The 140,553-nt window shown below is 40.1% G+C and overlaps 11 protein-coding genes and 4 long non-coding RNA genes across 20 annotated transcripts in view; 12 read left to right on the top strand and 3 right to left on the bottom strand.

Moving 5' to 3' along the window:
• LOC122970146 overlaps window positions 1–7,448 on the bottom strand; it is a 23,060-nt gene extending 15,612 nt beyond the window's left edge. Inside the window, exon 1 of the long non-coding RNA XR_006399153.1 lies at window positions 7,378–7,448. This is a non-coding gene — a long non-coding RNA (uncharacterized LOC122970146). The remainder of the gene's footprint in view (window positions 1–7,377) is intronic.
• npr1a (natriuretic peptide receptor 1a) overlaps window positions 1–26,761 on the top strand; it is a 42,056-nt gene extending 15,295 nt beyond the window's left edge. The window contains exons 6-22 of the mRNA XM_044336078.1: window positions 10,471–10,565; window positions 11,052–11,187; window positions 11,464–11,548; window positions 14,157–14,277; window positions 14,367–14,441; window positions 14,575–14,652; window positions 15,004–15,108; window positions 17,391–17,462; window positions 17,683–17,842; window positions 18,378–18,533; window positions 21,530–21,698; window positions 22,085–22,231; window positions 22,552–22,675; window positions 23,782–23,850; window positions 24,176–24,350; window positions 24,811–24,909; window positions 26,360–26,761. Coding sequence (XP_044192013.1) covers window positions 10,471–10,565; window positions 11,052–11,187; window positions 11,464–11,548; window positions 14,157–14,277; window positions 14,367–14,441; window positions 14,575–14,652; window positions 15,004–15,108; window positions 17,391–17,462; window positions 17,683–17,842; window positions 18,378–18,533; window positions 21,530–21,698; window positions 22,085–22,231; window positions 22,552–22,675; window positions 23,782–23,850; window positions 24,176–24,350; window positions 24,811–24,909; window positions 26,360–26,508 — 2,015 coding nt within the window. The 3' untranslated portion in view covers window positions 26,509–26,761. The remainder of the gene's footprint in view (window positions 1–10,470; window positions 10,566–11,051; window positions 11,188–11,463; window positions 11,549–14,156; window positions 14,278–14,366; window positions 14,442–14,574; window positions 14,653–15,003; window positions 15,109–17,390; window positions 17,463–17,682; window positions 17,843–18,377; window positions 18,534–21,529; window positions 21,699–22,084; window positions 22,232–22,551; window positions 22,676–23,781; window positions 23,851–24,175; window positions 24,351–24,810; window positions 24,910–26,359) is intronic.
• LOC122970155 lies at window positions 22,717–23,579 on the top strand. Its single transcript, XR_006399162.1, has 3 exons — window positions 22,717–22,912; window positions 22,972–23,313; window positions 23,373–23,579. It is a non-coding gene; the product is annotated as an uncharacterized LOC122970155 (long non-coding RNA).
• A 1,686-nt stretch (window positions 26,762–28,447) lies between the features above and the next one.
• Window positions 28,448–48,061, top strand: ints3 (integrator complex subunit 3). Its single transcript, XM_044336081.1, has 29 exons — window positions 28,448–28,796; window positions 29,420–29,503; window positions 30,815–30,898; window positions 30,996–31,109; window positions 31,221–31,305; window positions 31,391–31,457; window positions 32,758–32,899; window positions 33,015–33,144; window positions 33,340–33,437; window positions 33,525–33,716; window positions 33,804–33,891; window positions 36,054–36,133; window positions 36,272–36,363; window positions 36,449–36,555; window positions 37,643–37,762; window positions 38,317–38,446; window positions 39,194–39,248; window positions 39,615–39,718; window positions 40,698–40,862; window positions 41,218–41,371; window positions 41,460–41,528; window positions 41,641–41,716; window positions 43,613–43,726; window positions 43,898–43,946; window positions 44,047–44,214; window positions 45,929–46,029; window positions 46,114–46,186; window positions 46,289–46,445; window positions 47,393–48,061. The coding sequence occupies exons 1-29, from the start codon at window positions 28,713–28,715 to the stop codon at window positions 47,468–47,470; spliced, it is 3,060 nt and encodes a 1,019-aa protein (XP_044192016.1). The 5' UTR covers window positions 28,448–28,712; the 3' UTR covers window positions 47,471–48,061.
• A 1,836-nt stretch (window positions 48,062–49,897) lies between these two features.
• Window positions 49,898–51,390, top strand: LOC122970087 (C2 calcium-dependent domain-containing protein 4C-like). Of its 2 annotated transcripts, none has more exons than XM_044336201.1 (2): window positions 49,898–49,999; window positions 50,635–51,390. In XM_044336201.1, exon 2 carries the CDS (start codon window positions 50,639–50,641, stop codon window positions 51,263–51,265), a length of 627 nt encoding a protein of 208 aa, XP_044192136.1. In that variant the 5' UTR covers window positions 49,898–49,999; window positions 50,635–50,638; the 3' UTR covers window positions 51,266–51,390. The 2 variants fall into 2 exon arrangements, with proteins under 2 accessions (XP_044192136.1, XP_044192135.1); XM_044336200.1 differs by having other exon boundaries at window positions 49,984–50,094.
• Window positions 51,391–52,593: 1,203 nt separating this feature from the next.
• gon4la (gon-4 like a) lies at window positions 52,594–76,660 on the top strand. Its single transcript, XM_044336070.1, has 26 exons — window positions 52,594–52,683; window positions 58,150–58,439; window positions 58,728–58,957; window positions 59,219–59,293; window positions 59,411–59,461; window positions 59,679–59,732; window positions 60,785–60,880; window positions 60,962–61,054; window positions 61,364–61,525; window positions 63,182–63,422; window positions 63,680–63,781; window positions 63,963–64,003; window positions 64,697–64,812; window positions 64,891–65,080; window positions 65,816–65,902; window positions 66,933–67,110; window positions 68,097–68,247; window positions 68,856–69,003; window positions 69,429–69,545; window positions 70,752–71,579; window positions 71,694–71,786; window positions 73,110–73,307; window positions 73,399–73,542; window positions 73,698–73,969; window positions 74,673–74,775; window positions 74,854–76,660. Exons 2-26 carry the CDS (start codon window positions 58,175–58,177, stop codon window positions 74,965–74,967), a joined length of 4,149 nt encoding a protein of 1,382 aa, XP_044192005.1. The 5' UTR covers window positions 52,594–52,683; window positions 58,150–58,174; the 3' UTR covers window positions 74,968–76,660.
• A 1,536-nt stretch (window positions 76,661–78,196) lies between these two features.
• LOC122970037 (protein disulfide-isomerase A3-like) lies at window positions 78,197–85,933 on the top strand. The gene is made up of 13 exons (XM_044336131.1): window positions 78,197–78,543; window positions 78,859–78,937; window positions 79,223–79,340; window positions 79,456–79,563; window positions 80,171–80,300; window positions 80,992–81,105; window positions 81,586–81,711; window positions 82,104–82,286; window positions 83,673–83,781; window positions 83,915–84,043; window positions 84,322–84,401; window positions 84,480–84,537; window positions 84,740–85,933. Exons 1-13 carry the CDS (start codon window positions 78,380–78,382, stop codon window positions 84,827–84,829), a joined length of 1,488 nt encoding a protein of 495 aa, XP_044192066.1. The 5' UTR covers window positions 78,197–78,379; the 3' UTR covers window positions 84,830–85,933.
• Window positions 85,934–96,143: 10,210 nt separating this feature from the next.
• Window positions 96,144–104,448, top strand: cct3 (chaperonin containing TCP1, subunit 3 (gamma)). The gene is made up of 14 exons (XM_044336127.1): window positions 96,144–96,252; window positions 99,035–99,096; window positions 99,553–99,603; window positions 99,732–99,794; window positions 99,889–99,985; window positions 100,126–100,243; window positions 100,697–100,883; window positions 100,984–101,133; window positions 101,744–101,876; window positions 101,981–102,062; window positions 102,146–102,326; window positions 103,457–103,702; window positions 103,905–104,036; window positions 104,200–104,448. Exons 1-14 carry the CDS (start codon window positions 96,225–96,227, stop codon window positions 104,290–104,292), a joined length of 1,623 nt encoding a protein of 540 aa, XP_044192062.1. The 5' UTR covers window positions 96,144–96,224; the 3' UTR covers window positions 104,293–104,448.
• A 1,666-nt stretch (window positions 104,449–106,114) lies between these two features.
• On the top strand, window positions 106,115–111,136 carry LOC122970049 (glycosylated lysosomal membrane protein). Its single transcript, XM_044336150.1, has 7 exons — window positions 106,115–106,262; window positions 107,040–107,201; window positions 107,784–107,882; window positions 108,525–108,689; window positions 108,796–109,014; window positions 109,177–109,445; window positions 109,546–111,136. Exons 1-7 carry the CDS (start codon window positions 106,152–106,154, stop codon window positions 109,718–109,720), a joined length of 1,200 nt encoding a protein of 399 aa, XP_044192085.1. The 5' UTR covers window positions 106,115–106,151; the 3' UTR covers window positions 109,721–111,136.
• A 282-nt stretch (window positions 111,137–111,418) lies between these two features.
• On the top strand, window positions 111,419–127,913 carry LOC122970142. Its single transcript, XR_006399149.1, has 3 exons — window positions 111,419–112,804; window positions 118,605–118,610; window positions 127,903–127,913. It is a non-coding gene; the product is annotated as an uncharacterized LOC122970142 (long non-coding RNA).
• On the bottom strand, window positions 111,936–118,276 carry jtb (jumping translocation breakpoint). The gene is made up of 6 exons (XM_044336205.1): window positions 118,090–118,276; window positions 116,076–116,405; window positions 115,194–115,234; window positions 115,016–115,095; window positions 114,139–114,218; window positions 111,936–113,282 (listed from the first exon to the last, which is right to left on the bottom strand). The coding sequence occupies exons 2-6, from the start codon at window positions 116,162–116,164 to the stop codon at window positions 113,126–113,128; spliced, it is 447 nt and encodes a 148-aa protein (XP_044192140.1). The 5' UTR covers window positions 116,165–116,405; window positions 118,090–118,276; the 3' UTR covers window positions 111,936–113,125.
• Window positions 119,480–127,049, bottom strand: si:ch211-191i18.4 (uncharacterized protein LOC799350 homolog). Of its 4 annotated transcripts, XM_044336214.1 has the most exons (6): window positions 126,097–126,150; window positions 123,421–123,499; window positions 123,226–123,249; window positions 122,916–123,090; window positions 121,399–121,512; window positions 119,480–119,890 (listed from the first exon to the last, which is right to left on the bottom strand). In XM_044336214.1, exons 4-6 carry the CDS (start codon window positions 123,000–123,002, stop codon window positions 119,774–119,776), a joined length of 318 nt encoding a protein of 105 aa, XP_044192149.1. In that variant the 5' UTR covers window positions 123,003–123,090; window positions 123,226–123,249; window positions 123,421–123,499; window positions 126,097–126,150; the 3' UTR covers window positions 119,480–119,773. The 4 variants fall into 4 exon arrangements, with proteins under 4 accessions (XP_044192149.1, XP_044192148.1, XP_044192150.1 ...); XM_044336213.1 differs by lacking the exons at window positions 123,226–123,249; window positions 126,097–126,150 and adding an exon at window positions 126,969–127,049; XM_044336215.1 differs by lacking the exon at window positions 123,226–123,249 and having other exon boundaries at window positions 122,916–123,146.
• On the top strand, window positions 121,504–123,032 carry LOC122970152. Its single transcript, XR_006399159.1, has 2 exons — window positions 121,504–121,592; window positions 122,900–123,032. It is a non-coding gene; the product is annotated as an uncharacterized LOC122970152 (long non-coding RNA).
• On the top strand, window positions 123,705–128,921 carry LOC122970026 (gastrula zinc finger protein XlCGF57.1-like). Its single transcript, XM_044336116.1, has 2 exons — window positions 123,705–124,201; window positions 126,156–128,921. The coding sequence occupies exons 1-2, from the start codon at window positions 124,009–124,011 to the stop codon at window positions 127,727–127,729; spliced, it is 1,767 nt and encodes a 588-aa protein (XP_044192051.1). The 5' UTR covers window positions 123,705–124,008; the 3' UTR covers window positions 127,730–128,921.
• A 3,308-nt stretch (window positions 128,922–132,229) lies between these two features.
• LOC122970002 (gastrula zinc finger protein xFG20-1-like) lies at window positions 132,230–139,584 on the top strand. 2 transcript variants are annotated; one of them, XM_044336075.1, is made up of 2 exons: window positions 132,230–132,760; window positions 136,026–139,584. In XM_044336075.1, exons 1-2 carry the CDS (start codon window positions 132,568–132,570, stop codon window positions 139,127–139,129), a joined length of 3,297 nt encoding a protein of 1,098 aa, XP_044192010.1. In that variant the 5' UTR covers window positions 132,230–132,567; the 3' UTR covers window positions 139,130–139,584. The 2 variants fall into 2 exon arrangements, with proteins under 2 accessions (XP_044192010.1, XP_044192012.1); XM_044336077.1 differs by lacking the exon at window positions 132,230–132,760 and adding an exon at window positions 133,926–134,001.
• The last annotated feature ends 969 nt before the right edge of the window (window positions 139,585–140,553 follow it).

Raw genomic sequence — 140,553 nt, 5'->3', positions numbered from 1 at the left:
ATACTGACAGCTACAAGAATATGTTCTCACATCCTGTAAAAAGAGAAACACTCGAAGTAAAAACACTCTGTCACATGTTAAAGTCCTGCATTCAACACTGTAAAAAAAAAAAAAAAAAGGACAAAGTCACAGTGATGTCACCCGTTGGTTTCTGGACTGCCATTTTGAAGTCCCCAGTCTGGCAATTTGACCGTCACCATCTTGGATTTTTGGAGCCAGAAGTGACCATATTTGGACGAGAGGCTGGAGATGACCCTAGCGCTAGCTGCTAGCTTGGTTAGCAAGGTGCATTTACAGTCTATGGCTAACTGTGATAATGCTAATGATAATTTTTTGCTAGCAAAAAACAGGCTTAAAACCCTTAAAACAAAATGTACTTAACAGAAAAACTGACCAGCCGACTCCTTAGGGGGTCTTTTAGTACAACCAAACGCTCAACAAGACTTTTGTAGGTGACCAAAATGTTACAATTAACTTTAATGAGCTGAAAACACACTGTGAAATAGCTGCAGCTACGCCTGTACTCTGTGAATCTGGGGTTACGCCATGGTTACGTTATGCAATCAACATTGTTGCTCAGGCAATCACGCGGTAGCCCCGCCCTAAAGCATACGCTGCTTTATCGTCTATTTTACTCTAAATGGGACCATAATTTTCAAAATGAACATCATGCTGTATTGAAGAAGACTTGAAACTAGCGATTGAGACCATAAACTCATTAGGAAAGTGTTTACTGAGGTAATAAATCAAGTGAGAAGTAGAGTTATTTTCTCATGGACTTCCATACAGTTGGCCAGTGGAGTCGCCCCCTGCTGGTAATTAGACAGAATGCAGGTTTAAGGCACTTCAGCATTGGCTTCACTTTTCAAACCCTGAGCTACCTGGTAAAAGCACAGAAATATTATAAGCTAAATGTAGTTAAAGTATCAAAAGGACAGTAGCTGTCTAATAAATGCAGTATAGAAGTATGAAGACAGAAAGAAGACACAAAATTTGGTATTTGATTTACTTTTCCCCAATGAGTTACATGTGTGAAACATCTGTTTGTTTCCATACTGTGTCCTCACTAAGACGGTTAAATTTGGGAACACATATTTTTATATAATTTTCAACCTTGTGTTCAGACTGAAATGTTGATCAGGTGTTTCTCTGTGGACAGACATCTCTACATAATGTACATGGAAACCAGGCTAACTGTTTCCCCCTGCTTCCGGTCTTTATGCTAAGCTAAGCTAACCACATCCTGACACAGCTCTGAACATGATACTGAACATGAGCCTCAGCAGAGTTCAATCATCTCGGACTGACTGGCCAATCAGAGTGCTCGCTGTAATTTTCCCGTCCTGGTTGTTGGTTTCAGTCCCAGACATCCTGTCTTCATGTTCCCAGTGTCAGACCGCCATGCTACGCTAACACGCTAACTCCCTGCTGAACCGTGAGAACATGTGTGTGAGAGAGAGAAAGCTTCAGTAGAAAAAGAAGAGAAGGGAAACCATCAGCGTCTCCTTCCCATGGTGATCTCACCGGGCAGTGATGCCTCCTGATTGGCTGACTGGTCAGGGCTCATTTGATTGATGGAGAGCTGTGAGAAACATCAAACCAACTTCATGTTTTTATTATCACATGTTATACAGCGTCAAACAATATAATCAATAAAAATGCAACTTCTGTACATCCACAGGAGGTCTGATGATTTCCACTGTATGTTGGCAATAAATAATAATAGTGAAAATAGTACAAATAAATCATATAATATTAAAAATAGTAAAAATAGTTTTTAAAAACAGAGCAAAAAATAGTGAAGCTTGTCAAAACAGTGAAAATAGTGAAAAAATAGTGTGTCTGTGTGTAAATTAGTATTATTAGGTTATTCAGAGGTCAAAGTGAATTTTGGATCAAACAAACATTTTATTGATCATACATTTGGGTAAATACTCTTTCCTCAAAGACACATCTGAAAGAGTTCACAGGGATCCACCAATCAGATCGTCGAACAGTTTCTGACCTGAAAAGTAAAAAACGTCAAACAGCAGCTTCTGACTGGATGAAAGAGAGTGAGACTGAGGTCACCACAGAGTTTAAATCCAAACAAAGAAAGACAAATAAAGCAGACAGACTGTGATTTAAACTCTATAAAAATGTCTCGGTCCGTCAACCGCTGTGTTGTTTCAAACATTAAATCATTCGTTTGGTTTTTAATAGAATCACTTTTTGTTTCTTTAGTTTGTGAAACATTCAAAGACAAACAGACGAGATGTTTCATCATGTCGATGGAAAAATCCAGAAACTGTGAAGCTGTAAAACTGTTAGAGACACTTCACTGAATGTCCTCAAACACTGAGACACAGAGAGAGAGAGGACAGGACAATAAATACCAGACAGGACGGGATAAGACTAGACAACAAAGACGTCACGAAACAGGACATTAAAAAAAAAGAAAAAGACAAGACAGGGGCGTCCTGGTGGTGCTGGGTCCAACTATATTCAGGTTTTACAGGTCCCCCCTCATTTCCTGTCATCTTTCTGCCATCAAATGAAGACAAAATATTTCAACAAATGAAAAAAAGATAAAAAAGACAAAACAGGACATGAGAGGACCGCAAGCCAACATTTTTGCCAGATGAAATTCCTTCCAGGTGTTCCTGAGATATTGTGTTCACAAAAGAATGGGACAGACATGAGATGACAGTGACCCTGGCATTTGGACCTTTGACCGCTACAATCTAATCAGTTCATCCTTGAGTCCAAGTGGACGTTTGTGCCAAATTTGAATAAATTCCATCACAGCATTCCTGAGATATGTTCATGAGAATGGGACAGACAGACGGACAACCTGAAAACATGAAAACATGATGCATGAATGAATGAAACAAGTCAACACAACACAAAACTAGATAGGACGGAGAAGGACAACATAAGACAAGAAAGATAAGACAGGACAAGAAAGACCAGGGACAACAAGATGGAAGAAAAGACTAAACAAAAAAGGACAAGGAAGACAGGAAAGAAAGAGACAAATGTAGACAAGACAAGACAAATCAGGACAAACGTAAAGAGAGACAAGAGATTTATAGCGTATTCCTGTAAACAGATTCATTTAAATCATGACATCATATTTCAGCTGACTGTAGCCCTACCCCTCGTCTTCCGTCCTGTCTCTGCTTTCAGTTACTCCTCATGTTATGGGGACATAAATCTGTTTACACAGTCACGTGTGGGGACTCACATCCCTTTTGGTCTACAGGAAATGAATGTAAGTCAATGTAATGTCCTCTAAAGTGATGGAAACGTGTGTGTGTGTGTGTGTGTGTTGGGGGGGTTCAGGTGTGGAAAACAAACGTCCTCAGGAAGTGACACGCTGACGGCGGGGCTCAGCTGCAGATGACTGACTAATGTGATCACACACACAGCTGAGAGACTATGTGTGTTTCTGTTTGTTATTAATGTTTCATAGAAACAAGTCAACATTTACATGATATGCACTTTTATATTTACATTTTCTGAACAAAAGAAATAATCGATAAACAGTGAAAACTGATCAATATGCAGCCTCAACTATTAGTTTGACAGAAATTTTTGAGTTTTGATAATTGAATAATTGTCATTTTTTTTAAGCAAAAATGCCAAAACTCTGCTGGTTTCAGCTTCTCAGATGTGAAGATTTGAATCTTTTATGTGTCGTAAACTGAATATTTTTGGGTTTGGGACTGTTGGTCGACCAAAACGAGACATTTGAAGACGTCTGACTCTGGGAAATTATAACGACCATTTTTTCACTAGTCTTTTACATTTTATAGTCAAAACAGTTAATCAATTAATTGAAAGAATAATCAGCAAATTAATCAATAATGAAAATAATCATTAGTTGCAACTCAGACTGGTGACACGACTAGAAAGACATCTTTATCATCATTATCAATAAACTTAATTAGGAAAAAATGCAACAAAATGAAAAAGTTAAATAAATAGTCATGTTTCAGTTGTCAGTCAGCTGTGTGTGATCAATAGTTATTGATCAGTAATAGTTACTGTGCAGTAATCGGACCTCAGTGTTTCAGTAGTCTGATGACCTGCGTTACCTTTGTGACATCTGAGAGGACGTACGTCCCTCCTGTGCACACTAACAGCTCCCTCACATTTTATTGTGAAGGGAGACGTTTTGTTTCCTGCAGCAGGAAACTGACGTCAACTTCCTGACGTCCTGTCAGCAGGTCAAAGGTCAGAGTGCAGTGATGAGTCAGCAAAAAACACAACAACCTAACATCTGAGAAGTAAAGTTTGGTGTACCCCAGGGGTCGATCCTTGGCCCGATGCTTTTGACATCATTTGCAAATATGGTATTAATTTTTACTGCTACGCTGACGATACACAGCTATATGTACCTGTAAAGCCAAATGACCTTTCCCAACTCCTCAATTCAGAGGCATGTTTATCAGAAAATAAAAAAATGGATGGGTATGAACTTTTGGCTGTTAAATGCTGATAAAAAAGAGTTATTAGTTGTTGGACCAGCCATTTGTATGAGAACTTGAGTGTTGACATTGATGGCTGTATTATTTCTGAAACTCGACCATTAAAAACCTCGGAGTGATTTTTGATTCTCGTCTGACATTCCAGTCTCATGTCAAGGCCATTACCAAGACAACATTTTTTCATCTTAGTAATATTGCCAAAATCCGGCCTATTTTATAACTGTGTGGTGCTGAAACTGTAATCCCTGCATTTGTATCTTCCAGACTTGATTATTGTAATGTCCTTTTCTATGGTCTTCAGCTTGTTCAGAATGCTTGACAAAAACTAGAAAATTTGACCATATAACACCCAGTCTGGCCTCTTTACTGGTTACCAGTGCAAGCTAAAGCTGATTATAAGGTTCTTCTTTTAACTTATAAGGTCTTGCATGGACCTGCACCACCTTACTGTACTTATCTGAGCTCATTACACCATATACACCTGCACCAGACTCTCTCGATGCTGGTCTCCTGGTCATTCCTTCAGTTAGCAAAAAATCTGTTCAGAGCATTTGCCTGCCATGCTCCTTCTCTGGAAACGCCGTCCATTACATGTTAAAGAAGCACGTTCAGTTGAAATTTTAAATCAAAACTGAAAACCTACCATTATTCACGTCATTATAGCCTGCCCTAGAACTTTGTTGGGTTCAATCGTTTAACATGGATGTTTTTAATGTAGTGATTACTTTAACTGTTTGCTGCATGTTTTGTCCTATGTCTTCTCTTTAATTGTAAAGTGTGTTGGGACAATACTGCATGCTGATTCTGCACTTTAAGTAAAAAAAGATTGATCGATTGAAACAAAGTAAACTGAACTGAAGGAATGTAGTGAAGGACTCCCACACAGACAATATATCAGATCAGAATAAATGTGTCCAGGTGTATCCAGGTGTGTCCAGGTGTGTCCAGGAGTGTCCAGGTGTGTCCAGGTGACCTCTGACCACCTCTCTGCTGTCAGTTTCTGAAAAAGAACAAATGTAGTTTTAATGTTGAAACCAAGAGGTCACCTGCAGGTTCCAACCTGGGGCCCAGAGGGGCCCATTGATGACCCTCAGGGGCCTGGACGTCAGTCGGTGCTGCTGCTTTGTTTCATCTGATTTATACTTTTCTAATAAATTATTGATTGTTTCTGCAGTTTAACCTCTTGAACTGTGAACCGTCCATATTTACTGACTGACTCTTCAAACTCATACAACTTTATTTATAATCAGAGATCTGACAGTTTCCACAGATCTCAGATCTGTCAGGCTGAATATTGGTGACGTGTTTCTGACATGAAGCAGACATGAAACAGTTTCAGCAACATATATGATGCCGTCAGTGATTGCAGCTCTGCATATGTGCAGCTCTCTACAACATGAGTGAAACAAAATGATGAAGATATGCGACTCGATAATTAACCCTTGGCAACTCTCATTTACCCAGTTAAAGCTCACCTCATTGCTAAATTGTTAAAGACCTAAAATGCTCAAAGACGTTCTTTCTGTGCAGAAAGGAACTTATCACGTCTGTTCAACCAATCAAAGACTAAATGAAAGGTTTTTGTATTGAAATTAAAAAAAACAAAACATGCATATATGTGTTGCACAGCGAAAGTATTTTAAAGGTTTTTGAAGTGGAAAAGATGACACCCTGTGACGTCTGCTCATAAACGTTTATACACTAAAACTGGATCAAATATTCATTAGAAGGACAACTGACAGTTACACATGTACAGTATATCTGTATTATATACTGTATGTCCACACGTCTGCTAAAAAGCAAGTTAACTTTATTTGGATGATTCCAGTTTTATGTGCATGTTGCTGTTTTTGTTATCTGTCTGATGATTACTGGGAAGGAACAAGCTAGTCAGACCAGACTGGACCACACTGGTCTATATGAGGCCAGTTTGTTAGGAGAGACGACAACAGAGAACATGAGAGTGAGTGTGTGTGTGTGTGTGTGTGTGTGTGTGTTGATGCTGCTGATAAACAGGCTGCTCTATATTAGATTGTTCTGCTTTTATCCACCAACACACACTGAACACAGTCAGCGGTCATTAATCACTGAGCATGTGCGTCACAGGAGGAGGAGGGATGGATGGATTGATGGATGGAGGGCAGTAAACAAGTGTGAGTGATGGAGGGAGGGACAGGTGGAGACAAACATGATGCAAGACGAAGGAGAGAAGAGGACATTTTGACAGTTTAGATGATGAAGAGATGAAAAAAGAGAGAAGAAGTTCAGATGTGTTTCACTCTTCAGCTGGGAGGCCTCGTTTTGTCCAAAACTCTTATTCAGTTATTTGGTTTATGATCATAAAAAACAGAGAGATCGTTCTGTTCAAAAGACAAAAACAGTTTGCAGTTGGTTAAACTGTATGAGGAGTTCACAGAAAGTAAAAATATGTATTGATTGATTGATTATTTACTGCCTCACAGCTTTAAAAACTTCACAAATTAATGACTGTAAACACTCATGCAGACAGACAGCAGCAGATCTGTGATCTAATTATCTGAGAGAGACGACGCTTAGCTGGAAACAAAACTCTGAGCTTCAAACAGTCCAAGTTTCTGTGGATTCACAGAGAAAAACGTTGAAAGTGTCGAAAACACCAGAATCAAAATCTACACTCAATCCTTTTTACCTTAAAAACACGTCTTCTTATAGAACAGAGAGATTTTATTGTTTCAGGGCAGATAGATCAGATAAATTAAACTTTATTGTCCTCTTCAGGCATCACAGAGAATTTGTCTCCAGACAGACGGAGCTGCATCTTTCAGATGTGAAAAAACTAAAATACTATACTCCTATAAACTGTAAACCTCTCTGTGACCCTGTAACGTTCCATCACCACAATATTTAACTGCTGCCGGTTAACAACTTAAAGGACCAGTGTGTAGGATTTAGTGACATCTAGTGGTGAGGTTGCGGATTGCAACCAATTGAATATCCTCCTACGAGCCTACGGTGGCTGTGAAACTAAGGAAAGTCCCTCTCTACAGCCAATGTTTGGTTTGTCCATTCTGGGCTACTGTAGAAACATGGCAGTGGGCTCCGTGGAAGAGGACCAACTCCCTCTGAAGATATAAAGGGGTATAAAGTCCGTTCCAGTAGATACCACGAAATTCTACAAACTGCACCTCTAATGGACGATGGAACAAATGAGTTTTTACAACAGTTCAGTCTAAACTGTCTGTCAGAAGGTAAGCATTCAGAGCGGAAGATGATCATTCATCAGACGTCTCATATATAAACTGAACAGAATGTGTTCTGTCCTTCTTTAACCTCCATAACATTCTGGATAAGACCGGAGCTCAGACTGTGATTGGCACTGACAAGACCGTCCTGCCAAGAAAAGCAACACAATGGTCATAATTTCAGTGGCCAAAAACAACCTCTAGCCATAGTAACTGTGAGGGGGAGCAGTGGTGCAGTTCAGATGATGTATATATATGTGGACGGATTTCATCATTCAGAGGAGGAGGATGGATGGACGCATTAACTCAACGGTGGACTTTGCCGCTGATAGACGCTGTTTGTGCTACAATCGTCCCCTAACTTTAACCTTGTGGTTATTATTGTAGCCATGATGACAAAGGTGACCTAACTTTAAGGAAGTAATAACTTTAACCCACACCACATGTTTCTCTAACCTTAACAAAGTGATCATTTTAACTCAAACCATGATCTTTCCCTAAACCTAACCAGACATTAACCGCAGAGTTGTCACATCATAAAACATCATTATTGTTTAACAGTCATGTGTAACGGTTTTGGAAAGCACAGACAAATGATGTTATCCTGGCGACTACTGCCCATAGAGGTGCCAGATGAGAAAACGCTGCTATGTGTTGTTCTGGAGTCACATGATCTGGAGTTTAATTTGGAGGACTGGTTGGTACTAACCGGTTACTGATTAAACTCTGAAATTGACTGATAGAACAGAAACATGAGTCTCTGGTCATCACTGTCAAGTCTCAGCCTTCTGAAAAAAAGCAACGTCTGCTGTTGAACAAAGACTGTCAACATGTCAGGAAGAATGTCAGCGTATACCTGAAGGCAGCGTTTCACACTCCATATGTTAATGTTCACACCAAAACTAGCTGTTAGCTGTAATTATCTGCTTTGGCTTCTATGTTTAAGATCAAACTGCCCCTTCTCAGTAACTATCTACGACTAATGACACTTAATAACACTGTATTGCATTTAAAATCAATATTGAACAAGAAAATGTTAGTGAAAAGGTTTTTAACCCAGGGCTAACATTAGCTGGTTAGCTAGCAGCACCATTGATTATTTAATGAAAAGAAAGCCCCCAAACATGTGACTGCTGTTTTTACTGACACTATTTAACTCTTGACTCTTTATAAAAAATCTATTTATCTCCATCTGCTGTTTTGCACGACACATTTCAGTGCGGCGAATTTGTTTTGACAAAAACAATAATTTAGCTGCTAATGATAGCATCAAGCTAACTCTAATGTTTATGTCTTGTGGGTTCTGGTTAAAACCACTGATGCTAAAGTCACTTTACAGGGAAATTATGAGGCTCTGACTCATTTACAAATTCATTCAAGTCAAACAGTTTCATGTGATGAGCTGAGGTTGGTTGTTCGTACCTCACACTGCAGTTAACAGCGCTACGAGCTCCGCTGATACTACGTAGAGTTTTCTATCTGGAAGAAACCAAGTAGCCTAAACAGAGAGGGGGGGTTTGTGTGCAGCAGGCAGAGTTAAATACCAATAAAAGCATACATAGAAGAGAATTTTGTTAATATGCTATGTTATTAAGGCTAATTAAAACAATTTATTGAATTTAACAATTTCTAAAATCATCTGATCTCAAATATATAAGAGGGCACATGTCTCTGTATGCGACGTATTTATAAGAACAAACCAACAGACAGCAGACAGAAGCAACAAAGGGTCCCAATTGAACTTGAACTGGAGACGTTGTGGCATCCAGCCTCTTTCTAGAACATTTTACTGAATACAGAAACCCGTAATTTAACACAATTATATCAAACTGCTGCTTAGTTTGAACGATCAATGATAATAATAATACATTTTCTTTATAGAGCATTTTTCAGAGATGCTTTACATGACAAAATTAATATACAGTCTGTCAGGAGATTCAAGTGAACAGAAAACAGAACTGATCATTAATGTTCTTTAAAGAGTTCATATTGTTCTCTTTGTGGTTTTCTGTTATTTATATCCTGTTCTGATGTCGGATACTAAACATGTTCAAAATGTACGAAAACATAATGCAGAGAATGAAATGCTGCTAATGTGACCACACACACACATACACATACATACACGCTCAGTCCCTCAGGACTCGTGATGTATTTTTCTTGCCAGAGCGCTGATTGCACTGAGGTATTTGAGGTGAACAGGGTCGGTGTGTGTGTGTGTGTGTGTGTGTGCGATATTTTTTGTGAAATTCTTGGTTGTCATTTTCTTGGACGACTTCAATCAACAAAAACATCTGTGTTCATTCACTCATTTTCTGTGAATAATATGTTGTTGAAAATTACTGAGTCAGTCACATAACTCAGATAGAAAAAATAGAAAACAGACAATGAAAGAAAAAAGGAAAATATAAATAGATGCACATGTTTTCACGACTTAAAGCAGACGGTGTGACTGAATATAAACATTTTATATCAGATGTTAGATGTTTGTGAACTTAATATAACTTTAATAATTACCTGTTTGTTTGCTGCTCTGTGCTTTGTTGATATTAATTTTTAGAAGGTCATGTCAACCATTTATCAATAAGTGTGTATTGTTGTGCTTGTGTTGTTTGAGCTATTTTTACTTGTTTGTTTTTATTTATTTTTACTTTAATGTGTGGTAGATTAGCAACTGACAGGAGTCCAATAAAATGAATAAATATAAAATGAATAAGTATAATAAAACAGAAGAAAGAGAACCGTATGTTATAAAAGGTGATGTTTTGTGTGTGCAGGAGTGATGGGAATGGTGGAGATGGACACGTTGGGAGACAGACAGATGGACTTTGCTGTTTGGGACATGACGGACTACGAGTCTGGAGAGTTTCAGGTAAACACCTTTGACTCGTGATGTCATCACCTGGGAGAAAAACACACTGATGATGCTAAACAACAACATAAACGCATTTTTTTTGTTTGTACAGATTTTATTTTATCAAACCCTTTTCAGCTGTCGAGTCTCAGTTTTGTTTTGAACTCAACCTCGTAAACTCTCTTAAAATAAAGGCAACTGAACAATGCTGACTGGTGGATTTTCTCTCTGCAGACTGATTTTCATAAAAATAATGTAAAACTAAAGCTTGTCTCTAAAGAAGGAAATCAAATTAAAATGAATATCAGGACATGAAGTCAGCAGGATTTATAGTTAATGATCTGAAACATGAAAAAAAGCAGAATTAGTCCTTATATTTAAGTTTGGTCTCAGGTTGGACTGATGTGAGTTCATTGCCATTAAATCAGACTAACATGAACCTGTAGAAACATGGCAGGTTCAGTCCAGGTGTGACAGTGTGTGTGTGTGTGTGTGTGTGTGCAGGTGGTGTGTGTGTATAACAGCAGTAAGAACCAGCTGGTCATGCAGAGTGGGCGGAGCTTCCAGTGGCCCGGTGGCTCTCCACCTCCAGATATCCCCGAGTGTGGCTTCAAGAACGACAATCCAGCCTGCCTTACACGTATGATACACACACACACATTCATATTTGTATTTCCTTATTATGAAGACCCTCACAGACATCATTCATTTCCTACCCCCGACCCCTAACCTCCGACAGCCCTCTGAAGAGGGGCCCCCCATTTCCAAAAGATGTCTTCACTTTTAAAAATGTCCCATTTCCAAAAATTGTCTTCCTTTTTAAAAGAGTGTCCCGCTGTAATTGTCCCTCACAAAATTACCCCCATGCACATTTACTGTACTAAGTATGTTCTAATGTCTACGTCTTTCTCTCCAGGTACAATTACAATGCATCAGATGGTTGCCATAGTGATCTGCTTCGTGTTTGTCATCATTGTTACCATCACCGTCTTTATCTACAGGTGAGACACACACACGCACACATTTGTACATATGTATACTAGTGAGGACCCCTGTTGACATAATGCTTTCCCTACCCCTAACCTTAAACTGAATCTAAAACTAACTCTAACCTTAAAACCAACCTTTAACCCTCGGTGAAGGTTCAGCCCAAAGTGAGAACCAACCAAAATGTCCTCACTCACTCCCAGGGTCTAAAACTCAAATGAGTCCCCACAAAGATAGACGTACACGACTACAAACACACTTTTTGGTGATTTGAGCTCTCACTTCTCTCTTTGACTTTTCTGTTTTCTCTTTTCATTTCTCTTGTCTGTCGTTTATTCCTCGTCCCTCTCTTCAACCATCTCTCATCTCTACCTGTCTTTCTCTCTGTCTTCCCCTTTTCACACGTTCTCTCTCATGTAATAGAGAGATGAGACAGAAGGGATGTGGTATGGATGTGTAGATAAAATGAAGCAAGATTCTTCAACAAAAAACAATTCAACTACACACATAAACTGGGAAAATATTTAAAACTACTTTGTTGTGTTTTTGTATCACTCCAACAGTTTCCTGCAATGTTAAACAAACGATAAGCAGGGTCTGGCCCTTGTTCTCAATGTTCTCATTTTCCAAAAATCTGCTCACTTTGTAAGAATTATCCTCACTTTTAAAAAATGCCCAGACTTCCCAAAGAATGTTCACACTTTTTAAACAATCTGCACAAAAAACAATGTTAGAAATCAACAGTCAGTGACTTAAAGATAAAATAACAGTGGGCCCAGAATGGAGCCTTGTGGAACTCCGCTTAAATGGGTCACTTGTTCCCAAACTTTTTTCCTGACTTTTCTCTAATCTTTCTTCTTTATTGCAACATATTCAAATTAAGTGAGCCTGACCCTTTAAATCTAACGAGTCTGAGTCTGTCAGATGAGGAAATAAAACTATAAGGTTTTAACTGTTTAGCTGAAACTGAAAATGTTCTCATGTATGTAATACTACTTTTGTAGTTTTGGTGACTGGTGTTACAGCTGTTATAAATTGATTCTGTTTTGCATTTATACAATAGATTAGATTAAATATTATCATCATACAAGTGAAAATGATGAAATAACTTCTGTATGATCTGAGTAGTTTAGAAATATTATTGTGTGTAGGTTTAATCTGTTCTGTGTAACATTTTCCATCAATAAATCATCAACACTCTGTGACACAGCAGTCTAACAGGTTGATGCTGTTCATCCAGAGATAACAGAGCAGCAAATGGTTGAAAGGCCTGATGGGAAACATTAGTGCTTCTATTACAGCTGTGAGATGTTCTTGTTCTGGTTCTGGAGTCATTGAATCACAGTACCGATGATATATTGATTCATAAAATGATACACTGGCCAGCTAGTTGAGGATAACTGGTGTTTAGTTGGCCTGGTGTTTCTTCAGTTGTTCACGAAATGTTAATAAACTCAGCTGCAGAGAAAACTTTGATGACTATTGATTCAGCAGTCTGTGATCACAGGAGGTTGTTTTCTTCAGGTCTTGATATGGGAGGTAAACATGATAAAGGTGCCAACACATCAGGTAACTCAAGATGGTAACTGCCAGTGTCACTACCAAGTTTAATTTACACATTGAATGAAGGTAGATGCTTCCCACCAGAGGAGTTCCTTACAGGGTCTAAGAGGAACCCCGTGCTGTTACAACAGCTGGAGGAAGGGGAGGTAGCCCAGAAGTGAGATTTGTAGAGAGTTACTGGATTCTGAAGGACAAAGTACCATTGATCAGTTCAGTCAGGACAATCTAATTCCTTTGTTCCAACATTTGAGCCTGCAGGGCTGCCATCCAGGTCAGGAATGGGAGGAAGTGATGGCCACAGGAAGTGATCAACCAACCAATTCATGGTTGTGGCACAGTGCGCCGTTTCCATGTGCAAAATAAAAACACAGATAAACATATAATAAATAGCAACAAAAAACATACACAAACAAAACCTTGCTTCATACATGTCAAGTAGCAGCAGCTATAGCATTATGTTTTTCTGTGTTGCTCTCTAGAGATGTCACCATTACTGCAGTGAGTCAAAGTGTAATTCAATGACTATATTTCAACATTTTTATTTTTTATTTATTTATTTAGATCCCCATTAGGTACTGTATTGCAACAGTGGCTACTCTTCCTGGGGTCCCCAGCAGGTAGCAGGTTCCACAGGACGTACTGTATCTCCTGGTAAAATATGTACAGAAGTAATTAAAACACTGCACCATTATCTCACAGGTTTACCAGTCAGTAGCTTATTTACATCCATCTACAACCTGGAGTAATCAATTATACAGGGCATGTTCCAGGGCCCTGAAACATTTAGGGGTTTTCCACCATATTCCCACCCTTGGACTCTAACAGGGACCCCCTGGACTCTTTGTCTGTCTCTGTTTCTGTCTCGCTGCTCAACTCACTCGTCTGTTTCTTGTTTATCCTTTACCTCACCTCTCTCTCTCTCTGTTTCCCCTGCCCCACTTCTGTCATCACACACACTGACTCTACAAACACAAACACACATGATAATACATCCACTGTCCACCACAAACACACACACACACACACACACACACACTCGTCTTCCTGTCTGTCCAACAGGAAGCTGAAGCTGGAGAGCGAGCTAGCAGCTCAGCTGTGGAGGGTTTCCTGGGATGATGTCCAGATGAGTAACCTGGATAAAGTCCTGCGGAGAGCCTGCAGCAGACTCACCATGTCTCTGGTAACAATCACACTGACTATTAAACATAATAAACATGGTTTCTACTCACTGCTGACTGATTAAAACAAATTTATTTGGTTTCTCTGCAGAAAGGATCCAACTACGGCTCTCTGATGACCATGGAGGGAAACTTCCAGATCTACACTAAAACTGGATACTATAAGGTCTGTAACCGCCTTACACCACCTAACAGCTAACACTGAACACACTCCTCTGACCACTAATAGTGCTGTAATGGAAAATAACAGTGTGGTTTTATGAGTAAAGTGGTAATCTTGCTGAATTTGTCTCCTGCAGGGAAACCTGGCAGCCATAAAGTATATCAACAAAAAACGCATGGAACTGACCAGGAACGTTCTGTTTGAACTAAAACATGTAAGAAATCTATCTATTTACTAACAACCTACCGATGGACCTACCTTACCTTACCTACCTAACTACCCACCATACAACCTACCGACCAACCTACCTACAGAAGTACCTGACTCTCCAACCTACCTACCTACCTATCTACCTACTGACCAGCATACCTATCAATCGATCAACCTACCTACTGAAGGACCGAGCAACCTACCTTCTCTCAGAACTACTAACAGAACTACTGACCCATCTACTCTACCTAAGTTGACCACTGAGAATCGACGGTTGGGGTTTGGTGCCTTGCTTTGAAATAGCATGCCGATGTTCTTGGTGGGATTTGAACCAGCAGCCTTTGTCTTCCTGCAGATGCGTGATGTTCAGAATGAACACCTGACCCGCTTCATCGGCGCTTGCATCGACCCACCAAATATGTGCATCATCACAGAGTACTGTCCTAGAGGCAGCCTGCAGGTACAACAAGCCCAACTTTCTACACTCTATACCCGTCTTTACTCTTCTATCAACTTTATACCCTCTGTACCTGTCTATACTCATCTATACCCATATTTATCTGTCTTTACCCTCTATACCTGTCTATACCCCTTTTATCAAACCTCCATACCCCTCTTTACCCATTTTTACCTTCTGTACTCCTCTGTCAACTCTCTATACCCCTGTAAAGGCTGATTTATGGTAGGTCAAGCGACACTTATCAAAATTATGTTTTTTTGACAGAAAAGGTGACGCTTGACACTTTCCTTTCATGCTGCACACCTGGTCTATTTTGGTCTGTAACTTGTAACATCCTTGTTTAATCAGTCCCGGTCGGGATGATATAATATAACTAATCAAGCCGGCCGGAGTATAGTGTCTTGTTACCATGGAGACGGCTGAAACCTTTCGCTGAAGCATAAATTGCGCAACTCTTCAATTTCTGTTGAACGACACTTATCAAAAGTGTACAGCGACTTACCATAAATCAGCCTTAACCCCTTCTGTCAACTCTCTATCCTCTATGAACCCTTTATACATGTCTCTACCTTTATATTTACCCTTTATACCCCTCTATTAACCCTCTATATCCCTCTATAACATTTTATACCCATTCATCAACTCCCTATTACCCTCTATACCCCTCTATCAACCCTCTATATCCCTCCGTTTAGCCCTCTGACCTCTCTGTATCCTTAGATCTTATTCCTTTATGTATCCTCATCTTTAATATAATGTATCAGCTGTCTATCAGCTCCATGTATCTTTGCAGCAGTCCTCTAACATTCCTTCATACATCAGACGATCTCTCCACCTCTCAGTTCGTTATCTGTCAGCGCTGTAACCTAGCAACCTCCCAGCACGGTAACTTAGCAACATGGGAGCACATGTCAGGCTGCTGTAGGTTGATGTGAGCTGTGTGGGGTTTGGGCTGTTGCCAGATGACCGTCGAGTTATTTTATGCACTGAGAGGAGGAAGGATTCATCACAACAGACCAGAGAGGATAAAAGAAATACAGAAAAGTCTTGTTTACTGCTCCACAGACAGTGAAACCTCATTTAAATACTAAGATTACACTGTTTTATCTGCTGAAACCTTGTAGTGACAGTGATTACATTCACTAAATTTAAAATATACCTTCACATTTATTTAATGACTGTTAGTTTAATGACTCTGCAGTTTTCTGTGTTCCTGGTAATCCGGTCTCTCTGAAGTTTCCTTTCTGTGGATGTTTCTCCTGACGAGAATCGGTGGATGCACACTCTGTTATTTCTAACAATATTGTTCTCAATGGTCAACTGCCAAATTTAAATAATCTGACGCTGATCCAACTCCAGCGTCTGCCAGCTCATGTTAGTATCAAAGGAGGCTGTAAGAAGTTTGTAGTTTCCTCCTTCAGAGAAAAGCAGCTGTGTTCAGTTAAAGAGGATTCCAGTGATTTTACTGCCTGCAGATTAAAGTATCGAAATATAAACAGAAGAACTGATACTTTTTGTACAAACTAGTTATGGTTCTTGTGCACACAACATAATTTACTACAGATTAATATGTATGAAACATGTAACCCTTTATTAATGATTCATAATGCTGGGATCGCATTCACACTGGATAGGCTTTGTGTATATCCCTGAACAAAAGACCAAGTACACAATCATAAATCATCATAATAAATTATTATGAATAATTAATAAACATTTTCTAACTCATCAGGTCTGCAGTTATATTTAATAAGTCATTCATGAAAATAATTAAAGTCTGAAGTTATAAATTGTTAATGAATAGATTTCTTTCTTCCTTTATGTTCCAGAGCAGCAAAAATGTAATTGTATGACATGCTGAGATGAAAAAATAACCTGATTAGTTGAGTTCTCTTCATTATATTGCGGCTGTGTGCATCTGAAATTGTCAGGCTGCATGTTAGAGACACATATGAATTTATAGTAAATTGTCTTGTTCACACAATACAAGATAAAAAAAAGAATCACGTCTCAGGACTTTGGGGGCTCTGTACTTTTACTTTATACAAAAATAATCTCTTCTGTGAAACACGTCAAAGCTCTCAAACTGCTCGGTGAGAAAGATGTTTTTCTTCCAGACATCAGAGTGTATAAACCTGACAGAGAACAGATCACACACAGAAACAGAGATGCATGTATACACACACACACACACACACCTGCACACTGACATCATAATGACACTGTATCGACTGTGTGTGTGTGTGTGTGTGTGTGTGTGTGTGTGTGTGTGTGTAATTCAGGACCTGATGGAGAGCGACAGCATCACACTGGATTGGATGTTCAGATACTCCCTCATCAATGACATTGTCAAGGTAACAGTGTGTCGCTGGGGTGGGGCTGTGACGGGCTGGGCTTACAGAGAACAGACATGTTTCTATGGAGACGATGCACTGAAATCACCTTTTCATGTGGCCACCAGGGGACACTAAAGACTCCAAAATACCCCCCATCTCTTTGAAAACACACACTGAACTCAGGGATAAATACATTTAACCCAAATAAAAACAGTTTTGCTTTTTTTTTGTTATGTAGGGCATGGCGTTCCTCCACAACAGCGTCATTGTCTCCCACGGCAACCTGAAGTCATCAAACTGTGTGGTGGACAGTCGCTTCGTCCTGAAGATCACCGACTATGGTCTAGACAGTCTCCGAAACTCCAGCTGCCCCGAGGACACACACGCATACTACGCCCGTAAGACAAACACTTTTCTACTTTCACTGCTCCACTCCGCTAACATTATGGTGTTTTCTATTGTTTTGGGCGTATTCACACGTTTCACTTCCTATAAATTCCTCACAATAAAAGTCTCCTGTTTTATTTAGTCTTTTAAAAGCTTTTAATTTGAAACAGTAAAGCAGGAAATGTTGGGTTTGCATCGGCAGTAACTCAACACAACTCTGATACTTAAAGCTGGCCAATCAGAACAGAGTGGGCTCATCAGGAGGGGGGCCTTAAAGATGGACTGTGAAGAGACACAGTGTATACTGAGGGGCTGCATAAAGGCCCAGTTCAAGTTAAATAAGGAGTTTTTTGAACTGTGAATTATGCAAAGCTACTAGTGGAGTAAAAAAAATAAACATTTATGGCTGTAAATTAGCATAATAGGTTCTCTTTAAAAACTGTAAAATAAACTGTTATTGCTTTCGTGTTACCAAATTTTGATGGAACCATCTGTTTTGTGAAAGTGTTAATCAAGTAAATAAAACACACACACCTGTCCGTGCAGGTAAGCTCTGGACGGCACCAGAGCTGCTGAGGATGGACTGTCCTCCTCCCTGTGGGACTCAGAAAGGAGACGTTTACAGTTTCGGCATCATCCTGCAGGAAGTGGCTCTGCTGAGAGGAGTTTTCTACCTCGACACACACACTCTCACTCCCAAAGGTCAGACACTGTGTTCATGCTCTACTCACCATGCTGGGACATACGGCTGCTCAGTCACACCGTGCACACAGAATAATAAAGGTGCTAACTGGAACCAAAAACAGTTCTTCTGAGTGATGCCATACAAGAACCATTTTTGGTTCCACAAAGAACCTTTTGGAGAAGGGTTCATTGATGAACTATTTCTGTGGATGGTTCTTTAAAGAATACCCAAAGGTGCCTCAAAGAACCATCAAAAAATGGTTCTTTGAGGCACCTTTGGGGATATATGGTTCCCTAAAGAACCATAAATAAGTTATTTAAGGAACCATTTTCAAGAAAGTTCTTTGCAGAGCCAACTTGTTCAGTGAAGAACCCTTTTTTCTACAATGTGAATGATTCTTTGAGGATATTAAATTTAAATATTACATGTAGGGTGAAAATGAATGAATGATCTGTTAGCATTAGTTTAGTTTATTGATATTGCTATAAAAATCAAAGCATTTCAATTAGGGCATAACATTTGAAGTACAATACTGTTGAAAGTACAGATACCAGCAACACAAAAAATATGATTTACATTCATACATATGAACATATCTGCAAACAAAAACTGAATTCGATTTAAATTTTTTGTATCTGAAAACCACATATCTGGACAAGTTAAAAAGGTAAAAAATTCTGAGCAAAACTTGTAATATTATCAGCATTACAAGACAATTGCACACATACATCATGTATGCAAATATGCAAAGGGTGATTACAGCTTGAAAAGGGCAACCCATCAACAATTAGAATAAATCAAGTAAAGAGAAGAAAAATGTCCACTTCAGATGAGCACAGAAGAGCCATGTAATGATGGACTTCATAGTCACGAACCCACATTGGCAGTCAAAGTATCAAGCCTCAAGATGAACACCTCTAAAAATGAAAACAGAACTTATGTGCACAGGATCTCGTTGGAGATGATCACAGAGAGCAGGACGGTCTCCCTCCCTCCTCTCGGTTTCTCACCAATTACTAAACACGGAAAATTAGTTTTGCGGTATGTACTGAGAAAAAGTGAAATCAAATCAAATGGATCATTATTTTTTTATTTTATGTCATCACCTACCATCAAATAACTCAAATAAGCATAAAGAACCTTTTCATACTACAAAGAACCATATGAAATACCTGAAGAACCATTCACTAAATGAAGTAGGTTCTTTATTCGGTCATGGTCCTTTGTAGAACTACAAAGCCTTTTGTAGAACTATTATTTTTCTGAGAGTGGGAACAAAAAGCAGATTCCTGCATGTAAATCTACACAATTTAACATTAAGACTTAAGGTTTGAGTAGGTCACCAGTGTGTTTGTGTGTGTGTGATAACAGTGTAGAATCTGTTTATTTAAATTCCTCTGTGACAGCTCGATAACACGCTGCTGTCATCACACACACACACACACTCATCCATGTCAACATGTCAGTGATGTTCTCAGAGCAGCATTAACTCTGTCTGAGTTCCAGCAAACACTGATATGTTCACTTAAGTTTAGTCAAAACAATCAAATAAAGTAAATAAGTTTTCAGGTTAATGTTATTGTGATATATTTAATTTGATCTCCTCACAGATCTCTCAGTATCAGTGTATCTGTGGTCTGATCAGTAAATGTTGAAGATGTGTTTGAGTTCATTTAAAAACAGTGACTCTTTTTTTGAGTTTTTTTTACACTAATATATCCCAAACACTACAGTAAATATCTATGTCACTGGTAAATCAGCTGATATATTATCTGATTTTTTTCTCATCTCGATATTTAAAATATAATATTAAAAGTAACAAAACCTGAAGTCACAAAGCTCAACAGCCAGTTTTTTCAGATGGATTTTGAACATCACATCAGATCTGCAAACACGTCCTCATGTTGTTTACAAAATGTTAATTTTTGTTGTTATTTTGATGTTTGAAATGTGATTAATATACAAAAATAATTCATAACTTAAACCAAAAAGCAATATAAAAAACACAGAGTGAGGTTTATTATGTTGCCGTTACATTTAACAAGCAAAGATCTAATTTCAAAACTATGAATGTCATGAACTAAACTAACAGAGAGAATTTTATGAACTTTAGATTTCCTGCATCTAACAAGCTGCTCATAACATCTTGATATGGATTTATTATTAATGTAGTAACTGAGGCTGTTTGAAATGTGTTTATTTTACCAAAAAATATCATAAATGTAACACAGAATCAAAATCAATTTAAACAAAAAAGATAGATAGATGGATAGATAGATAGATAGATAGATAGATAGATAGATAGATAGATAGATAGATAGATAGATAGATAGATGGCACCCTCCAGTGGACAATGTGGTTGTTGGTGACAGTCAGAAACTCTTCACAAAGGTCGGATCATGTTACTCTGAATACTCTGGACTGAGCTCAGCAGCTTCAGTCAGCTGGATCTCGTATTGGAATCAGCACTTTGATGTTTTCAGAGTAACATGAGACAAGATCAGATCAAACTGCAGGAGCATCACTCAGAGAGTTGATGACACAGTAATAACCCTGTACAGTCATCAGGACGGGGTCGTCATCATCATCATCATCATCATCATCATCACAGTGTGGTCTGGATGACAGGTCAGAGACCAAACATCTCAGAATGACTCTGAAAGTGAAACCAGAACTAAAACCTCAAAGACGTCACTGATTTAACACCAGAAATTTCTGTGTAATTATTATTACATGGAAAGTATAAATTATCATGTCATGTTGTAGTTTCATGACAACTGCAGTTTCAAATATAAAACCACTGAAAAACATTTTAAAAATAATTTGGCATGCACTGATATAAATAAATGTAAATGTAACTTTGTAGTCATTTAGAGTCTCCTAGTGGTTGTTCTTGTCTCTTTGTGGCCATTGTGGTGCTTTTGTGTTTCTTAAAGCAGTAATGCATCCTTACACAGACACCTTTCCATGAATAATAATGAAGAGGCTGTTTCTATCTGTCTTCCCCCTTCAGAGATTGTTCAGGCAGTGTGTCAGGGTGGTGTCCCCCCCCTCCGTCCCTCCCTCTGCTCCCACAGTCACAGTGAGGAACTCGGAGTCCTGGTCCAGCGCTGCTGGAGCGAAGAGCCCAGCGACCGACCCGACTTCAGCACCGTGAAAATACTGCTGAGGAAACAACACAGGTAGAGAGACAGACAGGTGGAGATACTGCTGAGGAAATGACACAGGTAGAGAGAGACAGGTGGAGATACTGCTGAGGAAACGACACAGGTAGAGACAGACAGGTGGAGATACTGCTGAGGAAATAACACAGGTAGAGAGAAAGACAGGATGAGATACTGCTGAGGAAACAACACAGGTAGAGAGACAGACAGGTGATTCCCACAGAGAACAATGATGTGTTCTCTTAACTTTAGTAACTGAATTATCTTTCACATCAGAACTTTAGCTTCCTCACACAAGATAAGAAAACAAAATACTGGACTACATAGTAACAATTTACTTTTCTTTACTGCAAAACTAAAACACACACTCCCTCTTCTTCACCTGTCTGTCCATCTGTTGCCAGGGGTTACGGCTCCAACATCCTGGACAACCTGCTGTCTCGTATGGAGCAGTACGCCAACAACCTGGAGGAGCTGGTGGAGGAGCGAACACAGGCATACCACGAAGAGAAACGCAAAGCTGAAGCCCTGCTGTACCAGATACTACCACAGTAATTATACTGCAGTACTACCAGATACTACCACAGTAATTATACTGCAGTACTACCAGATACTACCACAGTAACTATACTACAGTACTACCAGATACTACCACAGTAATTATACTGCAGTACTACCAGATACTACCACAGTAATTATACTGCAGTACTACCAGATACTACCACAGTAACTATACTGCAGTACTACCAGATACTACCACAGTAATTATACTGCAGTACTATGAGAGGCTTCCACAGTAACTATAATGCAGTACTACCACAGTAAATGCATATGAGTATTATTTGCAGTACTGTCACTGTCTGCGTTGCAGTTCGGTGGCCGAGCAGCTGAAACGAGGTGAGACGGTTCAGGCCGAAGCTTTTGACTCTGTGACGATCTACTTCAGCGACATCATCGGCTTCACTGCCCTGTCTGCTGAGAGCACGCCGCTGCAGGTCAGTAGAACCCAGTTACAGGTCAGCAGAACTCAGTAGAACCCAGTAGAACTCAGCTACAGGTATGTAGAACTCAGTAGAACCCAGTTACAGGTCAGCAGAACTCAGTAGAACCCAGTAGAACTCAGCTACAGGTCTGTAGAACTCAGTGGAACCCAGTTACAGGTCGGCAGAACTCAGTAGAACCCAGTAGAACTTAGCTACGGGTCTGTAGAACTCAGTAGAACCCAGTTACAGGTCGGAAGAACTCAGTAGAACCAAGTAGAACTTAGCTACGGGTCTGTAGCCAGTTACAGGTCGGAAGAACTCAGTTACAGGTCAGTAGAACTCAGTTACAGATCAGTAGAACTCAGTTACAGATCACAAGAACCCAGTTACAGGTCAGTAGAACTCAGTTACAGATCAGTAGAACTCAGTTACAGGTCAGCAGAACTCAGTAGAACCCAGTAGAACTCAGCTACAGGTATGTAGAACTCAGTAGAACCCAGTTACAGGTCAGCAGAACTCAGTAGAACCCAGTAGAACTCAGCTACAGGTCTGTAGAACTCAGTGGAACCCAGTTACAGGTCGGCAGAACTCAGTAGAACCCAGTAGAACTTAGCTACGGGTCTGTAGAACTCAGTAGAACCCAGTTACAGGTCGGAAGAACTCAGTAGAACCAAGTAGAACTTAGCTACGGGTCTGTAGCCAGTTACAGGTCGGAAGAACTCAGTTACAGGTCAGTAGAACTCAGTTACAGATCAGTAGAACTCAGTTACAGATCACAAGAACCCAGTTACAGGTCAGTAGAACTCAGTTACAGATCAGTAGAACTCAGTTACAGGTCAGTAGAACTCAGTTACAGATCAGTAGAACTCAGTTACAGGTCGGTAGAACTCAGTTACAGGTCGGTAGAACTCAGTTACAGGTCGGTAGAACTCAGTTACAGATTAGTAGAACTCAGTAGAGCACATGCAGTTCTTTGAAGCGTCACATCCTCTTGTTTACCTTTATTAACCTCTCTGGCTCCATCTAGTGGTTTGACTTGTTACTACAAATTAAAATGGCAGATTTCATTCATTTTCATGTAAACATTCAGAGTTCATTTATTTATTCGTTACATGCAGGTTGTGAACTTGTTGAACGACCTCTACACCTGTTTTGATGCCATCATCGACAACTTTGATGTTTACAAGGTAAAAATACAGACGGTTCCCCTGCTGTCTTTATGCTAAGCTAGGCTAATCATGTCCTGAACTTGTCTCTGTACCAGATACTGATAACCATCTGAAACATCAGGAGTCAACTCAGTTCTGTCTAGTTATCTGTTTATTTAGCACAAAATCACACATTTACCTCAAAGGGTTTCATTGTATATATATATATATATATATATATAAACACACACTTATACATACATACACACACACACACACACACACACACACACACACACACACACACACATATATATATATATATATATTTATTTTATTTTTATTTTTTTTATTTGCACCTCAGGTGGAGACGATCGGCGACGCCTACATGGTGGTGTCGGGTCTGCCGGTGAGAAATGGGAAGCTGCATGGTCGGGAGGTCGCACGCATGTCGCTTGCCCTGCTGGATGCCGTCAAGAACTTCAAGATCCGACATCGACCAAACCAGCAGCTCAAACTGCGTATCGGCATACACAGCGGTCAGTGTGTGTGTGTGGTATAAAACCTTTTGTGTCTCCAGAGGGAGCTGATGATGTCACTGATGACGTTGGTTGGGGCTAAAGACTACAAGTTTGAAAAGTAAAAAAATCTGAGGGTGTGGCGTTAGAAAGAAGTGAGTTTACCAGACCTCTGTAGCTCCTCATCTCTGCTCGAGGCTAGCAGCTACAGGCTACATTAGCCATTACTAGCAAAACACACCCCAACCTCCAGGTGCAATGTGGATAATGTAGACGCCAGGTTTTGACAGGATAAAAAAGCCAATATCCCTGGTTCTACTGCATCAATTTTCATCTTTAAAAAAAAAACCAAAAAACTGTTCATCATGAGTCTGATGATGTTACAGGATTGAAATGATAAATCTGTTGTGTTAACTCTTTAAACCTAATTTGTCTGTGTGTGTGTGTGTGTGTGTGTGTGTGTGTGTGTGTGTGTGTGTAGGTCCAGTGTGTACAGGTGTGGTTGGGCTGAAGATGCCCAGGTACTGTCTGTTTGGAGACACAGTCAACACGGCGTCACGCATGGAGTCCAACGGAGAAGGTAACAAACACACACTGTGCAAAAGTTTTAGGCACTAAAAGTAAAGTGAGGATGCCATGAATAGTTTTTATTGATCAGTTAACTTGATACAAAGTTCAGTAAGCAGCAAAATCCTAAAGTAAATCAATATCTGCTGTGAGCAGCTTTGCCTTAAAACAGCAGCAGTTCTCCTCGGTTCACCTGCACACACAGTGTTTCAGGCACTTGGCAGGTCGGTTGTTCCTGCATCTTGGAGAAGTTGCCACAGTTCTTCTTCTGTCTCTTCATGTTAATCCCAGACTGACTCCATGATGTTGAGATCAGAGACCATCTGTTGCAGGACTCCCTGTTCTTCTTGTTGCTGAAGATAGTTCTTTATGACTCTGGCTGGATGTTTGGGCTCGTTGTCCTGCTGCAGATGATCAGACGCCTCCCTGATGGTGTTGCAATATGGAGAAGAATCTAAACTTCTAAAGTGCCTAAAACCTTTGCACCGTACTGTATATCCAGATCAAAACAAAACAGAATAGAATACACTTTAATGTCCCTGTGAGGACATTTGTCTTCATCATCTACAATTCAGACATAAAACACCACAGAAGTCAAAGACTTGTACTAAGAGTACACCTGTACCTCACTGCAGCCAGGTGGGAAGTTAAAAATGTCAGTGTTAAGTTACTCTTTTAAGTTGCAATACATGATATTCAGCCACTAGATGTCGCACTATAGCACCAACCTCTCAGACCAAAACAAATGTGTGTTGATTATTTCCGGGAAAAAAAAAGAAGAAAGCCGACAACTCATGAAACTCAGATCAAACTGTCAAACTAGGCAGAGCTGATCGAATATGGATCAAGACTATGTTACTGTGTTGCCTTTTTCTGCCTCAAATGTTTTCAGAAACATATTTTAGTGAACTGTTTAGCTGTAATTCGAGAAAGTTTGTGACGCAGCCGCCATCTTGGAAACGGACACGGAGGGACTAACACGCATGCGCAGCCAGCACAGCTACCAAAACAAAGAACAGAGAAGCTCGGATAAGAACACAGAGAGAGAGAGAGTGTGACTTCATTCACTGCTCAGGTCGCCATTACTCTGTGATATCGCTACATAGCAAATAGTTGTTTTCTGACAGCTAATATGGCTAAATATCGTTTATTGTTGGAAACCACTGGTTTCATCTTTAACAATGTGTTGTATTTTAAAAGCTTGTTATATTATCCATTGTGTCAAATCTTCATCTGAAAAGCAACTAAAGCTATCAAATAAATGTAGTGGAGTAGAAAGTACAATATTTCCCTCTGAAATGTAGAAAGTAGCATCACATGGAAATACTCAAGTAAAGTACAAGTACCTCAACACTGTACCAAAGTTCAGTACTTGAGTAAATGTACTTAGTTACTTTCCAGCACTGCTGTGCAGCAAATGTTGAAGTGATGTTTCTCAGTTTGTTGATTTCGTCTCTCTGCAGCTCTGAAGATTCACTTGTCGGAGGCGACTCGGCTGGTCGTGGAGGAGTTCAGCTGCTTCCAGCTGCAGCTCAGAGGAGAGATTGAAGTGAAGGGCAAAGGTCGCATGAGGACGTACTGGCTGCTGGGAGAGAGCAACAGCAACAAGTGACCGAGAGAGAGAGATTTATCAGTGATGAGATGGAGAGAGGAAGAGTTAAAGGAAAGTTCAGAAAACATGTTTATTTGTTTGTGACAGAACGAAACAAAGACAGAAAGATATCAGACAGATAGAAGGATGTTTGAGGTCAAAGGTCACACTAACACCAAACAGACTGATTGACTGACTGACAGGTCTTAAACACCTCCTCCTCTCTGATTGAACGTTTACCTCTGACATCATTTATCATGTTGACTTTGCAGAACTCAAACTAAAAAAACAGACAGACGAATGTTTTACTGTAAACTAAAACATCTGAAAACCAAAAGTTTAGTTAGCGTGTAAATACAGAAATAAACTGAGTGTGTTTTATTATCTGTGTGTTGTTATTGTTCAACCTGTAAACTGCAGACATTTTTATTTTCCTTCATTAAATTAAACAGGAGAGACTAAATGCTCTTGCTGGACCTGCGTCCTTGCAGTCTGACGGAAGACACCCGAGGGCTGATTGGTTAGGGTTAGGGTTAAAAATATCAGGGTCAGAGCCAATCAGAGGCAGAGAAGGGGCGGGTCATACTTGGTATGCAGGCCCAGCAAGAGCATTTAGTCTCTCCCTGGAGACGACTCGTTTTCAGTTCCATAAATTCACGTCTAACAGAAACACAATGACTCTTTGTTTCTGAAACGTCCACAGTCCTCTCGCTTCATGCTCACTTGATCTTATTCTAAACAACTGTTGGACACTTTTAGGTTGTTGTTGGTTTTTACATGATTTCTCTGAAAATCTATAAGTCTGAATTCCGTCTGACATTAAAAAATACTTGAAAATAAGAACTGCAAAGTAGAAAATTTCATTATATAGATAAAACAAAAAACTTTTGTTTCAGAAAGCAGATGAGGTAAAAACTATCACAGACACTAAAAATGTGTGATATTGATAAAAATTTTATATATTTTTTTAATTATAAAGGAGTTATTAGTTAATGGTTTCCATGATCTTCAGTACAGACAGATTTTCTCTCCTGCTATTGGTTCATACTGACGCTGATCACTTCCGTAAACACACGTTTAAGGAAAGTGATTGGTCAGACGTCTCCCTCACTGAGGATTTTGTTTTGTTTTGTCTGAAACTTTTAATGCTGCCATCTCAAAGAAACTTCACTGGGACTCACCTGCTTAAATAAAAATGCAACAATCAACAAAACTTTATTTGTAAAATTTTAAAAAATAAGTCTGTGAACTTGCTGATAAAATAGCTCAACACTTGTTTTGCAGCTTTTCTCATACGGTTTATTTATTTATTCACTATATAAAAATGTGCTTTTTTGTTTTTATGATTTCTGCAGTTCATAACAAAAGCACTTTTATATTATAAATATTTTATTGTACTAGAACAATTATAAAAAATGTCACAATTACAAAAAGTAAGTTTGTTGGTTTAGACTTTAAACAGTGAACATATCAAAAATAAAATAAGAATAAAGAAGAATATAAATATGTAGTAAAGAATAAATCAGTGCAGAGCAGTGAGATAATTTACTATTTATTGTTTTTTGATTTGTGTAAATAAATAAATATTATTTTCTTCTCTCTCTCTCTCTATATATATATATATATATATATTTATTTTTTTTCTGTATTTCTACATTTCTTCATTTATTTATTTATTTATTTATACTATAAGTCATTCTTCGTCCTCCATATGTTCAGACAGTAAAGGAACGAAAAAAGTCACAGACGGTAAAATAATAATAATGTCGGTGATATTTTGATGTGTCTTATTTATAAACTCGTTATTATAAATTAATGAGTTTCTATGCAGGTGGGCTTCAATACAGCAGGCCGATGATTGGCTACAGCTTGATCGGATTTTCTCTCCTGCCATTGGTTCGTACTTAGATCACTCAGACTTCTCAGGAGGATGATTGGCCCGCAGGCCCGGTAGTGTCCGCCCACGGACTCCGCGGATGTCCGTTATGCTGCTGCGGTCGGACAGTGACACGGAGCGGGACTGAGAGTGAGCGAAGCCCCAAAATAAGTTTTAAAAACACACATTTACCGTCTAAAGCGTCTCACACGGAGGCTCCGATACTGACAGAAGCACCAAACTCTCTGGTACACCGGCAGAAACATCTATAACCCCACTGAAGCCGGAGTCTCAGCGCCTCTGAGCTCCGCGGGGCCCGGCGAGGCGCGGCGAGGTGCGGCGGGAGCAGATGGAGCCTGCGCCGGCCAAAGCGAAGCCGCAGGGCCGGCTGCTGCTGTCCACCCAGCTGGACGCCAAAGACGAGCTGGAGGAGGTAGGCTGACCCGGGCTAACGGCGCAGATCACACCGATAACCTGGATAAACATGGCCAGGCTGCTCACAGGCTCCAGCAGTCTGAGAGCAGCTTGTGTTTTGAAAACAACCCGCGGATACAAAGAGACGCTACGGATCCATTTTTATCAGCTTGCACGGCGGCTAGCAGCTAGTTAGCATGGCTAGCATGTGGCTAGCGTCGTTAGCATAGCATAGCCGCACAGTGCTGTGTTGCAGCGGTGTTTCCGTTTAACAGCACCGTGCTGTACAGGTGACAGGTGTGTTTACGGTGTTTGTGTGCTCGGGAAGACGTCACGGCGCGGATAGAAAGTCACACACCTGACGGGTTGTTAGCCTAGCATGCTAATCCTACGTAAACATATGGATGAGACAGAAAAGTGACAGAAGCGCATGCGCAGTGTTTGTGTGTCACTTGTCAAGAAGTGTGTTGAAGTGTCTCATGTGCGTTTGTCTGTTTCCAATGTGTGTGTACCTGACGTGTGTGTGTGTGTGTGTGTGTGTGTGTGTGAATTTCTAATGTGTGTGTGTGTGTGTGTGCTGGCTTATCAGCTGTGAGAGTGTGTGTGTGTCTCTAATGGACCTGTGTTTTGTATTCTGTGCAGAGATTGGAGCGTTGTGTTGGGATCGTCCAGGCGTTGACCAATGGGCTGTCAGAGAGAGAAGCCAATGATGCGCTCACTGCCAACGTAAGAAATACTCTGTTTACTACAAGTAGTACTACAACTACTGTGACAGATCCTATTGTTACTGCCAGAGCCGTGCAGTTAATTTAAGTTACTAAAACTGACATTCTGACTCTAATGACCTAAATTCACTCACTTGTTTGATAAATGCATCCCTTCATAGAGGCTGCTGAGTGTTCAGAGTGAGCTGTTAAAAGACGAGTTCACAATTTGTCAAGTCTGTCTTAAAACAACAAAGTAATCATTCCTCCTGTTCATACTGACCATTAGAAGATCCCTTCATAATGCACTTACAATGGAAGTGATGGGGGACAAAATCCACAGTCCTCCTTCTGTGCAAAAATGTATTTAAAAGTTTATCTGAAGCTAATATGAAGCTTCAGCGTCCAAATGAGTCAAATCAAGTAGATATCTTTCAACGTTACAGTCTTTTTAGTTCCAAAGTTCCTCTTTTTGTTACTATACTTCCACCTGCAGCTCAACAGGGAAACACTGTCCGAGGAAACACAAAGAGGGAATTTGATGCTAAAAAGACTGTAAATGTGTCAGATATCCACTTGATATGACTAACTCAGACTGATGAAGCCTCATATAAGCTTCACACAGACTTTTAAATGACTGTGTGGACACACTGTGGATTTTGGCCTCCATCACTTCCATTGAAAGCACATTTGAAGGGATTTAATGTTGGGATGGACCCTGTGAGGTTTTCAGTGAGGCAGGTCTGAGGTCTACAGATTCATATGTACGTATGTCCCAACAAATACCAAACAAAAAACCTAAAAGTAATCTTAAACACTACTCATTAATAATTAATATTTCTGTTCTGTACTGTTCAGTACAAGTAATTAATGAGAGCTCCACTGTGAGGACGGAGAATCTTAGGCTCATGTTTATAATAAGATATCTGAGGTTAATGTGACAGTAATGATGTTGTTTACAGGTTTTATCTTCTAGCTGGAGTTACTGTTACAGGGCTGCTAGGGCTGTAATCAGTTAGTCAGAATGATGCAGATGTTTTCTTTTTAGTGAGATAATGAGGTTCTTAGATTTTAAATTTAGAAAAAAAGGGAGCGCTGATCAGATAATTAGAGTCTATGTGTCTGCAGCTCTAATATTCAGCGGTAAAAATCACAATTTCCTGGAGGGACTGATATTATCTCGTTCCATCTGCAAGATGTTTCGCACTCATGTCAATGTGCTGCTACTGCTTAAATAAGCCCTCCTGTAACCGTGGCAACCACCAGTTTTCTTCATTACAACAAAGTTTCATGTTTTATTTTGTGTCTAACTTCCTGTTTACGTGTCCTGCAGGTGTGTAAAGGTCAGCAGCAGCATGAGGAGGTGTGTCTGGGTCTGTTCACTCTGGTCCTCACAGAGTCGGCCCAGGCCCAGAGGGTGAGATGACACTGCATCACTGTTAATGTCTGACATCACTGTGACATCACCGTGACATCACTGTGTGTGTGTGTGTGTGTGTGTGTGTGTGTGACAGTGTTACAGAGACCTGACGCTGCTCAATAGAGACGGGATGAACGTGATCCTGGTGAAGATCAACCAGATCCTGATGGAGAAGTTCCTCAAACTGCAGGACGTCCCCAGAACACAGGTAAACTGGCTCATACACACATGTATCTTGTAATGATGTCACAGAGGGACCAGTGGTATTAATCATTGTTTGTTTGTGTGTGTGTGTGTGTGTGTGTGTGTGTGCGTGCAGCTCGTGTGGCTGGTCAGAGAGCTGGTGAAGAGCGGAGTGATGGGAGCTGACGGCGTCGTCATGACGCTGCTGAAACAGATCGCAGGTCAGACACTCACACATACACTGATCAGATTGATTATGTTGAATATCAGCAGTAATCACAGGTTTGTCTGTGTGTCTGTATGCAGGAGGAGATATCTCCACTAAGAACCTGTGGTTGGCTGAGAGCGTCCTGGACATCCTGCTGGACCAAAAGTACGTCTCATTTCACAGTTTTAAAAAATCTAATTTGGTCAAACAGCAGCTGACGGGCTTTTAGGCGGCATTCACACCAAATCAGGCGGTGCGGCGAAAATGCCAGTCATCCCATTCATTTCAATGGGGGTAATGCGGCTCAGCTGCGGCCGTTTTCGCAACCTGACGTCACTGCGACTGAAGGCTGCGGTGGCCAATCACAGCGGGAGATCAGACTGACAAGAGTTGTAAACTCTGCCGTGAGGGAGGACAAAGACGTTACTAGGACGAGGGGAGGACATTTCTCTTCGCTTGATAACGTTAGTAAAGTTAGACTTTGCTGTCGGCTTCCTGACTCATTTTAAAAAAGACGAGAGGAAAAAGAAAGAGAGAGAGAGAGAAGCAGTGGTCGAGCGAGCTAGAGAGTGAATGAAGAGAGGGAGCGCTGGTAGCGCGAAAGCCGGTGAATCAGATCAATAAAACATTATTTTCTGATTGTTTCACAGGGGTTACATTGTAGAGCACAAATAAACATGCCCACAACCCCCCCCCCACACACCTTCGCTCAACCCTGCGGCTGAACGCCACCCCGCCTGATTCGGTGTGAAAGCAGCCTTACTGTGAAGCAACCGGGGGTTTTTTGTTTGTTTTTTCCACCTCTATTTGGGAATTATTAGTGCAGAGACAGACAGGAAACAAGGGGAGAGAGAAGGTTATGACATGTAACAAAGGTCCCTGGTGGGAATCGAACCGGGGACGTTGTGATTATGTGTCATGTGCAGTAACCGTTCAGCTACCGGGACAGTCAGAGGGTTTTTACTGTGAAGCAGCTTTACTGTTTGATTCCACCGGACACGGCTGCGTCGCATTCCAGTTGCGATGTGGCCGCTAGAGCTGATCACAGCCAGTATAGATGATTCTTTTGATCCCACCAGACGCGCCAAAGATTGTTTCAGAAGCGTCTCTTCCCTCCACTCCGCTAAAAAATGTGCGCCTAGTCTATTTTTGATGGAAGCTACACGGAGCAGATTGAGCCAGGCAGGAAGTCAGACACAGAAACAACATAAAGCATCTGGTCAATTTTCAAAATAAAATGCCCTGTGCAGACTCTCGATCTGAGAAACCATTTAACTACGTAGCTGACTTACCCAAAAATCAAGGAAAATGATGAAGTCACCAAAATCAGGCAGGTAAAACGTTCCGCTTCTGGGTGGGGAATGAAGCCGCGCGGATGGAACAAAACAGCGACGCAGCCGTGCCCGGGGGGAACCAAGCAGTCAGGGCTTTTTCTATGAAGCAGCTGAATCTTTCCTGTCTGTAGGGAGTGGGTGTTGAAGAGCGGGATGCTGATCGCAATGTCGGTCTACACCTACCTCCGCCTGATCGTCGACCACGGAACGCCGAACCTGCTGACTCTGCGCCAGAAAGAGGTTGACTTCTGCATCAGCATGCTGAGAGAGAAGGTGAGGAGGAGAGGAGGGAAGCCTTTATTCATCTTATGAAATATAATATTGACCAGGAAATAAACTGTTTCCGAACCCGGCTGGTTACACTGACGACGTCTCTCTGCCTCTGTAGTTTATGGAGTGTCTGATCATCGGCAGAGATCTGGTCCGTCTGCTGCAGAACGTGGCTCGAATCCCAGAGATGGAGCTGGTGTGGAAAGACCTGCTGCACAACCCACAAGTTCTCAGTCCGCAGTTCACTGGTAAACTACACTACCCACAATCCTCAGCTCATTGGTAAACTATGATGAACAACAGTTTGTTCAGTGTTTCTGTGCTGCAGTATCGCAGCTTGTTGGATAAATAAAAACAATCAGTATTTGTTTTTTTGTTTGTTTTTGGATGCATGCCGTCAGTCTGACAGGAAGTTAAATGTTGATCATGTGATCATGTCTCAGGTGTTCTCCAGCTGCTGACGGCTCGGACCTCCAGGAAGTTCCTGGCGTGCCGCCTCACACCTGACATGGAGACCAAGCTGCTGTTCATGACCTCCAGGGTACAGCTGCAGTTATTTTTGTCTGAATGAGTTCAGGTTTGATGTCTCCGATGATGAACTCACTCTGTGTTCCTCACCTGTGCTCAGGTACGTTTCGGGCAGCAAAAGCGTTACCAGGACTGGTTCCAGAGACAGTACCTGTCCACAGCAGAGAGTCAGTCCCTGCGCTGCGACCTGATTCGCTACATCTGCGGCGTGGTCCATCCGTCCAATGAGGTGCTGAGCTCTGACATCCTGCCGCGCTGGGCCATCATTGGCTGGCTGCTCACCACCTGCACGGTAAGGGGGCGGGGTCTCAGACAGGAAGTCTACAGGACATCAACTATAACATCAACAACCAATCAAATGCTCTATTTGTGTCTCCAGTCAAACGTCGCTGCCTCCAACGCCAAGCTGGCTCTCTTCTATGATTGGCTGTTCTTCAACCCCGAGAAGGACAGCATCATGAACATAGGTGAGACACGCACGTTTGTCTTTCTGTACATGTGAGGACCCTCATTGACATAATGCATCCCCAGCCCCTAACCTGGACCTGAACCTTAAAGTCTGAACCAACAGACATTTGAAAGTTTGTCCCAAAGTGACGACCGACCAGAATGTCCTCACTAGTAGGTCTAAATCTCCAGGTCCTCATTAAGATAGATATACAAGTATATATACACACACACACACAGTCAGTATACTTTCAATCATTTATTTGATTTTGAATTTTGAGGTGTTTCTAATTTTTTGTCCATCCCATTTATATGAATAAGGCTGGACTAAATGGCAACAACAGTTCCCAGTATAACTTAGTTAAACCACAGCCTCCAAAATGAGCATAAATTAAATCAACACTTCCTGTAAACACATGAAATAGAAACTGGACATCCTCCCTTCATCAACAATCTTTTTTTTATCAGTGTTTTCTTTAATAAACAAAGATTACACACAGAAAACAATGAATATAACTCACTATATACAAAGAATGATAACAGCAAAAGAAAAATAAACGTATTCTGTGTTGATAAACGAACAAGGAGCTACAGCGTACGTTCAGTCAGTCTTCCTGGCTTCCATATTTTCTACAACTCTTAGGAGTGGTTGCCAAGTATAAGTGAATTTATTTGTTGATCTCTTCAGAGAATATCAAATCTTTTCAAATTTGATTAAGAATCTTGATGAAAGGAGGATTTACTGCCGACTGCATTTGATCCGTCTGTATCTAATAAACTGGAAAGAAAAGAGCAACAACTGGACAGAACTGGACTTTATAGAACCAGTCACAACATTTGTTTTACATACAGTTTAATGGCGCAGAGCAAAAATAAATGTTTACTGCTTTACTTGCTTAAACTGACAAAGAAGTGTCTGTAAATAAGTATAAGCAGTAAGGAGTAAAAGTAATAAAAAGTAAATGAGTGAAGCAGTGGTCAGGCAGCTTCCCACTATGACAAAGGTGGCCACCAGTTAGTCCAACTGGTGGTGAGATGTGGTTTATCAAAGACACCAGCACAGCAACACAGTACATAAAATAAGCAAAAACATCAGATAGGTCGGACCGCTGTATTTAATTATATATCTTTTAAAGTTTACAATTACAGCTGAAAATGACAAACAAAAATAAGCAAATACGCCGATTTCACATATCTACGCATTTCAAATCGACTGCCAGCTGTTGACCCGGAAGTGACTGTTGTTGTTAGTGTGATGTCACGTCGATACAAGACTGAAGAAGTTCTTTGTTGTTGTTATTACTCAGTGTTGAAAATCTTCCGCCAGGAGAGACTTAAAGGATCATTCTGGGGATTTTCTATATTATTCTTCATGTTTGGATCCAAACCAACAATGAACCGATCTACTAACAAGTATTGTGTGTTTATCAAAGCTGATATATCTGATTCCTCTGAGATGGAGACCTTAGAAACGGCTCTCAAGAGTAAAACCAGCAATAGACCGTAACCATCAGTACAGAGGTTCCTGGTACGGCAGACGCCACTGAGCATAGCATAGCTTCACTAGCGTTCACTGGCGAATAAATCTGATCTAATAAATAAATCTAACCTGTTGACTTTGTACTACATTATACATTTCTCGAGAGGTTGTGATATGTAGCACAACAAGCTAGCGAAGCATTTTAAGTTGAACTGCATTTCTGCGCATGGGCAGTGGCGGGTTTCTATCTGATCACTGTTATTAGTCTTTGGAGCTGTTTCTAAACAAACTAACATGAACAAACAACACAAGCACAACAAGCTAGTGAGGCTCTGTAGATAGAACAGTTCCTCGTACACAGAACTACTCTCCGGAGACTGAAAATGTGATTGTTGTTATTAGTCTTTGGAGCTGTTTCTAAGCAAACTAACGTCACCAAACTCTTCATAATGAAGGGACATGTGACCCAGTGCAGCGGTGAGACTCACTGACGTGTTTTTAATAGTTTCTGGACAACAACGGAGGAATAAAATATATCAGGCTTTAATACACACACAATACTTGTTAGTAGATCAGTTCATTGTTGGTTTGGATCCCTCTCCTCCTCCTCCTCCTTCAGTCTTTAACATAAACGTCTTGAGTGAAGTACCAACATGGAGTCAAGTCCTCACTGTGTGCTGTTTTTTTTCTCGTCTGTCTCAGAACCGGCCATCCTGGTGATGCATCACTCCATGAAGCCTCATCCTGCCATCACCGCCACCCTGCTGGACTTCATGTGCAGGGTAACACACACACACACACACACTTCTCTGATTGGCTGAGCTTGATCATGTGGTAAAAACACAAACTGAATTGAGAATGAAATGATAATAAAACATCTGTTTTCCATTTGGTTCCTCTGTTCGTTCTTTCCTCCTCAGATCATCCCTCACTTCTTTCCTCCGTTGGAGTCTCAGGTTCGTCAGGGCGTCTTCAACTCGCTCACCTTCATCATGGAGAAGAGAGTGCTGGCGTAAGAAACAAACACACACGTTATCAGTCTCCAACATATTGATTATTGATTGATTTGATTAATGATCTCTGTCTGTGTGTTTCAGTCACCTCGCTCCGCTGTTTGATAACCCAAAGTTGGACCGAGAGCTTCGATCGATGCTCAGAGAGAGATTCCCCGAATTCTGCAGCTCGCCCTCCCCCCCTACTGAAGGTACACACACACAAACACACACTTCAACTTGAACATTAACTCTGTGATAAACGCACAACATGTAATTTCAGCCGCTAGAGGTCTCAATCAAAACAATAACAAAAGACGGAGTGCAAAGATGGTGTGAGGTAGCAAAGGATCATGGGAGTTGTTGTCTTCGTTGTTAAATAACCAGCTTCATCGGGATAGGATAACTCAGTCCGTTACTTTGATTAAATCACAGATTTTTCTGAGTTTGAAAATTGTTGGAAACATTTGGGAAAATGTAAGTACACAACTCAACAACATGTATAACATAGGTCTAGTTGTTTTTAGACATTTTAATGTGGAATAATTACATATTATAGCTTTAAGGCTGAGTAGGTCATGTGATTTAGAAGCATTTTATTATATTTGTTGAAATACCCTCTGATAATAAAAAGAAAAAAATCCGGTATCTGTGTCTGGCACAGGCCTGTAATAAATCCGTCCAATCATTTCTTTCGGCCTGAATGAAATTGATTGGACGGACTAACTGTTTACCTGCCTGTTCACCAGCGTGCGAGCGCTCTTTGTGCATGACACAGAAAGTTTGGAGGCAAGCGGCGGGATGCCGACGGATAGGAAGTGACGTGAGTGCTTGAATCGCAGAAGGACAGAGAGGAAAAAAGATGAGAATATCAACAGAAAGCAGAATGAAAAGCAACGTGCAAACATCAGACTGTTGCTGTAGTTGCTGTGTACTGGAATTCAAGCAAAGACACTCATTACACTAGTGATGTCAAACTGGTGAGAGGCGTCCAGTTTACTGTTTAAAGGTTGTTGTGCCTTGAGAGGAAGTTCTGTGTGTGTGTGTGTGTGTTGCGTGCACATATGAAGCGTGTGCGTATGTCTGGTCTCGTCTGGTGGGAGAGAACAAGGACAGAAGCTTTTTTGTCTTTTCCAGATAACTGTCTACTCCCGTTTTAACTGAGTTAACACTGAGACGACAAATTAAAGTAAATTCTAAAAGTTTAATCTGAATAATTAGGCATAATGTGTGTGTGTGTGTGTGTGTGTGTGTGTGTGTGTGTGTGTGTGTGTGTGTGTGTGTGTGTGTGTCCTGCAGTCAAAATGGAGGAGGCCGTTTCCTTGGAGATGGACAACCATGTGTTGGACAAGGAGGAGGGTTGTTACGACCACACAGAGGCTGCCTTCAGCGATGATGAGGAGGAGGTCAACAACAAAGGTGACGGCAAGAAACCAGTTTAAATCATTTTAACTGTTTTATAAACCAGTTTAAACCAGAATATACCAGTTTAAAGACACAGGTGAACTTCTGCAGCTCTAGTTTAACTGTGGATGTATAATTAGAGCTGGATATGGATATCGGCCCGTCGCCGTATTGCAGTAGTAGACCACCATTATAAAAGAGACGTGTGTAAAACTGTAAATAATGTCAATTATGACTCTTTCTATTATGAACTTTTGATCCATGAAGATTTTAGATTTGTAAAACTTTCTCAGATCCTAAAAAAAGCGATTTTAAAATCTATGACGTCATCCCAGTGTAAAGTCTACGGGCTGAGCGGCAACTGGCAGGCGGGGCCAGCAGGGGAAACACATCTGAGCATGTGCAGTGAGCCGCTTACCCGGAAGTAAACCCAGACGCTAGAAACTTTTTTGGCTCATGTGCCAGGCAAGCAGTTCTCATTGGATTGAATAGGCGCCATCTTTGAGTCTTAAACTGTGTCCATGACATCATTCCGCTGTCTGACCGTCTATCGACCAATCACTGTGCAGGAAAAAAGAGGGAGTTCAGGTTCCATCCAATCAAAGAGGCTGTGATCGAGGAGCCTGCTGACATCACACCCTGGGTGGACCAATTAGACGACACCATGAAGGAGAAGGTCCTGCAGCTGCAGAAGTCCACGTGAGTCCAAGTTGTGATCTATAAAAACTAAGTTGACGGGAGGATGTGTGCACCTTTACTGAACCTCTGACCCACACGCACCAACATTTTAGAGACGAGAAACTGGCGACGCAGATGGTGAATTAAAGCCAGATTGCATAATAATCCTCATACATTTAATTTCACTTCAAATGTTAATTATAGATCCACTTTATCATAAACATTCAAATCATCAATGTTATCTGTACTACTAATACTGTTACTAATACTAATACTGTTACTAATACTGTTACTAATACTAATACTGTTACTAATACTGTTACTAATACTAATACTGTTACTAATACTAATACTGTTACTAATACTAATACTGCTACTAATACTGTTACTAATACTGTTACTAATACTAATACTGTTACTAATACTGCTACTAATACTGTTACTAATACTAATACTGTTACTAATACTGCTACTAATACTGTTACTAATACTAATACTGTTACTAATACTGCTACTAATACTGTTACTAATACTAATACTGTTACTAATACTGCTACTAATACTCTTACTAATACTGCTACTAATACTGTTACTAATACTAATACTGTTACTAATACTAATACTGCTACTAATACTGTTACTAATACTGCTACTAATACTGTTACTAATACTAATACTGTTACTAATACTGTTACTAATACTGTTACTAATACTACAATTGCTCATAATAGTAATGATGATGATGATAATCAGTTATCTTCTCCTCAGTGACACAGAGACTCAGTGTGAAGTCATGCAGGAGATTGTGGATCTGATCCTGGAGGTGAGTTTTCTCTGATACATGTTCTGGTTTTCTAATAGTTTCTCCTCTACTTTATTCTACTGAGTTCTACTGAACCCTGGTTTACTCTACTATGTTTAACTTTACTCTACTGAGTTCTACTAAACCCTGGTTTACTCTACTATGTTTAACTTTATTCTACTGAGTTCTACTAAACCCTGGTTTACTCTACTATGTTTAACTTTATTCTACTGAGTTCTACTAAACCCTGGTTTACTCTACTATGTTTAACTTTATTCTACTGAGTTCTACTAAACCCTGGTTTACTCTACTATGTTTAACTTTATTCTACTGAGTTCTACTAAACCCTGGTTTACTCTACTGAGTCGTCCCGTGTTGTTCTTGCAGGAGGACTTTGACTCGGAGCAGATGTCGGCTTTGGCTTCGTGTCTGTCTGAACTGTTCAAAGATCATTTCAGAGGAGACGTCCTGCCAGAGGAGATCACTGAGGAGTAAGACTGTCTCTCTGATCACCTGTCTCTCTCTCTGGTTACCTGTGTCTCTCTCTCTTTCTCTCTCTCTCTCTCTCTCTCTCTCTCTCTCTCTCTCTCTCTCTCTCTCTCTCTCTCTCTCTCTCTCTGATTACCTGTCTCTCTCTCTCTCTGGTTACCTGTCTCTCTCTGATTACCTGTCTCTCTCTCTCTCTGATTACCTGTCTCTCTCTCTCTCTGATTACCTGTCTCTCTCTCTCTCTGATTACCTGTCTCTCTCTCTCTCTCTTATTACCTGTCTCTCTCTCTCTCTGATTACCTGTCTCTCTCTCTCTCTGATTACCTGTCTCTCTCTCTCTCTGGTTACCTGTCTCTCTCTCTCTCTCTCTCTCTCTCTCTCTCTCTCTGATTACCTGTCTCTCTCTCTCTATGATTACCTGTCTCTCTCTCTCTCTCTGATTACCTGTCTCTCTCTCTCTATGATTACCTGTCTCTCTCTCTCTATGATTACCTGTCTCTCTCTCTCTCTCTCTTATTACCTGTCTCTCTCTCTCTCTCTCTGATTACCTGTCTCTCTCTCTCTCTCTCTCTCTCTCTCTCTCTGGTTACCTGTCTCTCTCTCTCTCTTATTACCTGTTTGTCTCTCTCTCTCTCTCTGATCACCTGTCTCTCTCTCTCTCTCTCTCTCTCTGGTTACCTGTCTCTCTCTCTCTCTGATTACCTGTCTCCCTCTCTCTCTGATTACCTGTTTGTCTCTCTCTCTCTGATCACCTGTCTCTCTCTCTCTCTCTGATCACCTGTCTCTCTCTCTCTCTCTCTCTGGTTACCTGTCTCTCTCTCTCTCTGATCACCTGTCTCTCTCTCTCTCTGATCACCTGTCTCTCTCTCTCTCTCTCTCTGGTTACCTGTCTCTCTCTCTCTCTGATCACCTGTCTCTCTCTCTCTCTGATCACCTGTCTCTCTCTCTCTCTCTCTCTCTGATCACCTGTCTGTCTCTCAGGTCCCTGGAGGAGTCGGTGTGTAAACCCGTCTGTCTGGTGTTCAGGAACCTGGTCACCATGCAGGAGGATAACAGCGGCTTCTCTGTGCTGCTCGACATGTTGGCTGAACTTTACCAGAAACAACCCAAGATCGGTTATCACCTGCTGTACTACCTCAAAGCCAGGTGAGTCCGGACTCCAGTAGAACCTGTTTCTACCTGTTCAGAACGTCCACTCCGAGAAGACGAGTTTCATTCAAACGAGGCTCAAATATTAACTGAATCTCCAGAAAGTCATTAAAAGCAAATGTTGTTTGACGACATGAATCACCGTGGCAACAGAACAGACGGACGTTTATGGTAGAAAAAAACCTCACAAAGTATTCAGAGCAGGTTGAAGCCCTGACTTTTGACTTGCAGGCAGTATTTCTACATATGTTCACTTAAAGTTTTGTAAAATATCCAACATCAGAACAGAAAACCACTAAAAGCTGAATATAAAATTAAATGCGTGTGTGTGTGTGTGTGTGCGCGCGCGCAGTAAAGCGGCCAATGGGAAGATGATGCTGTACGAGTCGTTTGCTCAGGCGACAGCACTCGGTGACCTGCACACCTGTCTGATGATGGACATGAAGGCGTGTCAGGAGGATGACGTCAGACTGCTCTGCTACCTCACACCCTCCATCTACTCTGAGGTAAAAACACACACACACACACATATTCACACATTCAAACATTCACACACACACCTGACGTGTCATGAATGTCGTTGTTTTGGTTCAGTTTCCAGATGAGACGTTACGGAGTGGTGAGCTGCTCAACATGATCGTAGCCGTCATCGACTCCACACAGGTAAACCGACTGCAGAGAAACTGCAACACTTACTGCTGTTAAAACACGTCTGACTCCCTCTACACGCGTGTCTGTAAACATGTCACCTGTGTGTGTGTGTGTGTGTGTGCAGTTACAGGAGCTGATGTGTCATGTGATGATGGGGACCCTGGTGATGTTCAGGAAAGACTCCGTCCTCAACATCCTCAGTGAGAACACACACTCATACGAGTAGAGAGCTGAAGTCATGACATCACTTCCTGTCTATCTCAGTCTTTCTAAAAAAAAAAATGAAGCGTGTTCTTGGAGTTTATTTTCCATATTCCTTAAAGCCCCTGGAAAGGCAAATCCATGATTGGCTATTAATCCTGTAATTTGGGATCTAATGTGCGTATAGTAAACACCTAAAAAGTGTGAGAACAGCCTTTGACATAGTGTATGTCTCTCTCCTTTCCCTTGTTACTGGGTTACAGTTAGGCAGGGCTAAACTAGGGAATTTATTACGTAATAAATACCTGCCCAATCATATTTAAGAGAAATATGATTGACGTGGCTATCCGGCCAAGCTGACTTCACAACACTTTCTCTCATCTTCCTCATGAGAAAACAATGCAGTGCACTTTTCTTTGCTTTTAGCTAGAATGAGAATTCAAATTAGCCTGACATGGTTTGAAAGCTACTGTGTTAAGCTAACTAGCAGACCTGGGTACACCATCCAAATCTGTATTAATCACAGAGTGGATAAGTAGCTCAAAAGTGTAGCATAGCAATACTAATGCTAACCGTTTCATGTAAGTAAATGAAAAATGCTAAAACACTTAGCTTTGTAGTCTGGAAGGTATAGTTCAATAAAAACAGATATGTGTGGTCTACTCTAGTCTGCTAGTTAGCTGATTAGTCAAGATAACTAGTAGACCACTGGAGTAGTTGATAATAAGCTCAAAAGTTTTGAATAGAAAAGTTAATGCTAACCGTTTCATGTAAGTGAATGGAAGATGCTAAAACGATTAGCGCCATACTCCAGGAGGTATAGTTAAATAAAAACACAGTTTCAGGTGGTCTAACCTAGTTTGTTAGTTAGTGAATTATTCAAGCTTTCAACCAGGTAGGGTCCATTTGATAGATTTGGTAGTTAATAGCAAAACGTTAAAGCTATGCTAACCTTTTCATGTACGTGAATGGAGAATGCTAAAACGATTAGCATAATACTCTGGGAGGTATAGTTAAATAAAAACAGTTTCAGGTGGTCTAACCTGTTTTGCTAGTTAGTCGATTAGTCAAATTTTCTAACCAAGTAGGGTCCATGTGATAGATTTGGTATTTTATTCCATATCAGCAAAACGTTTTAGTGAATTAATAGAAAATAAAACGGTACTTGAGCTGAAAGTGAGCTGTCAATCAAACGTGATCTGAACACGCCCACACAGTCCTGAGAAATGATTTGAGCAGCCAAATGAGCTGTTTTTGAGCTTTCTAATAGTTATGAATGTTTATTTTCATTCAGATTTTCGTGGATGCTTAATGAGACACTCAACTTTGATATCATATATGCATTTTTATGATTTAAAGCCACATTTCCAGAGGCTTTAAAACTTGGCTCCACTACAGCAGCTGCTGTCAGACATTTAAAACTTTATCTTAACAAAGTTAAACAACAGAAGAAACTACAACTCCCATTAAAAGAACTACAAGGCAGCGTAGGTATTTATGTCACTGTAACTTGGTTTTGTCCGTATCCATAAAACTCTCCTGTGCTGTTTCCTGCAGTCGTTGTTTCACTTTCAGACATGTCTGAACTCGCCGCCACACCTCCACCTCGCTCACTGACTCATGTCCTCTGTTTAGCCTGCAAACCTCTAGGACTTATGGGAAATGATGTTCGTTCAAGCATAAATACTGAATAAACAACAATATTAATTGATTTTTCTGAAAACTCCCGTCCTTATCTAAACATATGAACAACATACTGTTCTGAAGCTGGATTATTACACATTAATGAGATTTTTAATGAGGTTTTCCTGCTTCTGGAACAGAACCTGAAAGTTGTGGTATGTGTTGTGTTTGGACAGCAGGTGACTCTCTCCTTCTTGTTCATGTGTTGACAGTTCAGTCTCTGGACTGGGAGACCTTTGAGCAGTACAGCACCTGGCAGCTGTTTCTGGCTCACAGTATCCCGCTGGAAACCATCATCCCCATCCTGCAACACCTCAAATATAAAGGTGAATATCAATTGTTTCAGTCATTCATCAATAATAACATCCATATTTTCTCTGTTTCATTATAAACTGCATATCTTTGCGTTTTGGACTGAAAATAGTTCACTGTGTAGGAAACGGGGAGTGATTTTTGTTGGGTGTGATGAATCAGCTTCATTGTGTTTGTGTTTGCAGAGCATCCAGAGGCCTTATCCTGTCTGCTGCTGCAGCTACGCAGAGAGAAGTACGACACTCGCCATCAGGAAAATACATGATAGATTTAACTTCATGTTACAGGTTTATGTCTCCCTGCTTACGTCCCTGTCTGTGTGTCTGTGTTTCAGGCCCAGCGAGGAGATGGTGAAGATGGTCTTGAGTCGTCCCTGTCACCCAGAGGACCAGTTCACCACCAGCATCCTGAGACACTGGGCATCCAAATACGACGACACGCTGGGAGAACACATCAAAGCCCAGCTGATCAAGAACAACAACCAGCCCCGCAAGAGACAGAGGTGAGGACATGCCACTGTGCTGATCTCTGTACATAGACATACTGTACATACATACAGAGCAGATATCTTTAAATACTGTATTTTCTCTAATTAAAAGCCGGGTCTCCAATAATGGCCGGGGGTGTGGTCAACACGAACTAATAAAGGCCGGCCCCAAATACAGGCCGGGGAGAGAAAAAACAAGGATGGATTGAGGCCGTGTTCAGACCAAATCAGGTGTTGCTGAGCTCCGCTGCATGGTTGTACGGTGGTGTGCGGGGGGGTGTGGGTGTGTTTATTTGTGCTCTAGAAAGTAAGCGCTGTGAAACAATTGGATTTTTTTTTTTATTGATCTGATTCACTGATTTCTTACCAGCTCCATCTCTTCATTCACTCTCTAGCTCCCTCTCCCTCTTTTCCTCTCGTCTTTTTTTAAAATGAGTTGGGAAACCGACAGCAAAGCCCAACTTTACTTTTAACGTTATCAAATAAAAAGAAATATCCGCCCCACTCCTCTTGGTGCCTGTTACAATGTGACTTTGGTTTGTAGTAATGTACAAGTGCCACAAGATGGCGGTAGCTATAATTGAAGTACCATATAGGACCTGTGCAAGTGTCAGTGACTAGATTTTCCATAACACCAATGCTACAACACTGTAGAGAGCCAACATGGCACCCACCAGACAGAAGTTTGACGTCAAATTCAAAGAGAGTTTTGCAGTATGCAGAGGAAAATTAAGGAGCGAAAGCTGCAAGACATTTTGACACTGACCCGAAAAGAATCAGATGCTGGAAAAGACAGAAGCGTGAGCTGCTGTTAGCTGACAAGAGGAGAGCACGGCTAGCTGGAAGTGGGAGGAAGAAAGTTAGCTTGGAGCTAACGTTAGAGAGACAGCTGATTGATATTTGACTGTGCTGTTAACTGGCTATTAATGTTTATATCCAGCGTAACGTTACCTCAGATTTGTTAAGTTTTTAACTGACACTGGCCATATTTCCCCTCCCGTACTTGACTTCATACTTCACATAAGTCATATTGGAATGTTTCTGTAATGTTTCACAATAAAAGTCGGGGAATGAAGGCTTTTTTATTAATAGCATAATGCAGTAAAAAAAAATTTAACAGCGCAAATGGAAGCAGATCAGAAAACAGGGAGGCTTCGTACTAAAATATGAGCAAATATACTTATCAAACAGAGGGAATGAGGAATAAAGGCCTCTCTCTAATGTAAGCCTGCTTCCAATAAAGACCTGGTACCCTCTGCAGTTGAGGTAAATAAAGGCCCCGGCCACTATTAGAGAAAATACGGTAGATTTCTTTTAAAAAAATACATCTACAATTTTCTATTTTAAGTTATCTTTACTTATCTGTGTATATATATTTTTTAACAGCAAAATCACATTTCTTCTGTTTGTAATCTTAATTTTCTCTATTACTATTTATATATTTGACTACAATGTGACACATTCTGTTTACATATTTCTTTATTCTAGTAGATTTTTACTTATAATATGTACATTTTTGTTTTTATTTCACACTTGCTTTAGCAGTGTAAGCATATGTTTCCCCCTTTTTGAATTGAATTGAATGAAAGTGAAATAGGGACAGACACCCAGCCCTGCAAGAGACGGAGGAGGAGGCGGTCTGTAGAGGGACAACACGTCCACACAGAACCTGAGATAAAGACAGTTTCCTGGAATACTGATTAAACACATTTTATATTTCTGTCTTCAGTCTTCGTAGTTCCAGCAGTAAACTGGCTCAGCTGACTCTGGAACAGATCTTGGAGCACATGGACAACCTGAGACTGAGCCTGAGCAACACCAAGAACAGCTGTCAGTACACACACAGTTATTGATTTATTATTGGTGATGTATTGATGTGTTTATATTGATTAATTTATTGTGTTTGCCTTTCAGTCTTCAGTCAGACTCCGATCCTTCAGGCTCTGCAGCACGTTCAGGCCAGCTGTGACGAAGCACACAAGATGAGGTACACACACACACACACACACACACACACACACACACACACACAAACACTGATGGATGACATCACACCAGGTGCTGATGACATCACTTCCTCCTCCTGCAGGTTTAGCGACCTGTTCGCCCTGGCGGAGGAGTACGAAGACTCGCAGTCGAAGCCTCTGAAGTCTCGCCGTAAGGCTCCGGCCACCTCGCCTCGCTCTCGCAAAGGAGCGGCTCCACCCACCAACAACGAGGAGGAGAGCGGCTCGAGCAGCGCCTCGGTACGTACCGCCACTGCCGCCACAGGTTCAAGTCCAGGCATCACATACACATCCTGTCAGCTGCAGCACTTCAGTCTGCTGCAAACACACAGAGGTCCGATGGAACCAGCAGAACTACGTCACCACACAAACTGAACCTGTGACGAGGAACCGCTGAGAGCAATCTTCTTTCTGTTGCAAACTTGTTTTAACTGTTTAGAAAAGTGTTTTATGCTCAAATCTTTACTTACTTACTAAAACTGAGACCTGAACTCCCAGACTGCTGGCAATATTTGTGTAATTTCTCCTTCAAAGACTTATATTCTTACTTTGCAAAGACATCGGCACAAATATAAAATAACTCAGACCAACAGAATATGTCACAGAAACCCACCAGAACTAAACATGTTTAACTTCTACCAGCTGATTGGCTGCAGGCTTAGTTGTATTAAACACACTGCAGTCAACTGGCAGCATTTAAAGGGCGAGTTCACAGTTTTTAAAGTCCATCTTAAACCAACAATCAGGAGCCCAAATGAACACTGAATCATTCCTCCTGTTCATACTGACCATTAGAAGATCCCTTCATAATGCACTTACAATGGGAGTGATGGAGGACAAAATCCACAGTCCTCCTTCTGTACAAAAATGTATTTAATTTATCTGAAGCTAATATGAAGCTTCAGCGTCCAAATGAGTCAAATCAAGTAGATATCTTTCAACGTTACAGTCTTTTTAGTGCCAAAGTTCCTCTTTTTGTTACTATACTTCCACCTGCAGCTCAACAGGGAAACACTGTCCGAGGAAACACAAAGAGGGAATTTGATGCTAAAAAGACTGTAAATGTGTCAGATATTCTGACTCAAAACGACTAATTGAAATTATGTTGGCAACTAATTGTTTAATCAACTAATTGTTGCAGTCATGGAAACCTGGAATAGAACATTGTGTCTGTCTCTGTGTTTCAGGAGGAGGAGGACTCGAAGCCCAAAGCTCCGAAGAGAAAGAGGAAAGGCTCGTCAGCCGTCGGCTCCGACAGCGACTGATGGACTCTAATCTTCCGACCAATCACACGCCAGCTGCCCCAGAGACCGTCGGCCAACCAGCAGCTCTGACTGCTGCAAGAGGCCCCGCCCCCTCCCAATGACACGCACTGAACGCCGCGGGAGGGGCGGGGCTCTGAGACACAGCAGACTTTTAATCCATGTGGTGAACGGACTTTGACATTATGAGACTGATCATGTTTCCATGGAGATAAGAACTGACCGCCAAACTGGCGGGTCTAAGGTCACCATGTGGCTGAATTCCCACAATGCACTGTGAGGAGAAAACCACAAACTCTGGGAACCAAAAGACTGATTTTAATACAGGGAACATGATGATGATGATGATGATATAATGATGATGAAGATGAGTGCGGTTGTTTGTGGGTACTTTTGTCTTTTTTTTCAGTTCTTTCCCTTTTTCTTTTTTTTTGAAGTGGGGGGGGGGGGATTTTGGACTCTTATTGTGGAGGATCCTGACTTCCTGCTGTTTTTAGCAGCTCCTTCCTGTTTGTCTCGCTGCAGTAAAATCTTCATCTGTTGTGAACATCATGTTGGATAAAATCTTCATATAAAAACTGATGGTTTGTTTCAGGTTGTCATCAGTCTGTTTTGGGGGGGGGGGGGTTGGTGTGAGACGGTCCGTTTCTGTTCAGTTTCTCAGCAGCTCGTCTCTGAAATTATTCATCAAGAGAATATTAATCTGAAAACTTTTATAATCAATTCATCTTTTACAGGAACAGATTTTAACTATCATGTCTACATTTCCCAAAATTAAACTAAAGAATCACTTCATATGTTGATATTTTAGTCTTTAATTACAAAGAGCTGATGAAAATCTGCAAAAATGAACAGAAAGCAATCGTAACTGTACTCCCAGTAACAATAAAATCAATGAAAAACAGAAAAAAGAAATTATAAGCTGAAAATGATCACGTTTGTGAGTGTAAAAGTTGTTAAAATTTTATTTGTCGTGAATTTCACCTTGATCAAAAATGAAGGCCTTTTATTAGTATGTCAGTTAAAATATGAAAAATCTGAATAGTTTGGTGATAGTTTCTGTCAGCGTACATTTCTGTTCAGATTGTCAGCAGCTCATCTGAATTTTTTCATTTTTGGTGAAATGATTCAATGAGTCAATCAACAGAAAATTCATCTGACATTTTTTTATAATCAGTTCATCTTTTACAGGAACAGATTTTAAGTAAATCCTTTTTTCTATTTTTAATAACTTGTGGAGTCCCTCAGGGACGCATCCTGGGGCCTCTGATATTTCTATCAAACTTAATAAAGATAGAAAAGGCCCATTTTACAGTCAGATGAGAAGATGATGAGTTTGGTCTCTGGGTGTCCAGTACAGTTGAATAACAGGGCTCAAACCTGAGTGATTTATTAACTCTAATTAAGGGTGTTTAAGGGTAAAAACATGTACAAGTCACCTCTAAATTTACACCTTAAAATGACCTTTGTTTTTTGAGTTAAGTTGCAAATTTCAGGATGATTTGCGCTTATTCTGTTGAGCCCAGATTTGGTGTTAATTAATGGATTGAAGTTTTTTTTTAAACAAATCCTTTCAACATTTACCAAATAGCTTGAAAACCATCCATCAGTTTTCACCTTACCTGTATTACAGTGTGTCAAAGTGAAAACATGAAAAATCCAAATGGAGTTCGGTGTGAGCAGGACAGTTTCTCTCCTCAGATCCTCAGCAGGTTGTCTCTTGAGTCTTTGCCTTTTTCAGTTGATCAATAGAAATTCAATCCAACAGTTTTGATAAATGATTCATGTTTTACTGGAACACATTTAGCTAAATCCACTTGTTCTCCAACTTTAATAAACCATGGCGTCCCTCAGGGCAGCATCCTTGGTCCTCTGTTCTTTCTATTAAACCCAGTGAATTTAAAGGAACACTTGAACATTTTGGTAAATCCTGTTGCTCTTTGTCCTTTTTAGAGTCAGATGAGATATCAGTTTCATATCACTTTGAAACGTATTGTAATATATCAAGGTGTGCTGTAGTGGTAGAAACTCTTGAAAGGTGTTTTCACTAGTTTTTCTGATGAGACGTCTTCTCAGGGCTATGTGGGCATGCTCAAACTGCACCTTATTAAGATTTCCCCCTCCCTCACCCTTCGATCATTGCTAATGGTCCATAGAGTTTGATGTCACATCATGACCAGCTCCTGACTAGAAGTTACCACATCATCAATCCAAAATAAAACACTGGGAAAAATCTAAATGGAAAAAAATTTAAAAATATAAAATATTTGTGGTTGGATTTAACAATAAATTCTAAACATGTACGCGTTTATGTAAAAGTCTGAGAGCTTTTTAAGGCTTAAAAACCTTTCAAATTTACTCAGCAGACTCAAAAAATCCCTGGGGTTTCACTTAATTGAACGCTCTTTAAAGGTTTGATGGATTTGGTCTGGATTGTTGTTGACTCTGCAGGACTGACATTTAATCAGACTGATTGACTTCACCTGCTGCTGATATAAACCAGGAGACCAGAGTCCAGCTGGTTCACAGCAGGTGAGACTTGGATTCAGGTGGACTTCATTGTTCCAGCTCATCTTTGTGGTTCAGTGTTTGATCGGGATTCTTTGGATCTAGAATCTGTTCAGACGGTAAAACGTTTTTTTTGTTCAAAGGGTTTGTTTTGTGTCTCTGAATGAAGTCACGTCTCTTCACTCACAAACTCAAAACTTCAACTATACGTACGTCAATACGTCTACGATTAATGTTCAGCAGATATTCATCAATAACAGTAACAGTTGTGATTGGCTGTAAACAGGAGCTTAAGTGTCCCTGAACTCAGTCAGCAATTAAACAGCTCAAATTTTAATCAGTTAATTTCAATATCAGAATCTTCTTTCAGTCCCTGAAGGCATCATAGAAATCTAGCTGGTGATGCGTTTAAAACTGTTTGACAGAACTCATTGATCACATCTGTTAAGCTGTCCATCGATGAGCAAAATTTCAGTCTGAACCTTTAAACGTTTTTGAATCTCACCATGACGTCCATTTAGCAGCTGTTCCGGAGCTTTTGACCATGTAACACAACTCAAAGCTACATCTGCTGATAAAGGCTTGAAAGCTCCAAAACAGCCGCTAAATGGACCTCGATGCGAGACGTTCACTGTTTTTAAAATGTCTGTTCTCTGCAGCATTATGTCGGCTGTTAAATCCGGATCGACTCTGCGGGGTCTGGTTCTGACTCCAGAGCGGATCCCGAGCTTCTTCATCCCGTCGCCCAGTCCGCGCCTCTTCCTCTCTCCGCGGCTTCACCGGAGCTCACCGGACCGGACCCGGCTGCTGTCCGACCCTGACGACAGTCCGGGAGGGAGTCCCGAGAATCGGATCAGCCCCGCGGCCTCCCCCCGCTTCCTGCTCCGCCTGCCGCCGCGGATCAGAGCTCCGCGCCGCGCCGCCGCTTCTGCGACAGAGGAGGCGGACACGGACCTGACGACGCGCGCGGCCATGTCGCTGCCTCACGTGGAGAAAGTGACCACGCCCTACGGATTCCGTGCCGTGCTAGCCGCGAGCCCGTGCACACGCCGGCGGGAGTCGCTGTTTCACCGGAACAAACCGGTGACAGTGACCGTTACAGAGCCGGATCAGCAGGACCCGAACCTGCAGGAACCAGTGGACCCTCCCCCGCCTGATAAAGGTCCTAGCAGGTCCCGGATCCCGCGGCCCGTCAAAGCTCTCGGTCTGCAGGTGATGAAGGAGCTGAAGAAACCTGCAGCCGCTCTGAAGGCGCTGAGTCCCGCCGCGAGGAGGACCGACACCCGCTGACGTCACATGACTGACACACCTGACAGGTGGACTGAGTCTGTCTGAGTAGCTCTACTGATCAGTAGCTACATTAACTTATTTACATCAAGTTTTAAACTATTTTAATAATAAAACTTTAAAATGTGCTTCACATGTTTCATGATCTGATTTAGATCCAGAAATAAAACGTCTGTCTCTGTTCAAACGCCTGTAAATAATCTGCTATTCATGATTTCAGTCACAGAGGAAAGTAACTAAGTACATTTACTCAAGTACTTGAGGTACTTGTACTTTGAGTATTTCCATGTGATGCTACTTTCTACATTTCAGAGGGAAATATTGTACTTTCTACTCCACTACATTTATTTGACAGCTTTAGTTACTTTTCAGATGAAGATTTGACACAATGGATAATATAACAAGCTTTTAAAATACAACACATTGTTAAAGATGAAACCAGTGGTTTCCAACCTTTTTGGCTTTTGACGTCTTACAAAAAGCAGTGTGTAGTCGGGGTCACATTTCACATGTCTATGAGTTGTTAACAGCTCCACCAAATAGTGATTTTTTTTCCCTCTAAACTTCTCACATGCTTTCATTTCAATAAATGTTCAAATGATCCAATATTTCAGCAAAAATCAAAGATTAGAGAAAAAGTCCAAAAAACTGAAAACAGATTTGTGTATCAGAACTTTGTTTTTTCTTCTTTCCTCTCCCATTAATCATCTCACCACCCCTCAGATTTATCTGCTGACCCTTTGGAGGGGCCCGACCCCTAGGTTGGGAACCACTGGACTAAACTAGCTAACTGTATATAAAGTAGTGTAAACTAGCTCCACCTCCAGCAGCTACAACAGTAACATGCTGCTCTAACACTGATGCTTCACTATTAATAATCTAATGATGTCATATATATATATAATATATCAGTCAGAGGGACCAAACCACTACTTTTATTACAATACTTTAACTACATCAAGCTCATAATACTTATGTACTTTTACTTCAGTAGGGTTTTTCATGCAGAACTTTTACTTTCAAAACACAACAGTACATATACTGTACATCAGATACTGAACACAGTACACAGTAGCTATAGGAGAAAAACTAAATGAATTAATACAATTAGAAACAATGATATTAAGATAAGTTAAATGGTAAATTATTAAATGAATAAACATTAAAAAAAAGACAGTTTATTTGACATCAGTGGTTTTATTAAATTTATTTCTTTAATATTTTGGAGAATATGTTGCTTTTTATAATTTGTGAGAATTAGTACTTTATATTATATTATAATATATAAACAAAATCACGTTTTAAAAGGAAAGTACTGTGACGTCTGCGCTCGCTGCAGAGTTGTTTACGTCACAGTTACGCCAAGACGCACCCCCGGAAATGTAGTTTTCAGAGGCGGATGCTTGTCGCTGTTGTGGCGGGTAAGTGTGTTGCTGCTTTAACGGAGCTTTCACGTAAAGGTTTATAAAGTCACCGGTACTGGCACCGAGCTGTTAGTGCTGCACCGGAGAGGCAGACCGACACCCGGACAGACTCACCGGGACAACTGTCTGCACCGGTTCATCATGCTAACGTTAGCCGGCTAGGTGCTAGCATGCTAACTCAATACACAGTAACTGCAGCCTGAGCTGCCGGTGAGGCGCTAACAGAAGCTAACTGCTAACTGACAGAGCTGACACACAGACAGACAGACCGGAGAGTTTCAGTGTGAATACCGCGTTAATCCCGCAGTTTGGACTGTTTTCATTCATTCAGACTGAAACTCAGCGTCATTTGCATTTGCAAATAAACAAATATTGTTTTTAACAACATGGATGTTGCAGCTGCTTCTGGTTTAGATAACATCTTATTATTGAGCTTTATTTTCAAAATGTTCCTTCACTTACCTGCCATGAGCCGGCTCAGAAAGTCACAATAAAAAGGGAGACCACACCATAGCAAACATTTAAACAAAGACACTATTACACAAAATAACCAAAGTGAATCAGATTATAGGTTCCAATAAACCGAATTAAAGAGGTGACAATTATTTCAAGTATGTCAGTGATGTCAGTACAGTGTGTGAGGTCTTAATGATGTGTGCGTGTTAATGTATCAGTGGCGGCTGATCATTCAAAAAATTGTGGAGGACAAGAGATAAACCAACCCACGGCTTTATTGTTTTATTTTGGCAGTTTAATAGTGATTTTAAGAGCACTTGGAAAAAACTAAATGGAGTTATGAATACTCTCCTTTTCTTTGGATCTTGTAAGGTAGGCAGAGGCAGAGCGGCTGTTGGCATCAGGACCCCAAACCAAGTTTATATGTGGTTAATAAATGAACGGCACACATACAGGAAGGCCAGAAATAAGAATCTGTTGTGGAAGTTACGTGGCAAACAATTTGTGATGGTTGTGAAGAGGAAATGAGGTGACTCTGAAGTCTTTAGCAGCTTGCTTTGTTAATTTGGCATCTTTGCACCAAAAAAAAAAAAAAAAAAAAAATCTTTAAAGAAAAATGAAAACCATCTAATTGCACCAGCTGCAACAATATTATTTATAATAATGATGATAATAATATAGAGGATTTAGAAAACAAAATAAATATTCTTCTATATCAAGTACATTAAAATGTTGCAGCATCCTCTTCAGACTTTTCTGTTTTAAAATTGATTTTTCTAAGCTGGTGGATTTCCATCCACATCAGCAACATTTGATCCATGCAGTCATTTGTGAAGCCCATTATGCCACATATCAGCATCCTCTCATCATGGAAGACGTCTCTGGATGTCTCTGTTTGTGTTCAGGCTACAGCAGGTTGAGATACTAGTCCTGAGGCAGCCGCTCGGAGTTCACTGACCTCAACTCTAATAGAGCAGGAAACGTGTGGAGACAATGAAGAGGACTGTCAACAATTACCAATCTGTTCCTTTCATTTAAATTCTTGGCATTTTATTTAGGACTTATTTTAGTTTGGTTTATTTGCAGCAATTTCTGACTGCCCTCCAAACTAAGAAAAAAGTTGCCAAGGAGTTGTTATATTTTGGCGTGCGAACATTTGTAGGCTATCCCTGGATTAAATATGTGTGTTGTGGTTGATTGTAAAAAGTGTCTTTGCAAATATGAAGGGCTAAATTCATGTTTACAATTCAGAAATTACTTTTCTGTTATTGCGATAATATTCGATGAATTGTAATATGATTACAGTGGTATATCCCCTAATGGACCCTGGTAGTCCTTGGACCCAACCAGAAGTGGTGTTTAGTTTTACTTTTATCTAGTAAAGTTTAGGGATGGGAATCGAGAACCGTGAAGTATACTGTCAACTTTCTACGCCATCACCGCAGAGCAGAGCAGCAAACTCCAGCAATAACAAATGAGATCAGACCAGCTGACCAACACACACATTAAACATATAAAACCAACACTGAGGTGTGTAAAAGAGAAGAGAATAGAAAATAAGAAGAAAATAACTCAGTGCTCAGTCTGCGTCCGTTCAGCACCTCGTACAACAATGTCTTTCTCTGGAGCAGCAGAGAGGCTGCTCACTGCTGGAGACATGACGTTAATAACACAGCAGAGCAGAGAGGCTGCTCTCCACTGCTGGAGACATGACGTTAACACAGCGGAGCAGAGAGGCTGCTCTCTACTGCTGGAGACATGACGTTAACACAGCATAGCAGAGAGGCTGCTCTCTACTGCTGGAGACATGACGTTAACACAGCGGAGCAGAGAGGCTGCTCTCTACTGCTGGAGACATGATGTTAACACAGCATAGCAGAGAGGCTGCTCTCTACTGCTGGAGACATGACGTTAACACAGCATAGCAGAGAGGCTGCTCACTGCTGGAGACATGACGTTAACACAGCATAGCAGAGAGGCTGCTCTCTACTGCTGGAGACATGACGTTAACACAGCATAGCAGAGAGGCTGCTCTCTACTGCTGGAGACATGACGTTAATAACACAGCATAGCAGAGAGGCTGCTCTCTACTGCTGGAGACATGACGTTAACACAGCATAGCAGAGAGGCTGCTCTCCACTGCTGGAGACATGACGTTAACACAGCATAGCAGAGAGGCTGCTCTCTACTGCTGGAGACATGACGTTAACACAGCGGAGCAGAGATGCTGCTCACTGCTGGAGACATGACGTTAATAACACAGCGGAGCAGAGATGCTGCTCACTGCTGGAGACATGACGTTAACACAGCGGAGCAGAGAGGCTGCTCTCTACTGCTAGAGACATGACGTTAACACAGTGGAGCAGAGATGCTGCTCACTGCTGGAGACATGACATTAACACAGCATAGCAGAGAGGCTGCTCTCTACTGCTGGAGACATGACGTTAATAACACAGCGGAGCAGAGATGCTGCTCACTGCTGGAGACATGACGTTAACACAGCATAGCAGAGAGGCTGCTCTCTACTGCTGGAGACATGACGTTAATAACACAGCGGAGCAGTCCACCTCCCTCAGTTTATTATTCTTATACAAGCAGGAGACTGTAAGATGCATTCAAATGAATGAATTCATTAATTAACACAGTTAACTTTTGGTTGTGGACCATTTATCTCATCGACCAGTTATGTTTAATATATTCATCAGCATACAAGGTCATTGATAAACAGTGGAAATAATAAAACAGTTGTTTGAACCGATAAAAAATCTAACCGATAGGCAGAATCAATAATGGCATCGGTATCAATAAAATCTTAGCAATTCCCATTACTAGTAAAGTGATCCCAAAATCCTTAAAATAACTTAAAAATCACAAATGGAACTAGAAAATAGTAATGCTGCTCACCATCGTTGTCCTTCGTTTGTGGGAGATGTTCCTTGCTTCCTCCTCTTTCTCATCGGCGTGGCGGATGAGGTGGAGGAGGAAGTGCTGTCATCATCAGTGACATCAGTACTCTGCTGCAGACTGTTCTGCCAGGTGTCACCAAGACCTCCGGTCTTACAATCACAACACCTTTAGCAGTTGTTATTACAGTGAAATCTACATCCTGATGCCTTCCGATTAGAAGGCATCAGGCATCATCACTAATTTCATGATAAAACTAAAATTTCTTTGTACCTCTCCCTGTTGAGTTATTCTTATCTTTGACTTTTTTAAAGCCATCTAATAATGTACTCCACTTCCTGGATACCTTACCATGGTCAAATCTTTCACAGAGCTGGTCGGTGATCCTCTGGGCTTCATCTTACTCTGATTGACAACAAAACTAAAATAAGATCAGCAAACAGGTTCATACTTCACTTACCGGTCATAGTTATGCTCTGTTAACCTGCACTACACGCCCAAAACTTAACTTTACACTGCAAAACCAGTTTCAACACTGTGTAGAGGAATCATTAATGATGCCATTTCATTGTATTCAACATACCTGCTGCTGATTGGACAGAGGCAGTCTGGTACTCAGACGCTGTGCTTTAATTAAACCCAATCAATATTGGGTTTAATTTTTTACAAATTACATGTGAGCAAAAAAAGTGATATGTGATACATGAATTAATAAAGAGTTTCTTACCATCAACCAAACATTAACTTTCATCCACCATGTTTCTGCGTATAGGACGTCTAGTCGGTAAGTCGTGTACCATAAATTTTTGACGACTTTCTGAGTCGTTCCAACTTTAGGGGGCGTTCATGTTAATTTTTGCGGTTGGAAACTTGTTTTTCTGATTATTCAGACACTACATGAATGCAGGGTGATATGAGAGATCCGGACAGCAGGAGCATTTTAATCAGAATTTCAATAATGGATTTTTTTCCAAAGAAGAGAGAAAAATTATTTTATAATGATATTTAGATTTGGTAATGGTTTATTTCAACCAATTACTCTTTTTTTATATTTTGGTCTCCCTCTTGCCTCTGAGAACATCTTCTACATCTGTGGACGAGCCTCCTCTGAAATGTATGAGTCGGTGTCGAAAGCAAAATAAATAACTAGCTTGAAGCAGAGAGAGTGAATGATGACAACCGTTACTGCAGGGGAGACACAGACACATTAGAAACAGATAGAAACTCCCAGATGGCACCACACCTGACTTAAATAATGATTAAAATATTAATTACAGCTGAAATGATGAGTTTATAAATTAATAACTTGATTGACAATAAAATAATCAGCCACTATTTAGAAAATTTAATGATCACTTTCTTTGTTTGTCTGTTTTATATCTTTGTAAACTGAATATTTTGGGGGTTTTAGACTGTTTATGTCACCAGAGCTGCAATGATTAATCAATTTGTTGCCAACTATTTTGATAATTGATTAATCATTCTAGTAATTATTTTTTTTAAAAATGTCCAAATTCTCTGATTCCAGCTTCTTAAATGTGAATATTTTCTTCTTTTTTTTTTAGTCCTCTATGACAGTAAACTGAATATATTTGTTGAGGACAAAACAAGACATTGAGGACGTTGTCTTGGGTTTTTGGAAACAGTGATTGACGTTTTTCACCATTTTCTGACATTTTATAGACCAAACTATTAATTGAGAAAATAATTGACAGATAAATAGATAAGGAAAATAATCCTAATATGGACTCTGGAATCATCAATTGATCAAGAATATCATCTACAGATTCATCAATAATGAAAATGATTGTTAGTTGCAGCCCTAGCTAACATTCAGCTCATTGTGGTTTTAATTAAAAATGTTTAAATCATTCAAACAAGTGAAAAAGTTACAAATAACTTCAGGTACATTAACAACAATAATAAACATTGTGAAACACCAAACGATTTATAGATTAATTGAGAAAGTAATTGGCAGATTTATCAATAATGAAAGTAATGGCTAGCTGCACTCGTTTCTTTCTCTCCATCATTTAAACGTGTTTTGAACGTATCATTAACACTTGTTTGACTCACGTTGTTTTGATGATGTCACTGTTTCAGAGGTCAGAGGTCATGCTTCTCCACAATGAATTCGGTCCGCAAACGCCTCAAACTGGCCCCGTCCAGAACCCAGACTACTGTCACCAGCAACAACGCCAACAACCTTGTCGACCCCGGTGCACGGAGCGTCCGAACGCCACGCTGCAGTCCTCAGGCTGTCTCCCATGATGCTTCGCTGTTGCCCCCACCTGCAGCTCCTGCAGGCGGCGGAGCTGAGGAGGAGGAGGAGGAAGAGGGTTACCTGCTGGTGGAGGAAGACACCACCGACTCCAGCCTCGTCATCACCATGGGTAACGCAAACGCACACACACACACACAAACACACCTAGTGAGGTCACCTGTCTGTCCAGCTTCAGGTTTTATTTGTTTTTAAAGGACAGGTGTTTCTGATGGCCATAATGTGATAGTTTTACATTTCAGTTAAAAAGGTTTTAGTCACGTGGACGTTCTACAGATTTGGTTTCCACTCATTTCAGAGACTTGGAGTTTAATAAAAGTTCATTTGAATCAACGTTTGAAGTCATATAATAATAATTATAATAATAAACTTTGATTAATCATAAACGTCTGTCTCTCAGAGGACAGTCAGGTGGAGCTGAAGGCAGGAAGGAGGAGAGCAGTGAGGAAGAGGAAGAAGAAACTGACTGAGGAAGAGGAGGAGCAGAGGGGCGGAGCTTCAGAGAGCGAGGAGGAGGAGGAGGAGGAGGTGGGAGTAGACGTGGAGATTGACAGGCAGCTGGACCAATCACTGGAGACAAAGTCCAAACAGCACAACTTGACCACTGTGAATGTCAAGAACATCATCCATGTGAGTCACACCTGCACAGGTGCTGCCTGTTACCCAGCATGCATTTCACATAAGCCAGCAGTGATGGAGGACTTATTAACTTATTAATTTATATTAAGCTGGTTGATCTTTATCTTTAATATTAACTTATTATTAGACAGCTGTTAGTGTCATTTAATAGTTTTTCAGATGAGATGATAACATTAAGATTTTGAACATGTGTTTTATTTATTAAAATAATGCCAATAATAAATTAAGAAACCTTTGACCTTTGACTTACAGGAAGTGATCACCAACGAACACGTGGTGGCCATGATGAAAGCTGCTATCAACGAGACCGAAGCCGTCCCTCCGTTTGTGAGTGTCTTTGCGTCTCTTGTGTCTCCGTCCAATCAGAGTGGAGGGGCGGAGCTCAGTGTTGTAAGTGTCTGAATCCACCTGCAGCTTCACAAACCTGTTTTCTGTTTTTTTTAGGAGCCCAAAATGACTCGATCGAAGTTTAAAGAAGTCGTGGAGAAGGGAGTGGTGAGACACCTGTCTGTCTGTCTGTCTGTCTGTCTGTCTGTCTGTCTGTCTCTCTCTCTCTCTCTCTCTCTCTCTCTCTCTCTCTCTCTCTCTCTCTCTGTCTCTCTCTCTCTCTCTCTCTCTCTCTCTCTCTCTCTCTCTCTCTCTCTCTCTCTCTCTCTCTCTGTCTGTCTGCCTGTCTGTCTGTCTCACTCTCATCCTGTATATTTCCTGTCAGGTGATTCCAGCCTGGAACATCTCTCCCATCAAGAAAACCAGTGACGTCAACAAGGTAAAATGTCAGTTTCCTCCCAGCAACAAACATTTCATACAGGTCAAAGTTTTGTCATTAATTACCTCTGATGTTGTTCTTTTGTCACATTATGAACAAAATTTCAAAACATTGTCTAATACTTTAAACTCACGATGCACTGATACCAATACTGATATCAGATATCGGTCTGATACTGACTCAAATAGCTGGATTGGGTATCGGTGACATGGGGCCGATCTGGTATTGCATACCATAGCTTTAATAAATAACAATTCAGTAAATTTATATTGATGTATTTATTTGTTATATTTTGTTTTACAAAGTTAGGAAAGCAATGTTTAAGTCAAACCTGATGTTGTCTTACACATAAAAGAATGATCCCAGTCTCTTCCACACAGTGAAGCAAACAGCATATTAATTAAACAAGCTTATTAATTATCAGATCGGTACTCGGTATCAGCCGATACCCAAAGCTCAGGTATCCATATCAGGACTGAAAAAGTTGGATCGGTGAATCCCTTTAAACAATAGAAAAAGGAAAACTCTTTCTGACATTTTAACAAAATTTAAATATTTTATGCTTTTAAACATTAAAAATAAAATGTAAACAACTTCTAAGTAAAATCTATATATTTTAACCAATATTTTTTTAAAAACCTTTCTTATAACCTTTTAAAACTTTAAATAAAATTGAAAAAACAAACTTTTTAAAAACATTATAAGCAGTTAGAAAAAAAAATTGCAACATTTTAAACAAATTTTAAATATTTGTAACATTTTTTACAACATATTTTAAAACAAGTTTTTAAATTTTTTAAACAAATTTTAAGCCCTTTTTAAAACTTTTCTTGTGTGTGTTTCAGGTTTAAACATTTTCATTTCTTTGACAATGAGGTCCATCTATCTATGGATAAATAACACTGAAGCTCCCATGAAAGAGAGAAACAGATATAATTTAAGATGCAGGACACAATTAGGAAACACTGGGTTTTTGTTTGTTTTGTATATAAATTAAAGATAAAACGTTGATTAAGTTAAACTTAAAGCTCAGACTGTTTGTGTATCTTCAGGCTCCTCAGTTTGTCGACATCCCTCTGGCTGAGGAAGACTCCTCTGATGAAGAGTACCGTCCTGATGAGGAAGAGGAAGACGAGACAGCTGAAGATGTGAGGCTCTGCTCTGATTGGCTGCAGTAAGGTTTCATGCTGATGACTTACTTTGATTATTTACTGATTGATGTGTTGTAGACATTCCAGGAGAGCGACATGGAGAGCACGGCTTCGTCTCCCAGAGGAAGTCGACTGAACAAAGTGGATGAGGACAGCTGCAGCCCCTGGCAGGTAACTCTGTCACGACGTTTTCTAACTAGAAGTAGTTTAAAATAGGGAGGCAGGAAACTATACTACCTCAACTTGCAGGTTGCAGTGACCCCTTGAAAGTCTCCCTTCTTTGGGAAGAAGGAACTGAAGGTGATCTATAGTTGGAATATTAAACTGCAGTTTGCTGTTAGTTTCTGTCCTGAATGTTCATCTCTCTATAGAAGCTCTAAACCTGCCTCCTCTCTGTTGTGCTTGGTCAAATCATGGTCACATGACAACACATTGATGTATTCATTAACATGAAGATTGTCTCTTGCCTCTCCCTGTTAGACTTCTCGCAGCCGATCCAGGCGTTTTAGGGCAGGGTCTGTCTCAATGGGCCCTCCTCCTCCTCCCAAAGCTCTGCCTCCCAAAGCAGTGCCTGACAGCACCTTCCTGGAGAAGCTTCATGCTGTGGAAGAGGAGCTGGCTGTGTGCATGGAGCCCTACCAGGTAACACCGAAAAACACATCTTCCACTAACACAACACCAGATGTTAAAACATGTTAGTAGGTCTGACATTTGATTTGATTAGATTTGATTTATTGATTGGGACAGTGTGCAGTTTTAAATATTAAAGATGCACTGCACCAGAGTTAGTTTGAAGCTAATTTGCAGCCGTAGTCCCCCACAATCAAAATATACAACAGCAACAAACAGTACAAAGCAAAAAAACAAACAAACAAAAAAAAAACAGAACACACCATACAAAATACAAAGCTACACATAATAGCACATCACATACACCTACAATGTCAATTAGAAATTAATATTTGGACCAATTTTTGGAGCTTTAGGAGCAGTTGGCGGAGCAGTTGGTAGAGCTTTAGGACCAGTCACTAGAACTTTAGGACCATTCGCTAGAGCCTTAGGACCAGTTGTTGAGCTTCAGGGCCAGTTGTTGGAGCTTTAGGAACAGTTGGTAGAGCTTTAGGACCAGTCTCTAGAACCTTAGGACCAGTTCCTTGAGCGTTAGAACCAGTCACTAGAGCCTTAGGGCCAGCTGTTGGAGCTGTAGGACCAGTTGGTAGATCTTTAGGACCAGTTGTTAGAGCCTTAGGACCAGTCACTAGAGCCTTAGGACCAGTTGCTAGAGCCTTAGGACCAGTCACTAGAGCCTTAGGACCAGTTGCTAGAGCCTTAGGACCAGTCCCTTGAGCGTTAGAACCAGTCACTAGAGCCTTAGGGCCAGTTGTTTGGGCTTTAGGACCAGTTGTTGAGCTTTAGGGCCAGTTGTTGAGCTTTCAGACCAGTTGGCAGATCTTAAGGACCAGTTTAAGTTGTGTTACATACATTTTTATGTAAATGACCACGTTTGTCACATTTGTAATGTTCTATATAGTCTCTCTGTTTGATAGGGGGATGTCTTTAATGTGGGTCCTGATTATTTGGACAGTAGACAGAATGTATGTACAGAGTTTGATGTTTTGTACAGGATGAGTTGTCGGTTATGGAGGGAACATGGTGAGTGGTGCTGGATCAGGCAGCTCTGGGTTCTTTTTAATTTCAGGTACAGTTCAGTTTTTGAACCTGTGAAATTTAGTGTGAAGGGTTTGCTTGTGTGGCGGCTGTTCTGACTTCCTGTCTCAGCTGGAGGATTGAACCAGACTGATAGACTGTGTGGCGGCTCTGCTGCTGCTGCTTCTTTAGCGTGGTTAGCATGCGCTGGTACTGCCTATGGTTGTACTTCAGTAGCATTTTATTGAATCTGTTATATTTCTGCTCAGCTCTCAACATGATATCTACAGTTATATTGATAACTAAAACTCACAGATTCACTCTAGATCTTTTGTTGTGTGTGTCTCTGATGAATGTTTACAACCAGAAAATGAGCTGAGCAGCAGAAAATATGCTTCAGTTATTGATCTAATATTCTTCTGAAGCCTTGTTGGTCATTTAAGTCACTGACTACAGAGAGAACATTAACATTAATGATCTCCAGCTGACATATTTGGTATTTCAACTGGCGAAAGTGACGGTCAGCCCTGAAGAAGCTGCTGTCTGAATATTTAGCACATCTGTGCTAATAAATGAGAGTGAGGAGAGATGAGCAGTTGATAAAAGGTTTTGTTTCCTTAGTTAGTAAATGTGTGTTTTTTTGTAAATGAGGAACTGGACGTAAAGCAGAACTGGAATCAGAACCAGACTGAGTCGGAGGACGAGGTCGGTCTGATGGCGTACCGGACTCGGTCAAAGCGTCCTCTACGCGATGTCCCGTTGGGCCAGCTGGAGGCGGAGCTCCGAGCCCCTGACATCACACCTGACATGTATGACTCCAGCTCTGCCCACGAGGACAGGGAGTGGACTGATTGGCTGAGAGGCTTGATGACCACAGAGATGGACAACGAAGGTCTGACTGAGTCGAGAGTGTGTGTTTACTGTGTGTGTGTGTGTATGTGTTTCCTGTGTATGTGTCTGTATGTTTCCTGTGTGCGTGTGAATATGTCTGTGTTTTACGTGTGTGTGCGTGTGTGTGTGTTTCCTGTGTGTGTGTGTCTGTGTGTTTCCTGTGTGTGTGTGTCTGTGTGTCTGTGTGTTTCCCATGTGTGTGTGTCTGTGTGTGTGTGTGTTTGCGTTGCTCACGCAGTGTGTCTGTCTCTCTTTCAGAGGAGTGTGATGATGAAGATGATCCAGAGTACAACTTTCTGGCTGACATCGATGAACCGGACCTGGAGGATTACCGTGACGACAAGGCTGTCCGCATCACCAGTCAGTACACACATACACACACACACACACACACACACAGAGTTTGTTATCAATTGATTGATCGTGATTAAATGAACAAAATCTGATCAGAACACCTGTATTGAGTGTTTATTATTATCTCTGGCTGATCAATAATCAGCAATGAGGGTGAGTTTCAGCTCTGATGTTCTTTGTCCTGCAGAGAAGGAGGTGAATGAACTGATGGAGGAGTTGTTTGAGACGGTGAGTCTCCTTAAACTTAATCACACGCACAGACCAACAGACCACATTTAGCAGAAAGCTGAAACTGCAGCGTGAGACTTAGACATGTGTCTGTATTCAGGAAGTAGTCTGGTCCCATTGTAGGTCTTTGATTTATAGTTCACTGCAGTGGTTCTTCTCGTGTCAGGCTTCCATTTTACAGATACAGATATTTTTAGCCACGTTAGCAGCGTAGATATCTAAATATCTCAAGTATGTGATGGATTTTCATGAAACTTGATTCACACATTCATGTTCCCCTCAGCATGAATTGTAATAACTTTGATTCTGTGACTTTTCATTTAGCGCGATCATCTGGTCAAAATTAATGTCTTCTTTCCCTTTCTCCCTTTGCTTTGTTCTGTTTTTGTGGGCTTGAACTTTGAATAGTATAAAAACACCCTAACAAGGCAGAAAGAATGGCTTGTTTTTCTTTTGATCCATTGAGATGCACAGTACTATTATTATTATGTTTCTATGTTTTGACTGTAATTCTCATTATTAAACTGACATTGTTTCCTCTTCTCATGCGCCATATTTCTTAATAAAAATATATATACAATAGAGCAGCATGTCTGTAAAAGGAAACACATCAGACTTTTGGGAAAGAAGAGAAAAACAGGCAGGAGCTGTTCCTCTGTTTGTTTTGATGTTGGTTGTTTTGTGTGTTCTTAGTTAAAAGAGGATCTTGCAGGACAGGAAGTGGATGATGAAGGCCACGAAGAAGAGGAAGAGCTGCAAGAAGAAACACCAACTGTACAGACACAAACAACACAGGAGCAGCACAACACGTATGTAACACACGAACATACAAACACACACACACACACACATGCTCCTGTCTCACACTGACTTTGGTTTCATCACAGACGACTGAGCGACGACGAGGCGGAAGACGGACCAATCACAGAGCTGCGTACAGTGAAGCAGCAGCTGGCGTTGATCAGGAAGAGACAGCAGACTCACACACACTATAACACACACACTCGCTGTCCTGAGCCATACACACTGAAATTGGACAAACTGCAGAAGAAGAGACTGCAGCAGCAGCTCCAGCAGGTACACACACACACACACACACAAGGAAACAACAACGCAGATTTGTCCTGTTGTTGTTTGTATTTCCTGCTGCATGAGTTGGATGTAATGAATGAATGAAAGGCAGAAATGCAGCGAGCATCTGTAAATCATCTGTTGAGTGTTTGATGCTTTTATTTCTGCTTTAGAACTAAACAACATGAAACAATCAGAAAATAATGTTTTATTTCTCTCATTCACTGGCTTTGTTCTCGCTACCACCGCTCCCTCTCTCCATTCACTCTCTAGCTCGCCCGACAACCACCGCCGCTCTGTCTCTCTTTATTTATTTATATATCTTTTGAGAGAGATGAGCCAGGAAGCTGACAACAAAGCCTAACTTCACTTTGAACGTTAACAAACAAAGAGAAATATCCTCCCCTCGTCCTAAATTAATACTAGAGTACTTCCTTGTTTTATGAATGAAGTGGCACACAAGTTGAAGCAGCTGTGTTGTCTGTGATGACCAATCAGCAACAGTCCTCCCTGCAAACCCTGCCCCCAAAGTTCCTGTACTTGTGGAAAGTAAAAAAAAACCCCAGCAGGGACTTTCTGGGAGGTAAAACAATCTCCCCGAAGCTTCATTTAGATGCTGGTTCGTCTGGTGGAAAGGAGGTAGAGGAACTGAGTTCCTGCAGTTGAAATGCGACTTCTGACAGCAGACACACAGAGTCTAATTAAACTACCTGTCTGTCTGTCTGTCTGTCTGTCTGTCAGCACGTCCAGCTGTTGGTTCAGATTCACCTGTTGAGTTCACCTGTGGCCAAACTGCACAGTGAAGCTGAGACCACCAGACAGTTCCTGGTAACACAAACACACACACACACACACAAGCAATCAATCAGTATTTTAATGAGTAGCGTTCAACTATTGTTTTCTCAACAGTATAATGAAGACTCCTGTTTCACTGTTACTTTCAGGGTTGTGTAGGATTGTAGAAACAACCCCTCAGACAATTCTTATTTATTGACTTAACTGTTTAGTCATATTTGTTTTGTAGAAAAGGACTGCATCTTTCAAAGAAACTCCTGCAGAAATCAACAACAGCTTATAAACTCAACTAACTCTCCTCAAACTATCCATAATTTTCTAAAAGAAGCTGCTGTGTAACTGTGGTGGTTTGACACACAAAACTCCACACTGAGAGTATTTTTATGTCAGTTAAAGAAAAAATACAAACTAAACCACCTTCACACTTTTTGAAGTTGTTTCTACCTGCAAATTACTCAGAACATTTATAATATATAAAATTAAAGGACCTTAAAATAAAGCGTCACTAAACAGAGACCAGAGATATAACCGTAACTATAACTATAAAATACTATTTGCTAAGTAAACACTGTTCAATGATGCTATAATACACTGTACATTAACACACACCAGGTGGATATTGAGTAGTAAGGTGCAGGATTGTCCATGGATGTCAAAATGAAGTGTTCAATTGTTTACAGGAGTATATTGTTCTTTCCAGGAAGTCTTTTAGGAAATTACATACCTGTAAAATAAATAATTTCAAAATAAATCAATTCACATTTAAATTTCCTCTGTGTCCACATACACCACATTTCTCTTTCAAATATTTCTATTGTGAAGCATATGTACCGCAATGATACAGGCTTTTATAGTTGTATAACAACAAAAGATAAACAACTCAATGGAGGGAAGAAAAAAAAGGCAAAACAAGACAAAAAACAAACAAAAACACACCATAGAGCATACAAATCAAGTAACGTAAATAATGTTCATCCACATCAGATTTAAACTGCCTGCTCCTCTCCGATTGGTCCAGCCTCCTGTGTTGCCATGACAACCTATCTCTCTCTCTGTCTGTCAGTTTGAGTTGGACCTGTTGGCTCAGAGAGGTGAGCTGCTGATGTCACCAGGTGTTCCAGGTTTCTGCAGCTCCTTCAGAGCCTCCAACCTGCAGGAGGCGCTGCAGCTGCTGGAGGAGCTGCGACAGGCTCCCATCACCTACCTGCCGCACAAACGCACACCTGATGCCCGCGGACACAGTGAGTCTGCCTGCCGCTCGGAATCATGGGACATCTGCGGAGTTCTGTCCTCTTAAAGGGGCAGTCCACGCGTTTATTTACAAATCATCGTCAGCTTTTAGATTGATAGATAATTCTGTACACAGATTGTCAATACTCAGAGTGATCAGTTAGTCTGATTTATTTTAGTTTTGTGCCTTATTTTAATGCAGCTGAATCTCAGCTCCACTTGTTGGAGGATTTAAAGACATTCAGGGTTTGTACCTTTTCAGATGAAGATTTGACACAATGGATAATATAACAAGCTTTTAAAATACAACACATTGTTAAAGATGAAACCAGTGGTTTCCAACCTTTTTGGCTTTTGACGTCTTACAAAAAGCAGTGTGTAATCATCTCACGACCCCTTAGATTTATCTGCTGACCCTTTGGAGGGGCCCGACCCCTAGGTTGGGAACTACTGGAATAAATTAGCTACCTGTATATAAAGTAGTTGAAACTAGCTCCACCTCCAGCAGCTACAACAGTAACATGCTGCTCTAACACTGATGCTTCACTATTAATAATCTAATGATGTTATATATAATAATATATCAGACAGAAGGACCAAACCACTACTTTTACTGCAATACTTTAACTACATCAAGCTCATAATACTTATGTACTTTTACTGCAATACTTTTAAATACATCAAGCTCATAATACTTATGTACTTTTACTGTAGGAGGATTTTTCATGCAGGACTTGTAATTGAGTATTTTTACATTGCTGTATTGGTACTTTTAGTGCAGTAAAGGATCTGGGTACTTCTTCTACCACTGCTCACAACAAGATGAACAGAATGAATCATTTATACCCCCACCTTCATCCTTCAACAAACTCTACCTTTTTCCTTTTGTTCTGTGTTTTATTATTAATGGATAATCAATTTATATATATATATACAGGTGTGTGTGTATATGTGTGTCTCTCTGTGTGATAACGTGTGTTAACATGTGTGTGTTCAGTGCGGTGTTTCCCTGTCATGCCGGCTGAACTGGCCTGGCTGTTTGCCACTCGTCCGGTCTTCCTCTACCCGGAGCTGCTGCCCTCTGTGAGCCTCGACCCCGCTCTGTACTGCCCCCGCCGGACGGCCGCATTCACTGTAGCTGAGGACTGGTAACCACACACACACGTTGGTCTCTCTATAGTTATGAGGGCTCTCACTGACATAATGCGTTCCCCTAACCCTTACCCTAATTCTAACCTTAACCCTAAAACTGGCAATTTTATATATTTTTCCTATTGTCAATAAATCTCATGTTTGGATCCAAACCAACAATGAACTGATCTACTAACAAGTATTTTGTGTGTATCAAAACCTGATATATGTTATTCTTATATATAGTGCAGCGGTGTGACTCAATGACGTGTTTTTAATAGTTTCTGGACAACAACGGAGGAATAAGATATATCAGCTTTGATACACACACAATACTTGTTAGTAGATCAGTTCATTGTTGCCTTAGATCCAAACATGAAGATTTATTGACAATAAGAAAAATACAGAAAATCACCAGAATGATCCTTTAACTCTTAAAAAAAACGTGAAGTTGTGACGGCCGCCCAAAATGTCCTCACTATGATGGTTTTAATAAAAATTAATCTACACAAACATAGAATGACATATAATCACACCCAGAAACACCTGTAACAATTGATTTAAATACCTGTTCTGTTTAACTGGATGTGTATGTTTATGTGTCTGTGTGTTTGTGTGTGTGCAGCCTGCTGGTTCTGGGTCTCAGGAACATGGAGGGGTCATGTGATCCGACCAAGCTGGTGTCTCAGTTCTTACTGAGGAAGACTCTGGTTCAGGTCCGACGGAGAATCCTGCAGTGCTGCAGACCCGGTTCCCCCGACAACATCGTCAAGGTAGCACACACACACATTCTGAATCTCCCTATCTTAAAGTGTTTCCACTTTAACAGTTGTGTAATTAGAAGGCTAATTAACACAAACTAAACTTGCTGAGTGAACCTTTACAAACATCTGAATCCTGACCTGACACTTTCCAGTGTACAGTATGGACTCTCCATTCCAGCACACAGCAGCTTCACTCCTGAATCCTGCAGGTTATTGTTACTCAGTGCAGCTCTCTCAGACTAAATGACTGGGAGCTGAGAACTGAGGACATGTCCTTGTGAGGGCTCTCCATTGACATCATGCATTCGTTAGACCCTTAAAACAGCCCTTTGAAGGTGTGAGAACAAGCCAAAATGTCCTCACAAAGATAGACATACAAGTAAAGATACCTCAAACAGCTGATTTGAATGTGGGTTATGTGTGTGTGTGTGCAGGCGTTCAGGTATCAGCGTGTGTTGTGGTCGATGCCGGTGGCGTGTGGTGGTGTTGACGCAGCAGAGCGACGTCCTCCAGTGGAGAGAGAGGAGAGCGTCATGCCTCTGTGGCTGGTGGTAAGTTACAGACATCACACATCGACTGCAGCCTGTTTCTGTTCTCATGATCAATACCTGTGATCAGAAACACACTGCAAGAGACGACAAAGACACGTTTATATATTGAAGACTCTGTCACGTATATTCCTTCAGCACAGCTCAGCCTTTGCTCACTGAAAGCAAACAGCTGATTGATTAATTCATTTCTTGAGTAACTAAAGTTTGGCTGTTTACATTAAAATTAAGGCTGCAACTAACAATCTCTTTCTCAGATAATCAATTAATCTTTTGGTTCATTTCAAAGATGTTCAGTTTACTATCAAAGAAGGATATGAAAACCATAAAATATTCACATTTGAGAGGTTCGTTACCCATCATTTATAACTACAGTTGTATTTATAGTAGAAGAGCAACCAGGTAGTGACAGATCTGAACAAACTATAACAGGCTAGTTAACAAGTTAGCATTACCTTCACTCCTCTGGTCACATTTATAAAAGAATAAAAACTAAATCTGAGGCATAAACTGAAAGGCAAAATGTATAACTGAAGTTATAGTTAACAAATAAAACAACATTACATTAGACTGTGGCTACCAAGCATTTCAGCTGAGTCATTGTCATGATAATGAATAACAACAGCAGGGAGCATTGACAGTTAGGAGTATTGATTAGTTTAATAATGAACCTATGCTATTCTGCCGACTCGTTAGCTAGCTCTGAAATTTCCTAGGAACTAGTTTAGCAAAAGGTGGTTTAAGCCTCCAGATCCAAATTTAGTTAGTAACATTAGATGAAAACATAAATAATAATCACACTCATTAAATATATTAAAGATCTCCTCCAGACATGTATTAAGACATATAAGTACTCTGCTGGAACAATAATGTGTGTCTGATATTGTTATTCCACAAAAAAATATAATTACCACTTTAAAATCCTTGAAATTACATCTACTGCTTCTCCCTCATTAAAAATCCCAGAATATATGGAAATGCAAATATATTTCATCTCATAAGTTTTCCTGCTGGACACCAGATGTCTCCTCCTTCACTGTAAAGTTCTCAGTGTTGTTGAAACTTGGAGCCAATGACAAACTTTCCACTTTCAGCAGATGAATGAAAACAAAACAAACATCCAACTGAAGGAACTTTTATCAATTCAACATCAAAACATTTGGTATCTTATTTTAAATAAATAAATACGTAATAAGTCTTTTCTTACAGAGGAGTCTTCCTGTCATCTACCCGACCATCAAACACTTCAACAGTCCCTCTGGCTCCGCCCCTGAGACCCCGCCCGCCTCAAGGTGTGTTCGAGCTCGTCAGAGTCACCTGACCTTCCTCCGTTCCGCCTCCAACACCTACAGCTTCCCCGCGGGGACACGCTACCCGCCCCGCCTGCCCCCCAACCTCGACTTCCGCCGCATCGGCTTCGTCCTGCTGCAGCAGCCCCTCCCCCCTCCCTCCTCCTCCTCCCCACCTCCTCCTCCCAGACCGCGCTGCACCCGAGCTCTCAGCCCTCCCCGAGTCCTCCTCCGCCACCTCCTCCTGAAGACTGAGGCTGACATCACCACCTCCACCGTCTCCATGACAACCAGAGAGCAAATCAGACGCCACTACCAAACCCTCGCTGGCCTGAGGAGGAGACGATTGGCTCTGCCTCCGGCAGAGAAATCCACCCTGAACGGAGGAGGAGGAGCAAGGAGTGACGAAGAGGAAGCACTGACTCCACCTCCTATTCCTGAAGGCCCCGCCCCCTCTCAGGTGGAGCTGCAGCAGGGAGATGATGTCATCAATGTGGGAGGGGAGGAAGATGATGACGTTAAAGAAGAGGAGGACGAGGAGGAGGAGAGTGACGTCCTGCTGGCTCTGTCTGAATCCTCGTCCAGTGTCGCTCCCGATGATGACCTGCCTGACCCTGAGGAGGCGGAGTCAGACAGTGAACAGGAAGTTACTCTGACACCACAGAGAGCAGCAGCAGGAGAAGAAGAGGAAGATGAAGATGGAGGGATGTCTTCAGATGAATCCGGAGCGTCCATCCTGCAGCTGCAGGTGTGTTGACGTTTCCAAACAAAATTCTCAACCGAGACATGATGAAGATGTTTGTAATGACAACAAATGTGTGTGTGTGTGTGTGTGTGTGTGTGTGTATGTGTGTGTGTGTAGGAGAAACTGTCATCAGAGGGAACTGATGATGATGATGAAGATGATCAGAGGGAGTCGGAGGACGCAGCATTTGCTCAGGATTACCTCCTCAGAGTAAGAAGGAAACTTCACTCCCTCCAGGATTTTGCAGTTTTTGTGTGATTATTGCGGCCGAAATGTTTGATTTTGCAGCGGTTTTTATCAAAAATTGTGATACAGTTTGTGATATTTTATCCGCTCTCTTTGCAGTAAAATTGCAGGAATTGGGGAAAAATTGCACTTGAAAGAAAATAATGCGATTTTTTTAAAAAATTACTAACAGTGAAGAGTCATGTAATCACTTCTCTGGATAAAAAGCATCCTGCATATCACAGAAAAACTATATTTCAGTGCCAATTTTTAAATGTATTTTCTTAACATGAGAACCATGGGCTCAAAGTTATATAAAAAGAAAAATACTGTACTTGAGTTCCATTTATAAGCCTTTATTAAAGAACCAGTGTGTAGAATTTAGTGGCATCTAGCAGAACGGACTTGGCAGAAATGGAATATAATATTCATAAGTACGTTTTAATTAGTGTTTAATCACCTGAAATAATCGTTGAAAGAATCGTTGTGTCTTCATTACCGTAGAATGAGCCTTTATATCTGCAGAGGGAGCAGGTCCTCACCACTAGATGCCACTAAAGTCTACACACTGGTCCTTTAAATAAACTTTCAACATCAGCACCAAATAAAATCAGCCAATAATACCATTAAAATAAATCCATTAACATAAAAATATAGTTTGATTTCCAAAGTGCTCATTTTTATGTTTGAGGTAGATTATGTCTAAACAACATCAGCTTGTGTTCTGAATGAAACCTCATTTGGAAACATGTTTCCTCTCCATAAAACATAAAAGGCATCAAGAGAAAATGTAAAAGCAACATAAGACAATATAAAAAGACATTTAAATACAATTAAAATGGGTTAAATAGATCTCTCTCACTGAACGTTACAACTAAACAGCCAGAAGTTAGTCACACTCAGTGGGTTGACAGCTCATGTTCATGTCCAGAGTAGCAGGAGAGCAGCTCTGTGTTCACGCTGCCCTCTGAAAACAACCATGATCACAATAATGGAAATGGTTGGCAGTCGCGATACTGTCAACTCGTTCCACCGCAGTTTATATTGAAAACAGCATATCAGCAAACGACTAATCTGATCCGGACCAAACCCTTAAACCAGTCAGCAGTGATGTCAAATTAACATTAAAATGTATTAAAAAGTCTAAAATTAGTGTTGATGAAACCTGCAGTACCTGAATATTTTCACCATATATCAAGGTGACATGTTGCATCCTGATCGGTCCAGAGAAGTGATGACCTGCTCCTGGATGTGATTCATGTACGGTAACGTGTTGGTGTTTGTCTGTGCTTCCTGTTTCCTGTGCAGGTGTGCGATGCAGTGCAGGTGTGTCCAGGTCGCGCTGAGCAGCTGCTGCAGCTGTTGGAGGAGTTTTCTGCAGCGGGGCCCCCGGGGGCCCCGGAGGGTCTGTATGACAGACTGAGCTGTGTGCTGCGGCCCTGGCCTCAGCTGCTCAGAGACTTTGCCGCCTTCCTGAACCAAGCTCAGGCTCGCCGCTGTGGACTGGTGAGTGACATCACTCTGACGCAGCCATGATGTACTCAGTACGGACCGAGCCCACCTTAATGCTTCTTCTTCTGTGGTTTCTCCCCATCAGCTGTTGGAGCAACAGATGTTTGAACACAGTCGGCGGTTTCTACGGCGACTGGGGCAGAGCCTGGGAGAAGGCTCCGCCCTCTACAAGCAGGTGGTGTCAATGCTGCAGGGAAGCTCCACCCCCCCACCTGAGCACATGGAGCAGGTAAAATGATGACCTTTGACCCCTTCAGCAGTCACATGATCATCAGTTTTTAACAACATAAACAAACCTTTAGTTTAGTTAATTTAAAATAATATCAGGATCAATCACAGTATTGATCACTAAGCTCTTCTGATCAGCTCTCTGTCATCTTTCAGATCTCGTCTCTCCTCAAATGCCACCCCGACCTGCAGCAGGAATTCTCGGAGTTTTTCCAGCTGCTCCATGCCCAGTCATCTCCTGCAGCAACCAGCTCGGAGACCACAGAGATGGACTGCGTTTCCCAGAATACTCCTGACAGAACCAGGAAGACGTCTGAAGAGAGCGAGACAAGAAGTGACAGACAGGAAGAGGAGGAGTCAGAGCGAGCGGTTTGTGCCAAAAACATCTCGATGAGCTCCAATGGAGAGAAAGTCGTCATCTGGACCCGGTCAGGACAACATTTAACATTTCAAACGTTTTAATTTGATAAAACTTAATTCACAGGTCCAATAGTTTCCTGCAGTCTCCTGGATCTGATCTGATCCGATCTGATCTGATCTGATCCGATCCAATCCGATCTGATCCAATCTGTGAGTGTAGATTTATAGGATGATTTGATATTAATAAGAGGAAATGTTAAGATGAGATAATAAGCTTCTCTGATCCTGACTCATCTAATCATGATTAATGTTGATAACACTCCCTCATCAGATATCTGACACTTCCTGTGTGAAACAGAATCTATGCCAGTTTTCCCTGCAGATTAAGTTTGTAAATGTTCCCATTTTAAACTCTGCTGACTACATTATTCATTAAGTGTAATTTATTTTTGTGTAAATCAGAGTTTCTTCCAGTCAGTTTAAAGTTGACTCAGAGACTTTTAGGTGGCAGCTCCATTTTACAGAAAGAGTTTTAAAATTAGTTTGAAAGAACAGATTTTCTTTTCTTTTCATCCTTTTTGTTGAGTTCAACTGTAACTGCTGCCAGAAAACTTCTAGACTTCTGAATAGACTGATTTCACATTTAATAAATTAGAAAAAATATCTAAAAAACATGTTCTTACTTTGTCATTATGGGATATTGTGTGTAGAATTATTTACCTTAAAAGTCAATTAAATTATATTTATGATCACGGATGTTTCCTGTTTCAGCGAGGCGGACCGCGCCATCCTGACCGCCTGTCAGCAGCGAGGAGCCAATAGGAAAACATTCAGACACGTCTCCGCCCAGCTGGGAAACAAGACCGCCCAACAGGTGAGTGGGGGGGGTGGAGCTTCTGCAGCTTCTGCAGCTGACTTCGTCTTTGAATATTTACATGTCTGTTTCCTGTAGGTGAGCCTTCGTTTTCACGACCTGATGAATCTTTTCCACTCGGCATCCCAAAAATCCACTTCCTGTTCATCAGAATGCCAGCCAATCAGCAGGCAGGAAGCAGCTCCAGACTGAACGATCACAGCCAATCACAGACGAGACTTCAAAGCTGAGAATCTGATCCGGATTTTCTGATGATGTGGATCAAACCTGTGACGTTTCAGTTACAGACTCCACACAGAAAAACAAACAAACAAACAAACAGACGACAGGATTCATTCAAACTGTCTGTTGATTCCAGACTCTTCTTTGAGTCTAAAGTGAACAGTAAAATGAAATGAAAGGTCGACACTGTGAACGTCTCTAGAAGGACTCAGAATGTTCCGCAGTTCTTGAAGTGTTGTTAGAACGTGTCTAAAGTCTTTCTAGAGTTCTGCAGAAGGTTCAAAGGTTTCAGGTAAATCGTAGAATCTCAACTGAATTCAGTACAAAGACTCTTGAACAGATTCATCGTGAGTGAGTGTATGAATCACTACAAGTGTTCTGTATCCAGAACTGTGTTTGTTTCATAGATTCAGGTTTAATTTAAACAACTCCAGAGTCCAATGGAAGGAATCTAGAAATAATATGAATCACTCTGAACGTCTCTAGAAACATTGAGGACGATTGGACTCAGAACATCTGAACGTTCTGAAGAACTCCAGAATGACTTTAAATAAAGTCTAGATCTGTTGGTCTAAACTGGGGAAATTTTCACATCTGAGAAGTTGAAACCATCAAATGTTTTTGGTGTTTTTTGCTTGGTCGACCTAAACGATTAATCGATAATTTTCTGTTGATTGACGTATCGTTGCAGCTTTAGTTTGATCAGGATCCTTGAATCAGACCTGTTAGTGTGAAGATAAAACCTGTCAGCGTTCTCTGCTGGACAAACTGTTTCTGAATGAGCTCAAACACTTCTTTGATATTTATAGTTATTGATCAGACCACAGATATATTGATTCATCTGTGGATCTGTGGTTTGGATCCTTCCGAGCAGACAGACGTGTCCTGTTGAATCCTGTCAGCTGACTTTACTGCAGTAGTTTCTAACTTTGACAGGGAGGTGAAGCTCAGCGTGTTGGAGAGAAGTTTCGTTATCGAATATTCTGAACATTATTTTCAGGATGAAATCTGTAAAATGTCAAAAATGTCCAAAGTTTACTGAGATAGAAAAGAAAAAAGCAGAAAATCTTATTATTAATCTTATTTTTGCTTTGAATCATTGATTATTGAAATAGTTGCTGACTAATTTTCTTATTGGCTGGTCAATAAATCAGGTAATCACTGCAGCTTGAAGGAGTTTGTGTTTAAACGTGAAGGAAACAGCTGATTCTTCTGTAAAAGCGTTCTGTTGTAACGAAGCTGTCTCCTTGAAACATTAAAATATTGATCAGGTTTTAGAGTGAACTGATCAATCATAGCCTTAAATCATTAAATTCTTTCTTAGTTTACCTGACAGACATCTGAAGGTCAGCTTGAGGAGAATATTGATCTTAAATCTGTACAATGTCAAGCAGCAACTTTAACATTTAAGTTTTTTTTAATGCTTCAAACACTTGAACTTTTCAGGATTTTTCCTGTTTGTGAATATTTTATTTTCTGACGGCAGCAGCAGGTTTCATCTTCCCGTGATGCACCAGAGTTAAACTAGAGGCCTTATGTGTGTTAGTAAAGGTTGTATAGATGTTCTGTGAAGGTTTTATACATGTTTGTTTATTCATATTGAATATGAATGCATGAAGGTCGATTGTTTGCTTCAATAAAACATTTTTACGTGTTTTTCAAACCGTTTTGATTGATTGATTGACTTAATTCAATACTTTGAAAAGAAAACATGCAGAGGCTAGCTTCTCATACACATTCTTACAAAGTTATCAAGGATAAAACACAATAAAGCTAGAAAGCATATTCCCAAACTAACTGTCAGATGTTTGTTTTATCAGATAAAGTGTCTGATTTAGCAGAAGTTTCCACACAGACTGTTCTGTAAAATCTTTACTTTAATCTCAGACTGATGGAGCTTTTTTCTCCAGAGGTGAACATGGATTGTGTTTTATAGATGATTTTTATGTAATTTTTTCTTCTTCTTTTGAAAAACTTTAAACTAAATACCACCTTTGTCAGTCAGTTATTGTTATTTACAAATTAAGGTTCCAGTTTGCTCTTATTGTTTCCCCCAAAAGAGAAAAAGATTGAAATAATAAAAACAGACAAAACATAAATTAAGACAGAACACCCTGCCTATTTTTGGGGTTCTTTTTTATACATTTTATTCTATATCTACTATAAATAGATTTGTGTGAATATCAAGGAATCAAGAAAAAAAAAGATGATTAAAACGATATTGTTTCAATCCAAACACATCCCACCTAATGAAAACACTATTAAAATAATCTCCATTGTCTTTTCAGTCAAATAAATTTTCATCCAGCATGCAAACACTGACTTTCTTTCCTTCAATCTGTTGTCCTGCACCTGGATATAGGACAGGATGTGCACACAGTTACCTTTCTATCAAATAAATAAAACATATGTAATATAAAGATATCGCATGGACAAAACAACTAAGGAATGATTTAATTTGTTCAACAGGTGTGTTGAAGCACCTCACAAACACATTTTGAAAGAGCTTCAACTACAAAAGCAGTGTTATCGAACCAGCATCAGATTAAGACAATATTCTTTATATTCAATCCCACAATTTAATCCCACCTAAAAAGACATTCCTGTACCAAATATTACTGCAACACAATCTTGAAATTAAGCTCCTAAAATGAGAAAGAGTGAATAAAAATCTGCAGCCAAAGGTAAAATGTTCTCATTGACAGCTTCACAAAGTGTTCAGATTAAACATTTTCACTCGGTTTTCACACTAAATGTATTTATTATTATTTTCACTAAACGTGTTTATTTTAGTTTTTTTAAAATCAGGTTTAAAATCCAGCTCGATATTGAAAAACATTTTCAGTTTAAACTAATAATATAGTTTATAAATCAAACTAACAGCTAATAAAATGCATTATATTCAGGCTGCGTGATTGACAGTTCATTGGACCAATGAGATGGTTACATCACATCGCCTCTAACCGCTCTGGACCAATCAGAGTGCCGCTTTCCGGTATTTTCTCTTTATGTCCCGCCTTTCAGTTGACAGCTGTGACGTCAAGTTATCTGCAGTTAGACTGGAAAGTACCGGAAATAGAGCTATCTAGCCTTCAGAATAAAAGCAGAAAGTATCAGCAGATGGTTATATGGTGTGTCAGGTGTGTGTGAGGGGCTAAATGTCAAGAATATTAGATTTTTTAATAATCTATATGTGTTTTGAAAGTTTCATCATTTTATACTGAACATTTGTTACGCGTGAAGCTTTTATTGTGGAGGTTATGCCTGGAAACGTGTGTAAATGCGCGTGCGCTTAACCTGAGCGGAGTGAGGGGTCTTTGCGCTGCTGCTCCGCTTTATATTTCTTATTTTTAGGTCTAAAATCGTTCATCTTCTCTCCATCATGGCGGCCGCTGTCCGCCTCTTTCCTGCCGTCACGTTGGCGCTGTTGTCTGTTTTTCCCGCCGCGGTGTCCTTGCGCAAAGACGTGCTCGAGCTCGGGGACGCGGACTTCGACTACCTGGCAACGGAGCACGAGACCATGCTGGTGAAATTCTACGCTCCATGGTAACGGAGCGGAGACGTTAGCGTTAGCTTAGCATAGCTTTTTAATATGTTTTTGTTGTGAAGCAGCTAATGGCGGAAAGATAACCTGTTTAAACATGTCCTCCTTCTTCTCCCTCCATCATTTCTTCCTCATCCTTCTCCTCTTTTCATCCATGTCTCTTTATAATTCTGTCTATTAAATCTTCATTTCCCTCTTTACCAACTCCTTACATCCTCCTCATCCTCCCTTACCTCCTCATCCTCCTCTTCCTCACCTTCCTCCTCATCCTGCTCATCCTCACCTTCCTCCTCATCCTCCTCTTCCTCACCTCTCAGGTGTGGTCACTGTAAGAAATTAGCTCCAGAGTTCGAGAAAGCAGCAACCAGACTGAAGGGAAGCGTCCAGTTAGCAAAGGTAACATCATATTATTATTATTATTATTATTATTATTATTATTATTATACATTTCATTTAAGTCTAATTGTGTTTATTTATAATTATTTGTTAACTCATTATTAGTTTTTAATGAGTGTTTATGACATTTATTCTCTGTAGACATCACTGTCATCAGCTTTACTTTCTTTTATAGAAGTCTTTGAACTAAGTGTGTTCACATTGTAAAGGTCTGAAAGTGTCGAGCTGCTTCACCTGCAAACACACCTGTGTGTCTCACCTGTGTGTCTCACCTGTGTGTATCAGGTGGACTGTACTGCTCACTCAGAGACGTGTGCTCGTTTCGGGGTGTCTGGTTATCCGACTCTGAAGATCTTCAGGAATGGAAGAGACTCTGCCCCCTACGACGGCCCTCGCTCCGCAGGTAAAAAAAAAAACAAACAAAAAACAAACAAACAAACAAAAGAATAAAGTCAAAGGTTTTATATTTAAATCAGTGTGTGTGTGTGTGTGTGTGTGTGTGTGTATATGTGTGTTAGATGGGATCTATCACCACATGAAGAAGCAGACTGGTCCAGATTCAGTTCACCTGAAAACTGATGAAGACCTACAGACCTTCATCCAACACTATGATGCCAGCATAGTTGGTACATTTATTTATGTGACATTATTCTTCTCACGTTATGTTCTGTCACAACATTTAACATGATGTTACACTACGTTACATTAGATAAATGTTTATATACTTTAGAACTAGACAGATAAATTAGTTGAAATATATCTGATCAGTAACAAGAATCTGCAGTAATGTCAAATGTCATGTTTAGAAGAGTTTGTCCACCAGAGAGCACTGATGAGTTTATTTACACTGTAAAGTGTCCTCAAATGTCTTGATTTATCCAAAACTCAAAGATATTCAGTTTACTGTCATAGAGACTAAAGAAACCAGAAAATATTCACATTTAAAAAGCTGAAATCAGAGAATTTGGACTTTTTTTTCTAAATGACTCCATAGAATTAATTGATTATCACATCTATTATCATTACTTGTTGCAGCTCTAATACTATGTTACGTTACATTGTGGGACTTATCACGATACATGATTTTAGTTCATGTTACAGGATGTGACTTTACACTGCGTTTTTAATACTTTGTTATGTGATGTGACCTGATGTCACTCTACATTATGTCACCTGACATGATGTGACTCCTGTATGTGTGTGTGTATGTGTGTGTGTGTGTGTGTGTCTCAGGTGTGTTCTCAGGTGCAGACAGCTCTCGTCTGTCAGAGTTTCTGAAAGCTGCAGGTTTGCTGAGAGAACAGTTCAGATTCGCACACACTACTGATCTGAAGCTGGGAGAGCAGCACGGAGTTAACTCAGAGTGAGTTTACACACACACACATATACAGAGGTAGTTTGTAAAAGCGTTATTTCTCTGACCAGTATTGTGAGATTAATTTGAGTATTTTGTATGAATCAGTCTGCAGGTCTGTACAGGTGCTGTGGACACGATCAGGCTGATCAAACTGATCAAACTGTCTTTATTTATTTATTAACCAACCTGTAGTTATAGCTGGTAGGTTGGCTGAGCACATGTGCTCTTTTACAGCAACAGCTAATGAAATCACAAGCAAAGTTACACATTAATAAAACAGAAATGAGACACAGTACTATACAGAACGATTACTGAGACGGTTTGTGAAGTTACAGAGACGTAGACGTGTTGATGTTTTTAGGTGACTGCAGATTATGACGGGAAGCAGTCAGTTGACGCCTGCTGAGTTTGTTTCTCCAGGATTTCAATTCTAAACTTACTAGACAGAAAAGAGTCAACTTCAGTTTATCTACAGAAAAACACTTGAGCTCATATTGAGTGAGATGTTACACTATAGATGAACTTTACATCACTGTGATAAAAAGTGTACAAGTAACTTTTAAAGAACTAAATCGAAATCTGTGTGTGTGTGTGTGTGTGTGTGTGTGTGTGTGTGTGCGTGCGTGCGTGCGTGCGTGCGTGCGTGTGTGCGTGTGTGTGTGCGTGTGTGTGTGTGTGTGTGTGTGTGTGTTCTCAGGTGCGTGTTGTTGTTCAGACCTCCCAGACTGGCCAACAAGTTTGAGGACAGCGTTGTTGTCTTCAAAGATTATCTGACCATCGGATCTCTGAGACGCTTCATCAGAGATCACATGTAAGACTGATGCTCTGTGTGTGTGTGTGTGTGTGTGTGTTCACAGTATCTCAGCTCTCAGTCTACTTCACATGAACCGGGTCATACATCGTGTGTCTGTCAGCCTCGTATTGTATGAATCTTCAGACAGTCTCTCCTGAGGTCAGTCATGATGTTTCTCTGTTGTTCTCATGAAAAGTGACACAAATAGTTTGTGTGAAGAAAGAAAAAAGACAGAAGTTCAAACCCCGCCCACTGTCACACCTGTACTCACCTGACCAATCACAGTGAAGAGTGGGTGTGATGTCAGATCATCTGATTCAGAGATTTAAATACATTTGAGAGATCTGACAAGAAGCAAACTGAGAGCTGAAATCTCTCCAGACACCAGAAAAGAGCCTGTATAGAGCAGCACCTGGTGGACATCAAGGGAACTGCAGCCTCAGTCTGACTCTACCTGTCTCTGTCTACATGTCTGTGTCTCTACCTGTCTACCTGTAGTTACGGTCTGTGTCCTCACTTGACTCTGGAGAACAGAGATCGTCTGAGAGTTCGTGACCTGCTGACAGCGTTCTACGACCTTGACTACCATCACAACATTCAAGGGTCCAACTACTGGAGGAACAGGTAACATACACACAGGTAACATACACACAGGTCAACACACAGGTAACACACAGGTAATATACACACAGGTTAACACACAGGTAACATACACACAGGTCAACACACAGGTAACACATAGGTAATATACACACAGGTTAACACATAGGTAACATACACACAGGTCAACACATAGGTGACATATATACAGGTTAACACACAGGTAACACACAGGTAACACACACACAGGTTAACACACAGGTAACATACATACTGGTTAACACACAGGTAACATACACACAGGTTAACACAGGGTCCAATTACTGGAAGAAGAGGCAACACACTTTTCACTTATAATCCCACCTGTTACCTTAGGACAGGTGTTGTTAAGCCCTGCCCTTGTGTCTTGTTGCCAGGGTGATGAAGGTGGCGTCTAAATACAGTGGGCGGGGCCTAACCTTCTCAGTAGCCAATAAGAAGGACTTCCTGTCTGAGCTGGAGGATGACTTCGGTTTGGGGACGTCAGATGGAGGAGAACTACCGTTCATCACCATCCGGACCCGCCTGGGCCACAAGTACACCATGAGAGAGGAGTTCACGTATGTATCTGAGCTGAACCAGGCTGAACCAGGCCAAACCAGGCTAACATAATACAACATGAGAGAGGAGTTCACGTACTTATCTGAGCTCAACCAGGCTAAACCAGGCCAAACCAGGCTAACATAATATAGGCTAACATGAGAGAGGAGTTCACGTACTTATCTGAACTAAACTAAGCCAAACCAGGCTAAACTAATAGACTATTGGCCCATGTCAGTTGGCACTGCCGTGCTGAGTCAAACTATGCTGCGTTGATTTGCATTTCCATCACCATTTTAAATGCATGGAGTCGCTCCCAAGATGGACCATCTCTGAAGTCGGATCAAAGCTCACCCAACCTGCCTCCAAGCAGGTTGCAGTGACGTTAGATGGGCTTCATCATCAGTCCCTGACGATATCTATTGCCATTCTCTTCAAAAGTCGAATGGTAGCTCCCTCCTCTAGGTCCATTTCATCATCCCGTCTCCGCTTTTCAAGCTGTAAGTGGTAGATGCCAAGCAAAATTGTAACAGCAGTCTGAAAATTCATGATGACAAGTAGCTGGCTACCAACAGCTGTTGCACAGTGCAATTGAAAACCACACAAAAGAGGAAACTACTTCAAAACATCATCAACACTAAGGCATCATCAGTTAAAAACACACCTTTAAGCAAGCATCCCTGCTGTAATGGAGATGCAAATCTCTGCCGTGCGAGGCAGATGAGTTAAGCCAAGCTAGCACCCAGGTTATCTGTATTAGCCAACCAGGCTAATACACCATGGGATTCGTTCATGTACATATCTTAGCCAAACCAGGCTAAAATCAGACACCAGTCTTCCTCTGTTAAAAAGAGGAGCTAATGAGAGTTGAGCTCAACCACGATATGTTAAGAGCACCATCTTCCCTCCCATACACCTGTGGTATCTGAACGAGAGTTTCCCGCCAAATGTCAAACAGACGATGCTCCAGAGACCTGTGAGTCTCGTTCATCAAACAGAAAACAAAAGCAGTTATCTGATCTTCCCGCCGTTTCCTGTCGATCACAACCAGTTATGCAAAACCAAACAACAGTTTCTTCCAACAAAACATTAAAAATTCTCCTGTAGAGTTCCTCTTTCTGCACAAACTTACCTGGAAAATATACCGAAAGCAGGATGCCAGCATAGGTATTATCAGTTCTCCCCCAATTTCATTTCTGGAGGAGAAAAGTCTGCAAAAATTGGTGTCACATTCTCATATTTTCATGATTTAATTTGTGTCATGCAACATCCAGCACTGGGCGGCTAGTTAACATTTTTAGTAATTCTGCTCATTCTTGCAATTCGTCCTGTTTCCAGACAGACATTGATCAGGCAGACATTCAGATCCTCTCACCTCACCTCTGCTGCTTCTGTATGTGTTACAGGAGGGACGGTCAGTCCTTGCAGAGGTTTCTGGACGATTACTTTGCAGGTAGACTGAAGCGTTTCATCAAATCAGAGCCTGTACCTGAGAGGAACACAGCAGCTGTGAAGGTGAGACTGAATCACAGTTCCTCGCCTTTTGCTCTTTAAAGTGTTTTTGGGGCATTTTCTGCCTTTTATAGATGAAGTGTGGTAGAGAAGGTTAGAGTTGTTGTGTGTGTGTGTGTGTGTATGTGCGCTGCAGGTGGTGGTGGCTGAGTCGTTCGATGACATTGTCAACGATCCAGATAAAGACGTCCTGATCCAGTTTTACTCTCCGTCCTGTCCTCATTGCAAGAAACTGGAGCCGGTCTACAGAGAGCTGGCTGACACGGTACACCTCATCTTCATCAATGTCAATATTATTATTATTACTACTATTGTTATTATCAATTATCCGCACCTTCATAATAATAATGATTATTAGTATCATAATAATGGCTCTGGTGTGTCTGTAGAATTTGAAACAGCAGATAGAATCACTATAGAAGAAAGTACTCCACAGTTCACCTGCTCATGTTTGAGAACGTTTTAAAAAGTCTTAAATTTCATTTGGTGACAACTTAGTAACTGCTGCTGATATACTGACCTGTCTGTCTGTCTGTATCTCAGCTGTACACGGATCCAAACATCGTCATCGCTAAGATGAACGCTGTTGATAACGATATCCCGACTGGCTACGATGTCCAAGGGTGAGAGAAAGAGACAGCAGAGCAGGACACATGCTGACCAGAGTTTAGTTGCTGTTTCACCTTTCTGTCTCTCTTCAGGTATCCGACCATCTACTTTGCTCCAGTGGGTAAAAAGAGCGAGCCGATACGATACAAGGTAACACACACAGCAGCTGAGTATTAAAGAAAAGCTGATGCGTGTTTGCCAGATGAATCTCTTGACATGCAATTTTAGAAATGTCAATAAGGGGCCCTTGAGTAGCTGTACATCAATGCTCTCAGGGACTAGTAGTTAACTTCAGTGTGTGACCTCTGACCCTTTGTGGTCACATGTCTAATAGTCACATGATGTGTTGCAGGGTGGTCGGGAGCTCAAAGACTTCCTTCGGTTTCTGAAGCGGGAGGTGGGACACAGTCTGTTGCTTGGCGGCTCGAAGGACGAACTCTGACACATCTCATCCACCAATCAGAGATAACTACAGGGACGCCAGCTGGTCTCCATGACAACCTGAGTCACAGACAGGAAGGGATGTGTAGACAGCTGCAGGACAAACTCTGATAAACTGAGTCTAATCAGCTTTCTCTATATGTCATGATGTCACACAGCGTGTCACCAGCCCGCCTGCTGTCATGTGACCGTCATCTGAAGATTTTGTTTGTTTTGTTTGGTCAAAGGCATTCTGTATACAATGCATTTAATCCGCTTCATGTGACATTTGAAGCTTTTTATTTCACAGTTTCAAATCTGATTTAGTTCAAACTGTTAGACGCCTCCAACTCCTTTGAGTCATAACTCAGTCAGATCTGAACACAGAGACATGAGACACATATTGATATCACTCAGTGTGACTTACACTTCCTGAGGATATCATTATCTCTGATGTCCATCACCAATAAACCTCCATAAATCCACTTAGAAATCAGAGAAAAAGGAGGCTGCAGAACCTGAGAATCAACACATTTTTAAGTTTTCTTCAGCATCAAAATGATTTGACAAGTAAAATATAGATTAAAAACTGGGCTCAAGTTGTAGCTCACAGCTATACTTCCTGTTTACATCCCCCAACGCATTATGGGAACTGTAGTTCCAAAACCAAGAGCATGATTATTCCCCAAAGCCCCCAAATAACAGGAGAGAAATCTATTACTGTAATTTGAACTTTTTTCAGTTTTTTGTTCATTTGTGTTTCTCAAACACTGCAGGGAACGTTTCAGAGTAACAGACAAAATAACGTCATTTTATAATCTGAAATTGTTGTTTATTAAGTAGAAATGTTTATTTCTGCCATGGAAACTGGTTTTATTTATATTTATTTCATGCACAAAATAATGTGACTTATTTATTTATTTCGTCATCTCTGTGATTTATATTTTGTGTTGTTCAAGCACAACCTTTTAGTATTTATTTATTTATTTATTTATGTATTTGAAGTTGAGCAGAGACTCTTTGTACATGTTGCTGATACAGAAATCTGTTCTGAGCCTTATAAACTGTCAGTTTGACTGAAGATGAGCTATAATGAAAGGATTTATTAAAACTCTATCAAACATTGTTTAACTCTTCTGATTCACTAATTTTCTGCCTTTTTTAGCTGCTAGTTTTGGTTTTATGGTACATTTTCTGTTTGGTTCAGTGTTTGAGCCTGGATGGACATCCAGCAGCTTAACAGAGCTCCGTGAAACAATAACACCAACCCTTAAATAATTCTTAGTAGCAGCTCATGGGACAAATCTGGCCCCACAGCAAACATATTTTGCACCCTGTTAAAAGTTTTGACTTTCATTGTTTACATCGAAACTAAACAAATCTACTGCAGATAACAAATAAATACAAGTCTCCTGTAAATTCCAATTATTGCAATATAGCCTAGTTATATCTAATCCTGTGAGGTGAGGCATTAAAACTAGGTCTAATTCTAATAAACTGACCAAAAATGAAAGTTTCATGTGTGAGTTCCACAACTTTAGCCTGTGCAACCAGAACAGATTTGTTCCTCACACAGATGTTTGGCAGTTGTAGAGAAATGTGTGATGGTGACATTTTCCCTCTCAGATACAATCCTAAACAGTGTCATAAATCTATTTTAAATTAATTAAAAGAAACAAACAAAAACATAAAGGCCTGCCTTTCCACTGCACCAGTTAACGGCCCCGCAATGAAAAATCCTGAAAAAACTGGCCCATGGTTGAACCTAATTGTTGATCTCTGGCTTAATATATCCCTGAAACACCAATACTATACTTAATATAAATATATCTTTGGTGAAAATCAAAATTAAGCACTGCACACTGAGATGACTTTACTGTGACTTTACTAATTTACTAATCTGTGACTTTAATACTGGCTGTGCATGGGGAGTTCCCTTATTAATATATCTTTATAGATGTACAGCAAGTTTTCATAATAAATCCAATATACATCAAAAATATAACAATAAATGTAGCATTATTAATGTTACTTATATGCTTAATACATTAATAATATTTAGTTAAACTGTTTAAAAATATACTACCATTTCCTGTTTGAAATAATACATTTTATGTATTCATGTAGGTTCAACACTCTTGAATAACGTAGACAAGTTAGTCTCAGTAAGCACATTGAGATGAATGGCATTAATATTAAGAGGTTTAATAGTAAGACTATAAGAGAATTACTGAACAGGAAGTCTGCCCCAGCAGCTGTTCTTAAATGGGCCGCTCATCATGAGGCAAATTGGTACACAGCATGGGCAACACCACACCAATTATTTCTCACCAATAAAGTGGAAGAGGTCTCCTTCTCCATTAAGCATAAACACTAAGATGTCTCTTCCTTCCCTGTAAAGTCCATTCTCAGTGTTTGTGTACTGGAGGCTTCAAGTTTCCACATCACATTTGTGTCAGTTGCATACTGGACCACGATTGGCTCCAAACTAGTTGTGTCATAAATCCCGCAGGTATGTCCAGGTGTTAAACTGAGATTTAAGGTGAGCACAGAGAAACTTTGAAAACAAACTGCGCAGAGACTCTGTGAATGATAGTAGACATAACTCAACAAACCAGAAGACAAAAGTTTGTACAAAAGGTTAACAGGTCTACATGAATCATTTCAAACATTTGTCATGAGTCTGAAAGTAAACACAGAAAGTAACAGCTTGTAGCAGTATTATGGCTTACTGTACATGGATATACTGTACATCTAGGGCAATGCATGTTAGTTTGTTTACATGTATGAAGCTGTGGTTAGCTTAGCGTGTGTTCATGCTAGAGAAGTAGACAAGATAAAATGGTTTGTGCCTGTAAGTTTCCTTTTCTACTAATTGCAAGAATGAAAAGACAAGATCCATACTGAGCAGTATGAGCATCCCTCAGATAGTGCTTTAGGTTTTGTAAATGCATTTTACTGACCGAGTGGAGCTGAGTATTGAGTTGAGTTTCTGTGTTTACTTTGAGCCTGACTTAGAGACAAATATTTGAAATGATTCATGTAAAAATTATGTTTATTTGGAGAGCTGTAGGAGGTTGTGGAGAATTAACTTAATTTCTTTTTCTCTTTTGTTTTAACTGTGTCACTTACATGACAAAACCTTTTTTGTACTCTATAGTGTTTTACTTCTTTTTACTGTCACCTTTTGTATAACCTCTTAAGTTGCTGCTGAGAATTATTTGTTTGTAACAAGGTATAAAGTACCGTAGGAAACAAGGCCAGAGGCCAGTCCTCTCTGCGCTCTCCATGTTCTGATGGAGTCAGAAACATTTGGAGCAACCTTTTGTACAAATGTTTCATCTTGTTCTTAAAAATAAATTTTGCTTCCTAAAGAAGAGAGTTTTTGAATAATTTCCTTGACTATGCTCAGCAGTTTGTCCTGATACACTCACACTTCTTCAGACCAGGTTTCAGTCTGCAGTCCAGCATGGTCCACCCTGGAGGAAGAGACAAACGCACAATCAACTTCATACACTTTCACTCATATCCAACATTAAACAAGAAGCAGAGTTAGTCAGTTAGTCAGAGTGTCCACCTGTTCATACCTGAGAGTGTCCAGTCTCCAGTGTGGATCCTCCAGTCCAGCAGACAGCAGCCTCTCCCCTCAGTCTCATGGATGATTGTAACTCAGGTCCAGCTCTCTCAGAGCTCAGAGCTGAGGCTAGAGAAGCAAAGCCTTCCTCTGTGACCAGACAGCCTGTCAGACTAACACACACACACACACACACACACACACACACACACACACACACACATCTGATTCTCAATCTCCAGACCTTAAAGTGTTTACACTTTAACAGTTGTATAATTAGAAGGCTAATTAACACAAACTAAACTTGTTGAGTGAACCTTTACAAACATCTGAATCCTGACCTGACAGTTTCCAGTGTACAGTATGGACTCTCCATCCCAGCACACAAATGAAAGAAAAACTGGTACAGGGCTGAATGCTTGACCCCTACAGTGAGGGGATCTGGCGGTTCTGTTATGCTGTGGGGGGCATTTTGCTGGCATGGTTTGGGTCCACTTGTCCACTTAGAGGGAGGGGTCACTGCAAATCAATACAAAGTTGTTCTGAGTCATCACCTTTATCCTATGATGAAACATTGCTATGGCCATATGCTATGGCCTTTGCAGTCACCAGATCTCTACCCAATTGAACACCTATAGGAGATTTTGGACTGACGTGTTAGACAGTGCTCTCCACCACCATCATAAAAACATCAAATGAGGGAATATCTTTTTTCTTCAAAAAGATGGTGATCCGACCTGAGAGTTTCCAGTGTACAGTGTGGACTCTCCAGTCCAGTAGATAGCAGCTTCACCCCTGAGTTCTGCAGGTTGTTGTTACTCAGATCCAGCTCTCTCAGACTAGAGGACTGGGAGCTGAGAACTGAGGACAGAGCTGCACAGCTTCTCTCTGAGAGGTTACAGTCATTCAGTCTGAATAGTGAAATTATAAATGACATGATGAATGAATGATGAATGAAATGAAAGCAAATAAGCTTGTTTACTTTATAAGCACTGTAAGTATACTTTTACTACTTATACTTATATTACTTTTTCACAAAGTTAAGTTAATAAATTCACATGTGTATGTATATGTATGTATTTCATCATATGATTCATTAACCTACAGAGCTTTGTTTGAGGCTTTGACTACTGGTAGCAGCCTCAGAAGAGCCTCCTCTGAAGCAGAGTATTTCTTTAGGTCAAACATGTCCAGATCTTCTTCTGATGACAGTAAGATGAAGACCAGAGTTGACCACTGAGCAGGAGACACTTTATCTGTGGAGAGACTTCCTGAACTCAGGTACTGTTGGATCTCCTCCTCTAGAGAACGATCATTCAGTTCATTCAGACAGTGGAACAGATTGATGCTTCTCTCTGCTGACAGATTCTCATTGATCTTCTTCTTGATGTACTCGACTGTTTTCTTTTTGGTCTGTAAGCTACTTCCTGTCTGTGTTAGCAGGCCTTGTAGGAGAGTCTGATTGGTCTGCAGTGAAAGACCCAGGAGGAAGTGAAGGAACAAGTCCAGATGTCCATTTGGACTCTGTAAAACCTCATCCACAGCACTCTGGTAGAAACATGTTGTTTTGCATCCGAACACTTCAAACCACCAGGATGTTGTTTGTTCTTCTGTCAGCAGATTGACTCCAGAGTTGATGAATGTCAGATGGACATGAAGAGCAGCGAGAAACTCTTGAATGCTCAGATGGATGAAGCAGAACACCTTGTCCTCATACAGTCCTCTCTCCTCTGTGTGAACACTCCTGAGTACACTGAAGCTGCTCTGATATTGATGCCACACTCTGTCAGGTCTGATTCATAGAAGATCAGATTGCCTTTCTGCAGCTGCTGAAAAGCCAGTTTTCCCAGAGACTCAATCATCTTTCTGCTCTCTGGATTCCAGTGTGGATCTGTCTCAGCTCCTCCATCATACTTGACATTCTTCAGTTTGGACTGCACCACCAGGAAGCGGATGTACATCTCAGTCAGGATCTTGGGCAACTTTCCTCCCTCTCTGCTTTTCAACACATCCTCCAGAACTGTAGCAGTGATCCAGCAGAAGACTGGGATGTGGCACATGATTTGGAGGCTTTGTGATGTCTTGATGTGGGAGATTTTAACGCACAAACACTTTCAACAACCAAGTGGCTCATTTCTGCTTCTTGACCTGTCATTAAACTAACAGTGAGAGCAGAGAAGAGTCATTAAACACTGAAAACTGTTAGTTACAACCTTACCATATGGAGAAGAAACATCTGCGACATGTCGGTGAAGAAAACAAAAGTTAAATACTTCAAACACACTAACAGAGAGAGAGAGAGAGAAAGAGAGAGAGAGAGCGAGAGAGAGAGAGAGAGGGAGGGGTGGGGGGTGGGGGTGGATCTACCTCAGCCCAGCTCAGCAGGTTGCTGACCCCCGCTACTAAACACACTGATCAACCAATAATTACTTTATTATTCATGGTGTGCTCCTTCATGTAAATACAATACATTTTGTATGAGAATATTGTAGCCTAATCATAGCTTTCATTGTAGAGATGGCAGACATCATCTCATCATATGTGCATACTTAATTTTGTAAAAACAGTTGAAACATTGGACAAAATGTCTGTCTCCTGTGTGAATCTACAGCTCAGTGTGGACTCATGATGAATGTGTGAGGACAGTTTGTCACATGATCCTGACAGTGCTGAGAAGTCACACCACGAAACCATCAAATACAAGTCTGTCACATGACATTTTAGTATTTAACACATTTTACACCAGAGATGCCTAAACCAGCAACTGACTTTAAACTCTGTGTTTCAAAACATAAGTTATAGTTGATTAAGGAAACTGTGGTTTCTATTATATTTCCTCATTTGTCTCTGGGTCATACTAAACTTGAAACTAACTCAACTCACCCACATCCTGCTGCTACATGATATTTTGATCTGTTTACAACCAAAAGGCTTCCTGTAACTCCTCTCTGACTCTCTGTCACTGATGTTGTGAACAAGTTATTCAAGTAGCCCATTAATAATATTTAAACAATACTTTACCATTATATTCTCATAACTGGACTAATACAATATTATGTTTTTATATATGTATATATGTTTTTGCATGTTAACAGCCTATAATTTGTGGGTTTTTGGACAGTTACACCACAGTGACATTTTTTAACTTTAGGCAAGAGACATTTATTTGTACAGCATATTTTGACAACAAGGTAATTCAACGTACTTTACTTAAAACATAAAAGACATCTAGTCAAAATGTAAAAGAAACACATCATAAAAAGACATATAAATACAATTAAAAGTATTACATAGAAAATGAAAATAAGCTAAATTAGAGTAAGACAGATAATACAGGAGAATGAAAGTTACAGTGCAGTGCAAGATATGAATCAAAAAAAAAATCAGATTTGATTTAATAAAAGGCGTTGTTTAATAAAAGTGAGAGTTGCAGCAGACCTGCAGTTTTCTGGGAGTTTGTTCAGAAATGTGGAGCATAGAAACTGAAAGCTGCTTCTCCATGTTTAGTTTTGACTCAGGGGACAGAAAGCAGACCTGATCCAGACTGCCTGAGAGGTCTGGATTCTTCATAAAGTAGCAGCAGATCAGAAATGTATTTTAAACCATTCAGTGCTTTATAAACCAACAGAAGTATTGTGAAATCAATTTTGGACAGACAGGAAGCCAGTGTAAAGATCTGAGAACTGGAGTGATGTGATCCACCCTCCTGGTTTTAGTGAGGACTCTGAATCAGCTGCAGCTGTCTGATCGACCTGTAAAGACACTGTTACAGTAGTCGAGTCTACTGAAGATAAACAAATGGACAAGTTTTTCCAAATCCTGGTGAGACATAAGTCCTTTAATTCTTGATATATTCTTAAGGTGACAGAAGGCTGACTTTGTAATTATCTTAATGTGGCTGTTGAAATTCACGTCTGCAAGTGACTGAATTTCAATAGCTGTAGACTAAAACTATTAATGATGTACATCGCCTAGTTAAGCTAATTTAGAAAAAAAAGAAAATATTTGAAAGTATTATTTAATTCAATTAACTTCAAATGTATTTTTATAACATCTCATACAAAACAGTGCTGTAGGAGAATGACAGTATCGGGTATCGGGAACAAGTCCCCACTATTTGAATAATGCCGATGATCCTCAGGATGACTCTGGGAAGGAGTTCTGAGTATGGTGAGAAGATGGACACAGGTGTCGGAATGGAAAGGAGCCTGACAGGGAGGACTTGGACTTGATACCTGTTGATGGACTCAATGGACTGAATTATGTACCTTTAAGTCACAGTGTTGTCACCAATATCCTGAAACTAATGGTGTAATCAATTGTTACTGACATACACACTGTTATACACATACATATATACATGCAAACATATAACCACATACAGTCACAGCATATATTCTTGTGTAAGCACAGGTTGTAAGAATTACTGTACCATTACAGTATAAATTGTTTTATCATATCCATTTAATTTCATTAACCACTGTTTGAGTTATTATGAGAATGTGTTGCGTTGATGGTTCATGGTTCAGGGTGTGACTTGAGAAGTTGGTCATGGGAGAATTTTTCCCTTTGAAAGGTTTTTCGCTCCCATACATCTCTGAGGTTGTGAGCTGTCTCATGCACTCATTATCACAGTAATGTTATACTCATGCGAATATCCTGAATACCATATCATTTTACTGTATCAGTTCTGCAATGTCTTATGTCATCCATTACTCATATTGAACACATATAGTCTAAATCACTATAGTGATTTCAGGGGGGATATGTAGGAGAATGACAGAGCCAGGCAACCGTGACCTAGAATGAGTGCCAGGTCGCGGTAACCTGTACCGATGCCGAACATGTCAGTCCACTGAACCAAAACAGGAGACATCTGGAGATATTGGGAAAGAGGCAGAATACCACACACGCATAGTACAGAGACGCCCACTCAAATTTGGTTAAAGTCCAAAATTAAGTGAAACTGAGAAATGTCCCACCATTCTTCTTTAGAATTTGGATGAGACTTGTCACGCAACACAAACACATACACACACATAGCCTGTCTTCAGTTTTGTCTGTCTACATTGTTGGTGAGAGCCATTGTGAAATAAAAGAGATTCCCCATCTGACACCTGCGTCTCGACCATCTGATTCCTCTGTTGTCCGCCTCTTTCTGCCACAACAGTACAAAGTGCTTTTCAGAAAAACAAAATAAAACAGCAAAAATGTGCAAATAAACAGAAACATCCATGCATACATAGAAAACACACATATAAAAACACATATACATACATACACACATACAAACATACTGTATAAATATGGTGTGTTAATTTAAGAAAATATTCGAGTGAAAAGGAAGGTCTTTAGTTTGGTTTTGAAAGAACACAGTGTTGGAGCAAGTCACGTTCAGCAGGCAAACTATTCTATTCTTTAGGTGCATTAATACTGAATGTCATCTCACCAGACTTTGAAAGTGCTCTCGGCACACGAAGGAGATTTCCAACTTGTGATCTCAGAGATCTGCTGAGGTTATAAACTGACAGCATGTCTGAGATGTACTGTGAAGCCAGACCAGCAAGTGCTTTGTAAACCAAAAGGAGGATTTTGAATTGTATTCTGAAAACAACAGATAGCCAGTGAAGGTTCAGGAAGACTGGAGTTATATGCTCTGATCTTTTTGTCCTGGTTGGAACCTGTGCAGCTGAGTTCTGGATAAATTGTAATCTAAGGATTGTTTTGTTTGGAAGACCCATAAACAGATAACTGAAATAATCCAGCATGCTCATGACAAATACATGAGTTTATCTGAGTCAGATTGAGAAAGAAAACCTCTGATTCTGGAAATGTTTCTGAGTTGGAAAAAGGCAACCTCGGTGATGCTGTTAATATGATCCTTAAAGCTGAGTTCACCATCCATGATTACTCCTGAGTTTTTAATCTGGTCACTTGTTTTTAGCGATCTGGACTCCAGGTACTCACAGATCAGCTGTATCTGGGCTTTAGCATGTACAACCAAAATCTCAGGTTTCTCCCTGTTCAGCAGAAGGAAGTTTGCTGCCATCCAGTGGTTGATTCCTTCCAAGCAGCTTACTAGAGAGTTAATGGGTTGGAAGTCATTAGTAGACAGTGAGATGAGAAGCTGCATGTTATCAACATAATTATGGTAGCTGATGTTATGTTTGCTGATAATGTAACCAAGGGAGAGCAAATATAGGTTAAATAGAAGAGGACCCAGGATGGAGTCCTGCAGGACCCCGCACACTAATATGTGTCTGTTGGAGTGGAAGTCCCCAAGCGTGACAATGAAATTAGGTTAGGATTCAAACCAACAAGGAACCGTACTAGATAGACCCACCCGGTTTCTCAAATCTCAAATTCACTTTTTTGGCGGGAGTATTCTTGGAAGATACAACTCCATTACCTCATAACACCAATTCAACAGGCAAAATTCAATGATGAGATTACTCCAGAGTGCTGGAGGAACTGTGGGGACTACACTGCTAACATTTCTCATATAGTATGGTTTTGCCTAGTATTAAAATCATTGTGGAAAGCAATACATAATGGAGTTTGGATGATACTGAAAGTAAATTTCCCACTGGACGTTAAGTACTACCTTGTTGGTATGAGCCCATTACATATTGTAGAAGAACAAGACAAATACGTGGTAAGAATCTAGAACTATTGAAAGCAATCACACACAACTGGTGTCAAATATACAAGCCACAAATACAGACATGGAGGGATCTGATCAAGTGCAAAAAAATGCAATATCCTGGCATCTGGGTCGCCAATAAAATATTGTAAAATAATGGAGAAACAACTAAATTTCCTATAAAAATGTACTGACACTACTATAAAATAGTAATAATCAGACTTAAAATTACAGGAATGTACTGTTATAAATTAGTTTAATTACATAATTTTACATGAAAACTTCTATATCGATCTATATTTAATGTAATAAAATGATACCACTGATAAAACATTTGATTTATACACATTTGATTCACATTTTTTAAGAATAAGAATACTGTTGTAAAACAGGTAATCAGGTTTATAATTGCATCTATATAATTCAAGATCATATTAAGTGTAATACGAATGACACATTTTTCATGTTATTTTACATTTGACATGTAAATTCACACTCTATTTTCATAATTTTATTGACATTTTCATATGTTTTTGAAATATGTGAAAAATCTGTGCAATAAAAAAATCTGTATCTGCAGCCATGTGAACTAAAATATAATTTCAAATTTGGAGCATGTATTGATCATGATTGATGATATTGATCATCCTTGAGGTTGTTTTTGTTTTGTTTTTTTCCTTGAAGCGTCCAGTGCACAAACACTGAGAATGGACTTTACAGTGAAGTAGGAAATATCTTGTGTCCAGCAAGAAAACTTCTGAAATGAAATATATTTTCATATTTATAGATTCTGGATTTTTTAATGAGGGATGAAGGAGTAGATGTAATAGATGGATTTTAACAAGATAATTGAAGTTTTTGTTTAAATGGAAAACCATATCAGACACAATTTTTATTCAAAGTAAAGTACTTTATATACATCTTGAAACTTGTCAAGAGATCTTTAAATTGAAGACTACAGTGTAAAAATGCCGGTTTGTGAGCAGTTCTCACCATAAAAGGCTGCGCCTCCATCTCCACTAATCGCTTTATTTTGCCCTCCTCATTGATCCGATTGGTGAAAACGTGCGTCTGTCATATTGATGCTCTCAGCTTATTGGCCGGACCCGTGTTGGTTTTCCCGCCCCTGCCGTTGAGCCCTCCCTCTCCTCGTGCCCCTCAGAAGCTTCCAGGCTCTGCTGTCCGGCGCGTGCTGCGAAAATGATCGGCCAGCAGGTTTTAGTGCTTAGTAAGTATCCCAAAACATTTAAATATAAAGTTTAACGTTTGTACTTTAACATGGAGGCTGCACATCATCGGTACCGTCTCCGATTTTAGCCGTTTATCGTCAGAGCGGCCCGGGTGGTTCTACACAAAGCGGGGACCGGCGGTTAGCTAGCGGTGGAGCATGCGCTAACCAGGCTAACAGCTAGCTAACAGTTAATATCGCCGTTGACAGACAGCGAGGTGAAGCTAGCCGGTGTTAGCATCTTTAGCTCGGCTCTCGTGTATCCTGAGGCAACGGGGAGCGTGACTTTATGCTATGCTAAGCTAAGCTAACTTAGCCTCGTTACTCAGCATGAAAACGACGCTGAAGTTAGCTTCCGATTCGGGGTTAAGGGGAACGTTAACAGGCATTTTCATTATTATCAGACATTTAACAAATAAATCAATCGATACAATAATAGCCGGATTATTTGATTATGAAAATAACGTTTAGTTGCAGCTCTGTTTATAATGTTTCATCATCACATAATAACCTGACAACTGGTGAAATTTATCAATAAATCATGACGCAGCTGCAGATCAGTGAGGGTGTGGCTGCTTCAACTAAACATCACTTAAACAGATTATTAGTATCTCAGACAGAGATGAAGATTATTATCCGCCCGGTTATAACTGACTAACCCGACGCTGAAGTTAGCTTCAAATTCAGGGATTAAGGGAAACATAAATTATGATATTTAGTGGCTGATGCTCCGTTTTTGCTCCACTCACACTTGTGAGAAAGTGTAGATATCGTAGAAAAATCCTTAACGCTGTTTAAACCCTGTTCCAGAATTGTGAAACCTTAATTTTACTCATAAAAACAGAAAAAAGGCGATTTCATTTATTCAGTGAAGGAAAGAAAGCAGTGTCTGCATGCTGGATTTTAGCTCCCAAAAAATGTATTTGACTGAAAAGACAATGCAGATTATTTTAACACTGTTTTCATCAGGCAGGATGTGTCAAATACAGTCAAATAATTTTTTTTGAAGCTAAAATCCTCTTTTCCCTTCATTCCTTGATATTCACACAAATCTATCTATAGTAGATATAGAATAAAATCTATATAAAAAAAGAACAGTCACATTTAAAAAGAAAGGAATAGACAGGGTGTTGTGTCAGGTATGAGGTCTTAATAGATCTTTTGTCTGTCTGTGGAGCAGTTATTTCAATCATTTTCTCTTTTGGGAGACAATAAGAGCAAACTTGAACCTTAATTTGTATATAATGTAGTAAATTTGACTGACAAAGGTTGTATTTAGTTTAAAGTTTGTCAAAAGAAGAAAAAAAATCTACATAAAGATCATCTATAAGACACAATCCACTTCACCTGGACCTGGTCTAATCGCCTTTTTTCTGTTTGTCATAAGCAAAATAAAGATTTCACAAATCTGAAAGTGGGTTTAAACAGTGTTAAGGCTTCTGCTACGATGTTTTAACACTTTCTCACCAGTGTAAGGAGTGGAGAATCAGCTGCTAAATATCATTAATCATGTTTCTCTTAACTTTCCCCTTAACCCTGAATCAGAAGCTGACTTCAGCATCACGTATGAGAAGACGATCAGCTGATCTGCTCTAAAGCTTCAGCTGTGATGCTACTGCAGTTTATTAAAGAAGGATATCAGAGTTATAACGGACTGATGATGATAATCTTCATCTCTGTCTGAGCTGCTAACGCTGCTAACAGTCTGTTTAAGTGATGTTTATTTGAAGCAGCCACGCCCTCATTGATCTGCAGCTGTGTCGTGATTATCGATAAATTACACCAATTATTACGTTACTATGTTATTTTCATTAGTTATTCTGTGACGATAAAACATTATAATCAGAGCGGCAACTAACCGTTATTTTCGTTATCAATTACTTCGATTATTATTGTAGCGATTGATTAATTTGTAGATTAAATGTCTGTTAGAATTTCCCAGAATCAAAGGTGATGTCTGTAAATGTCTTTAAATATTCAGTTTATAATGATAGAAAATGATAAACAGAACATCTGAGACACTGAAGACTTTAGATTTAACTTTATTACAATGAACTAATTATCAAAAAATGCTGACAATTATTCTTTTGTTGATTAATTATTCAATTAACAGATTGTGGCAACGTGATTATTAAGTTTGAGGGATTTGATAGTGATTATTAGCTGTTAAAATGTATTTGTGACCCAAAATGTTCATAAAAAGTCTAAATCCAATTTAATATGCAGATTGATGAAAAAGTCTGTTATTGATCTCTGATCACACAGCTGATCAGCTCTGGAGCTGCAATGATTAATCAATTAATTGCCAACTATTAAATAAACACCTGTCGATTTTGATCATTTAATTCTCTGATTCCAGCTTCTTAAATGTGAATATTTTCTAGTTTCTTTAATCTCTATGACAGTAAACTGAATAGTTTAGACATTTGAAGACGTCATCTTAAGCTTTGGGAAACACTGATGCACATTTTATAGACCAAACAACTAATTGATTAATTGAAAAAATAATCGTTAGTTGCAGCTCTACCAGTATTTAAAGGGTCAGTTAACTTAAATCACCAACACCAGTGTTTCTGTCTCATCATGTTTCATCATGTTTTTTGTTTTTGGATGTTGGTCAGACTGAAGACAGTATGAAAATAATCCATGAATGATGTATTGATTATGTATTGATTAACTTCCTGAGTTTGTTGAAGCTCAGTTCGTATCAGCTTCCAAATAAAAACGCTGCATTTGTTTGTGCTGAGTTTAACTTCCTGTTTGTCTGCTCTTCTCTCGGCAGACCAGAACGTGAAGAGAGAGTCAGGACGTAAAGTCCAGACTGGCAACATCAACGCTGCCAAGGTGAGTTTCTACTCTGCAGTAGAAAAAGTAGAAACATGCTGGTTTTACTTTACGCAGGTATTTAGCAGAGTCGCCCAGACAGACAGACAGAAGAAGCCTTCACATGTTTAAACTGACACTGAGAGTAAAACATGAATCATAATAATGTTTATTTACATGATACTTAACAGTTTAAGTATCATGTAAATAAATCTTTAGTCTGGTTCAGACTTCAGGGCATCAGTGTCTGCACACGTCTTCTTATTGATTTGTGATTATTGTGATGTTGTTGTTGCAGTAATTCCCTTTAACTGGGACAAGTTTCTATTGAGAGAGACAGTAAAAGTGACTCTGACCTCATTTAAATGCAGATTGTTTGTAGATCTGGTGTCACTGTGCTGACAGCAGAGAGTCACAAGCTGCTGACGTGTTTCTGTTGTTCATGTGAATAATCTGTGACGTGTTTGTGTGTTTCAGACCATCGCAGATGTGATCAGAACCTGCCTCGGCCCTCGGGCCATGATGAAGGTGAGACAGCTCCAACGTCCAATCACAACAGAGAAACACTTACAATCTTTAATAATGACAGAATAATATACTGACTGTGTGTGTGTGTGTGTGTGTGTGTGTGTGTGTGTGTGTGTGTGTGTGTGTAGATGCTGCTCGACCCCACAGGAGGCATCGTGATGACCAACGATGGAAACGCCATCCTCAGAGAGGTCAGCACATCATTTAGATTCTCATATAGAATTTCACATGTGTGTGTGTCACAGTGGGTCACCACTAACATCCCCCCCGTCTCCATGGTAACAGATCCAAGTTCAGCATCCTGCTGCCAAGTCCATGATCGAGATCAGCCGCACGCAGGATGAAGAGGTCGGAGACGGGACGACGTCAGTCATCATCCTCGGTGAGAAAACTCTGAAAATCTTGTAGAGATGATTAGGAGGAAACAACAGGAAACTGCTGACTGTGTGTGTGTGTTACTGTGTGTAATACTTGTGTGTGTGTGTGTGTGTGTGTGTGTGTGTGTGTGTGTGTGTGTGTTAGCCGGAGAGATGCTAGCTGTAGCGGAGCAGTTCCTGGAGCAGCAGATGCATCCGACCGTCATCATCAGCGCCTACAGACAGGCTCTGGAGGACATGCTGGACACACTGAAGGAGATCAGGTATACACACACACACACACACACACACACACACACACACACACACACACACACACACACAAGAACTGACTGACATTAAAAATTACAAATAAAACTAAATTTATGTGTTATAATTTCTATCAAGTTAAATCTACAAATCAGAAAAATAACCTGGAAATGATTTAGACTTGATGATGCAGCAAAGACGAGTATTTTAGACTCCATGAAACTGAAGAAAATAAACATCACAAAATGTTCTAAAAACATCGAACCGAGTGACGAAGTGTGAAGTGTTTGTCTGCATTTATAATCAATAAAGTCATTTATAGATTGTGAGAAAAGTTTCATCGAGACATGTCTTTTATTTTGAAGGTTGTAATGATTCAGGCGATTAATTGATCACTACTTATAAAGTTTACTGAGAGCAGAAGAATAAAGTCATGATGATCTGTGACCCCCCCCCCCTCCTCTCAGCACCCCCGTGGACACGGCGGACCGCTCCATGATGCTGAAGATCGTCCACTCTGCCATCAACACCAAAGCTCTGAGCCGCTGGTCCGAGCTGGCGTGCGGCATCGCTCTGGACGCCGTGCGCACCGTGGAGCTGGAAGACGGCGGACGCAAAGAGATCGACATCAAGAAGTACGCCAAGGTGGAGAAGGTACGGATCATACCCGCCCTCTGTCACGTCATCACTGACTCACCGCTTTATTCTGCTCAGCCTACATTTCCCATGATGCCTCTTGTGATGATGTGCTCAGGTTCCAGGCGGGATCATCGAGGACTCGTGCGTGCTGCGAGGCGTGATGGTGAATAAAGACGTGACTCACCCGAGGATGAGACGGATGATCAAAGAGCCGAGAATCGTCCTGCTGGACTGTTCTCTGGAGTACAAGAAGGGCGAGAGCCAGGTAACGCACGCACACGCACACACACGCACACACACACGCACACACACACACTGAATAACACACATTCAGTACGTTTATCCATCTCAAGACTGACGATCCTCCCGTGACACTGACCGAGTGCAACACTACTATATCGCCGTATTTAAACTATATCATCGGGTAACTCAGATACACCAGGTTACCAGGGCAACTGAAAGTGTTTATATGCACTGTAATAACCTGAAACTGATTTCTCTCCTATTGCTGAGATAATTTGGAAGCGTGGTTTACTCATTCAGGCTGCTTTGTGTTTAAGTTTTTATCAGACTTTGGACGCAATTATTTTAAATACGAGGATGCGTCGCTCCGTGTGACAACCTCCTTTCATCCTGCTGCTCCGCTGCGCTTCCTCTGTCTGCACTCTTCTGTTTGTCACATGTGAAAAGCCGATTTAGAAACCTGGTGACACGTTACATGATGATCCAGAAGTTTACACGACGACAGAAATCAGCTGACTGATGTAAACACACTGAGTGATGCACACAGTAACACACACTCTGCTGTGTATTCTTCAGGTGTGTAATGTGTTAACTGTGTGTGTGTGTGTGTGTGTGTGTGTGTGTATTTTCAGACCGACATCGAGATCAGTAAGGAGGAGGACTTTGCCAGGATCCTGCAGATGGAGGAGGAATACATCCAGCAGATCTGTGAGGACATCATCCGCCTCAAACCAGACCTGGTCTTCACTGAGAAGGGCATCTCAGGTACACAACAACACACACACACACACACGCTGTAACTAATTTGTGGTTTATTATAATCAATAAATGTTATCAGAGCGTAACCCTGCTTCTCTGCGTCCTCTCAGATCTGGCTCAGCACTACCTGGTGAAGGCCAACATCACCGCCATCCGCCGAGTGAGGAAGACCGACAACAACCGCATCGCCAGGTAAGCCGACCTCATGCCTGCCTGCTCACCTGCAGCCAATCGGCAATCGGCGGGATGTGATGTCACTGCTCTCTGTCCGGCAGGGCGTGCGGGGCTCGTATCGTCAGTCGGACCGACGAGCTGCGTGAGGAAGACGTGGGTACCGGCGCGGGGCTGTTTGAGGTGAAGAAGATCGGAGACGAGTATTTCACCTTCGTCACCGAGTGCAAAGATCCTAAAGCCTGCACCATCCTGCTGAGAGGAGCCAGCAAGGAGATCCTGGCCGTGAGCTCATTATTGATTTATTATTGATTACTGATCGTTTCATAACTTCTAAAATATTCTATTTTTTTAAACCTCTTCACACTCGCTCATACTTCACTCAGAAACTTCATTCAAACTTCAAATGAGTCTCCAGCTTTTGTTCTTTCTCATCTATTAATGTATCATCTGTAAATATACAGTACCGGTTAAAAGTTTCTCCCCTGAGAACTTTAAGTGTGTCCAGACTTTTGATTGGTACTGTAAAATCAATCAATATCATTTACCTGAGTTCAGCTTGTTCACACCTTTCTCAGTTTGTCTCAGTTTAAACTCATTTCAGAGATTCAACTGACTCTTTAAAGGATAACTATGATGATTTTGTACATTTTTCTTGTCAACAGATTTCATGTTTGGATCCAAACCAACAATGAACTCATCTACTAACAAGTATTGTGTGTAAAACTATTAAAAACACATCAATTAGCCAAACCGCAGCGCTGGGTGACTTAATCCTTCATCCATGAAAACTGTGGCTACTGTAGTTTGTTTAGAAACGGCTCCAAAGACTAATAACATTGATAAGATAGTACCTCTTGACTTTATTTATTTATAATGCACATTATACAATTTTCAAAGAACTTCAGTACAAATTCCAGAGGTTATGATATGTAGCATAACAAGCTAACGAAGCTGTAAACAGAACCGCGTTTCTGCACATGCTCAGTGACCAAACTCTTCATGATGAAGGAACATGTCGCCCAGTGCAGCAGACAACAACGGAGGAATAAGATATATCAGGCTTTAATACACACACAATACTTGTTAGTAGATCAGTTCATTGTTGGTTTGGATCCAAACATGAAGAAAAATCACCAGAATGATCCTTTAACTTTTGTTCTGACACTTAAACTGCTTTCAGTTCTTTCATGTCAATTTGACACAGATTTTAATACTTCAGACAGTTTGACTGATTGTTTGTGAGTGTTTACGCTGTAACTCCTTTCAGCCACTTCACCTTTTCAGTATTTTAACAGTTTCAGATGTTTAAACTGAAGCGATAGCCTTCATCATCCTCACTAGATGGATCCTGCTGTCAGTGAGGCGTTCAGGGCCCCGTCTCTGCTGTCTGTAAAACTGAGTTCTGTGTTCAGGAGGTGGAGAGGAACCTGCAGGACGCCATGCAGGTGTGTCGTAATGTGCTTCTGGAGCCCTACCTGTTGCCGGGCGGCGGCGCCGTGGAGATGGCGGTGTCGAAACGTCTGACGGAGCGTTCCCGTGCTCTCACCGGCGTCGAACAGTGGCCGTACCGTGCCGTGGCCCAGTCACTGGAGGTCATCCCCCGAACCCTGATCCAGAACTGTGGAGCCTCCACCATCCGAGTGCTGACATCACTGAGGGTACAAAACTTTATTTATAACGGCAAAAACTTTAATTACAATCATCCAATGCTTATATAAAAGGATACAGAACTTTATATATATACACCATCAAAAACTTTTTTTAAATCATCAGAGTGGTACAAAGCTTTGTATCTAACGTGTGAAATCCGTCTGTTGTAGTTTTTTGTTATTGATCATTAATCGATCTGTCTGTCTGAAGGCCAAACACATTCAGGAGAACAGTGTGAGTTGGGGAGTGGACGGTGAGACCGGCTGTCTGTCAGACATGACCTCTCTGGGCATCTGGGAACCGCTGGCTGTCAAAGCTCAGACCTACAAGACAGCTGTGGAGGTGAGAACCGGACTGATACCCTGACGTTCTGGTACTCTGATGTTCTGGTACTCTGATGTTCTGGTACTCTGACGTTCTGGTACTCTGACGTTCTGGTACTCTGACGTTCTGGTACTCTGACGATCTGTTTGTCGGTTCTCACTGTGACTCTTCTGTTCCTCAGACGGCCATCTTGTTGCTGCGTATTGACGACATCGTCTCTGGTCACAAGAAGAAAGACAAAGACGAGCAGATGGGAGGTCACGGAGCCGAGTAGATCCGCAGCGATCCACATCAACATCAGAGTCACTCCGTCACTGTTTGTGTGTGTGTGTGTGTGTGTGTCTGTGTGTATGTTTGTGTGTGTGTGTGTGGGGACCAGACGACTCACTGAAACTTAAAAACCGTCAATAAAGTTAAAATTAGAAACGTTCCTGCGTCTGTTTTCATTTATTCTTGTGTTTCTGGCGTCTTTACCTGTTTGAACCTCATATCGGCTTCAGCTGAATCAACACTGTGAGAAAGTTACTGCTTTACTTTAGTATTTTAGTTTATGAACTTTGTGTCCATGTGTGGAGATGCGACACTGCAGGACTGAGACGAGATGTTGGTGGTTTTCCTCTGAGGCAGCTCTGAGTAAAGAATGACCAATCACATGCCAGTCCTCCTCACCTGCCCGAAACACATCCATCATCAGTAGACACCAGTCCGACAACAGATGAACGACCCACACATTTATAAAAACATTCATCACTACAGTCAGCAGTTTCACTATCAAGTCACCCAAAAAACAGTGAAACTGTCCTTTAATCTTGTGTATTACTTCAGTTGCAATTTCTTTTTTTGATATTTTGCCTTAGTAGTTGCACCACAACGATATGAAATGGACGGATTTTTACTTTAACATCTTTTGATACTAGAGATGGTCCAATACATGAGTTCATTGTTGATACCAAAATACTTTTTCAGCACCTCAGTTTGGGGAAATGTGAACATGTTTTTTCTGCAAAATCCTTTTTTTAATTGAACAAAAGTCGTCAAACGTTAAATGTCTCAGTCAAGAACTTTTGAAATCCAGCTGCTCGTCTCTTAATTTGCTCAAGTACTTGAGGCAATGCAAAAGTCCAAAAACTGAAAACAGATTTGTGTATCAGAACTTTGTTTTTTCTTCTTTCCTCTCCCATTAATCATCTCACCACCCCTCAGATTTATCTGCTGACCCTTTGGAGGGGCCCGACCCCTAGGTTGGGAACCACTGGACTAAACTAGCTAACTGTATATAAAGTAGTGTAAACTAGCTCCACCTCCAGCAGCTACAACAGTAACATGCTGCTCTAACAGTGATGCTTCACTATTAATAATCTAATGATGTCATATATAATAATATATCAGTCAGAGGGACCAAACCACTACTTTTACTGCAATACTTTAACTACATCAAGCTCATAATACTTATGTACTTTTACTGCAATACTTTAACTACATCAAGCTCATAATACTTATGTACTTTTACTGCAATACTTTAACTACATCAAGCTCATAATACTTATGTACTTTTACTGCAATACTTTAACTACATCAAGCTCATAATACTCATGTACTTTTACTGCAATACTTTAACTACATCAAGCTCATAATACTTATGTACTTTTACTGTAGTAGGATTTTTCATGCAGGACTTTTACATGTAATAGAGTATTTGTACATTGTGGTATTGGTACTTTCACTGCAGTAAATGATCTGAGTATTTCTTCTATTGCTGTTGATAAACCAGCTGATTGTTTCAGTCACAGTTTGTGTCTAAAGTCTGAATTAACAGACTAATTTCTTTCTGTAGAAAATAATTTGCCATAAAAATACAATACAGTAGTTTAAAATGTACTTATTCATTAAGATAACAGCTGATCTGATCAGGTAATTTGTATTTTACATAATTATTTTACATTTCGTTATGTTTTCAGGTAGTTTTATAGTTTTTATTGTCCTGTTTTTGTCTTGTTAATAATCAGTGTTGTTAATAAAGATTTAAAAATAAAAGTAAAAAAAAGCTCTGTCGGGGGGCGGGGCTTCTTCGTGGTCAGCTGACATATGAGGGAGCGGTCATGTGACCTGCGCCGCTGCTCAGTCACAACAACGATGGCGGCGATGAAGAAGCAGAGCTGCAGAGTTTCTTCTCTCATTTTTCTGTTTTCTGCCTTCAGTTTGTCTGAAAGTTTGTTCAGCGGAGGAGAAACTTTCAAGAGGAAGGTGAGAAAAGATAAAAAATCTGCCAGGAAACATTTAAAAAGATCGAGCCGAAGCCGACAACAGACTGACAGGCTCAGAGGAAGTGAAACTGTTTATTTATTTTACTGCTTTTAGTTTAATTTTCTTCTTTTTCTGTAACTACAATTCAGCGGTAAATATCGTCCTTTAACACATTTCACACAAACAGTCTGCAGCTCCTGAAAACATCTTATTTCTTTTTTTTTTTAATTTTCTGCACAAGAAAAAATGCAGTTTGAACGTGAAATGTAGTGGATTAGAAGTATGAAGTAGCATCAACTACCTCAAAATTGTATTTAAGTGCAGTACTTGAGTAAATGTACTTAGTTACTTTCCACCGATGTTAAAATATTTTATTATTGACGATTCCTTCCGTGTTTTTTTAAACAGATTATTAAAATAATAATATATTAAACAATTTCCTTTATTACAAAATCTTCATAAATATTTGTGCACAGTTATGATGTTACCTGCAACAATTTATAAACAGGCAGTTAACTTATTGATGACTACATGTGATGACGTCATCGTTATTATTATTATTATTATTATTATCATGTATTTATTTGTTTTATTGGGAAAGAATATGAAACTGAAAAAAACTATTTAATTGATAGACGAGAGTTTGTGATCAGATTTTCTTCATGTCTGCTGAACGAGTCATTGATCTGTGAAAGTCAATCAATCAGTGTCCTTCATTGATCACTGATAATTGATTATTCATTGGTTAACCCAACATCTCTTCTTCTTCTCTCTCAGGTGACAGTAGAGTTGAACCCCGGCGGGGAGGCGCCTCCTGGTGGCGACCTGCTGCACGCGAGAGCCGTGGGAGACAACGACACGCTGCACTTCCTGTTCTGCAGCCTCGGGGCGCCAACGCTGCTGCTGGTCCACACCAACACGACCTCTTCTACTGTCAAGGTGTGAAGGGTTCACACACACACACACACACACAGACAGAGTTTATGATTTAATTTGATCTGAACACGTTTTCACTGACTCGTTAGTTTCAGTCTTTGTTCAGTTTAACAGATTGTGATCAGGTGAAATGTGTAAAACTCAATCATAATATGATGGTGTGGATGTCATAACACAGAAAAAATATTACAAATTCAACTGAGAAACTGTTAAAAATAAAAAAAAATAGAAAATATTCAGACACTAAAGTTTGGTTTGATGAATCCAGTGAATTAAATATCTGATTAAAGTGTTTTATCTCTTTGTTTCACATAGAAAATGACAATAATTGAGTCCCACTTGTTGATGTATAACTATAGATATAAATAGTATGAAGTAACTATACTTTGTTTAATGTTCATGTTTGTAGTATTTTAATTTTCTGAGGTTATTATGCTGCAGTGTCTTGGTAGGTTTGTACACTGTGACTCCTTCAGCTTCAGTTAAAGTATAATAATCATAAACAGATTAAGATAAAGCGAGAGGTCATGTGAGTGACTGTTTTTGTTCCTGTTCTGTTTGTTTGTTGTGTATTTTTCCTCTCAGGTGAACTGGACTCAGTTTTTGAATCCTAACATCAGCGGCGGCCTGAAGGTGGAGCCAGAGAGCAGCGTCCTGTACAGCAACTCCGTCGTCTTCAGCAGGGTCAGTGTCCTTCCACCTTAAATCTACAAACATCAGTCCACTTTAAACATTCAAACAACATCAGTCCACCTTAAATCAAATAAACATCTTTAGTGCATTTTTAAAGGAAGATTCTGGTTCATTTGAACCTGTATTTCCCATAAATGAGGCCGTTGTGTGTCTTTGTTGTTGTCAAAAGCAGTAGGAGGCTGACGGAGGTTGCCCCGGTAACCGTCGGTAAATGCAAGGCCTTGTTCGCCTGAATCTCAGTAACAGAGCTGCAGAGAGCAAAGTTAGTGTGACACTAGACTCATGAGTCTCTAAACGCTTCGCTCAGAGAGACTGAAGACAATCTCCCAGCTTTTGTTGTTGAAACTGGGAGGAAACAATTAGAGTTTAAAAAACCTGCATTGCAGAACCAATCCAAAGTCTTCAGGGCGGTGACAAGGAGAACGGGGGGGGAGGATCACTTCCAGTAAGGTGCATCCTTGACAGAATGTAGGTTTACTACCACATTTAGAAATCCCCAGACGATCGGTAGGCGAGAGTCACAACGGCCACATTTATGGGAAATACAGCAGATTCAAATAAACCGGTATTTTCCTTTAACTCTATAGACCTCATCAGTCCACCTTAACCCTGTGTGTGTGTGTTTCTGATCAGCTGTTGGAGTACAACGACGTGAACGACACGGCCGAGGTGACCTCTGACCTCTTCCCTCCGTACGAGCTGCAGGACTTCACGTGGTCTCGTCTCAACCTGTCGGATTTTACCGCTCGGCTCTGCGGCGTCGCTGAAACCTTCACCAACGGGTCACTCTGCCTGCAGGTGGGTCGTCATGGTGACACCAGCTGACCTGTGACATCATTAGTGTGTCAGCCTGTCAGTAATCAATAAATAAAGGTTATAAATCTTTTTTTTTTTTTTTCTGCAGCTGTCTGTATTTGAGTCGGAGGGGCGTGATCAGCCCTGGCCCAGTTTGCTGCACACTGCTAACTCCTCCCAGTTGGGGGTGTGGCTTGATGGTGTGTTGCCACGGGCGACTCGTTCCAGGTTCCTATTGGAGCTGCGGGCAGTGGGCGGGGCTTATCCTCTGAACACAGTGGAGGTTCATCGATCGATTGATGACGAGTACACACCGTCAATATTCCAGGTGATCAATCAGAAATTACTAATCATTAACAATCAATCAATTAATTTAATCTAAAATAATTATTGAAAGGAATTTTGACTTAAAGTTGATTTAAAACTGTTTTGGTTTTTTTGGTTTTTTACTATTTAAGTGCTGAACATGTGTTGACCTCTGACCTCTCAGGTGTCTCAGTGGGTGTCGGCGGTGAACAGCAGCTCAGATGTCGGCGGGTTCGTTCAGTGGAAGCCGGTGGCGTACCGGCGCTCCGCTCCAGCTCTCGAGGACGCCACACCGTGCCGTCACTCGGAGCCGCAGCAGCGGAGCGGCGAGGCGGCGGCGTCATCGTCCCGTCTGATCCGAGCGTTCTACACGCAACCGGAAACGTTCGGACTCAATGTGAGCTTCGGCCTCGCAGGAGAACCGTTCTACAACAGCACCAGGTTCCTCAGCTGGTCAGTGTTCTGCTTCATCTGTTCAATATCATTATTGATTATTGTTTTATTTATTAGTATTTGTTTTGAATAAAGTTTTCCTCTTCTTCACGTGTTTCAGGACAGTGCTGGTGGGCGTCGGCTCTCCTCCCGTTGACTCGTTCTCACCGCTGGTCCTCGCCATCATGGCGGTCGGTTTGGGAACTCCCATGATCCTCCTGCTGCTGGGCGGAGTCTGTGTCTGCGTCCGGAAGAGGGCGGCGGCCTCTTCGACAGTCTACGAGCCAATCAACTGACAGTAGAGTCCCGACCAATGAGAGGACAGAGACAGTTTTAAATTTAAAGTTTGTTTTTTAAAGACTCGCTGGTTGAACTGATGAAGGTGATGTCACTCACCTGAAGACCCGCCTCTGACAGTCCGATCAGCCAATCAGAATCCAGGAGATGTTTTTCCTTTTTTTCCCCCAGAGATTTTTAATAACTCGTGTTGTATCATTATTATTTGAAATAAGTGGCAAAATTTTCATGATGACATCATCTTTAAGATGAGCCTGTGACGCTCCAGTCAGCCAATCAGAACCCACACGACAACAGTTGTTTAGTTTTTAAAGGTTAGAAAGCTGCTGACAGATCGACTCGTTAGTTTTGATGTTTTGAAACTGATCGATTTGACTGATTTTTGTCTCAAGTAGGAATTCAAACCTTTTTTTTTTTTTTTTTTACAATAAAACTAATTATTCAGATTATTAATTATCATTAAATCCAAACATCTGAGACGATGAGAAAATCAGAAAATGTATCTTTATTTCACTCAAAGTCGTAAAAACAACAACTAATGAATAAGTGACGATGATTTCATGGATTCATTGAGCAGGAAACTCTTCATTAATGTCGACCTTCATACATTAATTTATATATTTATTATATTTCCCGCATTAATGAATCCATGAAATCAAGTTTTATTTTTACTTTAACGTGTTTTAGTAAGGTCTGTTTAGCAGTAGTTCCTGAGCTTTGGATCATAACGCCGGAGGAAGCTCGCGGTTTCAAACTGTTTCAAGCTGTGAGATGAAACTAAAGAAATGTGACAGTTTTTCTCTGAACGCTTTAAACACTAACAGCGATTCTTGAAGCAGCATCTCTGAAACCATCAACACTCGTAGTCGATGCAACTTTGTCAAAACTGGAAGCGCTTCGTCCTCTGCTTTACGCTCGGTTTGCAATTTATTGACAAACTTCTAGCAAAACTGTAAACGCTGGTCTCCACATCGCTGCGCTATTTCGCCAAGTTGTCTTCCCACACTGACACATGAAAACACTTTTAGATGACGAGTTGGAACACTATAAACAGATCACAGGTCAACATTTGGTTTGGACAACAATGGAGGCAAATATTGGACAGAGAATAAGAGGGATGCTGTTGTTTGAGGAGTGTTTTTCCCTCTTATTTGTATTGATAATATGTTTGGAATACACATCTGGATACCCATGTGTGTGTGTGTGTGTGTGTGTTTACTACATGTATGACGAAACTTTGCCAACTGCTTTGTCCTGCACAGAAAAAGCCACGAGTGTTTTTCATTTCTACTATCAGTGCCTAGTTGGTGCTTCATGCGCTCATTCAGATGATTGTTTGTGACTGTTTTGTCACAGAATTGTTTGCTTTTGCGAGAGATGTCTAATGTTTTTGCTGGTTTGGTGTAAGGTTTTGCTTCAAAGATGGTGACTCAGCAATCTGAAAAACGGTAAAAGAACCTTTCGTTCACTGATCAACAGGTGGCAGCAACAAAAACCAGAGAAGAAGACTGTCGGCTGGTAAACACTCGTAAACAATGCTGGTTTCAAACTTTAAAATACTGGTAAATGGTAAATGGACTGTACTTGTATAGCGCCTTTCTAGTCTTCCAACCACTCAAAGCGCTTTTACACTATGAATCACATTCACACACTGATGGTTCAGCCATCAGGACCAATTTGGGGTTCAGTATCTTGCCCAAGGACACATCGACATGTGGACTGGAGGAGCCGGGAATCGAACCGCTGATCTTCCGATTAGTGGACGACCCGCTCTGCCTCCTGAGCCGCAGCTGCCCCGTCACAAAATATTTCCTCAACCACAAAGACACATTTAGTGTCAACATCTCTGATAAGAGAAGCTGAGAGGATGTTTGAGACTCGATGTATCGTTGGAAATATTAATCAGTTTGTTTTTGTTCTTCAGATTTGATGCAGCGAGTCCTTTAAACGTCAGAGGAAGCTGTTTATTTTCATATTGAATGATTGTTGCTTTGTTTTATTGGAGAGTTTGGGAGGAATGTAAAATGTTTAAAAAGGTTTCTGATCAGACTGAAAACTGATTTTTACTTAAATTAAAACTTTTTCGTTTCACTGAATTCTTCCAGTTAAAGTGAGATTTTGTGCCACGTGGAAATTCCAACTGACAGAATGTTGAGTCTTCCTTCGTTTCCCATGATCCTCTTGCTTTAAAAGAACTACAAACATGTCACCTGCTGAGATACAGTCAGTTTATTCTTTAACTTCAGAGATAAAATCATTGAAATGTTGAACAGAAACACAAAGTCATGAATTAAAATTTGTTTCATGCTTCATGTTCAACTTTGTTTAGTTTTTTCAGATTTTTCTATTTTAGTTTTTTAAACATTTTAAAAGTTTTTTTTATCTCAAACATGTTTCAGTTGGTCAGTTTTTAACAAACTTATTCTGGCTCAGTTTATTTCATCTGAAACAGAAAAATACAACAAAACGTATTTACAATCAAAACCAGAAAATAATTTCAACCTCCGTCTGTTTTACCCGGCGCTGCGTTCACAGACACTCAGACATTTAACTATCAGCTGCTGAATGAAACATTTAGTCGCATCTCTGACATCACAGCAGGTTTAGATGATGATGATGATGATGATGATGATGATGATGATGATGATGATGTAACTACTTCGTCTCTCCATCGGATTTATTCACAAACTTGATTTCAGAGGAAAACAAGTCCGTCACATCTGTTCAGTTCAAATCTCAGTTTGACCAATCAGAGCCCGGCAGGAAGTGACGCCATCCAATCAGGTGAAGGAAGAGTTCAACTCTTTTTCTGGATCCAGGATCAGAGCGATCCGGTTCCCTTCTGAGCTGTTTCACTTTTTTACGTTTTCCTTCGATCACAAAAATCACATTTCAACAATTTAAAATCTGAAACCAAAAACTAAACTTTTTAAAACATTTTGAAGTGCTTATCTTTAAATTGTTTCAACAACCTCAGGGTCCTAAAACCCTCCAGTTCAAAGCGGATCAGATTTTGGTCATTTAATTAATTTTCATCATCTAAACATGACGTCATCTTCAGATTTAAAATCTCACGTCGACATGTTTCACGCTGCGTGTAGAACTTATTACAGAGAATAGAATCCAACAGCTGATATTATTGATTATTGATAGAGAAGTTAATTTACTGATGAAGGAAAATGGAAAAGTGAAATCAGCTCAGAGTCTCCGTGTCACTGCTGCTCGTCTCGTTTCTGACTTCTCTTTAAATAAAGTTGAAAATGAAAAAAAATAAAAACAGTTGAGTTCTCTGCAGGGTTCTTTAGTCCTGGTCCCTGCTGGATCTCAAGAGTCCACATCACTTTTAAACTCTACGTGATGTTAAAATACTGCTCAAAACTGGACCCGGTCCTGGTCCCGGTGTCCTAGATGGACTCGATCTGGCGGCGGACCTTCTCGGAGGCGAGGCGGTCGAGCCAGCGCTGCCGGATGACCACGAGTACGGCGAAGAGCGCCGTTAGAGCCAACATGGCCGCCTCGAACTTCCAGAAGAGATGTTCCTCCATCACTGCAGAGCGACAGCTGCAGGAAGTTACAAACACAAACAGTACTGTGAAAATCCTGCCGTACTTCCTGTCACGAGCTGAATTTATTTGATCATTTTGTGCTGAATTAAATTCTACAAAACAATTTTCATATCTGGCTGAATGATGTGAACAGATAGAAGAAACTGATGAAGCAGTCCTTCCTTTTGCAATCACAATAACTAACACAAATTCCAGAAATCTCTGCAAATTTTGCTTGCCCGGTGGAATCAGATACATTGACTACAGTGGCCGCGATCAGCTCCAGCAGCCGTGTTGGAGCTGGAACGCGGCGCACACGCACCCGGTGGAATTCAGGGGTAAGGTAACGAAAACACAATGATTCTTATTTACAGGTGATTATACACTAATTAAAACATATTTATGAATATTATATTCCATTCCTACCGAGTCTGTTCCACTGGACGCCACTAAATTCTACACACTGGTCCTTTAATTAAGGCTTATAAATGAAACTCAAGTACAGTATTTTCAACGGTTCTCATGTTCAGAAAATACATTCAAGGATCAGCAGTGAAATATAGTTGTTTATGTGATATGCAGTATGCTTTTTATCCAAAGAAGTGATAACATATGACTCTTCATTGGTAGTAAGACAGAGAAAAAAAAATCGCATTATTTTCCTTTATGTGCAATTTTTCCTAATTCCTGCTATTTTGCTGCAGAAAAAGCACATAAAACATCGCATCATGTTGTTTTGTGTCTGGTTGAGACACACGTACTACTTTTGTTTATATGTGTTCTTTAAAAGAAAACTTAAGAAAAAGTAAATAACAAAAACAAAAAGAAAACTAGACGAGAAACTAAATAACATTTCAGGATCTCAGTCTGACCTCTTGTACTCGTCTTTGTTGGATTTGGTGCAATTGACTCTCTCCACGTATCCCGTCTGTCCGCAGGCCAACCACGACTTCTAAAACGCAACACACACATTTATCACGTCAACCATCAACACACATACCAGGGAGGGAAATTAACGGGGCAAAATGCCTCTAAAAAATGTAAAGTTAACCTTGAAATTGGGATGGTGGTTAAAGACCTAATGTATTTTACAAAGCATGTCTGGATTTTGCTCTGTATTCATAGTGTGACTGGGAAATGTTTGGGACAGCTGGGCTTCCGTACCTCCTCCTCCTGCTCCAGTGCTGTGAGGTTGTGAGGCGTCAACGTTACCAACATAGAGCGTTTTTTTTTTATTTCGCAAACCTTTCACACTTCCAACTGAGTCACAGTCAGTTGGAAATGAAAGCAGGTTAAGAAATGAGGACAGTGGCTGAGCCCTGAGGCTTAAAAAGCTACCAGAGCTGTCAGAGCGCATGTTATTTTACACCATAGAGTGCCAAACATGACATGCAGACAATCAGCAGTGTTGTTGAGATGTTGAACTCTGACGCTGTTATGTAACGTTGTGTTTATTGTTGATACGTTTGAAATCTGATGTGTAAAAATACTCACAGTTAGAATCTGTAACTGGGATTATAACTCAGTGTGAGTATTTTTATACACATTAAATATTCTTGCATCATAAGTTTGTCATGCAACATCATCATCCGACCACCATCACTGATTAGCTGCTTCCATTAGTCTCACCAGTTCACTAACATTATGCAAGCTAACACGATGAGCTAACTAGTATGTTAAGCTAACAACATGTTAATCTTCAAATCTTTAAATGTTCTTCATACTCATTCAGAAATATCAAACTCGTACCGTCTGGAAGGAGTTGCACTGAGAACACTCCATCGTCACCACGAACTCCTCCAGCAGCCAGCAGGGGGCGACCGCAGCTGCTGCAGGACAAACAGAGATCAAAGGTCACACTTTGATTGTTCTGATGGAGAACCTAATGTTCTGACAGAACACTGAGTTGGTTTGAGGTGTTTGGTACCTGCAGTTTTCTCTTCACTCAGCAGAGCCGCTCCAAACACTCTGAAAAACAAACAGGAACAAATCAGACCAGGTTCTGGTTCTCACTCAGTTTCAGGTGTTCTTTTAGTGCTGGTTTAGTTCTCCTGAGAAAAAAAAAATCTGGTTCTTCACTTAGTCTATCTGCTGTTTGCTGCTGAGCAGGTAGTGTACCATGGCTTTGTTAAAGTGAACGAATCCAACATAACAGTCATTATGACCCTTTGAAATACTCACCACAACCCTCTAAAAGGATCACTAGAACCACTTAAAAAACATTTGAAACTCATAAAGGACCATTAGAATCCCCTAAAAGACTACAAGAAGCACCAGAACCACCTAAAGGACCATTAGAACCTCCTAAAGGACTACTAGAATCACCTCAAGGACTATTAGCACCCTCTACATAACTAATAGACTAGTCCAAAGGATCACTAGAACCACCCTACTACCTACTAGAAACACATAAAAAGGACCATTAGAAACTCATATAGGACTGTTAGAACCTCCTAAAGGATTACTATAACCCTTCAAAGGATTACTAGAACCACCTAAATGACCATTAGAACTACATATAGGACTACTAGAACTACGCAAAGGACTAGTAGAAGTACCTAAAGGACTACTAGAACCCTTGACAGGACTACTACAACAGCCCAAAGGATCACTAGAACCATCCAAAGGACTACTAGAAATACCTAAAGGACTAGTAGAATTACCAAAAGGACCATTAGAAACACCTAAAATGACTAATAGGATCCCCAAAAGATGACTAATACCCTAATGAGGACCACTTGAATCATCTCAATTACCACTAGAACTAAAAGGACCACTAGAAACTCCCCAGTCCCTAGATTGGACTTACCTGAGGGACACGAGGCCCCAGAATAGGGCGTGCAGGGCGAGGATTCGAGGCCGACAGCACGCCACGGGGATCCGACAGTCGCTCTCCATCAGCCTGCTCCTCCACCAGGACGATACCACAGCCACAATGTCTGTCTGTCTGACTGTCTATCTGACTGTCTGTCTGTCTATCTGACTGTCTGTCTATCTATCTATCTATATGTCTGACTGACTATACGTCTCTCTCTGAGTTTCTGTTTGTCTCTCTTTGAGTGTCTGTTTGTCTGTTTACATGATGATCTAACTGAACTGTGGGTTCATTTTTGGTTTAAAGTCTCAAGGCTGCCGAAACCTGAAAGATAAAACAGAACAGATCAATCAATCAGTCAGTCAGGCTGGTTAGCTCTGATCAACACCACTCTGATCAATCACAGCATTCACACTCATTAACAGAATCATTCTGTTTTTAAAAAGTTAATCTGAAGCTCAGCTGGTGACGACTCACTGTGTTTTGAAGTTTATCAGTCAGCTAATTGATCAATACTATTATGTATCGTCTGTTTCATCACAGTTTCAACATATATTTCCTTTTTTATCAACATGAAGAGTTTTGCTTCATTTACTTCTAATTCTGAATCATTTGTACAATCTTTGCATTGGAGAAAACATTTATTAGATTCTGAATGTTCTCCTAGAACGAGAAAGTTTGATAAACACAAAGTTCATGTACTTTATTTCATATTTTACATAATAATCTTCTCCATCGTGATCTCTGATTTCTGTCTCCAGACTCTGCAATAATTATTTTAATTTATTTTTATTTTTAGTTGAGTGAATGCTGTTTTTCTTCTGTAAAGTTAGTTCTGTTTTTTTGGAGTTAGGTTCAAACTAGGGATGTACCAGTATCAAATTTTCACGCTACGATTATCGTAGGTAAAAATATCACGGTAAACGATATCAGCACAAAAAGAAAGTTTACTGAAATCCTACTATTAGTGCTAAAATAAAGTTAAATGACTCCACACCATGATCATCTTGGATTATATTCATGGTCTGTATGTTGCAGTTTTATTACAGTTTAACAGTTAAATACTGGGACACAGCTAACTTGAAATCACTTTAAACGCAGCTCAGTGTTGGATTCTAAGCACACGTCGCTGTGGTATAATATTATACGTTTTATTAACACATCTCTAATTCAAACATTCATAAATGAGCCCAACTTCCAGCCAAACTTTTTCTCGGTTGTACTGGGTTATGTGACAGAAACAAATAGTTATATTATTCATTTTATTAAAAATGTTAATTTTTCAAGTCGAAGGGATAAATTCAGAATGTTTCCAAAATCGACCCCTTATTGGAGAGATATTAAGCAAATAGAAATAATGATCCTGGAAATGACTTAAGCGTCGGGAAAAGTTCATCTGATTCAGGTTTATTGCCAAGTAGGTTTGCACAGGAATTTGCTTTAGTGTTGTGGTGCATAAGAATAAAAAACAGAAGGTAAGTGAAAAGGGCTATTGAATTATACATCGTGACTAAGAATTAATAAAAAATGTTGGGATCAAACAACTTTACAATAACTACAGTTTCAGTTTCATCAAAGTCTCAGTTTCATCTAAATTTACAGTTTTAAACAGGAAACTGGGTAGAAATGATTCCTTAAATGAGACCAGTTAAGTTAAACGTTCGTGTTTACTTCTTGTTGTTCCGTTTTTATCTCTGATGTTTAAATCACTGAAACTTTCAGACCCAAAACAAATCTGAGTTAGCAAGGGAGCTAACGAAGCTAACCACGATTCCAGATTATTATTTTACTAAAATAAATGACACAGTGAATGATCTCAGTTTAAAGTCAGTATCGAGTTACAGTTAAGTGTTATCTAACACCTTAATTAACGCTGAGTGTTTGTGTCGTTGAGAAATGTTACCCAGCTGTCTGCCTGCTAATGCTAACAGTTAACATGCGAACACTGTTTTTATCCGCAGCTACATGCTAACGTTAGCTTAGCTTAGCTCCGGGTCTGAACACTCACCGGAACCCGCTGAAACAGCCGCCATCTTAACATCAAGCCGGGAAGCGACACGAGAAAGAAAAACTGTCCGAAAACGGGCTAAAGCTGCCGTTTGACGGGGTTCTGATATAATCCACCGACTGTTAACAGGATCGATCAGCAGCCGAGACCGACAAGGTGGTGTCTAATTACACAGTTAACACTTCCGGTAGAGAACCTTCACAATAAACGTGTAATTTCCATGGATTCTACAAAAAAAGCAAGACAAGAAAAAGGGACACCACACATTACATTATATTATTATATATGAGAGTCACTTCATGCTTTCATTAGAGATATTTAAATTCATGGTATGTCTGTGTTTTGTGCTGCTTTGTACTGACCTTGTTGAGTTTCGTGTTGAAATGTATGTATATGTATTGTTGAATTGTGTTTTGTGCTTAAATGTATGCATATGTATTATTGAGCCTTGTGCAGTTTCACGTATTTCATGAAACTTTCGTTCAGTTACATGTTTCATGTATTTTACTGTTGAGTTTTATGTATCTTAAAAGCACATCTAGGGACGGGTGTTGTGTTGCAAACTAGCTTAGGCTAAGTGCTATATACTTTCTCCTACGCAAATAAATATTAAATGAATAAATAAATATGAATGTATAATAAGGAAATAAAAATTGATCCAAGTTTGTTTCTTTTGGATCTTTCAGGCTCTCAGATCTGTGTATAATGTCATCTCATGTAATGTGTATGTCTACATGCTGTTTACCCCCCCCCCCCTTTTCATCCCTTAAAGGTTTGTGATCTGTGTCTGAAAATTAAATAAAATGTTGTGTCATTAACTAATGAATAATTTCAGCCCTAGTTCTAAACATTTCACAACCGTCTTGAAAATCTGTGTAATTGTATTAGATTGTTACCTCAGCTTCCATCATTAAACCGTTTTTGATACAAAACTGCTTCTGCTTTCCCAAATGTAAAAATTAACCTTTACTTTGAAGGTAGACAGATGCGTCACTTCCGGTCCCCGCGTGGCCTCGTTCTGGTGTTGTGTTGGAAACGTAAACGTTGGACAGACATGTTACGTCATCAGAGTGTTTCTGCAGCCTTCAGGTTCATGATCAGGTTAATGGTTGAATAAGATAAATTAAACAACAAATATGACTTTCATTCATTTATACTTTTATAGAGCTTCTATAGAACTTTTCCTTTCACAACTGGGATAACTCTATCTGCTGAGGAAGACCATCAAAAGCTCCAGGACAGCTACTAAATGGACCTTATGGTGTGATTTTTTTTATCAGCTTCTATTTCAGCTTTTATTTATTCATGTATTCATTTTTTTATGTTTTTCTTTTGTTATCGGATACAATATATATTTTCCATACATGTTTAGCATCTTTTTTATATATATTAATACAACACATCATACATAATAAAACAAATGAAATCCACAATAAACAGCTCAAAACTAAAATATAAAGTTAAACTATTCATATTCTGTGTTGAAAGTTTGTGTGTGAATGTTTTAAAGCCACGGGACGACTTTTCTTACACTTCTGAAGTTTAAAAACAAAGACGAGAACAACGTTTTTCTCACAGTTCAGCTCCATTCATGGAGGGAATGTTTGTTGTCCGACAAAATAAACACAAAGGAAAGTTTATGATAAAGTTGAGTCCCAGCAGGTCAAACATGTCATCATCATCTTCACAGACTGCGGAGGAAGAAGTGTGAACACCTGGAGCCGCGTGGACAACGACACACCTGACCAGACTGGCTCCGCCCCCAAGTCCGCCCCCACCAGCAGTACTTCTCCAGGTTACACTGAAAGAGAGACGAGAGACCATCTGATCCCTCTAAATAACAAACAGCCCGAAGCAGATTTAATTACTGTAATGTCCCGATTATAAGACAACGCCTCCCTTTCCTGAAGCTGCTTAAGTAGAAAAGACATTTTGAAGATACAACACTCTGAGAACAGTGTAAAAATACTCCATTACAAGTAAAAGTCCTGCATGAAAAATCCCACTTATGTAAAAGTACATAAGTTAAAGTATTATTATATTTCTCATCCTCAAATATAAAACAACTTTTTCAAATGTCATTTCCAGCATAAAATATTGTCTTACATTTAGGACAATGCAGAAAAAATATAGATGAGTTTTTCTGTTGTTATTCAAGCTAACGCCATCTCAGTGACTCTACAGCTCCTCTCGGCTTTACGGAGCTTTATAGTGAGTTTCAGCTCGTTGTTTATCTGTCCGGCTGCAACTTTACTGTTCTGGTTCACTCTCAGCGTCTCATAGCGTCATTTTCAGAGAAAAAGCTGTAAAAAGCCGCTGTACACTACCTGCTCAGCACCAAACGGCAAACAGACACAGTTAGCTGTAGACTAGCTGGTGAACATAGTGGAGCATTTAGCAGCTAAAGAGCCAGATATTTCCCTCAGGAGTTGGTAGAGAGTAAAAACAGGAGCTAAAAGAGAGTGAATATTGGACTCACATTCACCAGGTGGACAGAAACACGACTCCACATGAATGATAAATGTTGCTCCGTAACTGCTGGACGTGGAAATAAACAACTGTTTGCTAACAAGTTCAACATATCAACTTAAAAGCTGATGCTATGTCAGTGTTGTGTTCACTACATGTTTCTGCTGGAAACTAGTTGACAAAACATTAGTTATTGATCAGTTATTGCAGGTTTAACGACATTGATTTTATGGGGTTACAGGTTTGTTCAGGAGTGGAATGTCCACAAAACGTTAGCATAGCTGTCCTGATATTTATTTAGGCATTTGGGGAAGTTCACACTCCAGAGTTAGTTTCAAAGCAGCCATGTCCTTCATTATGCAGAACTTTACGGCTTAAGAAAATTTAAACGGGTGAGTTATAAAAAAAATTCCCCCCCGTACAGTTGTCATGAAAGGAGAAATTAGCTACAGAGACCAAAACCGTTGTTTGTACCAGGCTGTAAACATGTTTATTTCTGCTGTAAAGTTGGACATTTTAACATGGGGGTCTATGGGGGTTGACTTGCTTTTAGAGCCTCAAGTGGCCGTTCAAGGAACTGCAGTTTTTGGCTTCATTTTATAACCCCGGAGGTTACTGCTTGTTCCAAACAAGGTTATGTTACAACAAATAACACAACAAACTAAAATCTTTGCTTTATTCTCCCCTCCATCCTCCAAACAAGCTCTCAAACTCTTGTTAATTTGTTAACTCGTGTTAGTTAATGATCACAGACTGAAGCTCTGCTGCATAAATCACTCAACCGTTTAAAGTTGTCATCACACAGTTTGTGCTTAAAGGTTCGGAGATGCTTGTTTTTACCAGGACGGTGACTCTGCGTCTCTTCAGGCGTCGACAGAGTCCAGGAAGTCGACGGAAGCCGTCGTTCTTCAGAGAGGTGACGACGTTTGACTCCGAGTTCACTGCAGCTTCAACCTGACGCACAGAAACACCAACATGTCAATCAAGACGACAACATCCATCTTTTATTACTCTTTGCCTCACAAAGCTCACAGGTAGATGTTTACTGTCTGAATGTTCTGCAGTTTGTTTCTGTTTTATTTTGACATGTTTGAATGAAGGATTTAAATGTTGAAAACTTTCTTCCTTCTGTTGTAATTTGTTCTGTTTTGATCAAATACCTCAACACTTCAGCCCCTGAAACCTTTTAGCACTTGTTGATCATTTGTTGCACTACTTCCTTGTTGTTTCTTATGCACGTGTCTACTTCCAGTCATTTCTTACTTTAATCATCTCTCAGTCTTATCACACTTATACCTGCTCAGCTACTTTAAACGTTTGTAGTACGGCTCTTTCTGTGTCACTGTCCTCTAACGCTTGATTGTCTCGTCTCGCTTGTAAGTCTCTTTGGATAAAAGCATCAGCCAAATGACAAAATGTAAATGTAAAATGAAAACAATATCTTGTTTTTATGATGTAAAGTGAGAACGTGTCAACAGAAGTTTGTTTTCACAATCGTCTGTTGATGAAGGGAAGTTTCTCTGTGCTCACCTTAAAGGACGGGTTCACAATTTTTTAAGTGTCTTAAACCAACAGTCAGGAGCCCAAATGAACATTAAAGCTGTTTTTCTTGCTGTAATCATTCCTCCTGTTCAGTCCTCCTTCTGTGCAAAAAATGTATTTAAAGTTTATCTTAAGCTAATATGAAGCTTCAGCGTCCAAATGAGTCAAATCCAGTAGATATCTTTCAACGTTACAGTCTTTTTAGTGCCAAAGTCCCTCTTTTTGTTACTATACTTCCACCTGCAGCTCAACAGGGAAACACTGTCTGAGGAAACACAAAGAGGGAAATTGATGCTAAAAAGACTGTAAATGTGTCAGATATCCACTTGATATGACTAACTCAGACTGCTGAAGCTGAATAGAAGCTTCACACAGACTTTTAAATGACTGTGTGGACACACTGTGGATTTTATCCTCCATCACTTCCATTGAAAGCACATTTGAAGGATCTTTTAATATCTAATATGAACACGAGGAATGATTACAGACACCTGACTGCTGGTTTAACACACACTTGAAAAATTGTGAACCTGTCCTTTAAATCTCTGTTGAACACCTGGACGTACCTGAATGATTTATCACAACTAGTTTGGAGCCAATTGTGGTTCAGTACACAACATATACTAGTGTGATGTAGACACTTGATGCCTCCAGTGCACAAACACTGAGAATGGATTTTACAGTGAAGTAGGAGACTCCTGTGTCCAAAAGTTAAACTTTAGAAATATTAATATTTACATATTTGAATGGATTTTTAACAATTTACATGTAGTTTAACCTTAACTGTGTTCTTTCCCAGCATGCACCTGTCCTACCTGAGGTGGAGGTGTCGGCAGACTGCATTTGACTGTTTGCAGACAGACGCAGCAGATCAGCAGCAGAAAGACTGCACACAGCTTCATCTGTCAATCAACTGTCAATCAACTGTCAATCAACTGTCAATAAAAAAGGACTCTGTTCATCCACCGCTTGATCTCTCTTCTTCTTCTTCTGTGGGAATAAAAGCAGTCGGCAGTTGAGGGAGGAAACATGATAATCCTCTTAGTCTGGTTTAGGAGTCACATGACATCATGATGACATATCACACACACACACACACACACACACACACACACACACACACACCTCTGAGTGAGCTGTACAGTCCACCTGAGACAGACAAAAGAAATTAAAGCTGATGACAATGACCTCTACAGAGAATAAATGTCATAAACACTCATTAAATGAGTTAACAAATAATAATAAATAAACACAATTAGACTTAAATTAAAATAAATAATAATAATAATAATAACAACAACAATAATAATATAACGTTACCTTTGCTAACTGGACGCTTCCCTTCAGTCTGGTCGTTGCTTTCTCGAACTCTGGAGCTAATTTCTTACATCGACCACACCTGAGAGGTGAGGAAGAGGAGCATGAGGAGGAAGGTGAGGATGAGGAAGTAGAGGAAGATGAGGGGGAAGGAGGACGAGGAGGTAGGAAAGACTAGGAATGAAATTTTGTAATTCAGTAAGAATAATATCTTAGGAGAACAAACCTGATAGAGAGAATATAACTTTATTTGATTAATTTTATTTTTCTCTAATTTTCCCTTCTTTTATTTATTATTAGCAGTAGTGATTATAGTTGGATTCCTGATCCACACTCCACTTCAGGTGGCGGCGGTAATGCGCCATGAGGTTGTTTGCTTACCGCCATAAAACTCAACAAGAAGAAGAAGAATCAATATGAAAGAAGCCTCAGAGCTGCTGAATGATTAATAAACTGTCTGAAAGGTGTTTTCCACCTTTATTCATCTCTCGCCAGCTTTCAAAGCCATAGATAGAAGTTAGCTTAGCCTGCTAGCTGTAAACGGACCGGCTCAGAGTTTGACGGAGAAAAAGTTTCTGTCATCGTGTTAAAATGTCTAAAGTCCAAATGCTGAGAGCGTCGGTGACGCAGCGACTAACTGCGGCTGCTGAAGAGATATTTGTGCTGTTTGAAAGATCGATAGCAGAGTACGAGGAGGAACTTTCTCGATCCAAAGAGGAGAACGAGCGACAACGCAAACTACTGGACGCTGTTTTCAACCCTCAACTTCAGCTGCACAGAGCAGGTTTGTTCATTAAACATTTCTATAAATCTTTCAATCAGTTTGAGGTCAATCAATAAATACAGCAATGTAAAAATACTCCATTACAAGTAAAAGTCCTGCATGAAAAATCCTCCTACAGTAAAAGTACATAAGTATGATGAGCTTGATGTAGTTAAAGTATTGCAGTAAAAGTAGTGGTTTGGTCCTTCTGACTGATATATTATTATATATGACATCATTAGATTATTAATAGTGAAGCATCAGTGTTAGAGCAGCATGTTACTGTTGTAGCTGCTGGAGGTGGAGCTAGTTTACACTACTTTATATACAGTTAGCTAGTTTAGTCCAGTGGTTCCCAACCTAGGGGTCGGGCCCCTCCAAAGGGTCAGCAGATAAATCTGAGGGGTGGTGAGATGATTAATGGGAGAGGAAAGAAGAAAAAACAAAGTTCTGATACACAAATCTGTTTTCAGTTTTTTGGACTTTTTCTCTAATCTTTGATTTTTGCTGAAATATTGGATCATTTGAACATTTATTGAAATGAAAGCATGTGAGAAGTTTAGAGGGAAAAATCACTATTTGGTGGAGCTGTTAACAACTCATAGACATGTGAAATGTGACCCCGACTACACACTGCTTTTTGTAAGACGTCAAAAGACAAAAAGGTTGGAAACCACTGGTTTCATCTTTAACAATGTGTTGTATTTTAAAAGCTTGTTATATTATCCATTGTGTCAAATCTTCATCTGAAAAGTAACTAAAGCTGTCAAATAAATGTAGTGGAGTAGAAAGTAATATCAAATGATATTAAATGGACTACAGCTCTTGAGTAAATGTACTTCCACCACTGAATATCAGAATATTAATGTGTGTTATATAAATAAATAACATTATTATTACTTAAAACACACAGTCCACCATCAGAAACAGATTTTACATCCCTGAACATATGAAACTAATTAAAAACAGACAATACATCATCAGTCCTCTCCACTCAAAAATGTGTTTTGGAGCCAATCATTGTTCAGTGCTCATAAATTGAGAATGAACTTTACAGTGAAGTAAGGGTAGTATTTAACTTTTTGAAACTAAAAATATGAATATTCATAGATTCTGGATTTTTCAATAAGGGAGATGGAGGAGATGCAAGTTTAAGAATTATTAATTATTATTAAATTGTTTGAAAAATCTGATCAAGCACAAACATTATTTAGGCAGAGTAATTTTATGTCCTAAAACACTCCTGGAGCTGATCTACAAACAGTCTATAAGTCACTCATCCATCAATCTGACTGAATATTAATTTAATTTCATTGATTTTAGATGGTGTACCTAATGGGACAATAAAGTCAATAATAATAATAAGAAGCAATAATGGTCCAGGAACAAGATGGTGTCTGCTGCGTTGTTCAGCTTTCTGAGACATTTTAATATCCAGGACTTGTTTTCTAATGTTGTGTTTAATATGAATAATATTAATAATATGTCTGTGTACAATTTGCACACTCACAAAATGCACTGCCAACTATATAGTTCTAAATTTAGTGAACACTTCTTAAAGCTTTTGCAGCTTCCTTCTGTCCCGCATTGTTTATTTTACTCGCCTCATGTCAGTGGACTGATTCAGGGCATAACACTGGAAACCTACCGACCATTTTGGTTAAAACAAATTAGTTCCTTTACAGCTGTAATTTGAGTTTAGCACCACAAATGCCACACATGATGGACAGTTAAATATTAAGGGATTTGCTGAAAAGCCCAGCCATGGCACCAACTATGGTGTCTTAGTCTCTAGTTGGATAAAATGTGAGTTTCCAAGAGAGTAAACTGTGTATGTATCCTAATCAGTCTATAATTGTACTGAAAACAAGCCTACATTTAAATTAGACAAGACAGTCAAACTACTGTAAATTAACCTGAATAAACCTCTTTGTGTTTCCGCATTAATGTCTGATTTGTTTCCTGTTTGCTGCAGACGTCCAGCAGCTGTTGAAGAGTAAAGAAGAGGTTCCCCCTGAACAGCAGGAGTGGAGCTCCAGTCTGCACCAGGAGGACCCAGAGCCCCCACACATTAAAGAGGAACAGGAGGAACTCTGGACCAATCAGGAGGGAGAGCAGCTTCAGGGGCTGGTTGGTGTTGATATCCCATCCCCTCCTGTGTCAGTGAAGAGTCTAAGAAAAACTGAGAACAGGGAGGCAGAGCCTATAGCCAGCAGCTCAACTGAGCAGATGGAAACAGAAGCTGATGGAGAGGACTGTGGAGGATCAGAACCAGCCAGGAACCCAGATCCTGGTAGACAATTACAACCTACTGATGAGAGGACTTCAGATTTTTCTGATCCTGATCCTGAAGTCAGGAAGGATAACTGGAAGGTGACCTATGAACCTCAGTCAGGTTTACAGAATTTACCTGTAAACAGTATGAGTCTGACAACCTTGAAAAAAATATTTACCTGTTGTCATCATGGTGAAACATTTGACAAAAAGATTTTACTGGTGAGACACTGGAAACATCATACAAAAAAACAATTTAGCTGCTCACTTTGTGGGAAAAAATTTGTCTGCAAGGAAACTTTGAAGGCACATAAGAAATGGCACGAAGGACAGACCGAATGTAGTTGCTCACTTTGTGGTAAAATATTTACACATGTAGGAAAATTGTCACTGCACTTGAACTCCCACAAAGAGATCAACAGATTCAAATGCAGTGTTTGTGACAGAACATTTCATACATTTTATGCGATCAAAAGACATAAATGTAAAGGTGAGTCCTCAAAGCTTCACAAACCTGGGACGAGTCAGGACGAAGAGCAGCTTCAAGGGCTCAAGGAGGCTGATACACCCAAGTTCACAGTCATTCCTGTCCCTGTGAAGAGTGAAGATGATGAAGAGAAACCTCAGTCCTCACAGTTTCATCAAAGACAAACTGAACAGATGGAAACAGAAGCTGATGGAGAAGACTGTGGAGGACCAGAATCTGATCCAGATAGACATTTACAACCTGTTAGTGGAGACAATACTTCAGACTCTTTTGAACCTGAAACAAAAGTCAGGGAAGATTATTGGAAGGAGACCAGTGAACCTCAGTCAGTTTTAAACTTTCTGAAAAATATTGGCTGTAACACTGGTAAGAAACCATTTTGCTGCTCTGAGTGTGGTAAAACATTTAGCCTTAAGGGCAATCTAAAGACGCACATGAGAATTCACACGGGAGAGAAACCGTTCAGTTGTTCAGTTTGTGGTAAAGCATTTATACAAAAAGTACATCTGACACGCCATATGGCACGTCAGACAGGGGAGAAACCGTTAAGTTGCAGTGTTTGTGACCAAAGATTCACGTGGCATTATCAGCTCAAAAACCACAAGTGTGTCGGTGAGTTCTCACAACTTCAAAGCCAAACTGAACAGATGGGAACAGAAGCTGATGGAGAGGACTGTGGAGGACCAGAATCAGATCTAGATAGACATTTACATCCAGATACTGATGATAAGACTCCTGAATTTCGAAGCAGTGGTGATGATGGGATGGAGAACAGGAAACCTCAGTAAGATTTAAACTCAGAAAAGTCCCTGTAAGTGATAGGAGAGCTAATACTCACGAAGGAGAGAAACCATTCAGTTGCTCAATTTGTGGCGCAAAATCTGCATCGAAGAGTGGTCTGAAAAAACACGACATGCCACTTCACAAAGAAAAGATTCAGCCGCTGTAATTGTGACAGAAGATTCTCTTGTTATAGTGAGCTCAAAAGGCATAAGTGTGACAAGCATCCTGAGCTTGAAGTTGAAATCAGCGATGATGAGGTGCCCAAGAAACCAGTGAAAGATAAGAAACCATTCAGCTGCCCCGAGTGTGGCAGAAGATTTGCTTCACAGGCAGCACAGGATAATCACATGAGAATTCATTTAGAAGGGAAAAAATTCAGCTGCCAGTTCTGAAGTGCAGCGACTTCAACGCAAAACATGAAATCTCACAGAGCAGATAAACTGTTCAGGTGCGCTCAGTGCGACAAAAGCTTCGGCTACAATTCCAGTCTAAGGCTCCACATGAAGTGCCATTCTACAGAGAGACTCAGTGATTGCCCTATGTGCACCAGAAAATTCAAGAGCAATCTAAATGTGCTAAATCACTTGAAGGTTCATGCAGGAAACCAAAAACATTTAATCTGTCCTTTCTGTAAAACAGTTTAAATAAAGCACATGAAAACCTACATTGGGCAGAAACCAGCTGATCAGTTTTTGGCGAAAGAATCAAACTGAGTGGAAATATCAGTTAATATATTGGGAAACGTTTTTGAAAGTTTTTCCCTGATTGTCTTCAATTTTGGCGTTAAAACTTTAAAAACTGTATCATAAGTTCAAATCTCTCAGTGAAAACCACAGGTCTTAATTTAAAACATGTCTATGCCCAAATATCTTAAATCACAACTCCTCTGAGTAGTTCAGACATTGATTTTGTGTATTAGAACAAAGTCTGACTCATCTGTTATCATTGCTTTCTGTGAAGCCTTAGCAGATAGAAACTTTTAATTCGAATTTCATCGATTAGAGAATTTTTTTTGTTTGAAAGCTAAATGTTTTTCAAACTGTAACTTCGGGCTAAAGGTTTATTTCTGTTGTTGATAACAAGATGTAGCAGTTTTTTTTTCCAAGATAAGCGGAAAGTTTGGTTTCTCTTGTAAACTTAACAGCAACAGTTGCTGATGTTTTTCTTGTTAAGTTGATTAAAGACGACTTGATTTCACTTGTTTACTTTGTTTTTCTTTTGCAGTCAGTCAAACAGTGAAGATCCAATCAAATCACTTTCCTGTCAGTTGCAGGACTGCTGCTTCCCATCATGAGGCTCATTAACATTCATCTAAACAGACATGACAGTCTTTCACAAATGTTTAATCAATAAATGAAGATGACACAATAGAAATATTGTATCAAACGCTAAGGTGGGCACTACAGGTTAATGAAAAACGTATAGATTTTTGTATCCAGCACTGATGCCACTGAGGATGTGCACACATCTGTTCTGACTTATTCTACAGTATTTATTTCTTACATCAGAAATATGACATCATGTCCTTTTTAATGGCTGAGGGGGGAAATTTCATTGAACAGAAATGTTATGTGATGTGCCTCAATGAATAAATACAGAGATGATCGCAAACATTAAAAAGTGCATGAGAGTGATGCTACAGGTTGTTATGCAACACTACCAGGATCAGTATTCACCAGTGGAGGCTGGTCCATAGAGGCAGAGGAGGTTGCTCCTCTATTTTTTGAGAGGCAAGAGGGAGGGGACTCCTCCCTAACCAATCAACAACCAGAATGCAATATTGACATCAAGTTGGTCCAATGATAGTTTCCAGATGTCATCTTCAATTCTCTCCACTGTAAGGAAGAGTAGCAGCAGTAGATAGCTCCTTACGTTAGCCAACACAACAGTTAGCTTGTTGTTGCAGCCTGAAGGACTCTTTATACATCCATGGAAGGACTGTTAAGGACTGTTGTTAAGCTAATGGGAGAAACTATCTGGACTGTGCAGCGCAGCAGCAGCAGGACACCGCCAGGGAGCGGCTGGAGAGAGAAGAAACCGGAGAAACAACCAGGAGAGTTAGCTTGTTTGTCATTGTTGCTAATGATATCAGACTGTTTAACCAGCAGCCACAAAGTTCTGTTAATTAACAAACAAGATGACCAACAGCCACAAATGGACGCTATGACATGAATACTTCATCTCTATGATAGAAAGAAGAAGACGTCAGATAACGTGAGTCAGTTACAGCTTCTCTCTCTCTGTCTCTTTGGTTGCTAATTTCATCTCTGGTGGTTAAATATTTCTCTGTGGCTGTTGTGTGAATTCATCTCCTTAACAAGAATGCAGCAGAGATCATATAACGTTAATGTGTTGTAGGTGGTTTGCTTGTTGAAGTTTCTGGACTCACTCATTCATTTGTAATTGATCCAGTTTTTAATTGAGTGGTTGTTCAGTCACCTGTTGATGTGTGATTAGTGAGTGAGTGTGCAGGAGGTCTGGCTGCTTGTTGTGACAGTTTCTTCAGTTTGTTTTTAAGCTGAGTCTATATTGAGTACTAAGCTTAAAGTAACTAGAATAATAAGTGTTAACATATCAACTTTGTAGACTATATTTTGTATGTCGTGCATATATATGAGTGTGTAAGTCATGTATTTGATACATGTATTAATACTTTCTGATGTGAACCTACACTTTTAGATCTGTGAATGTTTTTAGTGTTCAGTTTTTCTAGTATTCAGCACTGATCTGTACCTGTATCAGATTATAAGCTTTGTGGTACTTTATATATTCCTGTATACTAAGAAAATATATAGGAAACACATGTAAATCATGTGATATGTTGTCTGTTTCTGATGAGAACATAAATCTGTTGTAACAATAGAACAATGCCATAAATTTGAATTTTGCTTTGTTGGTAAAATGACACATTCTGAACCACTCCATGGCTAAAATGAGCACTTCTTTGTTTAGAAACAATATGTATAGGCCTATGCTATGTCTTCACCACTCAGGGGTTTTTGTTTTTGAAAGCAAATTGTTTTAACGGCATATAAAATTGCCCCCCACCCCTCCGATGTCATCAGGTAGAGACAATGATATAGTATGATGCAGTTTGTTGTAAGATTCCATGTTGGTTTTCCTCCTGTCCTCCCCAGTTTTTTGAGTCACCAGCCGCCACTGGTATTCACCTGCTTTTAGTGCGTTCTCAACAACGTCAGACATTAATAACTGGTTGCGTGCGTTTATTTTACAGACATCTGGTCACATGGTCATACTTTAAATGTTGTGTACAACAGTGCTTACCAACCCTTCATCACGTTGCCAGTTATCGTTTCATACATAAAATATCAGAAAATAGATAAATATATCTGTTAAAGTTCCACACAGTCCAAGGTTACATCTTCAAATTCCAAGACCCAAAGATATTCAGTTTATCATCTTGTTCGACAAAGAAAAGTAATAAATTATCATATTTGAGAAGCTGAAACCAGCCAATTTCTTTCATTTTTGCCTAAAAAGTGAGTATGATTATTCAATTATCAAAATAGTTGTTGCTGTCAATTGACTAATTGATTATTGACTAACCTTGTGCTCTTGAGAGAGGACTTTTTTGTTTTATTTGAAGGTTTGAGGGGGTAAAATACAGAAATCCACAAGAAATGAAGCAAAAATGAGAAGAAAGCCTGAAAAAAGCCTGTTGTATCAGTCTAATATGTACGTCGCTTTGGATAAAAGCGTCTGCTAAATGAAAAATGTAAATGTAATGTATGCAAATGATACATCACTGCAGTCTCATACCGAAGTGGAGACAGATTACTTATTAAATTTATGTTTATCTCTCCCAAATTTTATGCTTTACTTGTTTTCTGATTCATCATATAGTTAAAAATATGTTAATTGTCGGTCTGATCAACAAAAGAACCATAAACAACACAAGATTTTTCTTTTCATGATGTTATTTCCTCCATTAAACTGTTTCTTGCTGACAGACAGACTCTTCCTGACTTTAATTCTATCCATAATAACAGTTAAACACATTTATATTTTATATTTTTTAATCACACGTGAGGCTGAAAATTCCTGAGCGGCGGGTTTGATATGAGTTAAATCATTTCCATTTGCCCTGAAACATTTAGCCAATTACATATTTTCCAGTGTTCAGAAGACACCCCGATCATATTCTGGGTTATTGAATAATGAATTCACTATCATGATTATCAAAAAATACAGATGCAAATAATCAATAAATAGTATAAACGCATTCCGCGAGTAGAAATGGTTCCTGTGCGTCTGATCAGGACACAGTATGAATGCAGAATGCAGGTTTTTATTTAGGTGTTTGTTAAACAGGTAACAGGCTGCAGAGAGGAAACAGCATCACCTTTATTAGTGTCAGCACAGTGCACACGTGCACAGACACAAACTCCATCAGGAGTCTCTACAGCTGTTAAACCCGCCTGACAGCTGATCCAGCTGTGATCAGCTGATGCCGTCATCAGAAACGGACGTCGCTTCACGTGACGCCTCAGAGGAGAGGACGTCTCATGTCTCTTAAAACAAACTTCCTCTTTTCCTCTCTCCTCGCTCGGTTTCCTTGTGTCTCTCCATGCATCCACGGTGGGAAGATTAAGACTCAAGGAAAAGACGCAAGTGAGGGAAACGTGGATGCAATTTAAGAGACTTGGGATGCGCCCATAGTCATCAGGGTCCAGGATGGCGACAACCTCAACATCCAATACATGAGTTTATTTCCGTTTCGCTTATAAAGCGTCTCCTCTGATGTCAACATAGAGGAAGCTTCAGATATAAACGGACAGGGTTCAGAGAAGGAGTTTGATGGAGAAAATGTCATCGTGTTAAAATGTCTAAAGTCCAAATGCTGAGAGCGTCGGTGACGCAGCGACTAACTGCAGCTGCTGAAGAGATATTTGTGCTGTTTGAAAGATCGATAGCAGAGTACGAGGAGGAACTTTCTCGATCAAAAAAGGAGAACGAGCGACAACGCAAACTACTGGACGCTGTTTTCAACCCTCAACTTCAGCTACACAGAGCAGGTTTGTTCATTAAACATTTATATAAATCTTTCAATCAGTTTGACGTCATACTTCAATCAATAAATACAACAACAGCGGTGGAAGAAGCACTCAGATCCTTTACTTCAGTAAATGTACCAATACAGCAATGTAAAAATACTCCATTACAAGTAAAAGTCCTGCATGAAAAATCCTACTACAGTAAAAGTACATAAGTATTATGAGCTTGATGTAGTTAAAGTATTGCAGTAAAAGTAGTGGTTTGGTCCTTCTGACTGATATATTATTATATATGACATCATTAGATTATTAATAGTGAAGCATCAGTGTTAGAGCAGCATGTTACTGTTGTAGCTGCTGGAGGTGGAGCTAGTTTACACTACTTTATATACAGTTAGCTAGTTTAGTCCAGTGGTTCCCAACCTAGGGGTCGGGCCCCTCCAAATACTCAAAGTACAAGTACCAAAAAATTGTACCTAAATACAGTACTTGAGTAGATGTACTGTTACTTTCCACTGCTGTATATCGGAATATCAATAAGTGCTGTATAAATAAATAAGGTTATTATTACTACAAACACACAGTCCACCATCGGAAACAGCTTTTACATCCCTGAACATATGAAACTAATTAAATAGATAGATTAATAGATCATTTTAAATCTTCTCCACTCAAAAATGTGTTTTGGAGCCAATCGTGGTCCAGTGTTTATACACTGAGAATGGACTTTACAGTGATGTAGGAGTATTATTTAACTTTTTGAAACTAAAAACATGCATATTCATTAGGGGTGTTACGATTCTCCAAATGCACGATTCGATTTGATTTTCGATTTAAATGTTTTTCACAGCACCGATGGCTACACCATTGTTAAACTATTAGAGTCTTTATTTATAAAGATCAACGGATCATTGGTTCTATGCCCTGATAACTGTCATTTACACTTTCAGATTCCTCTTTAAAAGGATAGGCTACATGGTATCGAGTGTTATGTAACTACCATATTTTTTTGGGGGGGGGGGGGGTGTTACCACACTTAGGCCATATGGTCAAATTTAAATAATTATTTAAAATGTAATAATTGTAACCTATTTCACCACTCCATTTGGAACAAACTTTTAAACACAAAAGCAAAAAGAAAAGCCACTAGATGGCAGAAGGGTACTTTACAACAACAACAACAACTTGAGTTTACTCATCTGCAGCAAACGAAGTTTAAGTGTTTAAGTGTGAAAATTAGGCTTGTTGTCTACTTTACTGCGGTAAGATTTGTGTTTTAACAACGTTTCACTATGAGTTATTGATCTATGAAGTTTCAATCTATCAACATATGTCCAACTTTATGAAAGTGTGTAGCATAGCATACTTCTTCTGTCAACGACGAGTTTATTGTTTACACAACTCACAGCGAAGGCAAAATGTTTCCATAATGGAGACTTCAGGGAAACAGGAGATTTTCTAATTGTGTTGTTTCTCCATCATCTCCTACTCCAACCATGGCCATGTAGCTGCAGGCTACGTCAGACGCTCGCAAGTAGGCGGGGGTGGGAGAACTGTCGATCCTGCTTTTGATTTTGAAGTTTGAAATCAAACGCTCATTTTGATCGATTTTCGATTTAGATTCGAAATGGCGACATCCCCAGTTTACATAGATTCTGGATTTTTGGATAAGGGAGACAGAGGAGATGCAAGTTTAAGAATTATTAAATATTAGTTAATTGTGTGAAAAACATGTCAAAAGCATGTCAACAACTATCATTAGGAAATGTCAGCTGGTGCCAATTTCAAAGCTTTACAAACACTCTGACTCTTCAAACCTTGTGTGAACACTCAGCAACCATGGGTTCCTCTAAGCAGCTGTGCCTCATAATGCAAGGGAAGGTAGCAAGAAGATAGCAAAGCGTTGTTAGCTTGCAGTTTCCAGACTGTGAAATCTAATTAAGAGATTTTTTACAGAAGAGGAGAGTCGTCTTATTCACCTCTTCAACACCAAGCCAGTCTATTTTCCATTTTTCAATTGTAGAAGCAGCAACTTTCTTGGCTGTCTTATTTGCGAGGGGGTGGTGGTGCTGGTGACGGGTCCAGGATTTGGGTTTCTTTCCTTCTTTGGTAAGAGTTTTTTTTTAATGAGGTACCAGTCCATCGCAGCAGCCAACTTCACTGCAGTTGCAGGGTTGCATGGCCTCTGCTTGTAACAGCAGCGTAGTGTGAACAACAGTGCTGTTTGTGTGAGTGAGTGCTAGAGACAGAAATGGAAATTAAATGAATTGAATGAAAATAAAATGATGGCTTAATGTAGGATTACGATATTGGCCTAAACTGTTAAATACAAAATAATTTTTTTGAAATCTTGGGGGCAATTTCTGCCCCTGGATCATGGTTTTTAGGGGCGTTATTAGACTTCTTGGGGCATTTTTGCCCTTGACCCCTGTTTATTTCAAATGCTGATCCTAAACATACCTTGAAATCCACTATGGACCACCTAAATAAATGCAAACTGAATGTGATTGTGGAATGGCCCTCACAGTCCCCTGACTTTAACATAATGGAAAATCTGTGGGTGGTAGGTTTGAAAAGTTCTGTGCATGCAAGACGGCCCAAGAATATTGCAGAACTAGAAGGCTTTTGCAAGGGAGATCCCATATACAAGAAATGAAAGATTTTTAGGTGGCTACAAAAAGCATTTGCAAGCTGTGACATCTGCCAGATGGGATGTGACTAAACTCAGTGACTCACAATGATGTTTTTATTTTTGTTCAATTTATGTCATAAAAACTATGCATTATTGTTTGCTGAAAATAGTGTTTTTTCCATATCCTAGAGGGACTGTGTTTACATTTTTTTCAATTAAAAAAATCACCAAAATATGTTATTTGTGAAGAGGTGGCTGAAGTTTTGTTTAGAACTGTATAAAATGTGCTTCCAACTATAAAGTTCTCAATTTAGTGAACATTTTTTAAAGCTTTTGCAGCTTCACTCTGTTCTACATTGTTTATTTCACTTCCCTCATGTTAGTGAAACAATTCAGGACATAAAACTGGAAACCTACTGACCATTTTGGTTAAAACAAATTAGTTCCTTTGTAGCTATAGTTTACATTTAGTACCAGAAATGCCATGCATGATGGACAGTAAAATATTCAGGGCTTTGCTGAAAACCTCACCCCTGGCACCAGGAAATGGAAATAGGCCTACATTTAAATAAGACAAGATGTCAAACTTCTGTAAAATCACCTGAATAAATCTCTTTCTGCATTAATGTCCGATTTGTTTCCTGTTTCTTGCAGACATCCAGCAGCTGTCAGAGAGTAAAGAAGAGGTTCCCCCTGAGCAGCAGGAGTGGAGCTCCAGTCTGGACCAGGAGGACCCAGAGCCCCCACACATTAAAGAGGAACAGGAGGAACTCTTGACCAGTCAGGAGCGAGAGCAGCTTCAAGGGCTGATTGGTGTTGATATCCCATCCTCTCCTTTGTCAGTGAAGAGTCCAAGAAAAACTGAGAACAGAGAGGCAGAGCCTACAGCCAGCAGCTCAACTGAACAGATGGAAACAGAAGCTGATGGAGAGGACTGTGAAGGATCAGAACCAGCCAGGAACTCAGATCCAGGTAGACATTTACAACCAGATTCTCCCGACAAGATTTCAGATCCTTCTGAGACTGACGTTAGTGATGATGATTTGACAGAGACCAGAGAACCTCAGTCAGATTTAAACTCTATGAAAAATAAAGAAATCCTTGTTAGTGATATGAAATTTAATACTGGCAACAACTCGTTCATCTGCTCTCAGTGTGGTAAAAAATTTGCCAGCAAAGTAAGTCTACAGAGACACATGACATTGAGTCATCATACAGGAATGGATCTCTTTAGTTGTGAGTTATGTGATAAAACATTTACACATAAGATATATCTGAAAATCCACATGGGTGTTCACACAGGGGAGAAAAGATACCGTTGCCATATTTGTGAAAAAAGATTCACCTGGCGTATCCAGCTCAGGAGACATAAATGTGCTGATAAATCCTCACAACTGAATGGTGGAGAAACAAAACCAGTGAGGAACTCGGTCCGTATAAGTGAGTTGAGATGTAGAGATGCCAAAAACTCATCTAGTTCATTTTCCTGCTCTAAGTGTAAAGAAAAGTTTGACAACTTTTATTCTCTGGAGAGACATGAGAAAGCTCATTCAGAGAAGAAACCATTTAGTTGCCCATTTTGTGGTAAATCATTTGCACACAGGGCACATCTGACACCTCACGTAGCGATGCACACAGGGGAGAGACCATACAGGTGTCGTTATTGTTACAGAAGCTTCACCTGGCCTTCACAGGTCAAAAAGCACAAATGTGGTCGTGAGAAGTACTACAAGCTTTATCAAAGCCGAATCAAGGAGAAAAGAGCGGCAGCGCTTCAAGGGCTGGAGGAGGCTGATATCACCCAGTTCACAGTCACTCCTGTCCCTGTGAAGAGTGAAGATGATGAAGACAAACCTCAGTCCTCACAGCTTCATCCAAGTCAAACTGAGGAGAACAGAGAGGCAGAGCCTCCAGCCAGCAGCTCAACTGAACAGATGGAAACAGAAGCTGATGGAGAGGATTGTGGAGGATCAGAACCAGCCAGGAACTCACATCCAGATAGACTTTTACAACCTGATACTGATGACAGGACTTTACATTTTCCTGAACCTGATCCTGGTCCTGAAGTCAGGGAGGATGAGTGGAAGGTGACCCGGGAACCTCAATCAGGTTTACAAAATGTCCCTGTAAGCAGTATGAGTCTTACAACCTTAACAAAAAGATTTACTTGTTGTCAGTGTGGTGAAACATTTGACAAAAAGATTTCACTAGTGAGACACATGAAACATCATGCCAAAAAACAATTTAGCTGCTCACTTTGTGGGAAAGAATTTGTCCACAAGGAAACTCTGGAAGCACATAAGAAATGGCACGAAGGACATACTGACTTTAGTTGCTCACTTTGTGGTAGAAAATTTAAATATTTAGGACAATTGTCGCTGCACTTGAACTCCCATGAAGAGATCAACAGATTCAAATGCAGTATTTGTGACAGAACATTTAATATATTTTATGCATTCAAAAGACATAAATGTAATGGTGAGTCCTCAAAGCTTCACAAACCCGGGACGAGTCAGGAGGGAGAGCAACTTCAAGGGCTGGAGGATGCCGATACACCCAAGTTCACATTCACTCCTCTTCCTGTGAACAGTGAAGATGATGATGAAGAGAAACATCAGTCCTCACAGTTTCATCAAAGACAATATGAACAGACAAACACAGAAGTTGATGGAGAGGACTGTGGAGGATCAGAACCAGCCAGCAACTCACATCCAGATAGACATTTACCACCAGATACTGATGACAGGGAAGAGAGTAGTCAACAAAAAGAACCAAAAAGTCTGAGCCAACACATGATAATACATTCACAGGTACACAGGGAGGCAAAGCAGGAGGACCCAGGTTCCCCACACATTAAAGAGGAACAGGAGGAACTCTGGACCTGTCGGGAGGGAGAGCAGCCTCAAGGACCTCCAGCCAGCAGATTAGCTGAACAGATGAAAACGGAAGCTAATGGACCAGATAGACATTTACAGCCAGTTAGTGATCTTAAGGTTTTAAACGCTTTTCAGTTAAAGACTGTCAATGTTGTCTGCATGGAGATCAGAGCACCTCAGTTAGTTTTCATCTCTCAAAAAAAAAATGTAACCCCTGTAAGTAATGAAGGATATAATATTGATGAGAAACCTTTTAGCTGCCAGAAGTGTGGGAAAGGTTTCTCACGCAATGATGTGCTAAAGAAACACATGAGAACTCACACAGGAGAGAAACCATTTTGTTGCTCGATATGTGGTAAAAGATTTACCCAGAATTCACATGTAAAACAACACATGACAGTCCACAAAGGGGAGACACAATTCAGCTGCGGTGTTTGTAACAAAAGATTCATTTGGAATTTTCAACTCAAGAACCACAAGTGTGTTGGTGAGTCCTCACAGCTTCATCAAAGACAAACTGAGGAGAACAGAGAGGCAGAGCCTACAGTCAGCAGCACAACTGAACAGATAGAAACAAAGGCCAATGGAGAGGAATGTGAAGAACCAGAACCAAACAGGAACTCAGATTTAAACTCCGAGAAAAATAAAATCCCTGTAAGTGATGAGAGAGCTAAAGGAGAGAAACCATTCAGCTGCTCAATTTGCGGCACGAAATCTGCTTCGAAGAGAGGTATGAAACTGCACATTAAGCGCCACTTCGCAAAGAAAAGATTCAGCTGCAGTTATTGTGACAAAAGATTCTCTTGGTATAGAGAGCTTAAAAGGCACGAGTGTGACAAACCTCCTGAGCTTGAAATTGAGATCAGCGATGATGAGGAGTAATGGTTGACCAACAGTGGATTTTTAAAGGCAGATATAATAACCATAATTTGAAGCAGCTGACAAAGATGATAAGTGAATAATTGGCCGATATCATGAGAGTTCATTTAGAAGGGAAAAGTCTGGGCAACGACTTAACACAACACATGAAATATCACAGAGCAGATAAACTGTTCAGGTGCACTTAGCGTGATAAAAGGTTTGGCTATAATTCCCATCTCAAGCTGCACATAAACTGCCGTTCTACCATATTTACATCTGTTTTTATTGCTCTCAAATGTAAATATGGGTCAAATTTGACCTGAACAGTATGTAAGGGTTAAACAACTTCCAAAAGAAACAGAAATGTATAAAAAGGACTTCTCACACGTTAACTGAACTAATGAACAAAATCTTGAATATGTATGATGACGCTCATTACGCTTCAGCGACAATATCACTCCACTATTATTCAACATGTGTTGTCATAATTGTATCTGACATTTTTGTCTTCACATGAAACTAGTCTTTGACAAGTTATTAACATTTTGTGTGGGTTTATTTAAAATGAGAGAAAATATCAGTTATTATATGTAGAAATGTTTTTGTCTGTGCCAAAATATCTGAAATCACAACTCCTCTGAGTAGTTCAGACATTGATTTTGTGTCTTAGAACAAAGTCTGACTCATCTGTCATCATTGGTTTCTGTGAAGCTTCAGCAAATAGAAACTTTTCATTTGAACTTCATCAATTGGAGAATTTTTTTGTTGAAAGCAAAATGATTTTTGAAACTGTAACTTTGGGCTTAAGATTTATTTCTGTTGTTGATAACATGATGTAGAAGATTTTTTTTTGCAAGATAAGCTGAAAGTTTGGTTTCTCGTAAACTTTACAGCAACAGTTGCTGATGTTTTTCCTGTTAAGTTGATTAAAGGCGACTTGATTTCACTTGTTTACCTTGTTTTTCTTTTGCAGTCAGTCAAACAGTGAAGAAACCAACCTTTTTGGCTTGTGACCCCTTAAAATAAAGCAAAATCTACTGGGGACCCTTGGTCATGTGTTGCATTGTCTGCCAGTTAAGTTACCGATTATTGTCTTGATTCATTGGTTATTTGTTTTGTCCATAAAATCAAATGTCTTCAAATGTCTGGTTTTGTCAGACCAACAGCCCAAAACTCAGGGTGTTGGGTGTTTAATCCTTAATGATGCTTTCAGAGAGCAGAGAGTGTATTGTATGGTAGATAATGCAACATGTGACAAGGGTTCCCAGGTAGACTTTGCTTTATTTTCCGGGGTCACAGGCCAAAAAAGTTTGGAACTACTGATATAAACAGACATATAATATGATTCAACGGAGTCTTGCACAAATTTGCAATAAATTCTATTCAATTAAATTCTATTTATAAAGCACCAAATCATAGCAAAAGTTATCTTAAGGCACTTTTCA

The sequence above is a fragment of the Thunnus albacares genome, chromosome 19, assembly GCF_914725855.1.
Source record: "Thunnus albacares chromosome 19, fThuAlb1.1, whole genome shotgun sequence".
Taxonomy (NCBI): Eukaryota; Metazoa; Chordata; class Actinopteri; order Scombriformes; family Scombridae; genus Thunnus; species Thunnus albacares.
The sequence above is the reverse complement of the archived record's forward strand: the minus strand, read 5'-3'. Positions and strand labels throughout refer to the sequence as shown.

Bases quoted from the DNA above. Each gene is read 5' to 3' on its own strand.
- ints3 (XM_044336081.1), top strand. From the start codon at position 28,713: ATGGAGCCTGCGCCGGCCAAAGCGAAGCCGCAGGGCCGGCTGCTGCTG. The intron at 36,364-36,448 runs GTAAGAAACAAA...TGTGTGTTTCAG, and splicing joins ATGGAGAAGAGAGTGCTGGC to TCACCTCGCTCCGCTGTTTG. The intron at 40,863-41,217 runs GTGAGTCCGGAC...GCGCGCGCGCAG, and splicing joins CTGTACTACCTCAAAGCCAG to TAAAGCGGCCAATGGGAAGA.
- LOC122970087 (XM_044336201.1), top strand. From the start codon at position 50,639: ATGTCGGCTGTTAAATCCGGATCGACTCTGCGGGGTCTGGTTCTGACT.
- gon4la (XM_044336070.1), top strand. From the start codon at position 58,175: ATGAATTCGGTCCGCAAACGCCTCAAACTGGCCCCGTCCAGAACCCAG. The intron at 64,813-64,890 runs GTATGTAACACA...GTTTCATCACAG, and splicing joins ACACAGGAGCAGCACAACAC to ACGACTGAGCGACGACGAGG. The intron at 67,111-68,096 runs GTGAGTCTGCCT...GTGTGTGTTCAG, and splicing joins ACCTGATGCCCGCGGACACA to TGCGGTGTTTCCCTGTCATG.
- LOC122970037 (XM_044336131.1), top strand. From the start codon at position 78,380: ATGGCGGCCGCTGTCCGCCTCTTTCCTGCCGTCACGTTGGCGCTGTTG. The intron at 78,544-78,858 runs GTAACGGAGCGG...CTCACCTCTCAG, and splicing joins GTGAAATTCTACGCTCCATG to GTGTGGTCACTGTAAGAAAT. The intron at 79,341-79,455 runs GTAAAAAAAAAA...TATGTGTGTTAG, and splicing joins CGACGGCCCTCGCTCCGCAG to ATGGGATCTATCACCACATG.
- cct3 (XM_044336127.1), top strand. From the start codon at position 96,225: ATGATCGGCCAGCAGGTTTTAGTGCTTA. The intron at 100,244-100,696 runs GTATACACACAC...CCCTCCTCTCAG, and splicing joins GACACACTGAAGGAGATCAG to CACCCCCGTGGACACGGCGG. The intron at 101,877-101,980 runs GTACACAACAAC...GCGTCCTCTCAG, and splicing joins CACTGAGAAGGGCATCTCAG to ATCTGGCTCAGCACTACCTG.
- LOC122970049 (XM_044336150.1), top strand. From the start codon at position 106,152: ATGGCGGCGATGAAGAAGCAGAGCTGCAGAGTTTCTTCTCTCATTTTT. The intron at 106,263-107,039 runs GTGAGAAAAGAT...CTTCTCTCTCAG, and splicing joins GAGAAACTTTCAAGAGGAAG to GTGACAGTAGAGTTGAACCC. The intron at 109,446-109,545 runs GTCAGTGTTCTG...CACGTGTTTCAG, and splicing joins AGCACCAGGTTCCTCAGCTG to GACAGTGCTGGTGGGCGTCG.
- jtb (XM_044336205.1), bottom strand. From the start codon at position 116,164: ATGGAGAGCGACTGTCGGATCCCCGTGGCGTGCTGTCGGCCTCGAATC. The intron at 115,235-116,075 runs GTAAGTCCAATC...TTTGTTTTTCAG, and splicing joins TGGGGCCTCGTGTCCCTCAG to AGTGTTTGGAGCGGCTCTGC. The intron at 114,219-115,015 runs GTACGAGTTTGA...GTTGCGTTTTAG, and splicing joins AGTGCAACTCCTTCCAGACG to AAGTCGTGGTTGGCCTGCGG.
- si:ch211-191i18.4 (XM_044336213.1), bottom strand. From the start codon at position 123,002: ATGAAGCTGTGTGCAGTCTTTCTGCTGCTGATCTGCTGCGTCTGTCTG. The intron at 121,513-122,915 runs GTAGGACAGGTG...TCTGTGCGTCAG, and splicing joins TGCCGACACCTCCACCTCAG to GTTGAAGCTGCAGTGAACTC. The intron at 119,891-121,398 runs GTAAAAACAAGC...TCTCTCTTTCAG, and splicing joins GACGCAGAGTCACCGTCCTG to TGTAACCTGGAGAAGTACTG.
- LOC122970026 (XM_044336116.1), top strand. From the start codon at position 124,009: ATGTCTAAAGTCCAAATGCTGAGAGCGTCGGTGACGCAGCGACTAACT. The intron at 124,202-126,155 runs GTTTGTTCATTA...TGTTTGCTGCAG, and splicing joins ACTTCAGCTGCACAGAGCAG to ACGTCCAGCAGCTGTTGAAG.
- LOC122970002 (XM_044336075.1), top strand. From the start codon at position 132,568: ATGTCTAAAGTCCAAATGCTGAGAGCGTCGGTGACGCAGCGACTAACT. The intron at 132,761-136,025 runs GTTTGTTCATTA...TGTTTCTTGCAG, and splicing joins ACTTCAGCTACACAGAGCAG to ACATCCAGCAGCTGTCAGAG.